Here is a 117,793-nt window from a genome sequence, read left to right as displayed (position 1 = left end):
CGCCCGCTTCAGCCTCCCAAAGTGCTGGGTTTACAGGCGTGAGCCACTGCACCCGGCCTCACTTGGTCTTCTGACAGCACAATCATGGGTTGAGAGAGCACGTGAAGAAACATCACATCTCCTAAGGCTCAGTCTTAGAAGTTCCCACCATGTTCTGTTTGTTCAAATAAGCCACAGGGTCAGTTCCAATTTAAGGGAAAGAGAAATGAACTCTACCTTTTCCTGGGAAGAGTGGCAAAAAACAAACCTGCAGTCATCTTTAGTCCTCCACAGCATCTCTGAAGTTACGCCTCATCGTTTCAACAGAGTTAAGTGTCAAATAGTCAACATTTACATTTTGCCCTTTCCCTGAAGCCTAACTCACCTCTTCTCACAGTTCTTTTTTTTCCTTTTTCTTTTTTTTTTTTTCCTTTTTTAGGGCACCAGGGGCCAGCATCTCGCCCCGTTGCCTAGGCTGGCGTGCAGTGGCGCTATCTCAGCTCACTGCAACCTCTGCCTCTCAGATTCAAGCGATTCTCCTGCCTGAGCCTCCCAAGTAGCTGAGATTAGAAGCATGTGACACCATGCCCAACTAATTTTTGTATTTTTGGTAGAGATGGGGTTTCACCATGTTGGCCAGGCTGGTCTTGAACTCCTGACCTCAAGTGATCTGCCCACCTCAGCCTTTCAAAGTACTAAGATTACAGTCATGAGCCACTGCGTCCAGCCTCTTGTTGCAATTCTTTCTTTCTTTCTTACTTTCTTTCTTTCTTTCTTTCTTTCTTTCTTTCTTTCTTTCTTTCTTTCTTTCTTTCTTTCTTTCTTCCTTTCTTTCTTTCATTTATTTATTTTTGAGAGGGAATCTCGCTCTGTCGCCCAGGCTAGAGTGCAATAGCACAATTTTGGCTCACTGCAACCTCCACCTCATGGGTTCAAGCAATTCTCCTGCCTCAACCTCCCGAGTAGCTGGGATTACAGGTGCCTGTCACCACACCCAGCTAATTTTTGTATTTTAGTAGAGACAGGATTTCACCATGTTGGCCCGGCTGGTTTCGAACTCCTGACCTCAGGTGATCCACCCACCTCGGCCTCCCAAAATGTTGGGATTACAGGCGTGAACCACCGCATCTGGCCCTTTTCTCACAGTTCTAAGAAAAGCTGTCACACAAGAACCTCTTTGTTGCTGAATAATACAGACACATTTCAGTCTTACATTCTTATTTTCTGAAACATTAGTCACTGCTGACCAGTCCCTACTTTTGAAATGTCCCCTCCTCTTGACATCTATGATATCACAGATGTTTGTTTTCCTCTTAACACCTCTCTAGTGTTCTTTTACATTTTTTTTTTCTTCTTCTTCTTCTGTTTACTCTTAAGTGCTGGTTTTCAAGGTTCTGGCCTGGCCACCTCTCTTTTTACTGTACTTTCTCCCTCTCCTCAATCCACTCCCAATTCTTCATTTACCATCTATTGGTTTATTCTCCCAGATCTATACTTCAGTCTAAACTCTATCTGTCACCTAAAATAATCAAAAGGGTCAGGATCTAATTTCAAAACAGTTTATTCCAGTGCAAAGTGTGAAGATGGCACACCTGGAAATATCAACTCCAAAAGAAGAAAGTCAGCTTTGTGAAGTCAGGAAGTTAAGGGTTTATTTATATAGACAGAGGAACTTTGAGCAGGATTACAACTCTTTTTAGACAAGGTTGGCACATAGTTATAGCAAACTGAATGGTTATAAAAGTGTTTCTTTTTGGGAGAGTACATATAGTTGTTTTCTTGTTTTTCTTTTTCTTTTTTTTTTTTTACAGAAGTGTAATAGTCATGGATTTTCTGTCGTCTGGTCTAAGCAAGGCAGAACAACAAAGAAAAAGTTAATCTGTAACAAAGGTCATTAATTAAGAAGGCAGGAGGTTTTTGTCCCTGACGTCGTTTAATTTTCTCTAGTCATTGTACGGGACAAGAAAAATGAGAAAACGAGTTAATCTATAATCTGAGAAACATGTTATAGCCATATGTGACTCAGATCAGTCTCATCTCTGTCAAGGTTTAAATGTTTTGAGGGGTTCCAACAGCTTTTCTTTTTGAGACAGAGTCTCATGTTGTCACCCAGGCTGGAGTGCAGTAGCATGACTTCCTAGGCTCAAGCGATCCTCCCACCTCAGCTCTCCCAGTAGCTGGGACTATGAGCATATACCACCACACTCGGCTAATTTTTTGTAGTTTTTTGTAGAGACAGGTTTTTACCATGTTGCCTGGGCTGGTCTTGAAATCCTGAGCTTGAGTGATCCCCCAGCCTTGGCCTCCCAAAGTACTAGGATTACAGGAGTGGGCCACTGTGCTCGGCCCCCAACAGCTTGTTTTTTTGTTTTGTTTTGTTTTGTTTTGAGACAGAGTCTTGCTCTGTTGCCCAGGCTGGAGTGCAGTGGCATAATCTCAGCTCACTGCAACCTCTGCCTCCTGGGTTCAAGTGATTCACCTGCCTCAGCCTCCTGAGTAGCCAGCACTAAGGGTGTGTACCACCACGCCTGACTAATCTTTGTACTTTTAGTAGAGATGGGGCTTCACCATGTTGGCCAGGCTGGTCTTGAAATCCTGACCTCAGGTGATCCACCTGCCTCGGCTTCCCAAAGGGCTGGGATTACAGGTGTGAGCGACCACACGCAGCTCAGCAGCTTTTACATTGTACTTATTTTCACATATCTATGTCCTCAACTCTAAGTCTGAATATGCAATAGCACATCATTGTTTGAACATCCCATAGACACCTTGAGTCAGACAGGCTTTAATTACAGAAAGTCCACTCAGAAAGGGGAAAAGCTAAAGAAACACTCTAGTCTGAGCCCCCAGGAATGACTACCAAGGGACTCTATTGCTTCTCCCACCATCTAGGGGCCATCTTCCAATATTAGAATGTCACCACTTGGGCATGAGAACCACCCTGGCTGTGCTATTGTCCACACTAAGAAATTGGATGCTCACTCCTTGCTGTTCTTCTCACTGAGCTTGGTTTTTAATTCAAGTCTCATTCTAGCATATACAGTCGCTGGAACCTAAATCACATTCAAACTCTAGCTGTAGGAGAGTCTTGGATATGTAGTTTTTCATTTTCCACCACCTGTAGTACAGGAAAAGCTCAAGAAAAATGTGTGGATAAATGTTGATCTAGCTAAATCCCTAATAGCTCAACACGTCTGGGACAGAATTGTCATCTTCCTGCACAGTGCACCCCCGCCCTCAGCTAGACTGGTGCCATGATCTACTAAGTCACACAGTTGAAATATGTGTGAATCATCCTCATTTTCCTCAATTTCTCTCTTTGCCTAACTTGAGTCCCAGCACACACACCACACCCTTTATCACACACCACACCTTTTATCATTAGAATCCCACTGAGTCTACCTCCTTAATATCTTTCAAATCCATCCATCTTCTATTCTTTCCACACGGCTTCAGCTCTGTTCAGTCATTACTCTAACAGAGTCCTAAGTGACCCCCCAGTTCCCATCCAAGCTTCCCCATCTTTATGATACAAAGCAGCCAGAGTAATCTCTTTAGCACTAATCTGATTAAGTCATTCCCTGGTTTAAAAACTATAAACACTCTTCATTATTCTTAGGATATGGATGAAACTCCTTAGCATGACATACACAGCTATTCATAATATTTTTATGTTGTGTCATCAGTGCTCCAACCCACCCACCCCAGAACCTTTGCCTTTTTTTTTTTTTTTCTTTTTTTGAGACAGGGTCTCGCTCTGTTACCGAAGCTGGAGTTCAGTGGCATGATCTCAGCTCACTGGAACCTCCACCTCCTGGGCTCAGGTGATACTCCCACCTCAGCTTCCCAAGTAACTGGAACTACAGGCATGCACCACCATGCCTGGCTAATTTATTTTATTCATTTATTTATTTATCTATTTATTTATTTATTTTTGTAGAGACAGGGTCTTGCCATGTTTCCCAGGCTGGTCTCAAACTCTTGGACTCAACAATCAGCTCATCATAGCCTCCCAAAGTGCTGGGATTACAGGTGTAAACCACCATGCTCACACGCCCAGCCTTCTCCCTTGTTTTTTAGCCATACTGAATTACTTGCAGTTCTTCAAAAGCTCAGAAGTCTTTCTTATTTTTCTGTTTTTTAATTAAATATATATTTTTTAAATTTAAAAATAGAGACAGGGTCCCGCTATGTCACCCAGGCTATCTCTTGGACTCAAGTGGTCCTCGAACCTTGGCCTCCCAAAGTGCTAGGATTACAAGCATGAGCCACCACGCCCAGCCGGTCTTTCTTTTTTTCTTTTCTTTTTTTTGAGACAGAGTTTCACTCTTGTTGTCCAGGCTGGAGTGCAATGGTGAGATATTGGCTCACCGCATCCTCCGCCTCCCCGGTTCAAGCGATTCTCCTGCCTCAGCCTCCCAAGTAGCTAGGATTACAGGCATGCACCACCACACTCTGCTAATTTTGTATTTTTAATAGACATGGGGTTTCTCTATGTTGGTCAGGCTGGTCTCGAACTCCCGACCTCAGGCGATCGGCCTATCTCGGCCTCCCAAAGTGCTGGGATTACAGGCATGAGCCACTGCGCCCGGCAGTCTTTCTTCTTTCTAAGACATTGGCAAATAATTTCAGTCTTTGAAAGAATACTCTTCAGATGAGATCCTGCCAGAGGCCCTAGCTTCTGGAATGCAGGGTTGTGTGCGGGAGAGACCGTTCAAGCTCTGTCTTGCATTTCCCTCATTGTGGTCACTGAGAAATAGCATGGATTCCAGCTGGTGCAGGGGATGCAAAGGAAAATTAAGTTCATTTTTCAGGATGGTCTGACATCAGATTTTTACCTATTTAGCAGATTCTTCATTCTTTATGTCACTGAAGCTGATTTAGTAGCCAGAAAATAGCTACATAAAAAGGCTTGGTCAGGTTAGGAATTCCAGTAATCTTCAAGGGGTTGTAGTAGTTGAAAAAGCTCATATGAGTGGACAATACTTTCCAGCCATACAGAAGTTCACTGTGCTTGACCTTGGGATGGCCAGCCAGATGGAAGCATCCTGCCTCACAGGATGCTTTGAAGAGCAAACCAAAGAGCTCTAGAAAAATCCTTTCTCATGAAGAAAGGGGCTCTGTTTTCTGAGCCATTTATTCTTTGTTTTTGTTTTTGTTTTTGTTTGGAGACAGTCTTACTTTGTCATCCAGGCTGGAGTGCAGTGGTGGCATGATCTTGGCTTACTGCAACCTCCACCTCCAAGTTCAAGTGATTCTCCTGCCTCAGCCTCCTGAGTAGCTGGGATTACAGGCACCCGCCACCACCACGCCTGACTAATTTTTGTATTTTTAGTAGAGACGAGGTTTCACCATTTTGGCCAGGTTGGTCTTGAACTCCTGACCTCAAGTAATCCGCCTGCCTGGGCCTCCTAAAGTGCTGGGATTACAGGCATGAGCCACTGCACCCAACCCATTCCTTCTTTGAAATGTGCAGCAGATTCCAGGATTTGGAAAAGTTAAAGCCTTCCTTTTGCTACAGAAGTTTCCAAGTATCCAGGAGCTGAGTAATGATTCCATCCAAGAACTCGAGCAGCTTATTGGACAAGTGGTAGCAGAGCAAATTCATGCCTTCTTCACACAGTCCAAGTGATGCACGGCCTCATGTCTACTCTGTATTCTCCTTTAGACCACGAACAACAAGATCTTGTTTTCATATTTAAAAACCAAGAAAAATATTTCTTCTCACAGCAACTAGTGAAAGATGAGGTGAGGCCTGAGCGGAGCCTGCGAGTCATCCTGCTGTCAGAGGCATGTGAACCAGAGCAACTCCATCGTGAATAGCAGCGGGATAAATGAGGTTGAAACCTACTGGTCTACATTCCCAGAGGGTTAAGGCATTGTAAGTCACAGGATGAGACAGGAGGTCAGCACAAAATACAGGTCATAAAGACCTTGCTGATAAAACAGGTTGCAGTAAAGAAGCCAGCCAAAACCTACCAAAACCAAAATGGACACGAGAGTGACCTCTGGTCCTCCTCACTGCTATACTCACACCAATGCCATGACAGTTTACGAATGCCATAGCGACATCAGGAAGTTACCCTATATGGTCAAAAAAGGGGAGGCATAGATAAGCCACCCCTTATTAGCATAGCATCAAGAAATAACCATAAAATTGGGCAACCAGTCACCCTCGGGGCTGCTCTGTCTTTGGAGTAGCCATTCTTTTATTCCTTTACTTTCTTAATAAATTTGCTTTTGCTTTGCACTGTGGACTCGCCCTGAATTCTTTCTTGTGCAAGATCCAGGAACCCTCTCTGGGGGTTTGAATCGGGACCCCTTTCCTGTAACACCGCTATACTGTCCGGGTTCAGGCATTGAAGTTATTGGACTGCAGAGGGCACTGCCTCATTCAGTTAAGATGAAAAGCGTCGCTAGAGATCTTCCCAAGACAGTCAGGGACTCTCATTCCCAGCAAAATGACAATTAGGGCAGATTTTAATGTGTGACCTTGACCTGCATCTATTATGGAATGGTCTTCTAAAAAGTTGTGTGTGCTAGATCTAAAAGACCCATCTAAAGGAAACAAACTTACGACGAAGCATTATGTATTACAAGCCCCTTGTTCCTGGGGTCAGAGCTGCTGTTCTTTAGGTCTGGTCTTTTTTTTTTTTGAGACAGGATCTCACTTTGTCACCCAGGCTGCAGTGCAGTGGCACAATCTTGGGCTCAAACGATCCTCCCACCTCAGCCTCCCGAGTAGCTGGGACTATAGGTCGACACCACCACACCCAGCTAATTTTTGTAGAGATGGGGTTTCACCATAGCATATGGACACCATTCTTAGGCTGGTCTCAAACTCCTGAGCTCAAGCGACCCACCCTCCTCGGCCTCCCAAAGTACTAGGATTACAGACATGAGCCACTGCGTCTGGCAGGTCTGGTCTTCATATACCAGTGCTTTGAGGGTTGCTGCCAATGTAAACAAGCAATTGTACAAATATATATATTTATAGAATAAGTGTGGTATAATAAAAAATACATTTGGTCTTTGGGCCTGGTTCCTGTCACAGAAACCTTAAAATCCTTGGAATTTCCTGAGTGATAAGAGTGTCTTTTGTTATTCACAACAAGCCCCTGATCTTGCATAACATCAGTCACACCTGAACTTGTGCTACGTTAATACATGACGTAAGGCGTGGCTCCTGTTCCGGATGAAACTGCTCAGGTAAAGACCAAGGGATAAGAGGAGTGGAACTATCAGCCCCACCCACTGACCTTCGGGAAGCAGGCGGGAGAGGGGGCTGGAAATAAAGCTCTATAAAAACTCATGAACAGTGGGTCTTGATGAGCTTCCGGGTTTATGGATTCGTGGGCTGCTTCCAACTGCTAGGAGGGTGGTGCACGCCAACTCCGGGACCGAAGACCCTGTGCTCAGGACTCTTCCAGACCTCTTTATCCGGCTGTTCATCTTCCATAATCAACTGGTAAGTAATACGTTTTCCTGAATTCCGTGAGCCATTCTAGCAAATGATGGAACGCAAGGAGGAGGTCATGGGAACCCCCAAATTTATAGCTGGTCAGTCAGAAGTACCGGGACTTTCAATTGGCATCTGGGTGGGAGCAGTCTTATGGGACTGAGCTCTGAGCTTGTGGGATCTGACATGACTGCAGGTAGATAATGTCAGTATTGAGTTGGATTGTAGGACACCCAGCTGGTGTTGGAGAATCTGGTCAGGGTGGGGAAAAAAAACTCGCACATCTGGTGTCAAAAGTGTTCTGTGTGAGGTTGTAGAGAAACAAATGTATTTCTTAGAATACGTAAATTAAAAAATACATACAAGGAATCAGAATTCTTGAAAGTGGAGGGAAGAGTCTGTAGTTCCTAAAACGGGACACAAGAGGGCAACAAATAACCTCCAGAGCCTTGCCATCGAGTTGCTTTTCTTTCCAAGGGGTTTACACTTTAGTTGATTGCTAATATAGTTCTTGTAGCAAGAATATTGAACTATGCCTGACAGGATGAAAGGCTCCTGATGACTAAGACCTGTACTTCATTTATAGTCGGTTTCCTTCTCAATGCCAGGCACTGCGTTGAGTACTGATATTTTTAAAAGATGAATCAGTCAAGGAGTCAAGAATTTCGTGGGAAAGAGCAACAAGTGATTCTTATTTTTTTATTTCCCCCAAATATAAAGAAACAAATGGTCAAACCCATTTCCATCAGTAATACTAACTGCTTCAGATGGTGGAGAAAGGCCGGGCACGGTGGCTCACGCCTGTAATCCCAACACTTTGGGAGGCCGAGGTGGACGGATCACCTGAGGTCAGGAGTTGGACACTAGCCTGACCAACATGAGGTGAAACCCCTTCTCTACTAAAAATACAAAATTAGCCGGGCGTGGTGGAGCATGCCTGCTGGAGAATCGCTTGAATCCGGGAGGCGAAGGTTGGGGTGAGCCGAGATCTCACCATTGCACTCCAGCCTGGGCAATAAGAGCAAAACTCCGTCTCAAAAACAAACAAACCAAAGATGGTGGAGAAAGACAAGGCGTGGTGCCTGTAATCCTAGCACTTTGGGAGGCTGAGTCAGCCTGGGCAACATGGCAAAACATGCCACATCTTAAACCCGTTTTTCTTTTTACATAGACTTGATTTTCTAAAGAAGTTTTAGGTTCACAGCAAAGTTGAAAGGCAGGTTAGAGTTCCCATGTATTCCTCGCCTTAACATGCATTTCCTCCTCTAGCACCAACATCACTGACCCAGAGTGGTACATTTGTTAAAACTGATGAACCTACATTGACACATCATCACTCAGAGTCCACCACCACGCCCAGCTAATTTGGTATTTTCAGTAGAAACGAGGTTTCTCCATGTTGGTCAGGCTGACGTTGAGCTCCCGACCTCAGCTGATCTGCCCGCCTCAGCCTCCTAAAGTGCTGGGATTATAGGCGTGAGCCACCGCGCCCGGCATGCAGCTACTGATCTTTTTAACATCTCCGTAGTTTTGTTTTTTTCCAGAATGTCATATAGTTAGAATCATACAGTATATGGACTTTTCAGATTGACTTCTTTCATTTAGTAATATGCTCTTAAGGTTCCTCCATGTCTTTTGGAGGCCTGATCATTTCTTTTTATTGCTGATTAATATCCCATTGTCTGAATATACCACAGTTCATTTATTCTTTCATCTACTGAAGGACGTCTTGATTGCCCACAAGTTTTGGCAATTATGAATAAAGCTGCTATAAACATTCATGTGCAGGTTTTTGTGTGGCAATAAGTTTCATCTCCTATGAATGAATACCAAGGAGTATGATTGCTGGATCACATGGTAAGAGCATGTTTAGTTTTGTAAGAAACCACCAATCTGTCTTCCAAAGTGGCTGTCCCATTTTATGTTCTACCAGCAATGAATGAGAGTTTCTGTTGCTTCACAGCCTCCCCAGCATTTGATGGTGTCTGTGTTCTGAATTTTGGCCAATCTCACAGGGGCATAGTGGTGTCTTATGTTTTAATTGTTATGCCCCCAATAACATATAATAATGTGTTTATAACATATAAAACATAATGTGCAGCACCTTTCCATATGCCCATTTGCCATCTGTATATCTTTGACGTGGTTTCTGTTCAGATATTTTGCCCATTTTAAAAATTTAGGTTAAATTTTTTTTAAGAGTTGTATTATTTTGAATAATATGCCTTTTCCAGAAGTGTCTTTTGCAAATATTTGTTCCCAGTCTGGCTTGTCTTCTCATTCTCTTGACATTCTCTTTAGCAAAGTGGATGCTTGTAATTTTGTTTTTTTGTTTGTTTGTTTGAGACAGGGTCTCGCTCCTGCCTCCCAGGCTAGAGTGCAGTGACACGATCTCGGCTCACTGCTACCTCCGCCTCCCAGGTTCAAGCAATTGTCCTGCCTCAGCCTCCGGAGTAGTTGAACTTAAAGGTGCCTGCCACCACACCCGGCTAATTTTTGTATTTTTAGTAGAGGCGAAGTTTCACCATGTTGGCCAGGTTGGTCTCGAACTCCTGACCTCAAGTGATCCACCCCCCCCCCCCCAGCCTCCCAAAGTGCTGGGATTACAGGCGTGAGCCACTGTGCTCCACCGATGTTTGTAGTTTTGATAAAGTCAAATTATCAATGGGAGTTCTCAATTATTTCCAAGTTATTTCAAAGGATTATGCCTTTGGTGTTCTATCTGAAAAGTTACTGCCATACTGAAGGTCATCTAAATTTTCTCCTTTTTTTTTTTTTTTTTTTGAGACAGAGTCTCACTCTATTGCCCAGGCTGGGGTGCAATGGCGTGATCTTGGCTCACTGCAAGCTCTGCCTCCCAGGTTCACACCATTCTCCTGCCTCAGCCTCCCAAGTAGCTGGGACTACAGGCGCCCGCCGCCACTCCTAGGGTTTCACCGTGTTAGCCAGGATGGTCTTGATATCCTGACTTCGTGATCTGCCCGCCTCGGCCTCCCAAAGTGCTGGGATTACAGACGTGGGGCACCGCGCCCGGCCTCCTTTTTTTTTTTTTTTTTTTTTAAGATGGACTCTTGCTCTGCCACCCAGGCTGGAGTGCAGTGGCACCATTTCTGCTCACTGCAACCTCTGCCTCCTGTTTCAAGCCATTCTCCTGCCTCAGCCTCCTGAGTAACTGGGACTACAGACACATGCCACCCCACCCAGCTGATTTTTGTATTTTTAGTATGTTGACCAGGCTGGTCTCCAACTCTTGAGCTCCAGTGATCCACCCGCCTCAGCCTCCCAAAATGTTGGGATTACAGGCGTGAGCCACCACGCCCGGCCTAAATTTACTCCTATGTTATCTCATAGGAGTGGTATCTTTTGCATTTTGCATATAGGTCTGTGATCCATTGTGAGTAAATTTTTGTGAAGTGTGTAAGGTCTGTGTCTATTGTCTAGATTTTTTTTTCCCATGTAAATGTCCAGTTGTTCCAGCACTTTTTTTTTTTTTTTTGAGACAGAGTCTTACCCTGTTGCCCAGGCTGGAGGGCAGTGGCTCACTGCAACCTTCCAGGTTCAAGTCTCCTGGGTTCAAGTGATTCTCTCGCCTTGGTCTCCCAAGTAGCTGGGACTACAGGTGCACGTCACCATGCCCGGCTAATTTTTTTGCATGTTTTGTAGAGACGGGGTTTCACCACGTTTTCTAGGCTAGTCTTGAACTCCTGAGCTCAGGCAATCTGCTTGCCTCGGCCTCCCAAAGTGGTGGGATTACAGGTGTGAGCAACCACACCCAGCCTGTGTTTTTTTATTTCAAATTACACTTGCTCATCCCTGATAAGAAAGCAATTAATTTTTGTATGTAAACTTTTATCCTGCAATTGTGCTAGAATTGCTTATTAGTTTCAGGAGTTTTTTTTTTTTTTTAATTCTCTTAGACTTTTTATATAGGCAATCGTCATCTGCGAACAAGGACAGTTTTATTTTTTCCTTCTCAATCTGTACACATTTTATTTCCTTTTCATGTCTTGTTGCATTAGCTAGTATTGAAAAGTGGTAAGAGAAGACATGCTTGTCTTGTCCTTTGTCTTAGTGGGAAAGCTTCAAGTTTCTCACCAACAGGATGTTAGCTGTAGTTTCTTTGTAGATGTTCTTAATGCAGTTGAGGAAGTTCCTCTTTATTTTCAGTCTTCGGAGAGTTTTTATTTTTATCCCATATTTCATTTAAAAATGCCAAGAGTTTTTTTTGGTGTTGTTGGTTTTGTTTGATCATCAATGGCTGTTGGATTTTGTCAAATGGCTCTTTCAGCATCTATTGGTATGATCATGTGATATTTCTTCTTTAGTCTGTTGATGCAATGGATTGCATTAATCGATTTTTCAGATATTGAGCCTGCCTTGGTTGCAGTATATAATTCTTTTTATTAAATTGTTACATTTAGTTTGCTAATATTTTGAGGATTTTTACATCTATGACAGATATTTTAACATCCATAGGATTTGTAGTGATGCCTGCTCTTTCATTTCTTTTCTTTTTCTTTTTTTTTTTTTAAGATGGAATCTCGCTCTGTTGCCCAGGCTGGAGTGCAGTGGCCAAATCTCAGCCTCAGCTTCCCAAGTAGCTGGGACTACAGGTGTGCACCACCATGCCTGGCTAATTTTTTTATTATTTATTTATTTTTTCTTTTTTGAGATGGAGTCTCACTCTGTCTCCCATGCTGGAGTGCAGTGGGGCAATCCCAGCTCTCTGCAAGCTCCGCCTCCCAGGTTCAAGTGATTCTCCTGCCTCAGTCTCCCGAGTAGCTGGTGCCCACCACCACGCCTGGCTAATTTTTGTATTTTTAGTAGAGACAGGGTTTCACCATATTGGCCAGGCTGGTCTGAAACTCTTGACGTTGTGATCCGCCCACCTCGGTCTTCCAAAGTGCTGGGATTACAGGCGTGAGCCACCGCGCCCGGACTAATTTTTGTGTTTTTAGTAGAGACAGGGTTTCACCATGTTGGCTAGGCTGGTCTCGAACTCCTGACCTCGGCTGATCCGCTGATCCACCCACCTTGCCCTCCCATAGTGCTGGGATTACATTACAGGTGTGAGCCAACGAGCCCGGCAGTCTTTCATCATTCTTTCTTACTTTCTTTTTTGGAGGCGGAGTCTCACTCTGTCACCCAAGGTGGAGTGCAGTAGCCCGATCTCGGCTCTCTGCAACCTCGGCCTCCCAGGCTCAAGCGATTCTCCCACCTCCGCCTCCCCACCACACGCGCGTGACACCTCGACCAGCTATTTTCTTTTTTCGAGACAGGGTTTTCTTTTGTTTTGTTTTGGAGCGCAGTCTCCCTCTGTCTCCCAGGCTGGAGTGCAGTGGCGCCATCTCGGCACACTGCAAGTTCCGCCTCCCGGGTTCACGCCCTTCTCCTGCCTCAGCCTCCCAAGTAGCTGAGACTACAGCACCCGCCACCACGCCCGGCCAATTTTTTAAATATTTTTAGTAGAGACGGAGTTTCACCATGTTAGCCAAGATGGCCTCGATCTTCTGACCTCCTGATCCGCCCGCCGCGGACTCCCGAAGTGCTGGGATTACAAGCGTGAGCCACCGCTCAGCCAGAGCCAGGGACAGGGTTTTCACCCTATTGTCAAGGCTGGTCTCCAACTCCTGAGTTTAGGCGATCCACCAGCCTCTTCCTTCCAAAGTGCTGGGATTACAGGCATGAGCCACCGCGCCCGGCCATGCTCTTTCATTTCTAACATTATTAATTTGTCTCATCCCTCTTTTTAATTTATTTTTATTTTTTAATTAATTAGCCTGGCTTATTGATTTTATGGAACTTTTCAAAGAACTAGCTTTTGGTTCTTACTGGTTTTCTCAGTTCCTGTTTACAGTTTCGTTATATCTATGCTTTTTTTTCTGTGTATATTAAATTTATTTGCTCTTCCTTTGTAGCTTCCTGAGGCAGACACTTAAATTCAATTATTTATTTTTAGTTTTTTTTTTTTTTTCGAGATGGGGTCTTGTTCTGTTGTGCCAGGAGTGCAGTGGCGTGATTACAGCTCACTGCAGCCTCAATCTCCCCAGGCTCAAGCGATCCTCCCATCTTAGCCTCGAGTAGCTGGGACTATAGGTACAAGCCACCACACCCAGCTAATTTTTTTATGTTTTGTAGAGACAAGGTTTTATTATGCTGCCCTGGCTGATCTTGAACTCCTGGGCTGATCTGCCCACCTTGGTCTCACAAAGTGCTGAGATTCGGCAATTTTTAGATGTTTCTTTTTTTCTTTTTTTTTCTTTTTTGGAGACAAAGTCTCTCTCTGTCGCCCAGGCTGGAGTGCAGTGGTGTGATCTTGGTTCACTACAACCTCCCCCTCCCAGTTTTCAAGGGATTCTCCTGCCTCAGCCTCCCAGGTAGGTGGGATTACAGGCAGGGACCACTACACCAGGGATAATTTTTGTATTTTTATTAGACATGGGGTTTTACTATGTTGGCCAGACTGGTCTTGAATTCCTGGTCTCAAGTGATCTGCCTGCCTCGGCTTCCCAAAGTGTTGGGATTAGAGGTGTGAGCCACCATGCCTGGCTTCTTTTTTTCTAATATATGCATTCATTGCTGTGTATTCCCATCTAAGTACTGCTTTTACTGCATTCCACAGATTTTATGTTGTATTTTTATTTTCATTTTCCATTGACTTGTATTAATTTATTATTATTATTATTTTGAGACGGAGTCTCTCTGTCACCCAGGCTGAAGTGCAATGGCATGATCTCGGCTCACCGAAACCTCAACCTCTGCCTCCAAGTTCAAGCAATTCTCCTGCTTCAGCCTCCCAAATAGCTGGGATTACAGGCATGCGCCACCATGCCTGGATAATTTTGTGTTTTTAATAGAGACAGGGTTTCTCCATGTCGGTCAGGCTGGTCTCGAACTTCCAACCTCAGGTGATCTGCCCACCTCAGCCTCCCAAAGTGCTGGGATTACAGGTGTGAGCCACTGCACCCGGCCAACTAATTAAAAAAAAAAAATTTTTTTGAGACAGTTTCACTCTTGTTGCCCAGGCTGGAGTGCAATGGCATGGTCTCGGCTCACTGCAACCTCCGCTTCCTGGGTTCAAGCAATTCTTCTGCCTTAGCCTCCCAAGAAGCTGGGAATACAGGCACCCGCCACCACGCCTGGTTATTTTTTGTCTTTTTGTCTAGATGGGGTTTCACCATGTTGGCCAGGCTGGTCTCGAACTCCTGACCTCCGGTGATCCACACACCTTGGCCTCCCAAAGTACTGGGATTACAGGTGTGAGTTACCACACCCGGCCTCCACTGACTTTTAAAAGGTTAATGCTGTATAGACAGCTGCATATATATAGATGCAGCGTTCAATCCTATGCAGATTTGGAGAGGGCTCCACAGAGGGATTATGGAGAAATCAGTGTTTATGAACTTTAGCGCATCAGAATCATCAATGTATAACAAAATGAAGAATCTTCTGCTCTTTCTCTGAGGATTTCAATTTGGTGTGTCTGTGGTGGGGCAAGAATATGTACTTGGCAACCACCTTCAAGTGATTCTGATTCAGATGCGTTCACTAAATGCAGGCTTTCTTACTTTATACCAGTATTTCTCAAATTTGAGTAAGTACCTGAATCCCCCTGAGGGCATGATTGCCAGATAAATACAGGATGATCCGTTTACTGTATGTGTCTCGAATACTGTAATATTTGGGCAAATAATCTAAGTAAAATTCAAATGTGCTTCCTCTCTAAGCATCACGAGTACTTTCAAATTAGGAGTTTAAATTTCCCTTGTGGCAGACATTTGTGATGATTATTTTGTCTTTTTAGGACATTTCAAAATATACAACCTCATCAAAGGATTTTCCTCTTCATTACTGTTTCTCCTGTTAACTTTTTCTTAATATCTCCATCCTCCTTCTGTGGTCACTCCAGAAACAAAAAGCTCCAGAGAAACGTTACAACTTATTTTTCATATTTTTTCCTCTTTTCTTTGTTTCTCCTTTTATTTTCACACTTCTTGCTCCATTTCCTCTCCGCCTCTGCTCTCTGTCTTTCCTTTGTAAGTCTCTGCTTTTGCCCAAGTTGTCCTGGACAAAATGAAATTTCTACCAGGGCTCCCCTCCCTCCTTTCTTCCTTTCTATTTTCTTCTCTTTTTCCTTCCTTTCTGCTTTCTCCCTCAGCCATCCATGTCAAAATTAAAATCTATTGAAACAAATTAGGGAGTTAGAGTACTGGGAACCAGCCTACGTTATTGTGTTCCATAAGGAGATTCTGTTCTGACAGTCCTCTTGCTAGAACAAGTTCCAAGTCAGGAAAGAAAAAAAAAAAGCAGGGGACTGGGGAGAGCTTCAAGAAACAATTGCTTTGCCTGAGGATCTGTTAAGAGAGTGATGGATGGCACTGCAGTTAGGACTTGGAGAACTGCAGGAAAAGGAGGGGAGTCATTGCCAGGCAGCATGAGGGGAGGAGGTGTCTAGAAGAAACAGCCATTCAGGAAGAGCTTATGAAAGGGGTGGAGAATGCACTGCCTGTGTATGCTGCAAGACCTTTCTGCAGACATTGTGTCTTTGTGAGCTGACTGCAGAGGCCATGCGCATGTGAAATGTGTGAGAATGTATGTGTTGCTTGTTTCAGATCATGGATGAACCTGTGAATTGCTGACTGCAAGAAACAGGAGTGGATTGGTGAAAAGATCTTGCAGCCAGAGTGCTTGTTTGTGGTTGTGTGGTATGTGTGGCTGACTTTTTGCCAAATGCACTGTTCTGATTCCAGCTCTGAAAGTTTAGTGGAAGTCTGGCAGATTAAGCCAAGACACAACAAAGTCAGAATTTAGAAGAAAATATGGGGGCAACATGAGAGGGAAACAGAAGCTGTTACAATAAGAGACAAGAAAAGGGAGATTTAGGGAAAGGGGAATGAGAAAACAAAAGATAAATAATAGAAATTATTTTCTTAGGAAAATTTTAAAGAAGAGCAGAAAGAAAAACAACACATTCTTTCAGATGTAGGCACTGTACACTTTTAGTTCTTCTGGTACTCCAGTTCTTAGTCTCCCCAATTTCTTTCTGGATGGTTTATCTTGAAAAAATGTATATTACAGGTATATTTTGGTTATACCAGAGGATATTTAAACCTTAACAATTATCCAGAAATGAGCATTACTGTTTTTAGATGATTAAAAAAATTATTGTTCTTAAAGGAGGGCTGTTAAGCATAATGAAAGGACATTCAGTTTTGATCCAGGGATTAATTGAACAGGATTAGAGAATTTGTGTGTATGTTTAAAATAATGTGTGAAGTGCACAACGTATTTTTTTTTTTTTTTCCTGAGGCGGAGTCTTGCTCTGTTGCCCAGGCTGGAGTGCAGTGGCAGGATCTCGGCTCACTGCAGCCTCGGCCTCTTGGGTTCAAGAGATTCTCCTGTCTCAGCCTCCCAAGTAGCTGGGATTACAGGCGCCCAGCACCACCCCTGACTAATTTTTTCTATTTTTAGTAGAGATGGGGTTTTGCCATGTTGGCCAGGCTAGTCTGGAACTCCTGACCTCAGCTGATCTGCCTGCCTCGGCCTCCGAAAGTGCTGGAATTACAGGCATGAGCCACTGTGCCTGGCCGTGCATGACATATTTCAAAATAGAGATAATAAAATACACCTTATCTCCACATTCTAAAGATGGTTATTGTTATTACTTTATTAGCAAAATTTAACAGGGGCTACCTATATGTGAATAAGATATTTAACTTAGTCATGAGATTTTCTTCTAGATTTGGTAAAGACAAGGACGGCATAACTTTTAGATTGAATGTGGGCTGAAAAGAGACGTCCTAGTTGGGAGCATCCTAGTTTTGCTTTGTTGCCAAAACATTATAACTACATATTTTGACTTCAAATTGCAACCATTATAATGTCTCTCTTTCCCAGCATTTTGCTTAATTAATATTTTAAACTGAAATAATTAATAGAAATTATATTTCCAACACTACTTTTGCTCCATTCATTAATCTTTCTTTTGTTTCATTCAGCCATATTTTCCTCCTGTACTTATTCTACTCTTTTTTCCATCTGCCTCTCTCCTTTGTTATTTCTTCCCCTCTGTCATGTTTCCCTGGATTTGATTAAAGTCTCCTTCACTTTTTCCTCATCCTTCTCTCTTTTATTGAAATCACTCCTTTTCAGGTTTGTCTTTCTCCCCATTCCTTTCTCTGGTGTCTTTGTCTCCAGCAGAGGGGATCTGATGGTGATGCAGAGGTGGGGAATGAGGCCTGGGAGGACGCAGGCTGGGTATAGGGAGGAGAAAATGGGGCTTCAGCTGTTTCTGCAATCAGCCTACAAAAGGCTGACTTAAAACCTGCCTCTGTAAATCTCCCCTCTTCCACCCCCTCAAAGGGTCTCTCTACTTCCCCACCTTAAAGTCCACCTCCCCCATCCCCATTTCTCTAGTGACATCACTCCTTACCAGCTGTGACTGTCAGGGACTCTGACCTACTTTTGGCCACTCTATTAGGCAATAAGCCATGTTTTCTCCACTAAACTCAGGATTTTCTGCTAAACCCTCTTTGTCCCAGCATGCCAGTGGGTCCCTTTTGAAACCTCAAAACATTTTACAGTTACCTACAATACAGTCATTTTTTCATGCCTGAAGTTCGAGAAAAAGCATAATTGATAAAAAGCTTCTATGACTGTAGAAAATCCATTTGTGACTTAAATGGAGTTATACTTTATCAAAATAGAATCCATACGTATTTGAAGAATCATGTATGTGTTAGTAACAATTTTTTGTTGAATCTTTGGAAGTGATGCTCAGTTAATGGATTCTTAGGTCCTTTGTGGCAAATTATAATGTATGTAACATTATTTTTCACACGTTAGTAAATGCTACTTAAGCATGAACCCAAACAGCAGGCATTGATATTTAAGTAAAACTTTACTAAGAAGTTGGGGGAAACTGCAGACAATCCTTTTTATAGTCTTCCGAGGGATTACAAAAAGTGTTTGACAAAGCAGTTAAGAGCATGTACTTTGCTACCTGGATTCAAATATTGGCTCTGCTATTTTGCTAGCTGAGTGACTTTGGACAAGTTACTTAACCTCACTGTGTCTCCGTTTGCTCATCTGTAAAAAGAAGATACTCCAGGCCAGGTGCAGTGGCTCACGCCTGTAATCCCAGCACTTTGGAGGACCAAGGCAGGTGGATCATGAGGTCAACAGATCGAGACCATCCTGGCCAACATGGTGAAAACCCCTCTCTACTAAAAATACAAAAATGAGCTGGGTGTGGTGGTGTGTGCCTGTGATCCCAGCTACTTGGGAGGCTGAGGCAGGAGAATCACTTGAACCCGGGAGGCAGAGGTTGCAGTGAGCCGAGATTGTACCATTCCACTCCAGACTGGCGGCAAAGCGAAACTCCGTCTCAAAAAACAAAACAAAACAAAAAATAAGATAATCCAAACCCAGTAGGGTTAGAACTTTCCATGTTCTAAGATATGATAGGTTTATTATGAGACTGGGGACAGTGATGTAACTATGTGTTTCAAGTATTTCTATGGTGTGATCCTCATGCCTAAGTCTACATTTTTTTGAGACTGAGTCTTGCTCTGTCCCCCAGGCTGGAGTGCATTACCTACAAATTCAGTCATGTTTCCCTGCACCAAGAGAGGGTTTTTTTTTTTTCTTTAATATTTGATGCTTCCTCTATTCTTTAGATGAGAACACTTCTAAGGTGCCTTTCCATAGTTTCTTATCTCATTTTTTCTTCTTCCATTCTTCCCAGTTTGTTATACTTCTAAGATCCTCCCAAAGACAGGGAAATCAGGACTGGGCAATTGCTGCCAACGATTTAATTTCATTGCCTCATTTTCTCTTCAGTCAGAGAGGACTAACAATATTTGCTCAACCTTACAATGTTCCCTGAGGCTACAATGAGTTTATAAACGTTGAGGGCTTTAAATAAAGAGCATTTTACAAATGGTTATTTTGGTCTCTAAGACGCTGTGCTCAAACTTTCATGTGTCTAAGGATCATTTAGTATGCTTATTCCAAATGCAGATAAACGGCCGATTTTAGACACTTTGAGTTGCTCAAGAAATGCAGGTACACAGGCTGATTGAGGTCAGAGGCAGAGGTCAAGGAATCTGCATTTTAAATAAGCATTCCAGGTAATGTCTATGTGGTAGAGGGGAAAAAAAAATAACCACATACAATTAAAGAAGTAGGGGGAAACCCACATCATGTTTCTTGCCAAGACTGTCTTTTCTTTCCACCCATTCTTTCTCTTCTATGATTCAGTCAATGTATGGTGTTTCCTCCCTTTGTGTCTGGCATCTGCATTTTCTTAGCGTAGTTAGAGAGACAGCTCAGTTTAATATGCTGAGATGGAGCAGGGAAAAGGAGGAGGGATGTGGGTGGAGAAAGCCTAGATCAGTGTTTAGCTATTCTACTGCAGACTGTTGTCAGGCTGGTTCTAGCCGGCTGGCTCCAGGAGAGGAAGCAGTGGGGAGAGCTAGATTTACTGCAGCTGCCGCTACTGTTCCTTATTTGCTAGTGAAGGTTCTGACATTAGACACCAACCACCTTTTCTCCAGTCACATGAATTTTGCAGTAATAATGTTAGATATTTCACAAAGAACACTATTTTAGGTCCTGAGGATAACCATCTCAAAGATGAAATTCTTGTTTACAATTCTCTTTACTACTTCGAGGCCGTTAGTTTTGAGCAGATCCCCGCTAGTTGCCTTGTCTTCAAACTCAGGGGGGAATGATTTGCAACAGATCATGTGTACAGGGCACTTAAAGGTTTTTGCTTGACCTGCAATAGACAAACCATTTATTGTTATTTCATTTGTAAATTATGTTTTTCTGACTGATGTAGATGTATACCTATGTACTCAAGTAGAATCAGAGACATGGGGTTGACTGGACCTGGGTAACTCTGTTAGGGGAGATTTTGTTTTCGTTAAACCCTCACTTTTATAGGCCTTGACCCCAGTATCTTCATATTATCCCACCAAAAACTTTAAAATGCTTTGTATTGCAATTTTTTTTTCTTTCTTTCTTTTGAGATGGAGTCTCGTTCTGTCGCCCAGGCTGGAGTACAGTGGCACTATCTCAGCTCACGGCAACCTCTGCCTCCCAGGTTCAAGTGATTCTCCTGCCTCAGCCTCCTGAGTAGGTGGGATTTCAGGTGCCCACCACCACGCCCAGCTAATTTTTGTATTTTTAATATAGATGGGGTTTCACCATGTTAGACCAGGCTGGTCTTGAACTCCTGACCTTAGGTGATCCGCCCACCTCAGCCTCCCAAAATGCTAGGATTACATGCGTGAGCCACCACACCTGGCCTGTACTGAAAATTTAGTTATATTCTAATCAGCTAATCCGACCGACTAGCTGAAATGGCTAGATAACATGTGTATTTCAGCACAACCAAATAGTTAATTCTAACATCTCTGTTCTATAAACTTGGTCTTTACCCTGTCTGTGTATTAAAATCCCCTGGAGGGCTCTGAAAAAATATTGGTGCCTGGACGCCAATGCTGATTTAATCAGTTTTTGGAAGCTCTCCTGTTGATTCTATTTTCTTTTTTAAAAAATAGAGATAGGGGCCAGGTGAGGCGGCTCATGCCTACAATCCCAGCACTTTGGGAGATTCAGGTGAGCGGATCACTTGAGGTCAGGAGTTCAAGGTCAGCCTGGCCAACATGGTGAAACCCCAAGTTTCTACTAAAAATACAAAAATTAGCTGGGCGCCTGTAATCCCAGCTGATCAGGAGGCTGAGGCAGGAGAATCGCTTGAACCTGGGAGGTGGAGGTTGCAGTGAGCCGAGATCTTGCCACTGTACTCCAGCCAGGCTGACAGAGCGAGACTCCGTCTCAAAAAAGCAAAACAAAACAAAACAAAAAACAATAAACATAGAGACAGCCTATCCCCGTGTTGCCCAGGCTGGTCTTGGACTCCTGTACTCAAGCGATCCTCTTGTCTCAGCCTCCAAAAGTGTTGGAATTACAGGTGTGAGCCATCACACCCGGCCTCCTGTTGATTTTTTTTTTTTTTTTTTTTTTTTTGAGACAGAGTACCCATCTGTTGCGCAGGCTGGAGTGCAGTGGCCCGATGTTGGCTCGCTGCAACTTCTACCCCCAGGTTCAAGCGATTCTCCCACTTCAGCCTCCCCAGTAGCTGGGATTACAGGCACCTGCCACCACGCCCAGCTAATTTTTGTATTTTTAGTAGAGACAGAGTTTCACCATGTGGGCCAGGCTGGTCTCAAACTCCTGACCTCAGGTGATCCACCTGCCTCGGCCTCCCAAAGTGCTGGAATTACAGGCATGAGCCACCCTGTCGGGTCCCTCCTATTGATTCTCATGTGTCTAGGAATAAGAGCAAAAATCTGGAAGTGTTTTGGCGCAGGCAAAGGATGAACCCTAATTTCATCTCAAAGACATTACTCATCCATAGAGTTGTTCTCACACTCATAGGGATATGCAGTAAATATGACTATTTATATGATTATCACACATATCTGAACATTGTATAATTTCTCTTTGCTATTTGACTGTTTTGGTATCAATTAGTCTTGAATAATAATAGCTAACATTCATTGAGACTTAGTATGTTATGCATTATGTTTGAGTTACCTCATTCATCCTTCTATCTTAATAAAGTGGTGCTAATATGATCTTCATTTTATTGATGAGAAAACTGAGGTTTATGGAAGTTAAGCAACGATCTCATGCTGCTAGTAAATACAGCTAGGATTTCAAATCAGATTGATCTGACTCCAGACATGCTAGGTTACTTACAGTATGTCTTCCCAGGGGATTCAACTGAACCCCCCCCCCACCCCCCACCCCACCCCCGAACTTCCTAAAAAATATTAATTCACTAGTTAAAAATGAGTTGTGCATGATTATGCCAAGAACAACTACTTACAGTATTTTTGAGCAAGTGTTGCTACCCAAAGGAGATGTGAGTCCATAGCTGCCTAAACATATCAACCATGAATGCTCAAAGATTATGACTGAATATACGTACAGCCTTTCTGAACCTTGGGTTTCCAATATGGAAATGGTATAAATAATTTTTGTCCCCTTATTACTTCATACAAAAAGTATGATGTATGAATTTGATCATTACGTAAACATTATCTTAACAATATCACGATAATGGTAATCTGTTTAAGCCTTATCATTGGCTTTGTTTTTATAAATACCCTCCTGAGCTTTGTTTTACTCCCTGTTAGCTTAAGTCAAAAGCAACGTTGTTATATACATGCGAATATCTCAGAATGTGTATGGCACACAGTAGCAATACATTGAATAACAACTTTTTTTCGAGACAGAGTTTCCCTCTTGTTGCTCAGGCTGGAGTGCAATGGCATGATCTCAGCCTGAAACCTCCACCTCCTAGGTTCAAGTGATTCTCCTGCCTCAGCCTCCCGAGTAGGTGGGATTACAGGCATGCGCCATCACGCCTGGCTAATTTTGTATGTTTAGTAGAGACAAGGTTTCTCTATGTTGGTCAGGCTGGTCTCAACTCCCGACCTCAGGTGATCCACCTGCCTCAGCCTCCCAAAGTGCTGGGATTACAGGCGTAAACACTGTGCCTGGCCCTGAATAACAACTTTTAAGTGTTAATAGTCAAGTGAGTTAATAGTCATACTTCCTATCCACAGTTTCACCAGTACAACCCACTTTTTCTGGAGATGCACAGTTACCACAAATTGGATTCCTTAAGAGTGGGACTGAAGGAATAGCTTAAATATTATTATTCATCCTCTGTACAATTTTTTCCCTGTGTCAATTTCACTATGTCTATTTTGCCAGATTTTCAGTGTTAGTCTCTCTGTGCTCAAGCTTTCCTTGATCACAAAATGCTTCTCTTGGTTTTTGAGTTGAATATACTTTATGTCCCAGGGGGCTGAATATCAGAGTGGAAGTAAATAGCAACATTTTAGTTCTGTAGACCTTATCCCCTTCGTTCTCAAGATAGTGTATCTATCTTATAGGGCGTTTGTTCCTCTAAATTTTGTAAAACTAGACGCCTATCCTAGGTTACTCACTGATGTAACATTACAATAACACTAAACACTTTGAACAGCACTTGATCTGTGTCAGGTGTTAAATATTATACACTTATTAACTCATTTACTCCTATGACAACTCCATGAAGTAGGTAACTATTTTTATCCTCACTTTTACAGCTCATCAGATATGCAGAGAGGTTAAGTTACTGCAGAGGATCACATGGGTAGCAGAACCATAAATCCAATCTGGGCCATCTGGATCCAGAAGTTACCATCCCGGGTTATGCTACATCTCTTAAAGGACTCTCAAGACGCTGAAATAAATTTGTCAAAATTTCGTTAAAAGCAGAAAATGAAATTATATTGGCGATTGACTGAGAGTGGAGTAGTGAAAAGTTGTTGGCTGAGGTCACTGAGACAGGGCTGAGACCAACAAGAAGGCAAACTGGTGAGCACACTACTGTACCTCACACCTGGTGTCTCTGGTGACTGACATTATTTGGAAGTGAATCTTCCATGTAAACCTGGAGGTCGTCGGTCGCCCTTGGTGTTTTTTTTTTTTTTTTTTTTCTTAAGAAAAAGGAATAGCGTAGTTGAACATTCATATTCTTAGCCTCCTTTGGGCTATAATTTTATTTTTTATACATAGTTTTAGAATTTACAAAATGCTCTTAAAATATCTCATTTCATTCTCACAACGACTCCGGACTGTACTTTTATCTTTTCACAACAAAGGCTCTGAGGAAGGGCAGCAACTAACTTGTCCAAGGTTTACGCTGGTTTCTAGGGGGCAGAGCTGGCGCTATCCACCCCGCCTCTATCTCCAAGCCCGCTTCAGCCAGGAAATTTATCATGTGGTTTTAAATTTGCCTCTCAATATACAGAGATACTGTCTCTACTCCGGTCACGGATAAAGACCTTCTAGGTATGAATGATCTTTGTTTCCATATCTTTGCCTACCGGAGGGAGGAACCACCGTAAGCGGGGACTCCGGGCGGCGGCCGGCGGAAGGGCTGGGCGGGAGGCGTGGGGATGCGGACAGGACCCTGCGCCCGAGGGGCTCGGGGGCTCGCGTCGTGGCTCCAGGCGCAGACATAAGGGGCCTGAGCAGGGAATGTGAGGGCGGGGAGGGCGTACAACGGAAGGGACTAATCTCGCGGTTTCGAGTTGGGAACAAACCTCGCCCCCACCCCCCATCCGTTTCCCTTTCTCAGTGAAGACGGTTTGGGGGCGGGTGGGGAGGCGCGTCCTCGGAGCGCCCTCGCGCTCCCTTTTCGCTCCCCGCGCGCGATCCATCGCCTCTCTTCCCCCGAGGCCAGCGATGGCTCCGGTGCGGGCGAGGAGCTGGGAGGGCGGGTCTCCACGCAGGTGTCAGATCCGCTCGGCAGTGCTCGGCGCGCTGGCCCGGCCCCCAGCTCCTCGGGCCGCCGCCCCCCGCCCGCCGCGCCGCCGCGCCAGGAGGGCGGGGCCCGGGCGCGCGCCGGTCCTCTGCAGGCTGGCGGGCGGCGCTCGGTCTCGGGGAGCGGGGCGGTCTCCGCCGGCGTCGCGCGCGCTGTGTGTGAGCGGGGTCGCGCGCGCGCGCGCGGCAGGCGAGTGAGGGAACGAGGAGCGGCCGGGTGTGAGTGTGTGGGAGTGAGAGTGTGTGGGAGTGGGGTGAGGGAGAGGCTGACGGGCCGCGAGGCTGTGAGAAACTGGGCTAGTGTGCGAGGACGCCCGGCCTGGCTGCGGGAGCCGCGGTCGGCGGAGGAGAAAGGAGGCGGCTCCCGGTATCCCGACCCCCTCCCCCTCCTCTCCTTCCCCTCACTTCCAGCCGCCCGGCGGCCCGCGCTTCCTCGAAGGCCCCAGCCCGGCTCCGTCGGCCGAGAGCGAGGGAGGAGCCCCCGAGCCAGGTGAGCGGTACGACCGCTGCTGCCCCCGGGTGTAGAGCAGTGAGGCGAAGGCGCGCCCTCCCGAGTGGGCGAGTTCAGCGGAATGGATCCCCCCACTGGCGGGGGCTGGGCCGGGGAGGGGACGGGGCTAGTGGAGGCCGGTGGTCGCCGCTCCGCGGAGTCGGTGGGGAGCGAGGCGGGGCCCGGCGTTCGCGCGTGTGCCGGGAGGCGCCGGCCCGTGGCGTGTGCGTGAGACTGGGCGAGCCGTGTCTTGGGGGCGGTGACGTCGGGCGTGTAAGGAGTGTGGTGTCCCCGCCGGCGAGGGGGTGTGGTAACCCCGGGAACGCCGGCTGGAGTCGGACCCGCGGGCTGCCGATGTGTCCTCGGGATTGCGGCGACGACTCCCCCACACACACCCGCCCCTCATTCCCACAAATTCTATGGAGCGACCGCGGGACGAGGATCGTGTGTTGCGGTCCCGCAGCGCCTGTTTTCGATTCCACGTTTTCCTCCTTACGTGTAAATTTTAGAGTGTGACAGTCATTCCACGTTTTCCGTTGACAGTCCTCTGAATGAGAAGGGGATGACCAAATAATTGCTTGTCTAGTTTTGATTCTTTAAAAATTTGAGGATGATGTACATATTACACTCCTCACCCCCCACCAAAAAAAAAAAAAAAAAAGCCCAAACCAGAGTGGTAATCATTTCAATCTGCCCTTGATACATCGTTATCTCTGATCACACATTTGTAATTCCACTATTTTATTCCATTTGTGTTTGCGAATAGCGATGGGGTGGTAATTCTGTTCTGTGAGTGGGGTTATTACACTAACCGTGCTCAATGCAACTGCTATGTAAATTCTTTCAGTATGCTGTCATTTTCCCATTAGTTATATATATTGTTACCACATCTTTGTGGAGTTAGGCTCAACTCTAAATCGGTATAGAAAGTATATGGGCAGCCTACTATGAAGATTTTTCTTTTTTTGTGGGCTTGATATGTTCATTATATTTATGGGTGTTCTTAACTATAACCATTTAAATTTAAATGTTTTAAAATCTCAGTTTTGTTACTTTCACAACATTGGGTAGCTTAAAGGTCATTTCTTCTATTTTAAAAAATGATTTCTTAAAAGCAATTATCAGAATACTTTTAAGATATTCATTTGGAATAAAACACTCTGAAATTCCAGTCGTGGAGATTTAACACGTATTTCCTAAATTTTAGTATGTAAACCTCTAATTTTAAAAGTAATCATAGTTAAATTTCTTTTCCAGTGGTTACTGTATTATTTGGTTAGTGTGTCAAAGGGGAGGAGACCTATTTTGTCTTGAGATAATCCTATTTTATTCCTTTCTATCTTAGTTATTGCTGTTAATTTCTTTCTTTCATGTCATTGATTTAGTTGTTTAGTTTGGCAACATGGCTGTTGATGTTTTTTATCTTTCTCTGTCTCCCTTTTTTCTCTCTTGTCTTCTCTTACCCCTACCAGGTGCTGGAGTCCGCTTGTCAGGGAGGGGGGCAGTCTGTGATTCTGAGAACAGAGCCAAGAAGGGGAACAGCAAATTCAGTCACATAGAATCCTCCACTCAGTCAAGAGCCGCTTTTCTCTTCCTGCCTTGCCCCCCGCAGGGGGTAAGGAACCGAGCATTTGACCTTTAGCCCATTGGCTACCGGCTAAAATTCTACTTACCTTAGTTTCTAGTGGATAGCTTTCTTATTTTGCCCATGTTTCCTTAGCGTCCCTATTTAATACACTTTTGTCAGTAGTAGCATCTAGGAGTAGCAGGGAGAGTAACAAGAAATTAGCCCCTTCTTTTTTCCCTTCTCATTCAGGCCCCTTTTCCTCTCCAGAGGGAAATTACCAGTAAACTCTTCTAAATCTTCCACCCCTTCTCAGTCATACTGTGAAGAAACACACTACAGTGGACATTATTTGACCAGTGAACACGAACCCAGCTTCAGGCATTGGTTTGTTGTGGCACATGGAGAAACATCTCTTTTAAAATATCTCCCAATTACCCTTTTCACCATTTGTATCCACCTGGGATTTGCTGCTGGGGTAAGTCACTAGATGTATTTCTCAAAGCTCCCCTCTCTATGAGCTGAAAGACTGACCAACCATGGACACTGGTAGGGGCTGGGGAAAGGGGACAGAGCAGAGCCAGTTGTTCCACGCTTTGGGAAGCAGGAGTAGCTTTTATCATCTTCCTCTGGGGAGCAGGCCTAGAGACATAAACTGAGTGAAAATGGGTGGAGGAAGAACTTCTGTACCCACGAACCACATGTGAAGAGAGAGAACCAAACATAAAGTGAGGAGGGTGAGTGTTATTGTATGTTGCTTGCTGACAGCTGTTTTGGGGGCACTTTAGTGATATACATTCATAGAAAGACTTTGTTTTATGGCAGATTAGTTGACAAAGTATTCTGCAAGTGGGATTAAGTCACAAGCATATGAGAAAAGAGCCTCTAGAGATTGTAATTATGTGGCGTGGCGCAGTAGCTCACACCTGTAATCCCAGCACTTTGGGAGGCTGAGGCAGGTGAATCACTTGAGGTCGGGAGTTCGAAACCAGCCTGGCCAATATGGTGAAACCCCGTCTCTGTGAAAAATATAAAAATTAGCTGGGCATGGTGACGCATGCCTGTAGTCACAGCTACTTGGGAGGCTGAGGCACAAGAATCGCTTGAACCTGGGAGGTGGAGTTTGTGGTGAGTCAAAATTTTACCACTGCACTCCAGCCTGGGCAATAGAGCAAGACTCTATCTCAAAAAAAGAAAAAAGAAAAAAGAAAATTGTAATATATTATTAGAATCTGAGGGAAGAGGAGAGTGTGATAGTGAAAAAAGTATTTTTAAATGTTAGCTGTGCTGATATGTGCGGTTGTTTCAAGAGAGGTTGAGTAGGGAGATTATGTACAGATGTTGGAAATTATCTCTTAATTGTCTCTTGGAATTTTCTGGTTATATTAGGGATTGTTAAGAAATAAGATAGTGCCTCCAAAATTATCTGTACATAATACATTTTAGATTTATATGCCATATGTATCCGTGTACATGTTAGATTTGCAGGAAAGCAATGACTCTCTGGCTTCATGGTAACTAATGCCATGGTGTTTTTTGTTTTTTGTTTTTGAGACGGGGTCTCGCTCTGTGGCCCAGGCAGGAGTGCAGTGGCCGGATCTCAGCTCACTGCAAGCTCCGCCTCCCGGGTTCACACCATTCTCCTGCCTCAGCCTCCCGAGTAGCTGGGACTACAGGCGCCCGCCACCTCGCCCAGCTAGTTTTTTGTATTTTTTAGTAGAGACGGGGTTTCACCTTGTTAGCCAGGATGGTCTCAATCTCCTGACCTCGTGATCTGCCCGTCTCGGCCTCCCAAAGTGCTGGGATTATAGGCTTGAGCCACCGTGCCCGGCCTGCCGTGGTGTTATTTTTAATGTTTTCTTTTCCAGTGTGTTTTTTTCCCCTCTCAAAATTGGCTTGGAGGACAAAAGCCACAGAGCTAGCCAGCTCTACTCCTCTAGAGGCTGGTCTGCATGGAACCCATCTGTTTATATCTTTTTTCCTTCTTTCTGAAATTATGTTTTTGTTTTTTCTTCTAACTTTGTTAACAAAGCTAATTATTTCTGGATCAGTTTTATGATCAAAATGGGAAGTAAGCACACGCTTGATCTCCTTTTTTATTTTTTTAAGAGAACCCGAAAACATTAATTAGGAATTTTGGATAGCTACATTTAGATCTTATGGGGGCCAGGTGCGGTGGCTCACACCTATAATCCCAGCACTTTGGGAGGCCAAGGCAGGTGAATCACTTGAGGTCAGGGGTTTGAGACCAGCCTGACCAAAATGGCAAAACCCCATCTCTACTAAAAATACAAAAATTAGCCAGGTGTGGTAGTGCGCGCCTGTAATCTCAGCTACTCTGGGGGCTGAGGCAGGAGAGTTGCGTGAACCCTGGAGGCAGAGGTTGCAGTGAGCTTAGATTGCGCCACTGCACTCAAATCTGAGTGAAAGAGCAAGACTCCACCTCAAAAAAAAAAAAAAAATCTTACGGGGACTCTCATTTGGTATTTAATATTAAAATAGCTATGATTTTTTGATACTCTTACAACTTGATAAAGCAGATTATTAAAATATGTTCTATTCCATGACTTCTCAGTGTTACATATCAGGTTATGCATTTCCCATTGGGGGTAACATCAGGGAATAAAATAGTTATGGGTTCTTTCTTCATGGAGTTTACAGACTAATTTTGGTAATCTCTGTATTTTTTATCTGTCTGTTATCCGAGCCATGTCTGAAGGCGTCTACTGGATTCTTAGGAAATGTGTACTAATTTGTGAATTGATGAGCTGGCAAAACAAAAATCTGCTTAAACATTTACATGCCTGATTAATTTTAATACCTTTTATTTCAAAAGTGTATATCAAGTTGTGACAAAGAAGATTCAAACCTGTTCCTTTCTTAAATGCTTTTATTCTGTATTCAGTTTCTTACATTTCCTTTTTTTCCTTTTGATACTAGCTTTTGGCCTCATGTTCCTATAAATTTAGAAATAAGATCTCTAAAATGGAATATAGAATTGCTATATAAGATCAGACCATTTCTTACTGTGCTCTCCAATTTTGAGGAGTATTTGAATTTTTCCTACTTTATCAGAAAACCGTATTTGGAAAAGTCAGGCAGGTTTGCCCAAATAGCAACCTTGGAATTCTTCCCTGAGGCTTTGGAGTTCTCAGTTGTTAGTTTATTCCTTTGACATGTGATTTAGTTAGCCATATCTGTAAAGCCTTGGGCTTGAGAGTAAATGAATAGCTTTCTAACTCCTTTTTCAAAGTAATATCTGGGAAGAAAATTTAGACAGAAGGCCAGACATTTATCATGTTAAATATGAAACTTTGGGACTTTGAACTGTACTGTGCATTAAACCTAGGAACTGTTTTCTGTACCATGTTCCAGAAATAACTTGATGTAAGTTTCTTCTGTTAAGTGAAATCATTAGAAATGTTTGGAGGCTGGGCATGGTGGCTCATGCCTGTAATCCTAACACTTTGTGGGTGGATCACCTAAGGCCAGGAGTTCGAGACCAGCCTGGCCAACATGGTGAAAACCCATGTCTACTAAAAATACAAAAATTAGCCGGGCGTAGTGGCACATGCCTGTAATCCCAGCTACTTGGGAGGCTGAGGCAGGAGAATTGTTTGAACCCAGCAGGCGGAGGTTGCAGTGAGCCAAGATTGCGCCACTATGCTCCAGCCTGGGCAACAGAACGAGACTCCGTCTCAAAAAAAAAAAAAGAAAAAGAAAAAGAGAAATGTTGTTTGGATTCCAGAGAAACTTTTTTTTTTTTTTTAAAGGCAGGGTTTTGCTTTGTCACCCAGGCTGAAGTAGAGTAGTATGTGATCATAGCTCACTGCAGCCTTGAACTTCTAGACTCAAGTGAGCACCCTGCCTCAGCCTCCTTAGTAGCTGAGACCATAGGCCTGTGCCAACATACCCAGCTAATTTTTTTTTTTTTTCCACTTTTTGTGGAGATGAGACCCTGCTATGTTGCCCAGGCTAGTGTTGAACTCCTGTCCTCCTACCTCAGCTTCCTAAAGTGTTTATTTTTTGTAGAGATGAGGTCCTACTGTGTTGCCCAGGCTGGTCTCAAACTCCTGGCCTCAAGCAGTCCTTTTGCTTCAGACTCCCAAAGTACTAGGATTACAGGTGTGAGTCACTGTGCCTGACCCCTACCACTTTCTAATTGTGACTTTAAACAAGTTATCTAACCTCTCTGCTAAAACAGCGTCACTGCCAAATGAAGACCATAACACACTGCAGAGGGATGGTTGTGAGGATTAAATGATAAAAATAAACCATCTCATATTGTGTTTGGTACATATAATTACTCAGTATGTGAATTTATTTTCTTTATCCAAATTAGCTTTGATGGTTGTGATTTCTTTGTAGAAAAAAAAACATAGAGAAATAGAAAATCTTGATTCCAGTCTTGGGTATATTATTGTGATATCTTGGGCTGGTCTTTCTTTAAATTGGGATAATAGAAACCTGTGTTCCTCACATTATTATATACAGATTAAGTGACGAAATATATGTAGAAAGTGCTTTATAGGTCAGATGTGGTGGCTCACGCCTGTAATCCCAACACTTTGAGAGGCTGAGGCAGGTGGATCATTTGGGGTCAGGAGTTTGAGACCGGCCTGAGCAACATGAAGAAACCCTGTCTCTACCAAAAAATACAAAAAATAGCTGGGTGTAGCGGTGCGTGCCTGTGGTCCCAGCTACTCAGGAGGCTGAGGTGGGAGAATCACTTGAACCCAGGAGGCGGAGGTTGCAGTAAGCCGAGATCACACCATCGCTCTCCAACCTGGGTGTCAGAGTAAGACCCTGTCTCAAAAAAAAAAAAAAAAAAAAAAAAGATTTGGTAAGGAAAATGGCGTTTTATAAACTCACATCACCTAAACATGCGTATTTGTTGAACATGCTTTCAATCATGACTTAAACTGTAAAAGAGAAATTGTCTTTATAACAAATAGATGTTTAAACACAGACTTTAAGAATTCATCTTATAGCACTGGCAGACCCCAGTTTTTAAAAATAAACCTTAATTATATACTATGATAATGACTTAGGTACAAATGTTAGCACATCTGTTAAGTTTTCCCTGAGTCCTTAAAGTCATTCTTCCAGAGGATGTGTTACTTAACGAATGCATTAACTCCTGAGCCATGGCCTATGCCTATAATCCCAGCTATTCGGGAGACTGAGGCAGGAGAATTTTGCTTGAGGCCAGGAGTTTGAGACCAGCCTGGGCAACAGTGAGAACCTGCCTCTTAAAAAAAGAGGAAAAAATTAACGGGACATGGTGGTACATACCTGTAGTCTCAGCTACTTGGGAGGCTGAGGTGGGAGGATTATTTGAGCCCAAGATTGGAGGCTGCAATTGTGTCACTGCAGGCTTGGTGCAGAGCAAGACCTCATCTCTAAAACACACACACACACACACACACACAAAGCCATTTGAACTCAGAGTTTACTAAATAGGTAAGTGTTTGGGGTATATATTCCAAGCAACAGGAAACATGAAAAAGTATAATGTGTTTAGAAAATTGGAAGTGACAAAGGGCAGATTTATTTGGGGGCTTTTATAATAGTCCAAGTGTCATAAGTTGAATATACTGGAGATAAGAGTAAAGTGGGCCAGGCATGGTGGCTCATACCTGTAATCCTAGCACTTTCGGAGGCCAAGGCAGGAGTATCACTTGAGGTCAGGAGTTCAAGACCAGCCTTGCCAACATGGCGAAACCCAGTCTCTATTAAAAATACAAAAATTAGCTGGGTGTGGTGGCACACGCCTGTAGTCCCAGCTAATCAGGAGGCTGAGGCAGGAGAATTGCTTGAATCTGGGAGGCAGAGGTTGCAGTGAGCCAGGATCCCATCACTGTACTCCAGCCTAGGTGACAGATTGAGACGCCATCTCAAAAAAAAAAAAAAAGTAAAGTGCAGGTGATTTTAATATTTAGAAGATAGAATTAACTTTGTGTAAACAGTGAAAGAAGGATGGAAATGAAAATTGATGCCCAGTTTTCTGAATTGAGTGCCTTAGTAAGAATAGGTATATCAGTCAGGGTTCTCCAGAGAAATAGACTTAATAAGATATATATATATATATATTTATTTTAATTATAAATGTATTTTAAGTGGTTGGCTCATGTGATTGCGGAGTTGCTAAGTTCAAAATCTGTAGAGTAAGCAGCAGTCTGTAAACTCGGACAGGGCTTGGTGTTGCAGTCTTGGGTCTGAAATTTTTGGGCAGAACAGCAAACTGGCAACTCGGGTCGCATTTCTGTGAGTCTATAAGTCCTGAGTCTTGAGGAAGAGTTCCTCCTCAGTTTTTGCTTTTTAGCAAGACCTTCAACTGATTGGATGTAGCCCCTCCACATTATGGAGGGTAATTTCCTTTACTTAAGGTCAGCTGATTAGATGCTAATCAATATGCAAAATACCTTCAGCAATGTGTAGACTATTTTTTGCCCAAACAGCTTGGAACCATTGCCTCACCAGGTTGACATAAAATTTAATGATCACAATGGGGAATATAGGTGCTGAAACATTTCTGTGAATAAAAATACATTCTCTGTTTTGTGTTTTGTTTTTGAGATGGAGTTTTGCCCTCGTCACCCAGGCTGGAGAGCAATGGTGCAATCTCAGCTCACTGCAACCTCGCCTTCTGGGTTCAAGTGACTCCCCTTCCTCGGCCTCCCAAGTAGCTGGGATTACAGGAGGCCACCACCATGCCTAGCTAATTTTTGTATTTTTAGTAGAGACGGTGTTTCACCAGGTTGGCCAGGCTGGTCTCAAACTCCTGACCTCAGGTGATCTACCCACCTCGGCCTCCCAAAGTGCTGAGATTACAAGTGTGAGCCACTGTGCCTGGCCTTTTTATCTTTTTTTTTTTGGACTGAGTTTCGCTCCTGTCGCCCAGGCTGGAGTGCAATGGCACAATCTTGGTTCACTGCAACCTCAGCCTCCTGAGTAGCTGGGACTACAGGTGTGCACCACTACGTCCGGCTAATTTTTTTGTATTTTTAATAGAGACAGGGTTTCACCATTTTGGCCAGGCTAGTCTCAAACTCCTGACCTCAGGTGATCCTGCCCACCTCAGCCTTCCAAAGTGCTGGGATTATAGGCGTGAACCACCGTGCCCGTCTTTTTTTTTTTTTTTTTTTTTTTAACATGCTCAACTGAGGCAACAGTGGGTGGCGTTTAGTTAGGTATGCCCAGGAGGCCCATTGAAATGGATTCTGAAATTTAGTTGAGAAAGAAATATCTAACCGGGCGCGGTGGCTCACGCCTGTAATCCCAGCACTTTGGGAGGCCGAGGCGGGCGGATCACAAGGTCAGGAGATCGAGACCACGGTGAAACCCCGTCTCTACTAAAAATACAAAAAATCAGCCGGGCGCGGTGGCGGGTACCTGTAGTCCCAGCTACTCAGGAGGCTGAGGCAGGAGAATGGCGTGAGCTTGCAGTGAGCTGAGATCGCACCATTGCCCCCCAGCCTGGGCGACAGCGCGAGACTCCATCTCAAAAAAAAAAAAGAAAAGAAATATCTAGTGGGTCAGTGGTTCCAAAATAATAAAGTTGAAACCGAGCTTTGGATGAGATTTCTAGAAAGTGGAAAGCAGAGTTTAAGAATGAAACTCGGAGGATCATGTACAGAAGGAGAGATGTCAGGAGGAAAGTCACAGAAAAAGAGACTTGACAGCATACCTAAAATTTAATGAGAGAGCATGGAAAAAACAACATTCAGTGTGCTTTTTCCTGTTCTTTCAGCAACACCAATCAACACAGAAGATCCATGGATGGAGATTTCTCCTCACCAACAATCATTTCTGCTACGGACACCAGCTAGTTGTCCTTTAACTCATTTCTGACACTCTCCCAGAGGTTGAGTGCTCCCACAGGTTAACTGCTCAGTCCCCAAAACTACCCTCTACCATGCCCCCCACCAGTACAGGCCTGTGGACTTCAGCCAGAAGGCTGACTGGCTTTAAGTTGGAGTTCCCACCAACCCTGTCTTTGGGTTTAATTTGCTAGAGCAGTTTACATAACTCAGGGAAACGTGTTTACGTGTATATTATAAAGGATACAGATGAAAAGGTGCATAGGGCAAGGTATGGAAGAGGGGCAGGGAGCGTCTATGCCCTTCCTAGGTGTGTCACCCTCCAGGATCTGCTATGTGTTCAGCTATCTGGAAGCATTTTGAGCCCAATCCCTTTGGATTTTTTTGGAGACTTCATTACATAGGCATGATTCATTAAACCACTGGCCACTGGTGATCAACTTGACTGTCAGCCCATCTCCTCTCTCCAGAGGTTAGGGGATGAGACTGAAGGTTCCAACCCTCTAATCATGACTTGGTCTTTCTGGTGACCAACCCCCATACTAAAGCTGCCTAGAGGCTGCCAGCCATCAATCAATTATTAACATACAGAAAGGCGTCATTTTGGAGATTCTTATGATTTTGGGAGTTGTATGCCAGGAAACAGGGTTGAAGACCAAATACATGTTTTGTAATATCACATTTTTGAGAGACACAAATTTGTTATTTTTTTCCACAAACCTGATTCGGCTCCTGTGATTCCTATCCTAGAGTGGATAGTGTTGAAAACAAGTTTTGAGTAGTATAGTTTTTTATCCTATGTACAGTCTTTCCTGAAGCATGTCTGTATTAACTGACAAATGGAATAAATGCTATTAAAATTCTATTGTGTGTTACAAAAGACTTCTATACAGATTCTATTGTGTGTTACAATAGAGTTCTATACAGATTCTATTTTATATTAGTATATGTATTTTTTCCCTTTAGCTTTATTTTTCTTCAGTAGTTGGAATTTTGAGCTCATATGTTAATAGATTTTCTTAGTAGTAAGAGGTACCTTAATATCTTCAGAGGATAGGTTGTGATTTTTTGCTTTTTCTGTGCTAGAAGAAATACCTTTGGGAAGGGTCCTCACAAGAAAGATGAGAGGGAGAGAAATGATCTTTGATTTTAACTTTTTTTCTCTTATTCTATGATGTAATAGAAATCTTTTATGCTCTCATTTGTCCTCTGTTGACACAACCTGTTGAATAGGTTGACACATCCTTTTGGAAACTCTCAATATTTGTAATGTGTTTTGAGATTTTGACTCTAAACATTGAACTTTTCCTTTGCTTATTAAGGAAATTTGATCCAATAGGAAACAACACTAAGTTTTAGATCCCAGAATGTTGACCTGAAAAAACTTTTAAAGTAGAAAAATTATTCCTTGGGTTGGTCTAATATGGGAACTAAAAGTTGGGAGAAACTAAGTGGTACTTTCTAAACTATTACCTTAGAAAAAATATAGGAAATCTTAAGCAGCGAAACAAATGTCTGTTTATTTTCTATTTCAGAAGATGAAGCATTTTAAGATTCCCATTTGATTAGTTTTGCCTGAGTATTCCAAGATGCAGTGCTGATTTTTATTGGTATGCTGATCCAGAAGTTTGTGTGGGAAAACTGTATTAAAAACAAATTCTCGTGGTAGAATTTCTCTTTATTTCAAAAAAAGTACTTTTTTCAGTAGTATTTATTTGGCGTCTGATATTTATACATTGTTTTTCTTAATATACTGGAGGGAATAAAGAGGATGGGATTGGTTGTCCTGAGCTTACATTCTAAGAGGGGAAATACTATACGGTATTCATCTATATGTGGACATTTGCAAGCGCTGCATTTATGTTTCACTACTGGAGAATATTTTCTTACAGCTACCTTATTGAGTAACCAAGTTTACTCCTTTAAACTACTAGGAAAAAAGTAACCATTTTATTTTATAGAGGACTCTACTGTCGTTTAAAATAGTGAATATTATCTGAATTTTAAGATTCTGGATCATTAGCAGGACTGTCATTGGTGCACTTTTGAGCTCCTGTGCTATTTAGATTTACTGGAATCCTTTTGACTTCTTGTCAGCATTTCTGTTTTTTTCTGTTTTTCTTTTTTCTTCTTGTCAGCAGATGGGAAAAATAGAAAAGTAGATGTTTTAAAATTCTGTTAAGAGGAGGAAACAGGTGTGCCCAAGGCTAGGTGCGAACCATTGAGGGGCAGAAGCAGGCAGGCACGCCTGGAGCCTCTACCTTTGGGATTGAAGTCTTCACCCAACATTTCTGGCATCTCAGATGTGAATCCAGTTGGAGCAACCCTAAGAAGGCAAGCAGCTGTTGCTGCAGCAGCCCTTGGGGAGGCCCCATCGCTTGGGCACGGAGGAAGGCTAGCCGCATGTCCTCTTGTGGGAATGGGAGTGTACCACTGGACAGGTTTCACTTTCCCTGGTTTCACTTTCTGTGGTTTCAGTTACGCCCTGACACAGTACAATAGGATATTTTGAGAGTGGGAGAGACACCGCTTTCATGTAACTTTTATTGTAGTATATTGTTATAATTGTTCTATTTTATTATTGTTAATCTCTTACTGTACCTAACATACAAATTATAGATATGTATGTTAAGGAAAAAACATATATATGGTGCAGTTACTATCTGCAATTTCAGGCATCCACTGGGGGTCTTGGAATTATCCCCTGTGGATTTGGAGGGACTACTGTACGGGTAATCAGAGGTTTAATGTAGAAAGTGTGTTTTTTGTTTTGTTTTGAGATGGAGCTCTGTTTCTCAGGCTGGAGTACAGTGGCATGGTCTGGGCTCACTGCAACTTCTAGCGATTCTTCTGCCTCAGCCACCTGAGTAACTGGGATTACAAGCACGCACCACCACACCCGGCTTTTTTTTTTTTTTTTTTGTATTTTTAGTAGAGATGGAGTCTTAATCATGTCAGCCAGGCTGGTCTTGAACTCCTGACCTCAAGTGATCTGCCCACCTCAGCCTCCCAAAATGAGCTACTGCTCCCCACCAGTTTCTTTCTTTTTTTTTGAGATGGAGTTTCGCTGTTGCCCCCCGCAATCTCCGCTCACTACAACCTCCGCCTCCTGGGTTCAAGCGATTATCCTGCCTCAGCCTCCCGAGTAACTGGGATTATAGGCATGCGCTGCCACACCTGACTAATTTTTGTATTTTTAGTAGAGACAGGATTTTGCCATATTGGCCAGGCTGGTCTCAAACTCCTGACCGCAAATGATCTGCCCACCTCAGCCTCCCAAAGTTCTGGGGTTACAGGCAGGAACCATCATGCCTGGCCTAGAAAAACATGTTGACTGGAAGCTTTGTGGCTCTTCAGAGGGGAATATTATTATTTTCTGATTTCAGAATCATTGTAGCCCATGTAATTTCTGATACTGATGTGTCAGCAGCAGAACATTTCTGGTTCCCAATTGCTAGTGACTCTAACCTTCCATCCTGACTGCTATTGGGGCAGCAACTGCCACACTCAGGTGAAAATCACTGTACAATGAAATTAATCATCAATTGGCAGGGCATGGTGGCTCACAGACGTAACCCCAGCACGTTGGGAGGCCAAAGTGGGAGGATTGGTTGAGGCCAGGAGTTTGAGATCAGTCTGGGTAACGTAGTGAAACCACATCTTTACCTAAAAAATAAAAAATTAGAGACTGGGCCTGTTGGCTCACACCTATAATTCCATCGCTTTGGGCAACACGACAAAAACCCCTATCTACTGAAAAGAGAAAAGTACAAAAATTAGCTGGGCATGGTGGTGGGCATCTGTAATCCCAGCTATTCTGGAGGCTGAGACAGGAGAATTGCTTGAACCCGGGAGACAGAAGCTCCAGTGAGCCAAGATTGCACCACTGCGCTCCAGCCTGGGTGGCACAGCGAGACTCCGTCTCAAGGAAAAAAAAAAAAAAAATTAGCCTGATGTGATTTGCTCCTGTCGTCTCAGCTGCTTGGGAGGCAGAGGAGACAGGTTGATCACTTAAGTCCAGGAGTTTGAGGTTGCAGTGAGCCGTGAGCTGTGATTGCACCACTACACTCCAGCCTGGGTGACTGAAACCCTGTCTCAGAAAAAAAAAAAAAAAAAAAAAAATCTGCAAATGGGTGAGTTTCAAGAGCCAAGTGTCAGGCCAAGGCACGGACATAGCTTCACAGTGTTGGAAGTCAGTGACAGAGTCTTTCAATAACTACTGATTACAAACATTTTAAGGGCATTTTTACAATTCTTTCGTCAAGGGAAGCTGGGGATATTCTGTCTACATCAGGTATTCTGGTGTGACTTTTTCTTTTGTGGAGCTTTGCTTTCTGAGTGAGACCTTCCCAAGTGGCCTGGAAGGCCCTGTGTGGCTATAACCTCTTTTATTAATGAGCGTAGTATCTGTTCGGGTACAGCGTCTGGTCAGGGACACACTGTGGCCTTTCCTGTGATTGTCCACAGGGAAGAGACTGAAATGCAACCCATAAAAAAAGTCCCATCAGGTTGAATTGACAGTGCAGGTTTGCACTGTACCTTTCCCATATGTGGTTAAAATGGAAATCTCTTTTCAAGAAAAGTTTCATAGGAGAAAAATTTATCAGAAACATTCTGTTTAAGGAGGAGAGAGGATAAGGTTTACTGCCTGTAATAATATGCATGGAATATTCTGCTGTAGGGAAGCCATAGTGTTTATATATTTTTCATTTTAATGAGCCGGGTCCTTATCTTCTTCTGTGTGTGTGTGTGTGTGTGTGTGTATATATGTGTGTGTGTGTGTGTGTGTGTGTGTGTGTGTGTGTGTGTGTGTGACGGAATTTCGCTCTTGTTGCCCAAGCTGGAGTGCAGTGATCATGCAATGGTTGCATGGTCTCGGCTCACTGCAACCTCCACCTCCTGGGTTCAAGCAATTCTCCTGCCTCAGCCTCCCGAGTAGCTGGGATTATAGGTGCCTGCCACCAAGCCCGACTAATTTTTGTGTGTGTGTATGTGTGTGTGTGTATATATATATATATATATATATTTTTTTTTTTTAAGTAGAGATGGGGTTTCATCATGTTGACCAGGCTGGTCTCGAACTTCTGACCTCACTCAGGTGATCCGCCCAGCACTTTGGGAGGCTGAGGCGGGCAGATCACCTGAGGTCAGGAGTTCAAGACCAGCCTGGCCAACATAGTGAAACCCCATCTCTACTAAAAAAAAATAAGAAATTAGCTGAGTGTGGTGGCACATGCTACTTGGGAGGCTGAGACAGGAGAATCACTTGAACCCGGGAAGCAGAGGTTCCAGCAAGTCGAGATCACACCATTGCCCTCTAGCCTGGGTGACAAAAGTGAAACTCCATCTCAAAGTAAATAAATAAGTAAAAATAAAAAGTTGTTAAATATTCAGAACTGCTAACCCTAGAGCATCCGATGTTAAGTTAGCATGGTTCCTTCCTAGTATGTGTGTAAGCTGAGTTACTACCATAATCCGGTTTAGATACCCTGCTTGTTTAACAGACTTAGGCCTTTGAGGCAGTGGATTGTGGGGTAGTAGGTTAGTTAAGAGAGAGGTAGGTGGTCAAGTGTGGCAGACATGGCATTTCGAGGTACTTGGGAATGTGTGCTGTTGGCTCTGGTGGTGCCCCTGCCCAGCAATGCTCTGCTTTCAAACCGTGTGCACTGTGGAGCAGGCCCTTCTTGCTGGTACCTGGAGGGTGGATCATGTCCAGCTGCCACTATTCAGGAAGCTGCTGGTCTGTACAGCCTTTCCTTCCTGCAGTCTTTGCCGGGGACCTTTCCTTTTGTGTTAGGTGTGCCGTATTATCTGGAATAATACTTGAATGATACTTGACATTTTGTTTTTTTTTGTAAACATTAAAAAAATTCTTTTTGTTGCTTGTTTTGAAACTTGTAACTTTTTTCTTCTCAGGAAGATGATTTTTAATGTTGCATTGTTCATGATACAAACTCGAAGCAACAGTATCTGGAAAAATGTCCTTTTTTGCATTTTGGTAAACAAGCTGTGTTTATTTTTAAAAATTCTATTTATAGAAAGAATAAAAACATTGAGTAAGAGCATGCTGTCCTCTGGCTGAAATAAATGAAATGTAGTGAATGGACCTGGACATTTATTTTGGTTATTGAGAGCCCTTTTTGCTCATTCTCCAAGTATTTATTTTGACTAAAGCTACTGTGTAAATGACTTCGTCATTGAAGCTTACCTAGTAAGATAAGTGCTACTACCTGTTTTTTTTTCTACATACCTATAACAAAACCAAGGAAGAAAATTGAATATAAAGTTAACCACAGATACAAAAATATACTTAAGTGGGGTTTCTGGTGATGGGAAAGATGGAGATGTATTGATGATTGGAACTTCATTTCATATCAGGAACAGAATGTTGAGGGAGGAGATAAAACAAAAAGTCAGTGTTCAGATTAAAGTATATTTCTAGACAATATGTAATATTGGGAAGGGTATTTAAAGTTTCTGCTAAGTGACCAGCTATAGTTATTAAGTTGCAGTGCCAGTTTCCCCAAGGAAAAATGGAGAAATCGTATTTCTGAAGAGGTGGTCAGTTTCCATATTACTAGTGTATAATTTTAGTTTGAATGAAAGGGAAACAAATAATATCTCTACACTTGTTTTTTCCTGTTTATATAATTAGTATATAATCTCAGCATTTATTTGTATGAAATCCAGAAATCAAGTAGATTTCTTGATTTACCTTTTATGTATATTTTCTCTTCCATCTAGGTAGACATTACATCCAAGAGGAAATAATCCAGGCAAGGAAGCACAAGCTAATCAAGATGTGTAGTTCTGTGGCTGCCAAGTTGTGGTTTTTGACAGATCGTCGCATCAGGGAAGACTATCCTCAAAAAGAGATTTTACGAGCACTGAAGGCCAAATGTTGTGAGGAGGAACTGGACTTTAGGGCTGTGGTGATGGATGAGGTGGTGCTGACAATCGAGCAAGGAAACCTGGGTAGGTCTATACTAAGTGATCTTTTAGATTTTTACCTAGAATATGATGAATCTGCATGTTTTAGGAATAATTAGGACAGAGGAATTCGTAGCCTTGTCATTACTAAGTGTTTTTTAATTATAAGGTCTAATATATTTTATGGAAGTAATATAAACAATATTTATTAACTTTATTAGGAAACAGTTGTGAGGGAAATTAAAGATGACCTTCAAAACAGATAAACAATAAAACAAAGTAGGCACATGCCTGTAGTTCCAGAGGCTAAGGTGGGAGGATCACTTGAACCCACAAGTTCAAGTCCAGCCTGGACAACATTGAAGACACAGTCTCTGAAAAATAAAAGTAAAAATGATTCTCAAGTTCCTTTCACTTTTACTGTCTTCTAGTTTTAAAATACTTTGTTTATAAGGTGCTCCTAAGGAAATTTGTATCTTTGGAGGTTCTTTCATTAATACTTGATTAATAAATCCATGTGATTCCTTTTTATAAAACACTTTATACATGTAATATAAACTAATATGGTTTTTCTTACAGGTGAGTGTCTTAATGATTTAACTCAATTGGTGATAAATATTTCTAGTATTTTTAGTATTTCGTATTTGTTTTAGTACTATAGGGGAAGATATCCTGGAAAAGTATAGAAATTCTTTAGTACTGATTTTCAGGAAACTCTTAAATTTTTGCTTTTGAAAGTTTTATGGCTTACTGTAGCTAAATTGGTAGTTTCTGTCAGGGAACGTTATATGGTGTCATATAAATGGACTTTTTGACTGACTTTCAGAAAATACTTCATAATTTAATGATAGTATAAATACATTTTAGATCACTTTCTTCCTTTGTGACTAGAATTACACTGAAGCCCCATGATTTAATTTCCTAATCAATGAAATGGAGAAAGACAGTTATTGTGAGAATTAAGGCTATGCAAAGTACAATAAAATCTTACCTTTATCTGCCCTGGTAGGATAATTTCATTCATAGGCTAACAGATCTAGAATCTTGTCTAAATTAAAAATGTTACCATAGGTTGAGTATCACACTAAGTATTATCTGTTAGCAAACATCACTTTTATTTTCAATCCTCTTGTAACATTTATTTCATCCACAGTACTTTTGATCAGTTATTGTTGCCAAAAATGTTTCTTTGTTGTTTCGCTTAAGTGGATAAGTACTCTTGTTCTTTTTTTTTTTTTTTTTTTTTTTTTGAGACGGGGTCTTACTTTGTCACCCAGGCTGGAGTGCAATGGCGTGATCTCAGCTCACTGCGACCTCTGCCTCCCAGGTTCAAGCAAATTCTCCTGCCTCAGCCTTCTGAGTAGCTGGGATTGCAGATGTGTACCACCATGCCTGACTAATTTTTGTATTTTTAGTAGAGACCGGTTTCACCTTGTTGGCCAGGCTGCTCTCGAACTCTGAACTCAAGTGATCCACCTGCCTCGGCCTCCAAAAGTGCTGAGATTACCGGCATGAGGTACCATGCCCACCTACTCTTGTTCTCTTGAATGTACTGCCTTTATCAGGATGATGCTCACTATTTTATTTTCAGTGTAATTATCTTTTCAGTATATATTGCCTGGGTCCAATACCTAGTTATTTATATTCAGGAAATCTGGGATGAGAGTCTATTTCATTATTTCATTAAGTTTTTTGTTTTTTGTTTTTTTTTTTTTGAGACAGAGTCTCGCTCTGTCACCCAGGCTGGAGTGCAGTGGCCAGATCTCAGCTCACTGCAAGCTCCGCCTCCCGGGTTTACGCCATTCTCCTGCCTCAGCCTCCCGAGTAGCTGGGACTACAGGTGCCCGCCACCTCGCCCGGTTAGTTTTTTGTATTTTTTTAGTAGAGACGGGGTTTCACCGTGTTAGCCAGGATGGTCTCGATCTCCTGACCTCGTGATCCGCCCGTCTCGGCCTCCCAAAGTGCTGGGATTACAGGCTTGAGCCACCACGCCCGGCCTTCATTAAGTATTATTTCAGCATTTACTATGTGCTGGGTAGTGGTATGGTATACAAAATAAAATATAGTCTCCTCATGTATTCTAAAGGATAAGGTCAATATTAGTCAAATAATCACACAAATAAATGTGAAGTTATAACTTTGGTAACATATGAATGAAAAGTATGAATGTCACTTTGCACCCCTCTTACATCTGTGACCAAGATCCTTGATCAAATCAAGGTAAATCTCTAAAACTCAATATTTGTGACATACTTGTTCAGTTTACACAGGTTTTTCAGTATAAGTGTATGTAGTTATTATTGAAATTGGAGTCAGAAACTCAGACACTTTATTGTATTGGGAGCCATGTTCTTGAAGTCTGCATGAGAAGAGACATGCCAGTGTAAAACGTTAGTTCACTCAACACCGCTCCTACAAGGCTTCTGGTGGTTGGAAAACCAAAGGCTACAGCCATAGATCCTTATGAAATCTAGTGGCTACTAAGTAATAACACAAAACGTGGGAGGTAGAAATGGGCATTTCTATTTTTTAAAAGTGTGTAGGTTGAAAAGGATCTGGGGTTGAAAACCATTGCTCTTGATATTTTTCCCAGTTACCTAGTGAACATTTTCACTTCATTCTCAGGTGGCATTTCTGTGTCATTCTATCACAGTGGAACTTACTTTTTTCCATCAAAACTGTCTTGTTATTTCAGCTTCTCTGTCTGTGTTTGTAATATCACCTTTCCCCCGTTGACCTAGTCTTACCGTTAACATGTCTTTTTTTTTTTTAATCCTCAAGAGCCAGTATGCTACAAAATTTTGTTGCTTTTTCCTTCTAAGCCATAAATGTTCTATCTTCTCACTATCCTGGGTCAGGCTATCATAGCTTCAATTTTTTTTTTTTTAAAGACTAAAAGTGAAGTTTTAATTAATAGGTAAAAGAAAGAGAAAGGAGATCAGCTCTTCTGTGAGAGAGAGGGGCACCTGAGTGGGGCTTCCCATGGCTTCAAATTTTAATGACTTTAGTTAGCCCTCTAGCTTTTTCTTTCTTTCTTTCTTTCTTTTTTTTTTTTTGAGATGGGGTCTCGCTCTGTCACCCAGGTTGGAGTACAGTGGTGTGATCTTGGCTCACTGCAGCCTCAACTTCCCAGGCTCAAGCAATCTTCCCACCTCAGTAGCTCTTTCTTTTTCCTCTTTAGCATTTTTACATCTTCATTAAACACAACTTTTATCATCCTAATATTCTTTTAAAAATCTTCAGAAACTTACTTTTCCCCTGTAGTGTTAAATCTAATTTAAAAATTTTTGATACTTTTTGTTGATGCACCTCCTATATATTCAGGCATTTCTAGAAGGATTTTTTCGTTGTTGTTGTTTTTAACATTTTTCATGTATTATTTAACTCTCATATCTTACGAGGGAGGTGATATTACCATTATGCAGATGAGGAAACAGGCTCTTTCACAGAATTAAGTGGAGAGACTTAAACAAATTGGGATAAGGGAAATGTTCTAAAATTGTGGCTATTTTGCATGATACAGTGAAATTACTAAAAACCACATTTCTATACTTTAAATGGATGAATTTTATAATATGTGAATTATATGTCAAGAAAGCTGTTTAAAAAATGTTATACACATCATTTACACATTACACGTCATTTATACGTTATCTGTGCAGTGTTTTCACAGTCAAAGAGAGACTATAGTTATAAATGAGTAGAAGACATAGAAGTTCTTTTGCTTTTCCTTTTTTTTTCTCCTCATTGCCTCTCCCTTTGTGTCAGTGTATGTAAAACTGCTCTCTTGAACTTCTCTTACAAATCTGTTCTAGCTCCAATATTAGTCTTTTCTATTAACGGTATCCTCTTCCTAGCCTAAGCTTGAAGAAATCATGGAGTCAGCTTTCTTATTCATTGTCCCTTACTTCCAGATACAATGTTGTAAAAGACTTGTCTGTTTTGTTTATAATGTATCTGACATAATGTCTGTTCTTACTACTGCTAATGAAATCAAAGTTGCCTGAACTATTATAGTAACCTCTGAATTTGTTTCCACTTTAAACTCATCTTCTAATGTACTGTAGTCAAATTAATCTTTCAGAATTACAGTGCTAGTTATATTTGCCTTTCCCAAATCCGCTTTATCGTTTTATTGCCTAATCCTCCAAGTTTTGTTGTTGTTGTTATCTTCATCGGTTAAAAACTTTTGAAACATTCACCCCAATATATGCCTATTTTAAAATAATGAATATTGTACTATGCTATTGCCTGTTGTAGGACTGTCCTTGGGCTAGCAGAATTGTATTTTCCCTATTCATCTCTTTTACTGACAGTGTGGCCTTGGATTTTCAGCCTCTGTGCCTCAAATTAAAACCATCCCCCGGCAGCAAGTGTGCTGATTTTTCACAACTATCCCACTGTGGTCAAACTGTGCCAGCTAATCTGGTTGCATTTCCACCTCTGTGGAAACGGAATCAGACCTAGGTAAAAAAAGGCCATAGATTTCCATTGTTCATACCCAGAGTTCTAGCAGGTTTTTGTTGTTGTTGTTTTAAATGTGTCTCAATTTGTCTGTCTTTGGTTAGTTACCAGAGCTCTGAAATAGAATTGATAAAAATATTTCCAGTTTTGTACTTGTTCTTTGGGGTGAAGGTTTGTTGACCTCTTTTTAAAAATATAGCTTCGGCCGGGCACAGTGGCTCACTCCTGTAATCCCAGTGGCTCAAGCCTGTAATCCCAGCACTTTGGGAGGCCGACGCTGGCAGATCACAAGGTCAGGAGATTGAGGCCATTCCTGGCCAACATGGTGAAACTCATCTCTACCAAAAATACAAAAATTAGCTGGGCCTGGTGGCGTGCGCCTGTAGTCCCAGCTACTCCGGAAGCTGAGTCAGGATAATCGATTGAACCCGGGAGGTGGAGGTTGCAGTGAGCCGACATAGCACCATTACACTCCAGTCTGGCAACAAAACGAGACTCTGTCTCAAAAAAATATATATACACACACACACACACACAGAGATATTTTTAGTAGAGACAGGGTTTTGCCATGTTGGCCAGGCTGGTCTCAAACTCCTGACCTCAGATGATCCACCCGCCTTGGCCTCTCAAGTGCTGGGATTACAGGTGTGAGCCACCATGCCTGGCCTATGAATGTTCTTAATGGCATCTAGAATGATGAATGTCTTTCAGAAGTTTTTCAGCTTACTTGCCAGGATCCTTTAGAGGAATCACTGTGGCAGCTATAGCCTTATGAAATGTATTTCTTAAATTATAACATTTGAAAGTAGAAAGTACTCCTCTTTGTCAGCTGTCTCACCAAGTTAAAAAAAAAATTACTCCTTCATCCATGGGCTGCAGAATCCATGTTGTGTTAACAACTATGAAAACAATGTTAATCTTTTTGTACATCTTCATCAGAGCGCTTTCGTGACCAGGGGCATCATCAGTGAGTAGTCATATTTTGAAAGGAATCTTTTTTTTCTGAGTAGTAGGTCTAAAGATATTTAGTAAACCATACTGCAAACAGATGTGCTCTCATTCAGGTTTTGCTGTTCCACTTAGCATAGGCAGAGTCCATGTAGCATAACTTTTAAGAACCCTAGATTTTTTGGAATGCTAAATGAGCATTGGTTTCAACTTAAAGTCACCAGCTGCCTTAGCCCCTAACAACAGAATTAGCCTGTCCCTTGAAACTTTAAAGCCAGTTATGGACTTCTCTGTAGCTGCTATCAAAGTCCTAGAGGGCATCTTCTTCCAACAAAAGGCTGTTTTGTCTACATTGAAAATCTGGTGTTTAGTGCAGCCACCTTCATCAATTATCTTAGCTAGATCTTCTGGATAACTTGCTGAAGCTTTCACATAAGCACCTGCTGCTTTACCTTGCACTTTGCACTGTTACGGAGATGGCTTCTTTTCCTAAAACCCATGAACCAACCTCTGTTAGATTCAAACTTTTCTTCACCTCCCTCAGCCTTCACAGAATTGGAGAGAGTTAGGGTCTTATTCTAGATAAGGCTTTGGCTTAAGGGCATGTTGTGGCTGGTTGGATCTTTTATCCAGACCACTAAAAGTTTCTCCATATCACCAATAAGGTTACTTTGCTTTCTTATCATTCATGTGTTCACTGGAGTAGCACTTTTAATTTCCTTCAAGAACTTTTCCTTTGCATATACAACTTGTCTAACTTTGACACAAGAGGCCTAGTTTCTGGCCTGTCTCGCCTTTCAAAATACCTTCTTCACTAAGCTTAATCTTTCAATTTAAGTGAGAGATGTGTGACTCTTTTGCCCTTGAACACTTAGAGCCACTGTAGGGTTATTAACTGGCCTAATTTCAATATTGTTGTCACAGGGAATAAGGAGGCCCAAGGAGAGGGAGAGAGATAGGGAAGCCAGTTGGTGGAGCAGTCAGAACATACACATTTATTCAGCGCCATCTATGTGGTCGCAGTTAGTGTCGCCCATTTATAATAGTAACATCAAAGATCACTATAACATATAATTAAAATGGAAGTTCGAAATATTGTGAAAATTATCAAAATGTGACACAAAGACACAAAGTGAGCACATGCTGTTGCAAAAATGACACTGATTGATTTGCTTGACACAGGGTTGCCACAAATCTTCATTTGTAAAAAACATAATACCTGCAAAAGGCAGTAAGTTGAAGCACAATAAAATGAGGCATGCGTGTATATTTAATCTAATTGGAGTTTGCTGGGCCTCATGGATCTAGATGTTTATTTCTCTCTAGATTAGGGAACTTAAAAAAAAAACAAAACTGTTGTCCCTTTGTCTTCCTCTATTCCTTCTGGAATATCCATAATGCGTATTACGGTTCACTTGACACTGGCCTATAATTCTCATAGGCTTTCTTTGGTTCCCCCCCCCCCCCGCTTTTTTTTTGAGACAGAGTCTCTCTCTGTCTTTCAGACTGGAGTACTGTGGTGCAGTCCTGGCTCACTGCAACCTCTTGCCTCCTGGGCTCAAGCAATCTTTCCACCTCAGCCTGCCAAGTAGCTGGGACTACAGGCACGCACCACCGTGCCTGGCTAAGTTTTATTTTGCTTTGTTTTGTTTTGTTTTGTTTTTGTGGAGTTGGGATTTTGCTATGTTGCCCTGGCTGGGCTTAAGCAATCTGCCTACCTCAGCCCCCCAGAATGCTAGGTTTGTAAAAGCATGAGCCACTACACCTGGCCATTCTTCAATCTTTTTCATTCTTTTTTGTTTCTGTTTCACTGACGTGGTAGTTTCAGTTGATCAGTTTTCAAGTTTGCTTCCTAGGGAAGATTTTCAGTTCAGTCATTTGTTTTCTCTAGCTGTAAAGTTCGTTTGATTTTTTAAGAAATGATTCTCTTTGTTGAACGTCTCATTTGGTTCATTTATTTTTTTCTTCCTGATCTTGTTTATTTGTGTATTTGTATTCTCTTATAGCTCACTGAATTTCTTTAATAAGATTATTTTTAATTCTTCATCAAGTACTTGGTAGATCTCCATTTCTTTAGGATCATTTACTTTTGCAGTATGTTGTTATTTGATGGTGTCCTTTTTTCTGATTTTTTTCCCCCGATCCTGAGGCCAAGTGTTGGTGTTTGTGTATTTGTTGATGTGCACACTTATTCCAGTCCAGTGGCTTTAGCAGAGAAAGCTTTCCAGTAGTCAGCTCATGCAGAGATTTCTGTATGGTGTGGTCTCTGAGTGGTTTGGACTGCAGCACTGGGCCTGGAGTCTAGCTTCATAAGTGCTTCACTCAGACCCTGAGCCTGAGTCTGCAGGTACGGGCCAGGTGTTGGGAGAGGCTTGGTACCTGTGTCTGCAGGTGCTGACCTGACACTGGGATAGGGCTGGAGGTTAGATCTGCAGGTCCTGGCCTAGAAACTAAGTCCTCAGTTACCAGCCTGGGGTATGGTGCTGTGGGGGACTGCCTGTCACTGGGTTTTACTGATATAGAGCTGGTGTTGGGATCTAAGGCACATCTGTTACTTGCCTCATTCTCCTGCTTAGGGTTAGTGGAGGGGAGATGTAGGTAATGTGACACCATCCTTCTTACCCTCTTTAATGCATTTGTCTTATTTCTGTGCTACACCCAGGTACTATAATTTCTCAGTTGATTCTTTAGCTCTGATAAATGTATTTTTGTTCCCTGGTAGTTGTTAAACTGTTGTTTCTGTGAGATGACAAGCACTGGACCATCTTATTTCACCAGCTTGGTAACATCCAGAATATTACTTGTTACACAGACGTCAGACATCCCAGGTCCCGATGGAGGCAGGCTTCTTATTGAGGTGAAGACTTTTCTGAAAACCCCATATGCAGACTGTCTGCTAGTTACAATTTTCTCCCCTAGGAGAGCAAAGGATGTTCTACTTTCTTTTTTTTTTTTTTTTTTTTTTTTTTTGAGATGGAGTCTTGCTCTGTCGCCCAGGCTGGAGTGCAGTGGTGCGATCTCGACTCACTGCAACCTCCACCTCCCGGGTTCCAGCAGTTCTCCTGACTCAGCCTCCTGGGTAGCTGGGATTACAGGTGCATGCCACCACGCCTGGCTAATTTTTGTGTTTTTAGTAGAGACGAGGTTTTGCCATGGTGGCCAGGCTAGTCTCACCTGAGGTCAGGATGCTGTACTTTGAAGTCATCCTAGAGTTGCATCTGCCCAAAGTCTGCAGCTAGCCCCTTTGCATATGTTCTGAGCCTGCAGGGCACACGAGCCCTGGCAGAGGCCACAAGGGGGCAGGTGGGAGCCAAGGGGAGCCCTGCTGTAGAGTGGCTGCTGGGTAGGGCTTTAGCGCCATATAAAGCTGGTTTAAACATCTCTGTGTAGGTATGTGTGAGCATAAATTTTCAACTCCTTTTGGTACACACCAAGTAGCACAGTTTTCCTGGACCATATGGTAAGAGTATGTTTACTTTTGTAAGAAACTGCCACACTGTCTTCCAAGGTGGTTGTACTGTTTTGGTTCGTTTGTTTTTTGAGACAGGGTCTCACTGTGTCACCCAGGCTGGAGTGCAGTGGTGCGATCTTGGCTCACTGCAACCTCCACCTCCCAGGTTCAAGCAAGTCTCCTGTCTCAGCCTCCCGAGTAGCTGGGACTACAGGCATGTGCCATCTTGCCCAGCTAATTTTTATATTTTTAGTAGACAAGATTTCATCATGTTGACCTGGTTGGTATTGAACTCTTGACCTCAAGTGATCTGCCTGCCTGAGCATCCCATAGTGCTGGGATAACGGGGCGTGAGCCACTGCGCCCGGCCCAGGTTGTACTGTTTTGCATTCCCACCAGCAATGAATGAGAGTTCCACATCCTCTCCGTTGTTTCATGTTGTCAGTGTTCTGGATTTTGGCCAGTAAGATGTAATGGTATCTCTCACTGTTAAAATTTGCAGTTTCCTGAAGACATGACATAAAGCACTTTTTTGTATACTTGTTTGCCATCTGTATATCTTCTTTGGTATGGTGTCCAGGTCTTCTGCTCATTTTTAAATTGGATGGTTTATTTTCTTGTTGTTGAATTCTAAGAGCCCTTTGTATGTTTTACATAACAATCTTTTGTCAGTTATGTTATTTGCACATATTTCCTCCCAGACTATAGCTTGTCTGAAAATAATACAGCTATTTTTCTACACTTTCTTTTGGTTAGTACTAGCATGGTATATCTTTATCCATTTGCTTTTTTATTTTTAATTTTTAAACTTTTAATTCTTTTATTTTTTACCCACAGGAGTTTACTGGGCCATTTTATGCTTTTTTTCATTTTATTTACTGTTAAAATACATGTTTTTCTATATTTACAATAAATTTTCTTATAGATGACACGTAGTTGGGTCTTGTTTTTTGATCCACTCTGACAATCTCTGTATTTTAATTGGAATATTTATTGACATTTACAGTGCTGTTGATATGGTTGAATTAACATATCATGTTTGTTACTGTTTTCTCTTTGTTGCCCTTGTTTTTCTTATTTTTGTCTTCCATTATTTTTTTTGCCTTTTGTCATTTTAATTGAGTGTTTTAATTCTGTTTTCCCTCCTTTCTTAGCATTTCATTTATGTAGCTTTTTAAAGTGGTTACCCTAGGTTTGCAATATACATTTACAACTAATCTAAGTCCACTTTTAAATACCCTCCTCATGGGTAGTGCAAAATATTGCTAATTCCTCCCACCAGTCCCAGAGATCATTGCTGTTATTCATTTCCTTTAAGTGTTAAATGTAACTGTATGTGTGTGCCTGCATGCACACGCACACACACACAGTGATTATACATGCAGTCAAATAAAGTTGGCACTTTGGGTTTTGTTGTTGTTGTTTTTGAAAGACAGAGTCTCGCTCTGTTGCCCAGGCTGGAGTGCAGTGACACGATCTTGGCTCACCGCAACCTCCGCCTCCCAGGTTTATGCAATTCTGCCTCAGCTTCCCAAGTAGCTGGGACTACAGGCATGTGCCACCACACCCAGCTAATTTTTGTATTTTTTTAGTAGAGACAGTGTTTCACTATATGTAGATCAGGCTGATCTTGAACTCAACCTCAGGTGATCTGCCCGCCTCGGCCTCCCAGAGTGCTGGGATTACAGGTGTGAGCCACCTCACCCAGCCAAAGTTGGCAGTTTGTATCCATGGGTTTTGCATCTGTGAATTTCACATTCACAGATTCAACCAAATGCAGATCAAAAATCTAGTATTTTTGGCCGGACATATTGGCTCATGCCAGCACTTTGGCAGGCTGAGGCGGGCAGATCACTTGAGATCAGGAGTTCAAGACCAGCTGGCCAACATAGTGAAACCCTGTCTCTACTAAAAATATAAAAATTAGCCAGGCATAGTGGCGGGCGCCCGTAGTCCCAGCTACTCAGGAGACTGAGGCAGGAGAACTACTTGAACCGCAGGGGTGGAGGTTGCAGTGAGCCAAAACCATGCCACTGCATTCCAGTCTGGGCAACAGAGTGAGACATTGTCTCAAAAAAAAAAAAAAAAATCTAGTATTTGTGAACACATGATGAAATATATTTGTCTATCAATACATGCATACATTCGTGGAATGCAGAACCCACAGTTAGGGCCAACTCTCAGTATCCATGGTTTCTGCATTGCCAACTAGGGGAACTTGAGCTGCTTGTGTACATTTTGGTATCCGTGGGGGATCCTGGAACTAGTTCTTTCTTAGAATTCCCATATCCTTATATTATCCATCAGTTTTTGCTTGTTGTCTACTATTTTGTGGAAGTCCTTAGCCTATGAATCACAGTCTTTTAAAATCCTACCACTCCGCTACATCTGTCTCTGGTTAGTTTAGTTTTTGACTCTGGTTTAGTTTCTTCAGACTGTGTTTTTGCCTTTTCAGATAACTTGTATTTTGTGGTTGAAAGGTGGGAATTGTGTAAAAGAAACTGGAGTAAATACGCCTTTAGTGGTATAGTGGGAATGTTGGGGGAGGTGAAGTATCCTATGATTAGGTCTCTGCCTTTTGGTGAGCCTCTGCTACTGGACTACAAACATAACTAGTGTATGCCAATTATTTTTGTTTCCCTTTAGGTGGAACATAATGTCCAGAGGGGGCTGGAGTTTTGTATTTTTCTCCCCCTAGGTAGTTAGATTCTAATAAAATCCCAGCAAGTTAGTAGCTTGGTCTTCTAAGCTTACCAGAAACTGGAAGTCCTACTTAGGCTTTTTTAATTTTTTGAGATGGAGTCTCACTGTGTTTCCCAGGTTAGAGTGCAGTGGCATGATTTTGGCTCACTGCAACCTCCACATCCCAGGCTCAAGCAGTTTCCCACCTCAGTCTCCCTAGTAGTGTGCCACCATGCTCTGCTAATTGTGTGTGCGTGTGTGTGTGTGTGTGTGTGTGTGTGTGTGTGTGTGTGTGTGTATGTTTGTTTTTTAAGAGATGGAGTTTGCCATTTTGCCCAGGCTGGTCTTGAACTTTTAGGCTCAAATGTTCCACTTGTCTCTGAAGCAGAATATTTCCCTGACCACTTCGCAGATGGGAACTGGAGTGCCTGGGCTCCAGCACGGGTGAACTCCACTCACTGCTCCACCCCTCATGGGAGGGGGAGCACAGGTAAGTGGGTGCAGGAGTCAGGGCAAGTGCTTTTGGGTGCCAGCAAGAGCAAACTTATACTGGCCCCACCGCAGTGTGTAGGAGAGGGTACCACAACCTCTGAAGCCCCAAAGGAAGTGTTACAGTGCCCTTTTAGCTTTGCCATCCACAGATGACTTAAGTGTTAACAGGTCAGTGGAGGGTCAGCGTGACAGCCTTTTGCACCCACACTCGTGGCACCCAGGGTCTTGTCCGGTGTCCAGGAGCAATGAGGTCGCATAAATGAATCGAAGGTGGTAAATGTGGGGTATTTTGTTGCAGATGAAAGCGGCTCTCAGCGGGAAGCTGAGAGGGGATGGGGCGGGAAGGTAATCTTTCCCTGTAGTCCAGCTGTCCCTCTGAAGTCAGGCTGCTTCTCTCTGATGTCTAACCGTAGTCTCCGATGTCCAGCTGCTTCTCTTTATGCTGGCTGAGCCTGGGGTTTTTATGGACACAAGATGGAGGGTGGGGAGGGGCAGGCCATGGGTGGTTTTGGAAAAGGCAGCAGTCGAGCAGGAAGACAGGGATGTAAATTCTTACTTTGGGCCATGGTACCAGGCTTTTTTTGGCTTGAGGGTCGGGGCCTCACCAGGGACCTGCCCTCTTTTGCCCAGAATTTCCCTGCCTCCTGTCGCTATGACCTCAGCCTCCCAAAGTACTAGAATTACAGGCATAAGCCACCATGCCTGTCCATTTTATGTGTTTGCTACATTTTGTTTATCCATTTTGCATTCCCATCAAGAGTGTACAAGTGTTTGAATTTTCCACATCTTTGTCAACTTATGTTTTATAATAGCCATCCTAATGGGTAGAAGTGTTATCCTATTGTGGTTTTGATTTGTGTTTCCCTAGTGATTAGTGATTTTTAGCATCTTTTCATGGACCTATTGGCTATTTGTATATCTTTGAAGAAATATGTGTATTCACGTCCTTGGGATAATACTGACACAAGAGTTTAAGAAATTGTCAGGCCTTTTCTGAGCATGTGTTTTGACTGGCCTTGGCTGCTTTTGTTCTTTGTGTGTGTGTGTTACTGGGTCTCTCACTCTGTCACCCAGGCTGGAGTACAGTGTTGCAGGCATGCATCACCACATCTGGCTAATTATTTTATTTTGTTTTTCAGTAGAGACAGGTCTTGCTGTCTTGCCCAAGCTGCTTTTGAATTCCTGGGCCTAGGCAGTCCTCTTGCCTCAACCTCCCAAAGTGCTGGGATTACAGGCATGAGCCACAGTGCCCAGCCACCTTGGCTGCTTTTAGATGTCTTAATTTCCCAAATAGTCTCATTCTAGCTTGGTCTCACGGCCTGAGATGGTCCGTTACATGTCTCCAGCTATAACAGCTTGCCCCAGGCATTTGCTGGACTGTAGCTGGCTTGCAGCTTTTCCAACCTGAGAACCTAGTTAAGTGAAACAGAGACTAGCCCTTAAACAGATCCGAATATTGCTAATGAGATCTGCCCTACACCCTCCCATTTGAGGCAGGGAATTGGGCTGCCTAAAGTCTTCTAGATCAAGACAACTCTGCATTGTGGAAAGGGTAGGGCAAGGGTGAATAAAATACCATCTTTTCTACCATTTTCAATGCAGCTCTTTCTTTTTTTAAATTTTCTTTGAGACGGGGTCTTGCTCTATCGCCCAGGCTGGAGTGTAGTGGTGTGATCTCGGCCCACTGCAACCTCCTCCTCCCAGGTTCCAGAGATTCTCCTGTCTCAGCCTCCTAAGTAGCTGGGATTACAGGCATGTGCCTTCACGCCTGGCTAATTTTTATATTTTTAGTAGAGACGGGGATTCACCATGTTGGCCAGGCTGGTCTCGAACTCCTGACCTCAGGTGATCCACCCATCTTGTCCTCCCAAAGTGTTGGGATTACAGGCATGAGCCATTGCGCTGGGCCTCCTTTCACTGTTTTTCAGAGGTTCTGTAAGATTATTTTAGCCAGTTCCTTTTTTTTGTTTGTTTGTTTTTTAATGTTAGGCAAGGAGGGGATGATGAGGGCTTGGAATTTCCTATTCCACCACTTTGCTGACATCCTTTAGTAGTTCTTTAAGCTCTGGTCAGCAATTGGTAATCTTTGCTGTGTGTCCGGAAATGTCTTTTTATTTGCTTTATTCTTCAATGACAGTTTAGTTGGGTTTAAAACTGTGGAGAGTCAGTTACTTTGTACTCCAGTATTTTGAAGATGTTGTTTTTATTTCGGCATCTGATATATGTAGAATAGTCCTGTCATTTATAGTTAATCTGATATTCCTCTTGGATACCTGTGGATTTTTTTTTTTTTTTTGCTTTTTTTTTTTTTTGCTTTTGCAGTATCTCAAGTGAGGATATATGTTTTTTTTATCCTTTTGAGGATTTGAACATACTTATTTTAAAGTCATTTTAGATTGCTTTATCATGTTTGTTTCATCAGGATAGAATTCATCTCTTGATTTCTAAGTTTATTGCCTGTTTTTCTTACTTTTTTCATGTGCCTTAACATTTTACTTCGCAGGCTTAGAGTGTGAAGTACTCTCCTTCCTCTTCCCCTGCCCAAGTTTGTTTCTTGCCGGCTAGTAACTAACTTTGGTTGCTTCTGCTTGGTGTCTTGAGTCTCTTGAACTAGAACTAGAACTTTTTTTTTTTTTTTTTTTTTTTGAGACGGAGTCTCGCTCTGTCACCCAGGCTGGACTGCAGTGTCTGGATCTCAGCTCACTGCAAGCTCCGCCTCCCGGGTTTACACCATTCTCCTGCCTCAGCCTCCCGAGCAGCTGGGACTGCAGGCGCCTGCCATCTCGCCCGGCTAGTTTTTTGTATTTTTTTTAGTAGAGACGGGGTTTTACCGGGTTAGTCAGGCTGGTCTCGATCTTCTGACGTCGTGATCCGCCCACCTCGGCCTCCCAAAGTGCTGGGATTACAGGCTTGAGCCACTGCGCCCAGCCAGAACTAGAACTTTTATTGTGGACTGGAGTTTGAGACCCTGTTGGTGTTGGAGATTTTTGTAGATTTAATGACCAGATCAACACATAAATGGGCACAGGTCTGTATAATGTGAGGCTGTTTTCTCTTGCCACTCTAGCTTTTAGCTTTTACTTGGCAGGTGATTCCTACTTGCCCTTTGTTTCTGCCATTGATGAAGACTTTAGTTGCCTGTCTCATTTGGAGTACTTTTGATCCTAAGGAATCAAATTACTGGACTCTTCTGCCCTTTGTAATATATGGAGCCCAACACACCTAGGTCCATTAATTGAAGTCACATTTACACTTTCCTATTCCATTTCTGTTTATGGAGATAGTAATCTTGTGTTTTAACATGGCTGAGTATTTAAAAGATTAAAAACTGTATATTACTGCATTGTGTATTTTTGGGGTGGTACCTCTTTTTTAATAAAGAAGAAGGAAAAATGGTTCAAAATCTTAGCATTCAGATAATCTGACATTTTAACATTAATAACTATTGTTGCATATCCTAAGAGTTAAAAAGTACTAATGGCATAATTAAAATGCAGACACTTTGTGAAGATAATGCCCATCACCTGCCTTCGTGAATATTCTTCCGGGGGAAAGTATCATGCATATAACAGAAAACTATACACACACACACACACACACACACACACCAGTCTTTTTTTATGCAAAAGAATCATACACATTGTTCTGAATATTATTTTTCCCTGACTTACTATTTTAGAGGGTTTTATATGTCAGCCCAGCCAAAATTCTTTATTCTTCAATTTTCAGTTGAGGTATAATTCATACAATATACTGCATAGGTCTTCTTATTGGTGGACGTTTGTGTTGTTTCCAGTTTGCAACTTTGAATAAGTCAGCTATAAACAAATCTTCTTGATGATGTTTATGGTTGTTTTTCTTGGGAATATACCTCACTATTTAGTATGGCTGTATACTATTCAGTTATATAGAATTGTGATTTAGAAATACCCATAGACATTTTGTTTGAAACAAGTGGGCAGGAGGTTGCTCTTGGCAGCTAATGGGTAGAGGCTAAGGATGCTGATAAATACTCATAACGCATAGTATAGCCCCCAACAACAAAGAATTATTCTGTTCAGAAATGTCAGTTCTTGAATTTATATTATACATATTTTATTTAGAAAACAAATGCTTCTTGTTAAAGCAAAAAAAAAAGACTCACATTTTAAAACCTTTGCTCAGATCATTGCCACATCTTAACTCAGGATCTACTATTATTTAAAAGTTACAAGGTGAGATCCGTCATGTAGTATCTATTTACTACCATAGCTATGAATAGATATGGAGGAGGAGAATGTTCTATTATTAAGTAACCTAAATATAAGGAAAAACATGAAATTGCTTTAAGTCTGAATAAGTGAGAAACTAGAATAAGTTGAGATTTTTAAATTCATGTGGAGAAAAGAGTTTGTTAATTAAAATTGATTCGGGCTGGGCATGGTGGCTCACGCCTGTAATCCCAGCACTTTGGGCGGCCAAGGCAGGAAGATTGTGTGAGACCAGGAGTTGAAGACCAGCCTGGGCAACATAGCAAGACCTTGTCTCTACAAAAAATAAAATAAAAATAAGAAATTAGCCAGACGTGGTGGTGCGCATCTGTAGTCCTAGCTACTCGGAGAGGCTGAGGTAGGAGGATTGATGGAGCACAGGAGTTTGAGGCTGAAGTGAGCTATGACCACTGCACTCTAGCTTGGGTGACACAGTGAGACCCTGTCTCTGAATTGATGATAGATGACTGATTTGATTGATTGATTGATTTAGGTAGATTGTGTGACTACTTACTGAGTGTCTGCTATATATTGACCCTTTGAAAGGTACAGTGTAGTGTTTGAGTAGGATACTGTCCTCACCCCATCAATTGCTTGTAGGTCTACTAGAGGACAATAAAATAGTGTTAGTGGTTATAATAGATGTACAAATAAGGTACTTGGAGAACACAGAGGAATTATCTGGTAAGGTAGAGGAATGGTGAAGTTTCGTGGAAAAGTTATATTTTACCTAGGCCTTATGGTACCAAAGTAGACTTAACTTTTAGAGAAAAATACTTGTGTTTTAGGCAAAGAAAGGAACCTAAATCTGAGATTTGGGAGAAGGAAGGAGAACTTGGAGAAAGGATAACTTAACCTAATTATTGCTGAAGTCAGAAATATAAGGATTTTTGAACTAGAGCAGCAGTTCAAAGCTGTGCATGGGAGATAGTAATCTTGTATTTTAACATGGCTGGAAATAGAATAAGCTAGTTTACCTGAAAGGTATTTTGAAAGTAAATATCTTGGCTCTAGTGACCTATTGACTCTCAGAAAGTTTAATTTATGTTCTTATGAGCAGGAAGTTAGTGCCTGTTACCCTCACCTTAATACCTTTATTATGTATGCGTAAGAATCTTTGTCTCATAGATGAAAAATAATACTTTATTAAATTGTATACTATTTAATGACATCTAAGGAAACAAGCTATATTTGGACTGAATGTGAGTTCATTTAGTGGTAGTCATGAGTGTAAAAATCGTTGATTTTGTTTTTATTGGTGGCCATTGGGTTTAGATGTTGTCATGTTTTACTTGCCCATAGTATTGTGTAGCTTCTCAAAGTTTATTTTAGTTGTTTCTTTTTATTAATTAATTCAGCATAGCAACTAGGAAGGGGTTAACTTGTATTCCAAATTATTTTATAAAAATAGATATATTTATTTAAAATAAAAGGCATCTTCCAGATGGAGAAAGTAATAAACGCCAAGAGGCAAACTGAATTCTATCTTCAATGTTCCAGTTAGCCACTGGTTAAAACCTTTGGAGTTCTTTGTAGTCCTTTCACAAGACTTGATGTCAGCTAAGCAAATAATACATTAAGGATCAGAAATTCACTTCAGGGGAAAATGAGGAGAATTGAAGTAGTTTTCTCACTTCTGTCATCTTCTGGATTATATTTCTTAAATTTCATCTAATAGGCAATAAGAAAAACTCCTTACATGGGTACAGAAAGTTTGTAGGTCAAATCAAAAATTTTGTTTTCCTTGGTCAGAGAGCTGCAGAATATTTGGTAATGATGTCAGCTATGGGGTATTGCTGCCTACTTATCAGGCAGCAATATCAATATTTATCAGGCAGGCTAAACTTTTTTTTTTTTTTTAGATGGAGCCTTTCTTTGTTGCCCAGGCTGGAATGCATTGCCACAGTCTTGGTCCACTGCATCCTCCACCTCCTGGGTTCAAGTGCTTCTCCTGCCTCAGCTTCTAAAGTAGCTGGGACTATAGGCGCATGCCACCATGCCCAGCTAAATTTTGTATTTTTAGTAGAGATGGGGCTTTGCCATGTTGGCCAGGCTGGTCTCGAACTCCTGACCTCGGGTGATCTGCCAGCCTCAGCCTCCCAAAGTGCTGGGAATGTAGGCGTAAGCCACTGTGCCCATCCTAAATTTTTTTTTAAATATAAATACCAAGGGATTATGCTTTAAAACAGAGAGAAATATTGCTGAGATGAAATACATAATTAGCTTTGGGGCAAAAATTTTAAAACTTTATTCATTGAACTTTTGCCTGTTTTGTTTAATTACATATTTATGGGAATGGTTATTGATTTTAGTCTTTGTTTTTGTTTGTTTGTTTGTTTGTTAAGATGTAGTTTTGTTCTTGTTGCCCAGGCTGGAGTGCAATGGCGCGATCTCGGCTCACTGCGACCTCTGCCTCCCAGGTTCAAGCAATTCTCCTGCCTCAGCCTCCCGAGTAGCTGGGATTACAGGCATGTGCCACCACACCCGGCTAGTTTTGTATTTTTAGTAGAGACGGGGTTTCTCCATGTTGGTCAGGCTGGTCTCAAACTCCCGACCTCAGATCTGCCTGCCTCAGCCTCCCAAAGTGGGATTACAGGCGTGAGCCACTGCACCTGGCCTAATTTTAGACTTTTTATTGTCTGTATTAATCTCTTCAGTGCAGCAAGTTAACCAGTTTTGTTACAACTGAAAGATTTCTTCCTCACATGGTAGCGTTTTCCAGTTTTGGAGTGGAAAACCATTGTTGGTTCTATTTTAGTTTTAAGGATGGGCCTAATTTTAGAAAGCTACAAGATTGGTGTGTGCTTGAAAATTATTTTCTTTTTATAAGGTGCTATTTAGGGATGCTGGGTAATTTCTTTCTCCAAGCAGTTAAAATGAAAAGTCTACTAGCTTTTTCTTCCTTTTTTATTTTGAAATAGTTTCAAATTTATAGAGATGTTGCAAAAATAATACAAATAGCTCCCGTATACTGTTTATTCAGTTTTCACTCATTGTCAATACTTGGCCACATTTGCTTTACCACACCATGTTGTTTGTTTGTTTGTTTGTTTTCTGAGCTGTTTAGATCAAGGTGCCCCAAAATCTTAAGCGTGTTATTTCCTTTTTTTTTTTTTTTTTTAAGACGGGTCTTGCTCTGCCCTGCCTCCCAGGCTGGAGTGCAGTGGTGTGATCATGGCTTGCTGCAGCCTTTGACCTCCCTGGCTGGGACTACAGGTGTACGCCATGACACCCAACTAATTTTTGTTTATTTTTTGTGGAGATGAGGTCTCTCACTATGTTGCCCAGGCTGGTCTTGAACTCCTGGGCTCAAGCAATCCCAACTGCCTCAGCCTCCCAAAGTGCTGAGATTATAGATGTGAGCCACCTCACCCAGCCAGTTTCAGGAATTTTAATACTACTATTACTTACTTTCTTTTTTGAGAAGGAGTTTGCCTCTTGTTGCCCAGGCTGGAGTGCAATGGCACGATCTCTGCTTACTGCAGCCTCTACCTCCTGGATTCAGGTGGTTCTCCTGCCTCTGCCTCCTGAGTAGCTGGGATTACGGGCATGTGCCACCACGCCTGGCTCATCTTTTGTATTTTTAGTAGAGGCGGGGTTTCACCATGTTGGCCAGGCTGGTCTCAAACTCCTAACCTCAGGTGATCCTCCCGCCTTGGCCTCCCAAAGTGCTGGGATTACAGGCGTGAGCCACTGCACCCAGCCTTATTTATTACTATTAACTAATATGTAGTTCATACTCAACTCAAAAATAACCATATCATTTTAGCTTTTTTTCCTCCGTTATCCAGGATTTCTTCAAGATCACACATTGTATTTGTCATGTGTCTTTATTTTCCTTTAATCCTGACTTTTTTTTTTGCCTGTCTCTTTTTTGACATTGACATTTTTGTAGAGTACAAGTGAGCTTTTCTGCAGAATTTCCCTCAGTTTGGATTTGTCTGATGTGTACGAAGGATTAGTCGGCTTATGCATTTTTGGTAAGAATATCACATAAGTGAAAGGCTGTACTTCATAATTCTTTACATCAGGAGGCATATACCCATTTTTCTCAACATTTGATTACTTGGTTAATGTCTTCCAAGTTTCCTTACTATATAGATGTAATGTTTTTCCTTATTAATAATATGTGGGGAGATTGAGACTGTAAATATCCTATTTTTATATCAGACTTTGAATAGTTTTAGCCTCCATTGATGAATCTTGCCTGAATCAATTATATTATGAAGTTGTTGCAAAATGGATTTTTCATTCTGTGTTTATTAGTTGGCATTGTACTGTAAGGAAGAATTTTCTCTCTTTTTTTTTTTTTTGGAGACGGAGTTTTGCTCTTGTTGCCCAGGCTGGAGTGCAGTGGCGCAATATTGGCTCACCGTAAGCTCCGCCTCACAGCTTCAAGCGATTCTTCTGCTTCAGCCTTCTGAGCAGCTGGGATTATAGGCATGCACCACCACGCCCAGCTAATTTTGCGTTTTTAGTAGAGATGGGGTTTCTCCATGTTAGTCAGGCTGGTCTCGAAGTCCTGACCTCAGGTGATCTGCCTGGCTTGGCCTCCCAAAGTGCTAGGATTACAGGTGTTAGCCACCGCGCCTGGCCCATGAATTTTCTCTATTATTTTCTGGATTTATGGTCTCATTTTATTAAAAAAAATTATAATCCATTACTGTCACTATTCATTTTGCTTAAATTGTCAGGGCTAGGGATAGTGGAAGCCTCGACCTACCTGGACTCAGGTGATCCCAAGCAGAGCCTCTTGAGTAGCTGGAACTGCAGGCATGTACCACTGCGCCCAGCTAAGTTTTGTATTTTTTTGTAGAGACAGTTTTGCTATGTTGTCTAGCCTACCTTGGAACTCCTGAGGTTCAAGCAGTCTGCCTGCCTCAGCTTCCTAAAGTCCTGGATTACAAGGATGTACCACCACACCGAGCAATTAATAGTTTTTGAATGTACATCCTGAGTGTTTCTGCTGGAGAACACAAAGCTTAAAATAGCATTCTTCATAAAAAGTTGATCTAGTAATAATGAGCTGTTTCTTTGAATTCATTTTGAAAATGCAGTAACCAAGGCCTGAAGTAATGACCTATCTAAAGTCCATTAAAATGTCTTCTCTTCTGGACAGTATTTGTATGGTCATCCATGATGTTTTCTTCTTGACTATTTGTTATTTCATAACACTTTTAAATCTTTTTGTCTGATAACACACACACACACACACACACACGATTGCCAAAACGTCTTAGTCTAAATAAGAAAAGGAGAGTAGAGAGTAAAGTTGTAGTTTTCTTATTGAGAATTACAGTGTTCATGGGGAATGTGTGGGAGGAGTGATACTCCCTGTCCCCCAGCCAAGCTAATTGGTGAGGGAAGCTCCAAGAGATTTCATTTATATAGATGGAAGATGTTACAAAAAGTGACTGGCATGTTACTTCTCAACTGGATGGTTTCTGAGTTAGGAGTTTTGTTGGAATAGTCCATTCCATTAGAGCATTTAAGAGATCTTGGTAGTATGTGTGTGGTAAGACAGACAGGGACAGTTCCTTCTCTGTGAATTAGAGATATACCACACAGCTTTGTCACATTTGAGGTCAGCACTTATGATTCTAGTATTGCCGGTGAGCTAGAAAAATGCCTTCTCATTCCACCATTCTGAAAGTCTTGCTTCTAGAAAATACCTTTTTAATTGACGGTCTTAGTTTGGGCTGCTATAACAAATTAGACTGGATAGCTTAGACAACAGAAATTGTTTCTGTTGTTCTGAAGAACAGTGTTCTGGAGGCTGGAAAGTTCCATATTAAGGTGCTGGCAGATTTGTTTCTGATGAGGGCCCACTTCCTGGTTTGCAGATGACCGTCTTGCTGTGTCCTTACATGGCGGAGAACAGAGAGAGCACGTGCACAAGAAAGCATGTGTGCAAACGCTCATCTCTTCCTTTTTAAAAATTTTTTTATTTATTTTTCTTATAGAGATGAGTCTCACTGTGTTGCCTAGTCTGGTGTTGAACACATGGACTCAAGTGATCCTCCTGCCTTGTCTTCCCAAAGTGCTGGGATTACAGACGTGTGCCACCATGCAGGGCCATTTTTTTTCTTGTTTTGAGACAGGGCTTCACTCTGTCACCCAGGCTGGTGTGCAGTGATGCAACCACAGCTCAGCTTGAACCTTGTAGGCGCAAGCTCTCCTCTTGCTTCAGCCTCCTGAGTAGCTGGGGCTATAGGCATGTGCCATCATGCTGGACTGATTTATGAAAATTTTTTTGTAGAGACGAGGTCATGCCATGTTGTTTAGGATGATCTTGAACTCCTTGGGCTCAAGCGACCGTCCTGCCTCAGCCTTCCAAAGTGGAGGGATTTACAGGTGTGAGCCACCTCACCTGGCTTCTTATCTCTTCTTGTAAAGATACTAATCCCATTGATGAGAGCTCTACCTCCTTGTATCATCACATTGAGGGTTAGGATTTCAACACTTAACATTTTGGGGGACACAAACCTTGAAATGATGACTGATGTATTTATATTTTCTCTTTTTTTTCCCAGACAGGGTCTTGCAGTGTCACCCAGGCTGGGGTGTGGTGGCATAATCTCAGCTCACAGCAACCTCTGCCTCTCGAGTTCAAGCAATTCTTCTGCCTTAGCCTCCCCAGTAGCTGGGATTACAGACACCCACCACTGCACTCAGCTAATTTTTATATTTTTAGTAGAGGCAGGGTTTCACCATGTTGGCCAGGCTGGTCTTGGACTCCTGACCTCAAGTGGTCTGCCTGCCTCGGCCTCCCAAAGTGCTGGGATTATACCCGTGAGCTACCACACCTGGCCATATTTGTATTTTCTAATTTCTGAATTCTTTGATACAGAAAATAATACCACCAACATGGTGAATAACAGCACGTTCTATTTTGTGTCCCCTCTTTTAGAATACTTTTTTTCCCCGACTGTCACTATAGGCTTCTTTTTTACAGTGTTTTTTATTTCAGTAGTTTTTGGAGAACAGGTGGTGTTTGGTTACGTGGGTAAGTTCTTTAGTGGTGGTTTCTCAGATGGGTGCACCCAGCATCCAAGCAGTGTACACTGTACCCAATATGTAGTCTTTTATCCCTCACCCCCTCCCACCCTTACCCTTGAGTCCCCGAAGTCCATTATATCATTCTTATGTCTTTGTGTCCTCATAGCTTAGCTCCCACTTATAAGTGAGAACATACGATGTTTGACTTTTCATTCCTGAATTACTTCACTTAAAATAATAGTCTCCAACTCCAGGAAGATGTTTTACTCTTGATATTAATATTTTAAAGAGCATATGTCTCCTTTTGCTGTTTTCTCTACAATTGACATGCACTTAGAGAATTCTCATGGTTGTTTGACCTAACAGTGATAACTGAGCTACTCTTAAAAATAGAAGAACTGGACCGGATGTGTTAGCTCATGTCCATAATCCCAGCACTTTGAGAGGTGGAGGTAGGTGGATCACTTGAGGCCAGGAGTTCAAGACCAGCCTGGCCAACATGGTGAAACCCCATCCCCTCTAAAAAATACAAAAATTAGCCGGGCGCGGTGGCTCACGCCTGTAATCTCAGCATTTTAGGAGGCTGAGGCGGACAAATCATGAGGTCAGGAGCTCGAAGCCAGCCTGGCCAACATGGTGAAACCCCAGCTTCACTAAAAATACAAAAATTAGCTGGGCATGGTGGTGTGTGCCTGTAATCCCAGCTACTCAGGAGGCTGAAGCAGAATGGCTTGAACCTGGGAGGCAGAGGTTGCAGTGAGCCGAGACTGAGCCACTGTACTCCAGCCTGGGCGACGGAGTGAGACTCCATCAAAAAAAAAATTAAAAAATAAAAAAATTAGCCGAGTGTGGTAGTGTGTGCTTGTGGTCTTGGCTGCTTGGGAGGCTGAGGCAGATTTCACTTGAACCTGGGAGGCAGCGGTTGCAGTGAGCCGAGATTGCGCCACTGTACTCCAGCCTGGGTGACAGAGCAAGACTCCATCTCAAATGAAAAAAAAAAAAGGAGAATCAGTTCTTCAATTTGAAGTACAACTTGATGGAAGGAAATATAAATAAAATAGGAGAGCCAGGAGGGAGCGGCACAAGGGTTAAAAAACTATTGGGGCCAGGCACAGTGTCTCACACCTGCAATCCCAGCACTTTAGGAGGTCGAGGTGGGTGGATCACGAGGTCAGGAGATTGAGACCATCCTGGCTAACACGGTGAAACCCTGTCTCTACTAAAAATGCAAAAAATTAGCCAGGTGTGGTGTCGGTCACCTGTAGTCCCAGCTACTCGGGAGGCTGAGGCAGGAGAATGGCGTGAACCCAGGAGGCAGAGCTTGCAGTGAGCCAAGATGGTACCACTGCACTCCAGCCTGGGAGACAGAGCGAGACTAAAACTATTGGGTACTATGCTCACTCCCTGGGTGACAGGACTAGTTATACCCCAGACCTCAGCATCATGAAATATACTCATGTAACAAACCTGCATGTGTATTCCCTGAATCTAAAATAATGTTTACATTTTAAAAAAAGGAGAACTTTTTTTGAGACAGAGTCTTGCTCTGTCACCCAGGCTGGAGTGCAGTGGTGCAATCTTGGCTCACTGCAACCTCCGCCTCCCAGGTTCAAGCAGTTCTCGTGCCTTAGCCTCCCAAGTAGCTGCAATTACAGGCATGCACCACCATGCCCAGCTAGTTTTGTATTTTTAGTAGAGATGGGGTTTCACCATGTTGGCCAGGCTGGTCTCAAACTCCTGACCTCAAGTGATCCACCCGCCTCAGCCTCCCAAAGTGTTGCGATTACAGGTATGAGCCACTATGCCCGGCTGGAGAGCCTTTTAATAACATTTGTTATACACTTAACATAAAAAAACATGAATCATCTATAATTTTAACCAAAAAAAGTAGAAGGGAAAGCATGTGGATTTTAATGCTTTTCGTTTTACTATTCTGTGGTTTCTACTGCCATCCTAAAGAATGACGCTGTCCCTTTCTGTGCTACCTAGAGAGGGAGGGGTCCACGTGGCCTTCTCATTATAACTTAAAGGGAAGTTTTCACGGTGTCTGGAACCCTTGGTGTCCTACAAAGAGCACATGGAGGAGGAGGATGTCCTCAAGTTCCTTGCAGCAGGAACCCACTTAGGTGGCACCACCGTTGACTTTCAGATGGAATCGTATATCTATAAAAGAAAAAGTGATGGCATCTGCATCATCGATTAGAAGGGACCTGGGAGAAGCTTCTGCTGGCACCCCCTTTCTTTGTTGCCATTGAAAACTATATTGATGTCAGTGTCATATCCTCTAGGAGTGCTGACTGGCAGGCTGTGAAGTTTGCTACTGCCACTGGAGCCACTCCTGTTGCTGGCCGCTTGACTCTTGGAACCTTCATTAACCAAGTCCAGGCAGCCTTCCAGAAACTGTGCCTTCTGATGGTTATTGATCCCAAGGCTGACCACCAACCTTTCATAGAGACATCTTAGTTAACCTGCCTCCCATTACTCTGTGTAACAGATTCTCTGCACTAAGTGGACATTGGTATCCCATGCAGCAATAAGGGAGCTCACTCAGTGGGTCCAGTGTGGTAGATGTTGGCCCTGGGAAGTTCTGCAAACACATGGCACCACCTCCTGTGAATACCCATGGTAGATTGTGCCTGGTCTCTACTTCTGCAGAGATTCTGAAGAAATTGAAAAAGAAAAGCAGATTGGGCATGGTGGCCCATGCCTGGAATCCCAGTACTTTGGGAGGCCGAGGCAGGCGGATCACCTGAAGTCAGGAGTTGGAGACCAGCTTGGCCAACATGGGGAAACCCTGTCTCTACTAAAAATACAAAAAATTAACTAGGCGTGGTGGTGCACGCCTATAATCCCAGCTACTTAGGAGGCTGAGGCAGGAGAATCACTTGAACCTGAGAGGCAGAGATTGTGGTGAGCCAAGATCATGCCACTGCACTCCAGCCTGGGCGGCAGAGCCAGACTCCATCTCCAAAAAAAAAAAAAGCAGACTGCTGCAGAAAAACTCCTCCTTGCAACCAAGGAGCTGAGACAGGAACACTCAGCCTACCACAGAAGACTGGCCTGCAGCTCCCACTACTCAGGCCACTGAATGGGTGGGAACAACTATTGAGTGGTCTTAAGCTGTTTCCACAGGCTCTTAAGCAAGATGGAAATAAGGTTGATGGAAAATACATGTCAGTTTCTAAAAGTAAACAAAAAAGAATGACATTGGTACAAGTACTTGTTTATTTACCAAAGCAGGCACTAGTTTGAGACCTACAGAAAACCCAAAACAGTAGAAATGCTATGCTTTCTCTGGGGGCTTTTAAGAAACTAGAATAAAGGTGGGTTCCTGTAGTCCCAGCTACTCAGGAGGCTGAGGCAGGAGAATGGCGTGAACCCGGGAGGCAGAGCTTGCAGTAACCTGAGATGGTGCCACTGCACTCCAGTCTGGGGGACTCCGTCTCAAAAAAAAGAAACTAGAATAAAATAAGTTATTCAAGGTTCCTATTGAGCAGTGGTGTTTTTCCTAGATGTAACTGTCTAGAGAACAAATAAGAACTTTGTAATACGGATACTTTTGTATACTTCTGTTAGGAATTGGGAACCGGATCAGCAGTTCATAGTCAGGAGTACAGTGGCATGATCTCTGCTCACTGCAACCTCCACCTCCCGGGTTCAAGTGATTCTTGTGTCTCGGCCTCCTGAGTAGCTGGGACTACAGGTGCGCACCACCACACCCGGATAATTTTTTGTATTTTTAGTAGAGATGGGGTTTCGCCATGTTGGCCAAACTGGTCTCAAAATCCTGAGCTCACACAGTTTGTCCACCTCTGCCTCTGCCTCCCAAATTGCTAAGATTACTAGGCGTGGGCCACACCGCCCACCCATCTATCACTTTATTTTTATTTATTTATTTTGCGGGGGACGGAGTCTTGCTTTATTGCCCAGGCTAGAGTGCAGTGGCATGATCCCGGCTCACTGCAGCCTTCGCCTCCTGGGTTCAAGTGATTCTCCTGCCTCCTGAGTAAATGGGACTACAGGTGCATGCCACCACGCTGGGCTAAATTGTTTTTGTATTTTTGGTGGAGATAGGGGTTTCACCACGTTGGCCAGGCTGGTCTCAAACTCCTGACCTCAAGTGATTCGCCGTCCTTGGCCTCCCAAAGTGCTGGTATTACAGACGTAAGCCACCACGCCTGGCCCCATCTTTCACTTTAAATCAAAAGGTTAAGCTTAGTGAGGAAGGCATTTTGAAAGCTGAGATAGGCCAGAAGCTAGGCCTCTTGCACCAAAGTTAGACACTTTGTGTATGCAAAGGAAAAGCTCTTGAAGTACGTTAAAAGTGCTAATCTAGTGAACACATGAATGATAAGAAAGCAAAGAAGCCTTGTTGCTGATACAGAGAAAGTTTTAGTAGTCTGGATAAAAGATAGAACCAGCCACAACATTCCCTTAAGCTAAAGCCTAAACCAGAGTAAGACCCTGACTCTCTCCAATTCTTTGAAAGCTAAGAGAGGTGAGGAAGCTCAGAGAGGTGAAGAAAAGTAAAAATCTAACAGAGGTTGGTTCATGAGGTTTAGGAAAAGAAGTTTGTCTCCATAACAAAGTGCAAGGTGAAGCAGCAGGTGCTTGTGTGAAAGCTTCAGCAAGTTATCCGGATGATCTAGCTAAGATAATTGATGAAGGTGGCTGCACTAAACAATAGATTTTCAATGTAGACAAAACAGCCTTTTGTTGGAAGAAGATGCCCTCTAGGACTCCTCTAGAGAGGAGATGACTGGCTTTGAAGATGTAGCTAAGATAAAGTTTCAAAGGACAGGCTGGTTCTTCTGTTAGGTGCTAAGGCAGCTAGTGACTTTAAGTTGAAGCCAATGCGCATTTAACATTAAAAAAATCCTAGGGTTCTTAAAAGTTATGCTAAATGGACTCTGCCTGTGCTCTCTAAGTGGAACAGCAAAGCCTGGATGACATCACATCTCTTTGCAGTATGGTTTACTAAATATTTTTAGCCCTCTGTTGAGACCTACTGCTCAGAAAAAAAAAAAAAAAAAAAAAAGATTCATTTCAAAATATTACTGCTCATTGACAGTGCACCTGGTCAGCCAAGAGCTCTGATGGGGCCAGGTCTGATAACTCACACCTGTAATCCTAGCACTTTGGTAGGCAAAGGCGGCAGGGATCGCTGGAGGCCGGGAGTAGACCGCCATTTCCACAAAAAAAAAAAAAAAAAAACCTCTGATGGAGAGGTACATAGAGATCAACATTGTTTTCATGCCTGCTAACACAACATTCACTTTGCAGCCCATGGATCAAGAAGTAATTTCTCCTTTTAAGTCTTACAATTTAAGAAATACATTTTGTGAGGCTATAGCTGCCATAAATAATGATTCCTCTAATAGATGCTGGTAAAGCAAATTGAAAAACTTCTGAAGGGGGTTCACCATTTTAGATGTCCTTAAGAACATTCCTGATTCCTTGGGAAGAGGTCAGAATGTCTTCATTAACAAGAGTTTGGAAGAAGTCATCTACCCTCATAGATGACTTTGAGGAGATCAAGACTTCTGTAAAGGAAATAACATTGAATGTGGCGGGAGTACTAGAATTTGAAGTGGAGCTTGAAGATTGGACTTAATTGTTGCAATCTCATGAGAAAATGGATAAAGAGTTGCTTCTTACGGATTACCAAAGAAAGTGGTTTCTTGAGGTAGAATCTTCCTGTGAAGATGCTGTGAACATTGTTGAAATGATAGCAAAAGACTGAGAATATTAGATAAACTTAGTTGATGAAGCTGCAGCAAGGTCTGAGAAGGTTGATTTCAATTTTGAAAAAAAGTTCTGCTATGGGTAAAATGCTATGAAACAGCATTGCATGCAACAGAGAAATTTTTAATAGGAGGAAGAGTTAGTCATGGTGGCAGACTTCATTGTTGTCTTATTTTAAGAAATCGCCACAGCTGCCACAACTTCACCACCCACCACCCTATTCAATCAGCAGTCATCATTGTTTAGGCAGGATCCTCCACCAGCAAAGAAATGGACTCACTGAAAGCTCAGATGATTAACATGTTTTAACAATAAAAGTATTTTAAATTAAGATATGTACATTATTTTTTAAGACATAATGCTATTGCACACTTAACAGACTACAGTACAGTGAAAATATAACTTTTATATGCACTGAGAAACAAAAACATTTACATCATTTGCCTTATTGTGATATTTGCTTTATTGTGGTAGTCTGCAACCAAACACACAGTATATCTGAGTATACCTGTATTTTTTTTTAGTTCTGTGCACAACCTTATATTCATTGCATTTTTTCTGTTCAGGTTAACCAGAAATATTTTAGTTGCTTGCAAATGAAATACAGTTGGCCCTTCTTATGTATGGGTTTTGCATCTCTGGATTTAACCAACTGCAGATCGAAAGTATTTGGGGGAAAAATAGCAATACAATAAATAAAAATACGGTATAACAACTATTTACATAGCATTTTCATTGTATTTGATATTACAAGTAATCTAGAGATGATTTAAAGTATATGGGAGGATATCTATGGGTTGTGTGTAAATACTACGCCATTTTATATAAGGGAGTATCCATGGATTTTGGTATTCGTGGGGGTCCTGGAACCAATTTCTGGGGATACCAAGGGATGCTTTTAAGCTTACCCAGTACAGCAGTTAATAGCAGAGTACAGATAGTAGACTCTCAGAATTGATTACCTGGCATAGATAGGGTAGATAGCAGTTATACCCCTTTTGTTATTTCTGGATGAGGATCTACTACATGGTACACAGTAATGAAACTAAGTAATTGCTTTTATTTACTTGGAACCATGGGCTTGTTGAGTACAAGTCTCAGGGAACCCAGTAGCTATTGCCATTGAATAGTTTAAAATGTGTGAGGAATTTGGGGACAGGTGGCTAGAATGGTCTTCTAAAGGCATTGGAGTTTGAGGCAAGAGAATGAACATGGGACTCAGATCTCCAGATTCTTTGTTTCAGCCAAATGAGGGAATTCAGAGGCTTTCTGGTGTTTGAGACGATAGGTCTAGCCTCACTATTACAGTATATTCCTGCTAAAAGGAGTTGGCTAGCTATAATGCTGCTTAGGAAATTAGTGAGGGATTTGGGGGGAATTTGTGTGACATAACAAAAAGAACTTGAGCTTTACAATTTAGTTAGATCTATTTGTCCTGGTTATTAAACTTTTTGCAGTTGGTCAGACTGATGTTGACTCATTGACTTCCTACTAAATTAAATCTGTTGGTAATATATTTGCTGTCAAGCAGGAATAAAATGTGAAATGCCTGCAGTAGTCCTCCATTATCTGTGGTTTCAGTTTTCAGGGTTTCACTTGAGATCAACCGTGGGCTGAAAATAATAAATGGAAAAATCCCAAAATAACACAGAAGTTTTAAATTGCCTCCATTCTGAGTAGACTGGTGGAACCTCATGCTGTCCCACTCTTTCCAGCCTGGGACATGAATCATTCTTTGTCCAGCATCTCAATGTATGTGCTTCCTGCCCATTAGTCCCTTAGTAACCCTCTCAGTTATCAGAGTGACTGTCAAACTGCATCTGTATTGCAGTGCTTCGTTCAGGTCATGCTTATTTTACTTAATAATGGCTCCAAAGATGCTGGCAGTTCAGCTCTGCCAAGGAAAAGCTGTAAAGTGCTTCTTTAAGTGAAAAGGTAAAAGTTGTCAACTTTATAAGGAAAGGAAAATACCATATACTGAGGTTGCTAAGATCTATGTAATAAGATTGAATCTTCTATCCATGAAATCATGAAGAAGGAAAAGGGTTTGGTACTATTAGTGGTTTCAGGCATCCACTGGGGGTGTTGGAATGTATCCCCTGCAGATAAGAGGAGACTATTGTATTTTATAATGTTGTGCCTAGGATTACTTGATGTGTATAAAATGCTCTGGTGTGGAATCTGACACATAGTAAATACTCAGTAAGTGATACTGTTATTAACTGTTGATAGAAAATAATATTCAGCTGTTTATGCAGAGTACTTTTGGCAGTTGTGAAATTGGGTGATCTGATTCTGTAAGACTATTGTCTGAGAGGTCATGGGTGTACTTACTAAGTTGAGCTAGAAAAAGAAAGATAATTTATCTCAGGTTTTAGAATTCCAGTTATAAAATTATATTTCTTTTATAAACACTTGTAGGACTATTCAAAACATTAACTCATTTTATTCTTTTAATAATCCTATGGGGCAGATTGCTTAAATTGTTTGCCCCAAATCAGAAAGCTTTTAAGTAGTAGAGCCAGAATTCAGACTCAGAAAGTCTGTCTTCAGAGTTTGGAACATGTTCATATTTCCTCCCTTTTCCTGCATGCAAAGTGGTGTAATATAAATATGGTTCTGTCCCTTATTTTTTTCTTCACTAGATTCTCTAGGAGTTGTGATGCACATGGTCATATATTTTGTAAATGATTAGCTTCTATGCCTTTTGTTTTTCTTACCTTGATGGATTCAGTAGGACCTCCAGCATAATGTTGAACGAAAGTGGTAATAGTACATACACTCTTTATTATGCCCAATCTTTTTTTTTTTTTTTTTTTTTTTTGAGACGGAGTCTCGCTCTGTCACCCAGGCTGGAGTGCAGTGGCCAGATCTCAGCTCACTGCAAGCTCCGCCTCCCGGGTTCACGCCATTCTCCGGCCTCAGCCTCCCGACTAGCTGGAACTACAGGCGCCTGCCACCTCGCCCAGCTAGTTTTTGTATTTCTTAATAGAGACGGGGTTTCACTGTGTTAGCCAGGATGGTCTCGATCTCCTGACCTCGTGATCCGCCCGTCTCGGCCTCCCAAAGTGCTGGGATTACAGGCTTGAGCCACCGCGCCCAGCCTATTATGCCCAATCTTAAAGAGAGTGCTGTGATTTGTTCTAGTAAATAAATCTGATGTTTAAAAATGTAGATTTTTTTTTTTTCAAGTAACCCTTTACCAGATTAAGGACGTTCACTTCTCTTCTTAGTGAATAAGAGGCGTTTATTCTTAAACCACATACTTGTTTCCTTTTTTTTTTCCTTGATTTATGGGACTATAATGGTTTCACATAAACACTTGTTTAATGGTCTTTTGTTTTTAACTATTCTAGTGGGTGCAAAATAGTATCTAATTGTGGTTTTATTTTATGTATCCCAACTCACTGATGAGATTGAGTATCTTCACATATTTGTTTGGTATTCTTATTGATAAAGTGCCTATTCAACTTTCGTGTCCATTTTGTTATTGGATTGTCTGATTGTTTTACTGTTTTAAATGTCTCATCTGTTGCTTGCCTTTATCTTTCTCAATAGTGTCTTGACAAATAGATGGATTTAATGTAATCCAACTCTTATTGTTTATGGTTACGCTGTGTTTAAGAAATCCATCTCTATCTTGAGATTATGAAGAAACTCCCCTGTGTTATGTTTTAGAGGTTTTATAGTTTAGCTGTAAATATATAAATTTACAATCCACCTGGAATTAATTTTTATGGCTAATGATAGGTATCTTACTCATGGGTTATAGGTGGTAATGTTGAAACCATCAGCGATCCCCACACTTTGGCCAACTCCAAAACTCTAATCCCAGACTCCTTAGGGAGACAAATTTGAGGTTCCTGCCCATCTCCTCCTTTGGTGACCCTGTGACAAAACTTTCTCTGCTGCAACCTGATAGCTCAGCATATTAACCTGCCGTGTGCATCAGGCAGTAAAACCTATTATTGTTACAATGGTTTCTTTGCACTTGAATATTTGGTTGTCTCAGCATTTTACAAAGGAGACTGACCTTTGCCCTTTGCTTTCCAGTGTTACCGTTCCAATGAATCAAGTAATAGGTGGGATTTCTGGACTATTTGTTTTCTTTCTTTCTTTTTTTTTTTTTTTTTTAATTGTCCTTTGTACCAATACTACACTGACTTAATTACTGTAGCTTTATAGTGACATCCAGTAGAATAAGCCCTCTTTTTTCAAGAATGTTTGTCTATTTATGATTCTTTGCATATATATATTAGAATCAACTTGTCAAAGTTCCACAAAAATGTCACTTGGAATTTTCACTGAAACTGTATCTATAGATTACTTTGGGAAAAAAATATTCATACTATACCATCTTCCTATCTGTAAACATGATCTGTCCCTCTCATCATCTTTAATGTCTCTAATAATGTTTTGTAATTCTATCCTCAGAGATCTTATACATCTTTCATTAGCTGTATCTTATTCCTGTGAATTTTATGGGTTTTGCTGCTATTGTAAATGACACAATTACGATTTTTTCATTTCTAACTTTTTGTTGCTGATTGTATTTTGTACAGAGTGAGACTCCATCTCAAAAAAAAAAAAAAGAAGGATGTTTTTGTCCCTGACAAGACAATAAGAATAAAAAATCAAGTTAATCTATCCTGTGAGAAACAGAAATTGTAACAATATGTGACTCAAATCACAGCAAGAAAAGTCTAGGCCCCTAGTCCACTTTGAAAAAGGGCAAACTGAATGGTTGTTGAATTTTATCAGTTTTTATCCTTTTAGTGAATGAATAAAAAGGATTTTTTTCTCTCTTTTCTGTGAACATGAATTACCTGAGTGGTTTTTCAACTTTGAACTTTACAACCTACCTTGTTTATGATTATTTATATTGCTGTATAGAATGTCTTAATATTTTGTTGAAGATTTTTACATTTATGTTCGTGAGATTGGTTTACAACTCCATTTGAAATGTCGTTGTCAGTTTTTCTGCTAACGTATTTTGGCTTCATAAAACAGGCTGGAGCACGCTTTGTTGTTGTTCCCTCTTTTCTGGAAAAATGTATAGATTTGGTATTATTTCTTCCTTGAATGTCTAATGGAAATCACCTTTGAAAGACACCTGGGTTTAGAATTTTCTTTGTGGGAAGGTTTTAAGTGAACAGAAAATCTGAAAGAATGGAATGATGAGCAAGTATATTTTTGCTACTTAGAGATTGAGTTTAACAGGAACCTTTTATCATAATTCTTTCATATCTTCTTGTTCATATATATACATGCAAAACTTTTTTGGGAGGGCATTAACTTTTCAAATAGCCATCTTTGTGTCATTTCACTCCTAAATACTTCAATATGTCCATCCAAAAAAAAGGTTACCTATATAATCTATATAATCCATTAGCACACCTAAGAAAATTATCAACTCTCTAATATTATCTAACATATGCTCTTGAATCAGATTATCTTAGTTGATTCCAAAATGTCTTTTTTTGGTTAGTCTTTTCAGATCAGCTCTGGTAAGGTTCATGCATTGCATTTGGTTGTAATGTTTGCTTAGTCTTTTAAATCTAAAACAATCTCCCCATCTCTCTTTTTATTTTTTATTTATTTTTATTATGATTATTTTTTTTTTTCCGAGACAGAATCTCACCCTGTGGCCCAGGCTGGAGTGCAGTGGTGTGATCTTGGCTCACTGCAGCCTCCCTCGTAGATGGGATTACAGGTATGCGCCACCACACTCAGCTGTGAGGCTTCACCATGTTACCTAGGCTGGTCTTGAACTCCTGACCTCAGGTGATCTGCCTGCCTCAGCCTCCCAAAGTGCTGGGATTACAGGCGTGAGCCAGTGCACCTGGCCTCTGCATCTTTATTTCTGCAATGACATGAAGTGATCAGAACACTTAAAATGTCTCACATTCTGCAGTTGTTTGATCATTTCCTTTTGATGTTTGCCTCCTAGAGTTTTGTGTAAATTGGCTCGATTATATCCAGGTTACACAGTTTAGACAAAAAATTACTTCAGTGGATGGTATGTACTTCATAGTACAGACAAACAGAAGCACAAAATGAGAGTCTGTGTCACTATTAGTGATTTATTAGTTCACATTCTTTTCTAAAAGAGTTTTCTCTACTAGTGATGAACTATAGTGCCTCCTGAAAAGAAAGGTTAAGTAAATGTAATTTTCCCGCTTTACTAGTTTTGGGAATAAGGATTTATGTACAGATAGTCTCTGATTTACAGTGGTCTAATGTAAGATTTTTCAGCTTTACAGTGGTGTAGATAGAAGTGATAAACGTTCAGTATGCTACTTGACTTCGAGGAGCATCTGTAATAATCCCCTCCTGAGGTACCAAATGGGGCTTTTTTACCGTTTCTCCATATTCATTGTGGATTCATGGACTTTTTATACTCATTGTGTTACCAGTTCTTTTTTGATTGCCAGATCATCTCAAATTTAGCTAGTGGGAACACCTCCAGGTTGTCTCCTGTGTCCTTATAACACATCTCCATTAGTCTTTGAGTGCTTCCTTAATTTTTGACACAAAGATTGTGTGGGCTTTTAATTTTATACAAACAGCAACTTTACTTGAAACTTTTAGTTAAAAATCTGAAAATACTATAAGCTTTCAAAAGATTTCAGAAGTCCAGCCAGGCGGGGTGGCTCATGCCTGTAATTTCAGCACTTTTGGAGGCGGAAGCGGGCGGATCACCCGAAGTCAGGAGTTGGAGACCAGCCTGGCCAACGTGGGGAAACCCTGTCTCTACTAAAAATACAAAAATTAGCCAGGCGTGGTGATACTCGTCTGTAATCCCAGCTGCTTGGGAGGCTGAGGCAAGAGAATTGTTTGCACCAAGAAGGCAGAGGTTACTGTGAGCTGAGATTGCACCACTGCACTCCAGCCTGGGTGACAGAGCAAGAGTCTGTCTCAGGAAAAAAAAAAAAAAAAAATTCCAGAAGTCCAAAAAAATCATCTGGAACACTCAAGGATGGAATAAAAGTAAATATCAGTAATGAAGAGGCTGCCATTTTTCTGTTCCTCAATTCCTGGGAAGAAAACCACTAGTGCTTACTATTGTTAAGAGTATAGCCAAACTCTGCTTTCAAAACACAGAAGTTTATAGTAGGTCATCTGAGAAGTTCCCCCCACTTAATTATGGGGAAGGAGAGATTGTTACCATTCAGACTGGAGCATAATCAGCCCTTAACACTGTATCACTCTGCTTTGACAAAAGCACCTTTTAATACACAATACCTTTTATATCCTAATAAAAAAGGAAGAAAGATTGCTTCCCCACCCCATTGCTGTTCTAGGGTTAACTTATTAATCTTATTGTTATGTGAGCACTTTATTATACACCTCATCCAAAACTTATATCTAAAATATTTGTACCGAAATCTTAATTTCAGTATTAAGTCAACAAGCTAGATGAAAAATTTTATAAGTCGGGATTTAAGATGTTTATTTAAAAAACAATATATGTTAGAGGAGATGGGGTTAAAAACAAAGCACATTCAGTTGGAATACATGTTTTTACAGTGAGTAATGGAATCGTGGATAAAGTTCTTCAAACAACTATGTGCTTCTGTTTACTAAATAACATGGGTCTGAGGGAAGAAACCGTTCTCTTATATCCATTTACAAGCTCTACATCAAAGGTATGAGTGATATTTGGTGAGTGCTCAAGAGATCAGTAGCTCATAAGGCAGAATCCTAAGAGATGTGACTTTGCCTTTTTGGCTCACATTCATCTTTCCAGCCTTGGATCCCTTCTGCTTTCCTAGAATAACATCAGGTATTTGTTAGAGGAGGCGTTGAATTTCTTTCCATCCTCACTAATACCCCCATAGTGCACTGTGCAGATCCAACTATACTTTGGGTTAGAGCACTCCCATTTTCCGGTGGCAACAAATAGACTGTTTATACTGGAGAGTGGAACAGTTTTTTGCATCTTTATCCCATTTTTAAAAAACAGCAAAAGTTATTTCCAGGTTAACATAATGATAGGGTAATAATGGTTGAATTTTTTCTTGACAGTTTACATTGTCTTCCTTATAACTCAAGCTTTTCTCAAAGCTTGCTTTGTTTCTTTCATTTAATGGTTTTGGTTGTTCTCTCCTGATTTTCTTATTTTTTGTAATGCTATTTAATAATTCTAGATTTTGCTGGTTTTTTTAACTTTTTAATTTTTTTTTAATTTTTTTGAGACGGAGTCTCGCTCTGTTTCTTAGTATGGAGTGCAGTGGCACAATCTCTGCTCACTTCAACCTCCGCCTCCTGGGTTCAAGCATACCTCCTGCCTCATCCTCCCAAGTAGTTAGAATTACAGGTGTGTGCCACCATGCCTAATTTTTGTATTTTTTTAAGATAATTCTTTCTTTTTTTTTTTTTATTATTGTACTTAAAGTTCTAGGGTACATGTGTCAACATGCAGGTTTGTTACCTAGGTATACATGTGCCACGTTGGTTTGCTGCACCCATCAACTGGTCATTTACATTAAGTATTTCTCCTAATGCTATCCCTCCCCCAGTCCCCCACCCCACGACAAGCCCCAGTGTGTGATGTTTCCCGCCCTGTGTCCATGTGTTCTCATTGTTCAACTCCCACCTGTGAGTGAGAATATGCAGTGTTTGGTTTTCCGTCCTTGTGTAATTTTTGTATTTTTAGTAGAGACGGGTTTTGCCATGTTGGCCAACTAGTCTTGAACTCCTGACCTCAAGTGATTTGCCCACCTCAGCTTCCTAAAGGGCTGGGATTATAGGCGTGAGCCACTGTGGCTGGCCTTGCTATTTTTTTTTTTTTTAACTGACTTTTTCCCTTTAAGTTTTACCCTGGCTCTTATTGAGGTCCTTGGTGTCTCTTTTTTACTTTCATATTTTCAACTTACATATTCTTATTTCTTTAGCTATTCTCAGGCTGATTCCCATAAGTGAATTTTTTTTTTTTTTTTTGAGATGGAGTTTTACTCTTGTTACCCAGGCTGGAATGCAATGGCATGATCTCTGCTCACTGCAACCTCCGCCTCCCTGATTCAAGCGATTCTTCTGCCTCAGCCTCTCAAGTGGCTGGGATTTTATGCATGAGCCACCACGCCTGGCTAATTTTTTTATTTTTAGTAGAGATGGGGTTTCTCCATGTTGGTCAGGCTGGTCTTGAACTCCTGACCTCAGGTGATCTGCCCATCTCAGCCTCCTGAAGTGCTGGGATTACATGTGTGAGCCACTGCACCCAGCTCTTTTTTTTTTTTTTGACAAGGAATTTCACTCTGTCACCGAGGCTGGAGTGCAGTGGCTTGATCTCAGCGCACTGCAACCTCCGCCTCCTAGGTATAAGCGATTCTCCTGCCTCAGCCTCTGGAGTAGCTGGGATTACAGACACCTGCCACTATGCCTGGCTAATTGTTCTATTTTTAGTAGAGACAGGGTTTCACCATGTTGGCCAGACTGGTTTCGAACTCCTGACCTCAGGTGATCCACCCACCTCGGCTTCCTAAAGTGCTGGGATTACAGGCACGAGCCACTGTGCCTGGCCCCATAAATTAATATTTAAATATGAATATACAGCTTTCACTCCACCAATATGACTGTATACATATATGTATAGTTCCAGTCTACATTTCAAGTACAGTAATTCTACTTTAAAATCCTTATGTCATTACCAAAGTCTTTCCTATCTAGATCCAAATCCAACATCTTCTGCCCCAAACCAGCTTCCCTTCTTAACATTCCCATTCTCTGTATCCTTATCTCAAAATTTTTCATCCTCAAACTGGCACCGAGGCTTTTTTTCAATTTTTAGAATGCTCTTTGGATTTGCTTATCTAGGCAAGTCACTGCTAAAGCCTAAGAAATGATATCAAGGGCCGGGAGCAGTAGCTCATGCCTGTAATCCCAGCACTTTGGGAGGCTGAGGTGGGCAGATCACCTGAGGTCAGGAGTTCGAGACCAGCCTGGCCAACATGGTGAAACCCCATCTCTAAAAAATACAAAAAGGCAGCGGGGCGTGGTGGTGCATGCCTGTAGTCCCAGCTACTCAGGAGACTGAGGCAGGAGAATCGCTTGAACCCAGGAGGCGGAGGTTGCAGTGAGCCAAGATTATGCCACTGCACTCCAGCCTGGGCGACAGAGTGAGACTCCGTCTCAAAAAAAATATCAAGATGCTTGTAGCAAATGATTGTGAGGAGAATGGTGTTAGCCACAGGCAAACCTCACATCTGCTGATGACCACATACCTATCCATGGTGCTCCTGGAGAATAATTTCTACTTTTTTCACCTTCAAATAAAACCTTTTTTCGCTTTTAGGGTCAGGGTCTTTGTCATCCAGGTTGATCATAGGTCACTGCAGTCTTAAGCTCCTGGACTCAAATTATCCTCCTACCTCAGCCTTCTGAGTAACTAGGGCTACAGATACACACAACCACACCAGGCTAATTTTTTTAAGTATTTTTTTTTAGAGATGAAGATCTCATGTTGCCTAGGCTAGTTTCGAACTCTTGGTCTCAAGCAATCCTCTTCCTTCTGTCTCCCAGAGTGCTGGGTTTGCAGAGTAAGCCTGGCCAAAATTTCGTGTAATTGTCATCTTGTTGGTAGATTCTCAAGATGGAATTCTGTTGGCAGAGGAGTATATAGAATATGCTTCTATTCCCTGCTATACATACAGGGGAATAATTAAAAGATGGGATGGCATGGACTATCAGCAGGCAATATCCAGCACAGACTCTCAATTCCTAATCAGAACAGATATAAATTCTTTAGTTCAGATCATATGGCTTTGCATATTTGACACTTTACCTGACCAGCCATATCTTTTACTGTACATCAATACAAGTCACAGAGACACACACACACATATTGTTAACATTTTTGCCCCGTGATTTGTGCTCTGCCTTACATTTGAATTGTCCTTTCTCTTTTTTTTTTAAACACACACACCCTCGGCTCATGGTTTGTGCCTTAATTTTGCCATTAATTCTACCTCCCTGATTTTTCTTCCATCAGAACTACTACCGTGTTTAAAAGTTAATACCATAAAAATTAGTGTCTGTCTCCCACTAGAAAGCTTCTTGAAAGCAAGGACCTTATCTTATTTATCAATCTATTTTGACCATATAGAAAAGAATCTGACACATAGTACTTAATATTTACTGGATGAATGAATATCAGTTTTTTTTGTTTTTGTTTTTGTTTTTTGATAGGGAGTCTTGCTCTGTCGCCCAGGCTGGAGTGCAGTGGCACAATCTCGGCTCACTGCAAGCTCCGCCCCCCCCGGGTTCTCGCCATTCTCCTGCCTCAGCCTCCTGAGTAGCTGGGACTACAGGTGCCCGCCACCGCACCTGGCTAATTTTTTGTACTTTTTAGTAGAGACGGGGTTTCATGTTGTTAGCCAGGATGGTCTCGATCTCCTGACCTCGTGATCCGCCCGCCTTGGCCTCCCAAAGTACTGGGATTACAGGCTTGAGCCACCGCGCCCGGCCGAGTATCAGTTATTAGTAAGGAATTGATCATATGGTGTATCTATAAAATGTAATCCATTCAGCCCACCTAAAGTATTGAAATAAAGCTATATATGCTCTGATACAGAAAGATGTCTCTGATTTTTTTTTTTTTTTTTTTTTTTTTTTTTTTTGAGATAGAGTCTCACTCTGTTGTCCAGGCTGGAGTGCAGTGGTGCAATCTCAGCTCACCGCAACCTCCGCCTCCTGGGTTCAAGAGATTCTCCAGCCTTAGCCTCCCGAGTAGCTGAGATTACAGGCATGCACCACCACACCTGGCTAATTTTTGTATTTTTAGTAGTGATGGGGTTTCACCATGTTGGCCAGGCTGGTCTCGAACTCCCAGCCTCAGGTGATACACCTGCCTCTGCCTCCCAAAGTGCTGGGATTACAGGTATGAGCCGCCACTCCCGGCCAATAATTTTAAGTGATTATATATCTATATATGTTTCTGTATACTTAGATGACAGTAGGGAAAATACGTACTAATAACGTTAAGTACCTAGAATGTTGTATGGAAGGTGAATATGTTCTGTATTTTTGTGTTTGAATGTTTTAAACAAGTGTAGTAGTCCTCCCTAGCCACAGTTTTGCTTCCCATGGTTTTGCATGCTGTTTTTAGTTACCCATGGTACAGTATAATAAGATTTTGAGAGAAAGGGACCACATTTACATAAATCTTATTACAGTAATTGTTATAATTGTCCAGTTTTATTACTAGTTACTATTTCTTACTGTGCCTAATTTATAAATTAAACTTTATCACAGGTATGTGTGTATAGGAAAAAGCACAGTATATATAGTTCTCAGTTTAGGCTTTCCACAGTTCCAAGCATCCATTGAGGGTCTTGAAACGTTCCCCACAGACAATGTGGGATTACTCTGTGTGTGTGTGTGTGTGTGTGTGTGTGTGTGTGTGTGTGTGTGTGTATGCATATATATACACATAAAATTTATATATACACTATATATATTTTATATATATATGTAGTATATATTTTTTTAATGAAAATAGAGTTTAAGAAGCCGGGGCAGGCGCGGTGATATGCCTGTAAGCATTTTGGGAAGCCAAGGCAGGTGGATCATTAGGTCAGGAGTTTGAGACCATCCTGGCCAACGTGGTGAAACTCCGTCTCTACTAAAAATACAAAAAAGCCAGGCGTAGTGGCAGACGCCTGTAGTCCCAGCCACTTGGGAGGCTGGGGTAGGAGAATTGCTTGAACCCAGGAAGCAGAGGTTGCAGTAAGCTGAGACCAGCCACTGCACTCCAGCCTAGGTGACAGTGAGACTTTGTCTCAAAAAGAAGCAACTCATATAAATACCTTGTTTGTGTATTATTTGGGGTCTCCCTAAGTAGAATGGTATTGGGTAAATATTCAAGAAACTTTTCTCTTAAAAAATTTTCTTTTTTCATTATAGAGACATATGTTCTCACTTTTTTAAAAAGCATACAAAATATAATATAGAGAATTACATGGAGCACAATATTAAAATTTTCTCTTCAACCTTCCTCTTCCTGCCTTGCCACCCAGTCACATTCATAGGAAGCCAGTTAAATTGTTAAACCACTTAGATTTATTTATTTATTTATTTATTTATTTATTTTGAGTCTCTCTGTGTCACCAGGCTGGAGTGCGGTGGTGCGATCTCGGGTCACTGCAACCCCCATCTCCCTGGTTCAAGTGATTCTCCTGCCTCAGCCTCCCAAGTAGCTGAGATTAGAGGCGCCTGCCACCACACCCAGTTAGTTTTTGTATTTTTAGTAGAGTTGGGGTTTCACCACGTTGGCCAGGATGGCCTCGATCTCTTAACCTCGTGATCTGCCCGCCTTGGCATCCCAAAGTGTTGGGATTATAGGTGTGAGCCACTGCACCCGGCCCATATAGGTATTTTTTATGTGTATGCACAAATAAAACCTTTTCTCAGATTTGCCCTTTAAAATAAAAACTCAACATTATGTATCTGGGCATTTGTTCATCTCTGAACATACATGTTTATGACATTCTTTTTAATGGCTATGTGGTAATTCATTGTAGTGGTGTGTACTATAATTTCTTTAACCAGAGATTTTTCTAATTAAATTTTCTTTTTTCTTACAGAGGAATATCTCCATCCCAATTTAATATTAACAAAATAGTACATTTCATTTTATGATCCAAACTTTGGCATATTACTGTTCCTCTATGGCATATTACTATTTCTCTATTTTATTGTGTATTTCCCTCTAATGGTTTTGGCCTTGTTTTTATGTATTTCAGGTCTGCGGATCAATGGAGAGCTAATCACTGCCTACCCACAAGTGGTGGTAGTCAGAGTACCAACCCCTTGGGTGCAGAGTGATAGTGACATCACTGTTTTGCGCCATCTAGAGAAGATGGGATGCCGGTTAATGAACCGACCTCAAGCCATCCTGAACTGCGTTAATAAGTTCTGGACATTTCAAGAGTTAGCTGGCCATGGTGTTCCTCTGCCAGATACTTTCTCTTATGGTGAGCCTACTAAAGAGCATGCATAGCCTAAATATTAACCACGGATAGTTTAATAGGATAAATTTACAGACATGAAAGAACATCTTATAGAAGTGACTTTCAGTTTTAACACACTGGACAGGCTAATTACAAATCATATCTTAAGATTTGTTTCATATTATGGGGGAAAATAGGGTTAACAAACTTTCAAGATTAAAAGTATTTTAGGTTTTACAAGCCATGAGTTCTCTGGTAACCCTCAGTAATGCTGTTGTAACATGAAAGCTGCTATAGACAATGCTTAAACAAATGAGTAGTTTTGTTCCAATGAAACTTTATTATAAAAACAGCCAATAGGTCAAATTTGACCCGTAGGCCTTAGTTTGCCAACCTCTGTGGTAAAAGATAATAGAATTTTATGACATTAATTTTTCGTTTTCTTCATTACCATTTTGATAACGCAAATATTTTAATGTTTTTAAAGAAAGTAACACTTTAGTAGGTATGCTTTAAAACAGTGCTTTCAAACTTCTGGTAAAAGGGGTTTTTTTTTTTTTTTAAAGATCAATCTGTGGTAGATTAATACTCGTGTAAAATATAATAAAACGATCACAGCAGTGCCAGATTGCTATAAAAGCTTCTGCTGCCTACCCTTTTGTATTTATCTGACCGCATAACAGTAGTGAACAAGTCCTATACAGGCACAGGTTGCAGGACCACATTCTGAGTAACACTGCTCTAAACAACATTTTGCTAATGTATTTCCTGCCTTTAATTCTCTTGTTTGGAAAAGACCAAACTTAAATTAGTGCAGAGTTTTCCATAAAGGTGTTTCTTCAAATATCCAGAAGAATGCTTGGAGATTTAATGAGGCTTTACAAAGGAACCCTTGTCCTCTCCTTATTGTTAATATTTTAAAGAAAGGAACTCTTCCTCCCCAACCCTCACCAAGCCTGTATGGCATGCGTGGACACGGTTTCCGTTTTTAGCAATTGCATAGGAAGAGACAGAATTAATGTAAGTTGAGAATTCTGTGTTTTTAATGCTTTGGGGATCTTAATAGTTTATAACATGATTGTACAATGTTGATTTTATGAGAATGGAAAGAAGGGAAAAAAGGCTAACCAAATTAACAAGTATTACCTTTGTTCTATTGATGAAGGATTAAAATTTGGTGACCAAGTCATCATAATTTTGCAAAGCTACAAATTACTCATATTTCACTTGTTTAATGAACTTTATCCTGTCTCAACTTTTCTCTCTCATCGTGCTGATTTTTGTAGCTACAGTCTATTTTTGCTCTAATTTTGTTATTGTGTCATTTGTTTTTGGTCAATAAAAAGAGTGAGAAAGGAGACTTAACCCAGGATGCTGAGTTACCCCAGTGTAGAAAGAACTCTGATTAATAATGGAGACCAAAAAAATTGGGGTGTGTGTGTTTGTTGGTAATAAAGAGGAGTGTGTCAGTGTGTGCAGCATCTCTTCAACCTTGGATAGATCTTAACCAACTAATTCTTCAGTTTCTTAATCCAAGCAGGGAATTGAATATATTAAAGTAAATCTTGGGGCTTCTGTTATTTGTGTGGGAGAATAATAAGGATAAAAACATGAGAAATGGCCTAGAATTAGGAAACTCTGTTTAGCTGAAAGATACTTAAGTTAGACATCAGAATATGTATAGGTTAAGGGAGCTATTTGTTTTACAAGGTATTGTTTTAAACTGATATTCAGTTATATTTTCAACTTATACATACTTTCTCCAAGAAAAAAAAGATAGCCATCAGGCTCTTACCTTCAACTTCCTTGTGCTGTTGGTTGTCTTTAGTGTAGATAAAATTGATCACAAAACACTTCTGCTGCTGTTTGTCTTAAATTTTTTTATTGCTCAAACCAGGTGGCCATGAAAATTTTGCTAAAATGATTGATGAAGCAGAAGTACTGGAGTTCCCAATGGTAGTAAAGAATACGCGGGGTCATAGAGGTGTGTATGAGTTGTTGGTAAGGTATATAGTTTTGAAACTATTCTTGCTTATTAATATGAGTGACTTTGAAGAATAATTAGAGGGAAATTGTTAGGTGCATGATACCTCAGACTTACAGAAGGCTACTATGAGTTGTTCAGTTTGGCTAAAAGCTATTTCTGTTTAGTGGTTACCTAGAGATTTTAACATACATACTTAGACTGAGTCTCAAGTTAGACCTGTCTGTATCTTCCTCAATAATATAAGGACCACCCGTAATCCCAGCACTTTGGGAGGCTAAGGCAGGTGGATCACCTGAGGTCAGGAGTTCAAGACCAGCTGTCCAATGTGATGAAACTTCGCCTCTACTAAAAATACAAAAATTAGCCAGATGTGGTGGCATACGCCTGTAATCCCAGCTACTCGTGAGGCTGAGGCAGGAAAGTGGCTTGAACCCGGGAGGCAGAGGTTGCAGTGAGCTGAGATCATGCCACTGAACTCCAACCTGGGCAGTAGAGCCAGACTCTGTCTAAAAAAAATGCAAAGAAACAATATAAGACCTTAGATCACTAACTCCAGTCATCCCCCTCTAAAGATATATAGTTTGAAGACTTAAACGAATAAGGTAAAACTATTAACACTTTATAAGATGTCATATGAAAATATCTTAATGATTTTGGATTAAGGTAGACTTTTTTTTTTTTTTTTTTTTTTTTAAATGAGATGGAGTTTTGCTCTTGTTGCCCAGTCTGGAGTGCAGTGGTGTGATCTCAGCTCACTGCAACCTCTGTCTCCCAGGTTCAAGCAATTCTCCTGCCTCAGCCTCCCAAGTAGCTGGCATTACAGGCATCTGCCACCACGCCCAGCTACTTTGTTTTTTGTATTTTTAGTAGAGACAGGGTTTCATCATGTTGGCCAGACTGGTCTTGAATTCCTGACCTCTGGTGATGCACCTGCCTCGGCCTCCCCAAGTGTTGGTATTACAGGCGTGAGCCGCTGCGCCCAGCCTAAGATAGAATTTTAAGGCATAAAACGATACATCAATCTGAGTACAGTGACATATTTTGTGTTTTGGCAGGGATGGCTGGATCAGAGTTCAGCTGGAACTGTTGACTGGATTCTTTATATTTGGCTTCTCCAGTAGGGCAGCCAAGAGTCTCAGGCCTCCTTCGGTGAATGCTAAAGTGAACAAAGAAGCTGTATGACCGTTTATGGTCTACCTTCATAAGTCATAATAGAATTAATTCTGCTATATTCTCTTGTTTGGAGCAATCACAAGCCCTCCTAGATTCAGCCAGAAGTGACGTAGATTCAGTATCCCTCCTTTCCCTTCCCCACCATGGGAGGAATTTAGAACCATATATCTAAAACAGCGACTTCCATTGGCACAAAAATAGACAAATAGAGCAGTGGAACAGGCTAGAGAATTCAGAAATAAATTGAGGTAACATACTGCTATATTACTATATCCTAATATAGTATATTAGTATATTGTATAATAATATATCACACATATGTTTTAATTCAGAGATAAAAAGTTTTGCTAGTGAATGAGGTTGACATTATTGGCTAACCTGGAGAAGTACAAATCTAGACCGCTGCCTCACAACATATATCAAAATAAATTTTAGTTTGTCATGAAACATGAGTTTGGGGAGTGGTAAAAGGAGATTATTTACCTTGTCTTTATATATTTTTGTATTATTTCACTGTTAAAACAGTTCTAACAAGGAAAACTTAAAAAAAAAAAAGTGTAATTGATTCTGAAACAGCAGATTGTGATACAAGAAGATTCAGATAATAGGTATCATCTGCCCACAATTGATGACTTAACATGTATTTTTATTCTTTTCAATCGTAGGTAAAGCTGTTTTCTTGGCTCGAGATAAGCACCATTTGGCTGATCTAAGCCATCTTATTCGCCATGAAGCACCATACCTGTTCCAGAAGTATGTTAAAGAGTCTCATGGACGGGATGTACGTGTCATTGTCGTGGGAGGCCGTGTGGTTGGCACCATGTTACGTTGTTCAACAGATGGGAGAATGCAAAGCAACTGCTCATTAGGTAAAAATAATACAAATATCTTTCTAGTATATAGAGTGACATTATAACTTGTCCAGTGAGTATTCATTTGTGTGTAACTATAGACTTTCTTAATAAGTTGAAAAACGTGTTTCCTTTTACATGTAAATATGATTTTTACACATGCCATCAATGTAATTAAACTCGAGTTATTTTTCTAGTAATATAATTCTGTTTCACTGAATCATATTAAATCTGCCTTCACCCATTCTCAATTCGTAACCCAGTTTACACATGTATTGGATGTCTGATAGGAGTTAGAGATTCCCTCTTTGGTGATATACTTATTTTGTATATAATCAGAGTTCCTATAAGATGTCTTAACCCATTTTACCCATTGGTCCAAACAAGATTGCTGATTTTGATTTTCTTAAATATGTATTTTCTCAGATCTCTTATTGTTCAGGTACATCAGAGCTTAGGCTTTGGGTTTTTACCCTCCTCTTCTCTGTTTATATCACTTTCTTAGTAATCTTGTACAGCTCATGACTTTAAATACTGTTTGTATGTTAATTATTTCCAAATTTCTATCTCCAATTTAGACTTTTTTCCCTGCTCCAACTCCAGGTTTATATAAGGAATTGCTTACTCAGTATCTCCAAAACTGAAATCCTTACAATGTGTTCTACCCGTAGTTATCTCCTTATCATTTTATTCTTATGTATGTATGAGTGAGTGAATGATGGGGTCTTGCCTGTCACCCAAGCTGGAGTACAGTGGCAGGATCACAGCTCACTACAGCTTCAACCTCCCGGGCTGAAGCAGTCCTCCTGCCTCAGCCTCTCAAGTAGCCGAGACCACAGGCACATGCCACCATGCCCGGCTAATTACTTTATTTTTTATTTTTTGAAACAAGAGCCTCACTCTGTCACCCAGGCTGGAGTGCAGTGGTGCAATCTCAGCTCCCTCACTGCAACCTCCACCTCACGAGTTCAAGCGATTCTCCTGCCTCAGCCTCCTGAGTAGCTAGGACTACAGGCACCTGCCACCATGCCCAGCTAATTTTTTTATTTTTAGTAGAGACGGAGTTTCACCATGTTGGCCAGGCTGGTCTCAAACCTCTGACCTCAGGTGATCTGCCTGCCTCGGCCTCCCAGAGTGCTGGAATTACAGGCATGAGCCACCACACCCCACACCGGGCTAATTTTTTACATTTTTTTTGTAGAGATATGGTCTCCCTATGTTGCTCAGGCTGTTTTCAAACTCCTGGGCTCAAGCAATCCTCATGCATTGGCCTTCTAAACTTGTGGGATGATAGATGAGAGCCACTACTTCCAGCCTGTCTGTCTTGCTTAATGACAGCTCTGTTTTTCTGATTTAGACCCAAATCCTTAGAGACATCCTGGTCCCTCTCTTCTCTTATACCTCATATTCAAATTGTCAGGAACCCTTTGAAATCTCTACTCTCAGAATGTTTCCAAATCTTACCAATTTTTACCATCTCTACTCCTAATACCATCTTCTCTTATTTGGATTACCTATAGTAGCCCCTTAAGGGGTCTTCTTGCTTCTACTCTTCCCTCCTAATCTCTTCCTAACACCACAGTGGTATGATGGATGCTTTTACATTGCAAGTCAAATCAACTCTCGCTCAAAATCCTCTAATAGGGCCAGGAACCATGGCTCACACTGGTAATCCCAACACTTTGGGAAGCTGAGGCAGGAAGATCATCCTGAGCTCAAGGTTCAAAGCCAGCCTGGGTAATAGAGGGGAAGACCCTGTCTCTACAAAATATAAAAATAAATTATCTGGGGCCAGGCTTGGTGGCCCAAACCTGTAATTCCAGCACTTTCATAGGCCAAGGTGGATGGATCACTTGAGGCCAGGAGTTCAAGACTAGCCTGGCTAATATGGTGAAACCCCATCCCTACTAAAAATATAAAGTTAACCAGGTACAGTGGCACATGCCTGTTTAGTCCCAGCTACTCGGGAGGCAGAGGCATGAGAATCTCTTGAACCAGGAGGCAGAGGTTGCAGTGAGTCAAGATTGCCCTACTGTACTCCAGCCTGGGCGACAGAGTGAGACTGTCTCAAAAAGAAAAAAAAAAAAAAAATTAGCTGGTCATGGTGGCATGCACCTGTGGTCCCAGCTACTCAGGAAGCTAAGGCAGAAAGATTGCCTGAGCCTGGGAGGTCGAGGCTGCAGTGAGCCATGATCATACGATCATACCACTACACTCCAGCCTGTCTCAAAAACAAAAACAAACAAAATTCCTCCAATAGCTCCCCAGTTGCATTCCCAGAAAAATCTTAAGTTCTTGCCCTGGCTACCAGGCCCTAGGTGATGTCATCCCTACTTATCTCTCTGAGATCTATAACCACATGGATGAATCTCAGAAACATAATGTTCATCTAAAAAGGCAAGTCAAAGAAGAGAATACATGTATTTCATTTATATAAAATTTAAATATATGCAAAACTAAACAATGCAGTGTTGGAAATACAGACATTTAGTAAAACTAAAGGTGGAATATTGATAAGCATGAAATTCAATATGGTGGCTTATTCAGAGTACATGATAGAGTAAGAACACAGTGAAGATTTGAAAGATATTGGTTATATTAATTTTACTTTCTACTTTTTTTTTTCTGATGGAATCTTGCTCTGCCACCCAGGCTGGAGTATAGTGGTGTGATCTCGGCTCATTGCAACCTCTGCCTCCCAGGTTCAAGCAATTCTCGTGCCTCAGCCTCCTGAGTAGCTGGGACTACAGGTGTGCACCCCCATGCTGGGCTAATTTTTGTATTTTCAGTAGTGATGGGGTTTCGCCATGTTGGCCAGGCTGGTCTTAAACTCCTGGCCTCAAGTGATCCACTCACCTCAGCCTCCCAAATTGCTGGGCGCCACCAGGTGTGAGCCACCGTGCCCAGCCTACTTTCTATTCTTGAAAAATGACTTCTGCCTCCTTGAATTAGCTCTTCATGTCTTGTTTTAATTTTTCATTATAACATGTCATGCTGACTAGCTAGAAGAGAGCTAAATGGCATCTTTTCTTTTCTGGGTCACCTTTACCTTACTACGTTGAGATTTAATTAATAGTTACTCTTCATATTTTAAGCAAAAAGAACTTTAGAAAGTAACTTAGTTTTATATTAAGAAGTAAATTGTTTTTTTTTTAGTTTGTTTTGAGGTCGGGTGCTGTGACTCAGTCCTGTAATCCCCCGCTCAACACGTTGGGATGCCAAGGCAAGAGAATGGCTTGAGCCCTGAGGTTTGAGACCAGTCTGAACAGTGTAGAGAGACCCCATATCTACAAAAAATAAATTAATTAAGCCAGACGTGATGATTCACACCTCTGGTCCCAGCCACTTGGGAGGCTGCATTCTGGCCTGGGCAACACAGCAAGACCCTGACTCAAAAAATAAAAATAAAAATAAAAAAAGGTTGTTTTGAGATCAGTGAGGCTTACAAAAAGGTATAAAGGATTCCTTTGCACCCATTAACCAGCTTTAGAAATAAGCCGTCAATATAGTTATCTGTTTACTCTCTCTGATCATTTTCTTCTCTCTTCCCCACATCCTGAACTTGGTATTTATCTTTCCTATAATGTGCTTTCAGTGCTTCTGTCTATATTCCTAAACTAGTTATTATTTTGTGTTATAAAACTTCATCCTTAGATACATCGTCAAGAGTGTTTCTGGGTTAGCCCATTTACCCAGAAGTGGGATTTCTGTGTTGTAGTGTATTACAGTAATTCAGCTCTACTAGATATTGCCAAATGATTCTCCAAAGTGAGTATACTACCTTAGGATTTCTCCGCATCAAATACTATTTCGTATAGTGCCACCTTCTTGCCAACCTGTAAGGTCGGTAGACATTAAGCCTTTTGCCAAAATAATGTGAATTATGTCATGTCATTACTGTAATTTATCTCTCACTGTTGAGGTTATGCGTCTGTTCACTTTTTTAAGTGCATATTCCAGTATGTCATCTATGAATTGCCTGTGCAGGTCCTTTGTGTCTTTTTTTAATCAAGATTTTTTTTTTCCTTTTTTGTATTGATCTACAGGCTCTTTTTCTTTTTTTCTTTATAAAAATATTTTATTTTTTATAGAGATGAGGTCTTGCTGTGTTGCCCAGGCTAGTCTTGAACTCTTGGCTTCAGGTGATCCTCCCATCTCAGCCTCCCAGAGTCCAGTGATTATAGGTGTGAGCCACTGCACCTGGCCAGATTTATCTAATCTGACTTCAAATTCTTTTGTCGGTTATATGAATTGTAAGTACAGTATTTTCATCCCAGTCTGTGATATTTCTTCTTTTTTTGATTACAGATTTTGATGGACAAAAATTGTCACTTTTAATGTCAAGCATATTCATCTATTTCTTTACGTTCTCTACTATTTTTAAATTGAAGAAATTCTTCTCCACCCTTTGGTCATGTTCAGTTCTTGAATACGGTCTTCTAAAAGCTTTTCTATGTTTAGGACTTTAATCTACCTGAAATTGATTTTGCTGTTCAGCGTGATGAAAGAGATCCTGTTTTCTTTTTTCAAAATGAGTAACTGGTTGTCTGAATGCTACTTATTGAATAGTCTGTTTATTACTAATTTGTAATGTATTTAATTTCCACGTGTGCATGGGTCTATTGCAAGGTCCCTTAGTCTATTGTATCGTGCTTTTTCTCTATGAATACCAGTCTTTATTCTTTTGGTACTATGTGTAGATATCTGATAGAGCAAGAGCCTCTTTACCTTATTTGTCAGAATTGAATTGCAGTTTGTGTTCAGTGTTTTACTATTGTGAGCAATAATACTATAAACATCCTTGTGAATATGCTTTGTTTTATATACTGGTGCTTTTGTCTTGATAAGTCTCATCAAGGTTGGAATTGCTGGAACAAAATACATATTTAAAAAAATTTATGGCCAGGCACAGTGACTCACGCCATAATCCCAGCACTTTGGGAGGCTGAGGTGGGAGGATCGCTTGAGGTCAGGAGTTTGAGACCAACGGGCAACATGGTGAAGCCCCACCTCTACTAAAAATACAAAAATAAGCCAGGCATGGTGGCAGGCACTTGTAGTCCCAGCTACTCAGGAGGCTGAGGCAGGAGAATCACTTGAACCCGGGAGGTGGAGGTTGTAGTGAGCTGAGGTCATGCCACTGCACTCCAGCCTGGGCAGCAAAGCAAGACTCTGTCTCTAAATAAATAATCAGATTACTTTTTTTTTTTTTTGAATCTGCCTCCCGGGTTCACGCCATTCTCCTGTCTCACGCCATTCTCCTGCCTCAGCCTCCTGAGTAGCTGGGACTATAGGCGCCTGCAACCATGCCTGGCTAATTTTTTGTATTTTTTTGTCGAGACGGGGTTTCACTGTGTTAGCCAGGATGGTCTCGATCTCCTGAACTTGCGATACGCCCGCCTCGGCCTCCCAGAGTGTTGGGATTACAGGCGTGAGCCACCGTGCCTGGCCCAGATTACTTTTTAAAAAGCCCATAACTAGGCCGGGCGCGGTGGCTCAAGCCTGTAATCCCAGCACTTTGGGAGGCCGAGGCGGGCGGATCACAAGGTCAGGAGATCGAGACCACAGTGAAACCCCGTCTCTACTAAAAATACAAAAAATTAGCCGGGCGCGGTGGCGGGCGCCTGTAGTCCCAGCTACTCAGGAGGCTGAGGCAGGAGAATGGCGTGAACCCAGGAGGCGGAGCTTGCAGTGAGCCGAGATCGCGCCACTGCACTCCAGCCTGGGCAACAGCGTGAGACTCCGTCAAAAAAAAAAAAAAAAAAAAAACCCATAACTTTTTGCATTTCAACTTGTAATTTTTTTTTTCCCATCAGATGAGAATTACTTGCTATTTTACGGCTATTTTACTTTATATTTTTCTCACCATGAACAATGAGAGAATCTTTTCATAGTTTATTTGGTCATTTGTGTTTACTTGTATATGTATTGCTCTTCATTATATTTGCTTACTTTTAAATTGGGCAGTTTTTGTCTTTTGAATAGCATTTCTGACCAATGACTACTAAATGCCAGTATGTCCACCCCAGACGTCAGAAACACCACCATACAATTTCCAGATTCTCCCCAGTTGAGAACCACTGCTTTAGAACCTCCAGTATAGTGTTAAGCAATAAGGATTGCAGTGATTTCTGTCTAGTTTCTGATTTCCTCTGAAATAGGTTTAGTGTTTTGCTATTTAGGATATTATATTTAAGGAGATTGATTCTATTAGAGATTCTGTTAGAGTTTTTAGGAGGGATGATTGTCAGATTTTATCCTGTGCCATCTTGGCATCTTTAATTTAGGACCAGAAAGGTTTACAGCTCAGTTTTATTTAGCTATCGTAATAAGGGTCCTTAAGACCTTTAATTTCTTGGTGTGATGCATTATGTTGATACATTTTAGGTTAAAAATAATTTTTCTGGCCGGATGCATTGGCTTATGCCAGTAATCCCATCTCTTTGGGAGGCCAAGGTGGGCCTTGAGCTCAGGAGTTCAAGAGCAGCCTGGGCAACACGGCAAAACTGTATCTCTACAAAAAATACAAAAATTAGCTTGGCATGCTGGCACATGCCTGTAAACCCAGTTAACTCAGGTGGTTGAGACGAGAGGGAGAGGTGGTGGTCACAAAAAAAAAAATAAAAAGAATTTTTTTTTTCTTAATTGCCCTTTGCATTTTTAAAATTAACCTTCTTTGGATAGCTTACTATTCTTTCAAAAATTACTGAATTTGTTTTTTTCATATTTTATTTAAATTTATTATTATTATTATTTGCAGTTGCAAGATTTAATAGAATGAAAACGGGGCTCCCATAAAATGGAAGAGGACCAAAAGGGGTTGTCGCTCCCTGCTCGGATGCCTGGTTTATATCCCGATCATTGTCCCTCCCCCTGTGCTCTCAGGCGATAGATGATTTGACTCTTTCTTTACCTCCCTGCTTTAGCCTAATATGTATTTTAGTGAGCCTCTTTACTACTTGATTGGTTGGGTGTGAGCTGAGTTACAAGCCAGTGTTTAAAGGTGGGTGTGGTCACCTTCCCAGCTAGGCTTAGGAATTCTTAGTCGGCCTAGGAAATCCCGGTAGTCCTGTCTCTCAGTCCCCCTCACAACAGCAAAAAACTCAAGTGCTGTTGGGGAGGTTGGCCGACGACCACTTTTAACTGCTTCCTGCTGAATTGGGGTGTAATAGGGGTCGTGCAGTTGAGATTTCCTCGGGAGGGTTACCTTCAATGTCATTAACATCGGAGCATGGGCTAGCAGGCTGGTCCAGGGGTCCACAGTAGATCTTAATCATGGACTGCATTTGGGGCTCCATTTGAAGAACGATTTGTAGTTTTACAGCTTTGATTCTGGAAGAGACAAACTTAACAAGGAGGTTAAAGATACAGGGATTGAAAAGTATGGCTTGAAGTGCAGGGGCAAATGGGTGTGGGTGGTGAAAATGGGGTTTCCTTTAGAAAAACTCCTATACGATGGAGCATCAATATTTCCAAGAAGCCACATTCTTGGACCATGCTTTGAGTATTATAGCTCCTTTAGAAGCCGTGGGTCACAGAAGAGAACCGTGGAACCCAGCAACTAGTGTTCAGCTTGATTAGGACGAACCTGGGCACTTAGCTGTGAAGGAACAATAGCAAGCCTTTGGCCCTGTCGGGAGCAGCAATGGGTGCCTTGCTGGATCAGGAGCACAGCGGACGCCCCGCCGGATCCGGAGGGGTGGAAGTCAACAGCGGGTCTGGGATGGCGGCAAACAGCAGTGGTGGACGGCGAGCAAAAGCTCAGCTCCAGCCATAACAAACACAGACCACAAGAGAGTGCAGTTGCAAGATTTAATAGAGTGAAAACTGAGCTCCCAACAAAGGGAGGGGACCCAAAGGGGGTTGCCCTAGAATATTTTCATCTATTTTTATGAGTAAGATTGGCCCATAATATTCTTTTTTAAAAACTTTATCACTTTTGATATTAAGGTTATGCTGGCTTTATTTAATGTATTGAGGAGTTTTCAGTCTTTCCCTAGGGCATTCTATATTGGTAAAGTAACATTGGAATAAAGGATAGCTAAATAAAACTGAGCTGTGAACCTTTCTCGCCCTAGTTCCTTTTGTAGTAATAGTTTTTATCACCTTCTGAAACCCGTCTGTAATAATTGCCCTGTTCAAGTTTGCCTCTTCTGGGGTGGTTTTGGAAATAAATGATCCATTTCTTTTAGGTTTCCAATTTTTTGCCAAAGAGTTTTGTGAGATATTTGCATATGCTGCTTTTAATCTCTGCTTTGTGTGTGATTCTCTTTCTTGTCTTTCTTAATCTTACCAAAATAGCCTTTGTATTTTTAAAAAATTCTTTCTCTTGTATTTATTTTACTTTTTGTTTTCATTGTATCTGTCTTCCTAGTTTCTTTGGCTAGAACATTTAGTTTTTTTGTTTCAAAATGAAGGCATTTCATGTTAAACATCTTCCTCTGGAGAACTTTCACAATGTTGGAAGGTATTAGTATGAAGCATTTTTCTCTTTTATTTATAGATGGTTCTCATTTTTCTTTGTGATTTCTTTGATCCAGGGGATCAAATTTGCAACCTCAAAGTAGTTAATATTCTTTTGGCTGCCTTTACCATTACCCCATTACCTTCTTTTTCTTGACTTACTAATATTGTCAGAGAATGTGGCCTGTAATATTTTTTTTTTAATTTCATTAAGTTGTTTTTGGTGTGTGACCAGCATGATTGTTAAGGAAAAAATGTATATATGGATGTATAGTCAGGAGAAATAAAGATGTGAAGTAAGTTTATTTTGCCTATGTTTTCTATAAGCAGTATATAGCTAAGTTTTGTTTTTTATTCAAATCGTACTAGTTTCCATCTTTTAATGGAAGATTTGGTCCATTTTTTGTATAGTTACTAATATACTTCATTTTATTTCTTCCATCTTATTTTGTGTTTATTATTTAACTCAAATTGTTCCTTATTCTTTTTTCTTTTCTGATTTTTGCTGGTTTGTAAGGTACCATTTTGTTTTCACTCCTGCCACCAAACCCAGTTAATTTGGGAGATCAGCGAGGGTTTTGCATTCCATTAATGGTTACCTTCTATTTTCTTATGCTCATAATCAGACACAGTCTCTACAGTTACCTGAGAAGATCATTTTCCTTGATGCTTTATTTACTACCTCACTGTACCATCATAATAATAATGAAGTATTTGGAATACCTTTACTTTCCCTGGGCATTCCTTATTCCCTGTCCCCTGCAATGGGAATATTAAAACAATTTTATTTCCTTCCTACTCCTTCCTCTTGATTCATTCATTTATTGAGTAGTTTCGAGTACCTCCAAAGTGTCAAGTACTGCTGTAGCAGTAATTTATTTATTTATTTATTTTTGAGATAGAATTTTGCTCTTGTCGCCCAGGCCGGAGTGCAATGGTGTGATCTCGGCTCACTGCCACCTCTGCTTTCCGGGTTTAAGCGATTCTCCCACCTTGGCCTCCCACATAGGTGGCATTACAGGCACCCACCACCATACCCAGCTAATTTTTGTATTTTTAGTACAGACAGGGTTTCACCATGTTGGCCAGCCTGGTCTCGAACTCCTGACCTCAGGTGATCTGCTCTCCTTGGCCTCCCATAGTGCTGGGATTACAGGCATGAGCCACCAACCCTGGCCTCTTGTAGCAGTATTTTGTATGTAGTAGTGAACACAGCAGACAAAAATCCCTAGTCTCATTGACCTTATGTTCCAGTTTTGCTGAAATCATCTAATAGTTTTAGTTCAAGTCTGTTTGGAATTTGTTTTACTATATGTCTCTTCTGTTTCATGAACCCTTATATGGCATTTTATCCATTCCCAGGCAGTCTGTCTTTATCTACTTAAAATGAATTATACCTGTATTGCAAAGTACGCACCATGGTTTACTCCTCATATTCATCTTCCCTTATCTTGAGATCTCTGTTAGCCATTTACTAGTATGTTAGTATCATTTCTTGATTATTTTTCCTGGTGGGCTATCAGAGTCATAGATACCCTCAGATATTCTGTTAATACAAAAAATACTCTCGAAGTGCTTTTTCTATTCTCTCATTCGGCAACAATTCACACAGAACACTTATTTGACCACATGTGAGGGATTTCTCTTATCTATTTGGAGATACCATCAGATCTGACAGGTCGAGGGCTCAGTCACCAAGAGTCACCAAGACTATCCCCCACTCCCCACCTCACCCCCTTCAGACACCAGTTGCAAGTCCAGACCTACAGAACTTCTGACCAGGGCTTCAAGTTGGGGTTCCCGTGACTTTCTGCTTAGGTTTGATTAATTTGCTACAGCAGCTCACAGAACTGAAGGAACATTTACGTTGTGTTTACCTATATATCATAAAGGATATTTCAAAGGATACAGGTGAAGAGATGCATAGGGCAAGGTATGGGAGAAAGGATATGAAGCTTCCATGCCCTCCCAGGGCGTGCCACCCTTCAGGAACCTCTGTGTTCAGCTATCCAGAAGCTTTCTGAACCTTGCCCTTTTTGATATCCAATTGGATAGACATAATTGATAACCATGTAAAAATGTAATTGAACCAAAAGGGTATGATCTAACACTAGTAGACTGAGTAGGGAAACCCAGCAAGGCTTGTCTGTTCAGATTCTTCTTGGCCTCTCTGTGCCACATTCCTTCCTCCAGGGTATGGAGCAGGCCTGGAATGAAGTCTTATGACCAACAATCAGAAAGGCTGTGAAAGATTAGAGTCCTGCTGTGGGGTAGGTGAAAGGAGGACAGGGAAAGGTTAGATTCTATTTTCTAAGGCCTGCAGTGCCCCAACATTATAACAGAAGACTATAACAAGGGCTGTTGGAGTTATATGCCAGGAACCGTGGACAAAAAGCAATATATAATTTAGATCAGAATATCACACGTCTTTCTTTCTCCCTGAAAGAAGAAGAATACTTTGTCTGAGATATAATTCTTTATATATAATTCTTACATTATATAATATAATGTAAGAGTCTAGCTTCATTTCTACCGCCTTTAAGATTTTGTTGCAGTTTAATGTCCAAATCTACTCTAATTTTTTTCCTTTGTGGGTAATTTATTCTTTGTAGATATTTTTAGTAGTGCTCAAATTTTATTGGGATTTTGTAGATATAGTTGTGTCTTTTCTTATCAGTTTAACCTGGATTTTAACTGTTTTAGTCAGCAGACTAAATTTATTCCTTATACAGTTTTCTGGGAAATTTCTTCGTTAATTATTGCCTCTCCTCCATCTGTTTCTGTCCTGAGGAGTATTTTTCTGATTCAGTTCTCCAGTTTTCTTTTTTCTTTTTTCTTTTTTTTTGAGATGGAGTCTCATTCTGTCACCCAGGCTTGAGTGCAGTGGCACAATCTTGGCTCACAGCAACTTCTGCCTCCCAGGTTCAAGCGATTCTTGTACCTCAGCTTCCTGAGTAGCTGGGACTACAGGCACGTGCCACCACACCTGGCTAATTTTCTTTTATGATTTCACCTCACATTTTTAGCTATGCTTTGCATATTCCTTGATTTTCTAAGTCAACTCTCAAAAGCAACTGTACTCTCTTTGAGTTTCTCTATTGGATTTTTTAGTTGAGTAATCGTGTTTTTGTTTTAACTTGAGAAAGTCTTTTTGTGCTGAACTTGAATCTCCTTAAAGAGCTCTTATTTCTTTCATTAAAGTCATAGATGGATTATTATTGTTTTGTTCTTACATCAGGGCTCACTCAGCTTGGGTTATTTGTAGTATTCTACATGGCCTCAGTCTTACAAGTGCTGTGAAGCAGAATCATCTAAGTCATGGGGCATGCTTCTACGGAAGTACCTAAAAGAAGTCTTTTGTTTCCTTGGCTCCTTTATTCCTACAGCCTCAGTGGTAGGGAGGATCCACCTCACCTGTCTAGCTACTTCTGGCCTTACTGGGGTCAAACACTACAGGCAAACTCACATAATGTTGTCATCCTCACTCCTACGGATACACAGAGCTCTCGGAGCCTAGCTCTTCTTAAAGTTCTTTGCTTTCCTGTCCTTAATTCAGAGCTTTGTGAAGCTGATCTCCAAGTGAGAAAATCAAGTTCTACTTCCTTTCTCTTCCTTCTTTTTGTCAAGACCAAAGACTTCACTTAAATCCAGCCAGCTACGTTATGACCCAGAAGCTTTTTGGCTTTGAAATGACAGCTAGAGTGAAGTGGGGGCTATAGAGGAAGAGAGCTGTGTTCAGGTCACCACCTTCCCAGATCTTATCCCATCCTCGGTTCTGTTATGCATTTTTATTATTTTTATAAATCGAAAACCAGTAATACTTTTGCCATCTGTAAAGTCTAATTGTATTCATGCTGAACTTCCTTATACTTGGTTTATGTTATTGCAAGTAAGATAGACTTGGAAAAAATATTGACAACTTATGAAATCATCAATTCCTAAGAGACTGGATAGGGAGAAGATTCCTAATTAAGGAAATCTAGACTTAGAAGTCCTAATTTTACACTAGAATAGCACCTTTATTTTCACTATTAATTTAGAAGAGAGGCTTAGCTTTGGAGGCCAACTTTAATTTTATTTCAAAAGTTCATGATTTTGTTAATTTCCTGTCTTGTTTCTCTTGCCAGGTGGTGTGGGGATGATGTGCTCATTGAGTGAACAAGGGAAGCAGCTAGCTATCCAGGTGTCTAATATCCTGGGGATGGATGTATGTGGCATTGACCTGTTGATGAAAGATGACGGCTCCTTCTGCGTCTGTGAGGCCAATGCAAATGTAGGTTTCATCGCCTTTGATAAGGCTTGTAATCTAGATGTAGCTGGTATCATAGCAGACTATGCCGCCTCCCTTCTACCCTCTGGCCGGCTCACCCGGCGTATGTCCCTGCTCTCCGTGGTGTCCACTGCCAGTGAGACTAGTGAGCCGGAGCTGGGTCCCCCAGCCAGCACTGCTGTTGACAACATGAGTGCAAGTTCCAGCTCTGTTGACAGCGACCCTGAAAGCACGGAGCGAGAGCTGCTCACCAAGCTCCCAGGGGGCCTGTTCAACATGAACCAGCTGCTAGCCAATGAAATCAAACTACTGGTGGACTGACTCCACTGGTAATTAACCAACAAAACCCTTGTAAAACTTTCTTTCTTTTTTCTTTTCTATTTTTGAAACCAACTTGCAATGCTGTTCATGGAGGATGCTCAGGAAGATGAGAGAAAATTAGTAGGATTAGTTGGAGAGAGTGGGAGATAGATGAGACCTCTGCTCGTAAGATGTTACTTTCATTTACAAATCCTACAAATAGAGAGGCAGAATAGGTGGGGTATAGAAAAATGTCAGGCTCTCATAGTTCCCCTTTAAATTGCTAAAAAATTTGTATACTCATAGGCCATGAGGAACAAATACTTTTTTTTTTCATGGTCCCTTCCTTTTGTTTTTGTACAAAAAAAAAATAATAATAATAACAGTTTTGCTACAAATATCCGAGTAGCATAACTTCACATTGTGTTGGAAGATTTGTCATTGAGGAAAACATCTGCTTAAATTACAGGAATTTTTGTATTATACAGCTCTGAAAATTCTGCCATTTCCTTATTAACTAGCAGCTTTAGTTTGTAGTTTATGAAATCTCGAGGGGCTCTTTTACTGGGATTTCTTATTTTTGTTTTTTGTTGTTTTCCCCTTAATTTGGTGGGAGGGTCAAAGTGACTATAACCCAATAAAGACTTCTTAATGACAAAATTGGCATGTTTGCATGATGAAATGGAAATGAACAGTATTGCAATGTCCGGTATACAAAATAACATTTATTCGATGTAGATAAAATTACACTACTTTAAAATATGTGCATTGACTTGTATTTGTTAGTGTTTTAGTCTTTTTTGAAAGATGTGCTCTGTTAATGTTGCTTTTTTTTTTTTAAATACATGCTAGTCTAACATTTCCTGCTCTATGCCTGCATCTTTAACAATGGCCAAAGTGAAGAAAATGCTACCTTTTTTGTTAACAAGACACTGACTTGAAACGTGTACATTTAAAGCCTTTTATTTTTTCCCTTTTTCTTTTGGTGGTTGGGCATTTAAATAAGGACAAGGAAAAATATTTTTGGGGGCAAATCAAGAGCCTATGAGTTCTAAGTATACAGCTGAAGTGATTTCGAATGCCAGCGTTATATATTTGCATTTTTCACATTTTACAAGGGAGTATATATGTATGTGTGTGCACGCATGCATGTGTATGTGTTTTGCTTTTTGTTTACATCAGCTAATCAAAAAGGATAATTTAGAAAATGGAGCATGATGGGAAACAGAGTTTATGACTTTAAAAAACAGATGAGTTGTTTTCATAAGTAGACTCCACTGGGGTAGAGGTATTCACCTTAAAACATAGGGTGAATAGATGCTTTTTTAGGCCTTTTCGTGTATATGTACGTTGTTTGTTTTTTTCCTTTTGTTTCTAGCCTGTTCAGTGTACAGTTTATTCAAGGCTACATGCTTTTCCTTAATGCTTCTGGCTATGCATTTTCTCTTTTTACATATAGGATTGGGATTGGGGGTGGGTTGGATGTTTTTGTTTGGGGACTTATTTAGTAGTATTGAGTCTCTTATAGCCCTACTCTTAAGCCTTCAATACTGTCCACTCTTTATATTCCTTTACTTTCAGAATTTATAAAAGCCCCCAAACTGCATATAATATGAGCCTTTAAAACATGGGTAAAACTAATCCCATTGATGGGTCTGGATGGTATGTTAAGAAATGGAGATGCTGCAGAGCCCAACGTAATTTTTTAAACAGCAAGTTTTCCATCTCCCTACAAATCCTCTGAAGCTTTTACCCAAGCCTTTCTTGCCTCTCCAGTGCTATTTTCCTTCAGATGGACCTTAAACATAATTTCTTGGACACTACTAGAGAGACTTCGAGGCAATAATAAAATATCAGTATTAACCAGCTATAACAGAGGTTTGATCATGCTTACTTGTACAGTTTTTCCCCCATTTTAAAAAGGAATGTAATAAAATTTGTTTTTTCCGTAGAATTAAATAATATTAAAATTGAGTGAAAGGTTGATTGTTGATGAATAGAATAGTACCTCTCATCTGTGCAGTGTCTCATTTCACCTCAGAGAAAAGGATACATAAGAGGAGTTTGTAATTTATCTTAGGATATTCTAATTGCATTTAAAAGAACTTATCTTGCACAGGGTAATTGGGGGACTCACATACATATATTAGTACCTCTGACTCATTAACAGAAAGAAATACTTGATACTTCTTTCGCTGAATGACCATACTGTGGAGGATGCATACTATTTGGTATAGAGAAATAAATGAGGAAGAAAGAACTGCTTAATTAAATTATCATTCATATGTTCATGTAGAGACCATCTGGTTGCCATGTGTATTATGACAATACACTTTGAATAGTTACATATCACAAGTATATAGATGAATACATTTAAAACAACCTCTTTATTCAATGAAAAGGTCATGTTTGTGTTGGTGGGGTAAGGCATCAGGAAAAATGTAGTTAGTCTTTTTTTAACTTACATCAAATTAACCAACTATATTATAGGAAATATGTGAAATTAGTTCATTAGCTTTATTCACTGTTATGCATTCACATGATATTAAAACATACACTCACATGTTAGAATGAAAAGAGCAGTAGTTATCTTAGATTTTAAAAACATGGATATCTTCTTGAATTCCTTCAAGATTAAGGTAAAGAATAAGAGCAAATCATTCTGGAACTACCCTAAAGAAACAGCAGCAGATATTTAGGTGAAAGTTAAATTTATTTTCATAATTGTTTAATAACTTTTGTATAATCTTCATTGCTATTATGAGAGATAAAATGTGTATATCAAATATGTGTAATGATAAAATCTGAATTATTGTGAATTTTTTGTATATTGTTAAAATTGTAATTCTAAATTGTATTTCAAAAATAATTATTTCTGATATTGTTTTTATGTCACCCATGATGAAAACTGGACTTTATATATCTAAACATATAAGTATGAACTCTTCTATTTAAAATTTTTAATAGTTTTTTTCTTTTTTGGTGCCTATAATTGATTGGTCATTTCTGCTGGCTTTTCTCCAATGAACATTGAAATCTTTCTGTATATGTTATCAATAAGAAAACTACCCTGGAACAGTAGAAAAACCCAACAAGAGACTTGGCATTCATCAAGCACATTATCAGACTTTGAGAAGGTATTGAAGGCATTGACTTTGAAAATCATCTTTTTCTCAAGAAGAAAGCAATGGAGAAGCAAATTTGCTTCATTCAGTGAATCCCCAGTTTGGGGTTTGTGGGGCTTAGAGACATTGTGAAATCAAATCTTGTGTTATACTTTTCTCCTGGCTCACTTTTTTTGAGAAGGTTTATGGGCTATTTGGCTGGTGAGACACGATCCCCTCCTAAGAAAATGTAGGTGCTCAGACAGGTAACCACTGCTGCTACTGTTTTTATTTGTTTGTTTGTTTAATTTTATTTAAGATTTGTTTTTGTTGTACTAGGATTTTTAAAAATGTAATATATTGCAGGATTTATAACCAGGTTCACTGACTGCTTGCTTGCTTTCTTTTTTTTTTTTTTTTTTCTTTTCTTAAAAAAAGAAAACAAAGTTTCATTTAAAATACATTTAGGCACCTTTGGAGCTTGGATTTTGGAATGTTTCAGTAGTGGACAGAAATCTGCTGTTGGAATCTTCTAGTCTTCCAGGTTTAATTTGAAATGTTTTTAGTTTTGTTTTGGATTTTTGTGTGGTATTTTATTTCCTTTATACCAATGCCATTTTGCCATGCTGTTTTGGGGTGGCTGCCTAACTCTAGTGAAAATTCTTTCTGTATTAACGAAAGTTTGGCCTTTGAAAATCCTTAATGTTTTGCATTTTTTACATTGTTTTTAAAGAAATATTCTAACTGCTTGCACTGTTACTGTTCTTTACCAGCCTTTTCAGGAGCCAAAAAAACAAATACAAACAAACAAAAAAATACCCAGAGAAAAAACTTTCCTTCTTCCCCCTTCCTGATGATGAGTGAGAAGTATTGAGAACTTTCGGGGTCAGTGCCCTTCTAAACTCCCCTTCCCCCAATAATGCAGCTGTGTAATGAATGGTAAATGCACCGGTTTGGATTCAGGCACAGCCCCAGTCTGCCTACAGGTAATTTGACTCTTTCTCCTTTCTTTCCATCACTAGGCTAACTTTTCTTTTTTAAAAACTTCTTCCTTTATGTACTTCAAAAAAGTAACCATGGGTTTGTCATAATTCTCACTTAAAAATAATGCATAAACATATCTAGCAAGTAATATGATTAAAGAAGAGCTTTTGGGGATAAAGTTTGACTTGGTTATGATATACCCAAGACTTTCTTGGGAATTTTATCCATTTTTAGATGACTCCATTTCTTGCATATATGTCTATAATTAAGTATTTCAGAGTGTGACTTTTTTGGCTTTGTTTTTGTTTTGGGTTTGTTTGTTTCTTCCATTGTGCTACTCTGGCTTAAGCTTTTTCAGGGGTTGGTGTTCCGAATACACAGTGAGCTCACAGTATAAAGACATCAATTAGGAGTTGACAGGTATGGAAAACTAGAGTTTTGAAAGGTAAAATTAGGTTCTAGGTTATATATATGGTAAAAACTCAACATAGCATTCATTTTACCTTAGTGCTTCTCTTTCTGTGACATTATGAAAGTGAAAGGGAATAATAAGACAAAGATAATACAAAAAAATTTAGTTCTTTTAGGAGCAATGTGATTTCAGAACTAATCATTTTGGCATTTCTAAGATACTAGTTCTAACAAGGAGATGTGAGCAGTTTGAGATGATCAGAAAATCATGGTTTAAACCTTCAAAAATTACAGGTTTGGACAGATAGGAGGACGTTTCTGAAGCACAACATGGCTAAGCACGTTAACCAAGGACATAAAATGTCAGGGATAGGACTACACCTTGTCCATTTGAATAGCCTTTCTGTTAAGTAGTAAATTAAACTATCCTCTCCTCTGTCTTTACCCCAGTCTACCTACCCTTTCTTCCTTTCTCCTATACTTCCTAGAGTTTTAGCTCTGAACTTTTATTATTTTGGATATTATCATCTTTCTAATAGGTAGAATTTTAGCAAAAGTAATCAGGGCCTTCTCAAAATACACTTCTGAATAAATTTCATCCTGTGGCTTTAGACATACTATCCAAAGAGGCTATACATCCAGCAAGTCACTGGTTAGTGAATAGGAAGTCTTGGCTTGTAATGCTATTTCTTGTAGCTAAAGGAAGACATGTGATAAGTGATTAAGCTGTTCTGTGCTTCAGTTGACTCTTATAAGGGCAGTCATTCCCTTTAAGCATCTTAAGACAAAAATATTTATCTGTTTAATTGGAATTTACTAACAGAGGGATCCCAGCTGCACTCATGCAAGAATGTGACATATACCAAAAAAAAAAAAAAAAAAGCTCATTCAGGAGAGCCTTGTTCTCTTGCTGATAAGAATAGCTAACATTAGTAACATTAGAGCATACAGACTATGTGATTGTATTAGGCATGGAGAGTTAAACAACCTCCGGTCAGCTGCCTGTTTGAATACCACTGACTTGCTAAGAATGATTTCGCTTTTAGATTTTACCATATTCAAACTTACTAGGTGAGCCTTATATAGCATATATACCTGGGTGCTATTGTGGGGTTTGGGAACATGAGGGGTGGGGTGAACTGTTGTTGTTTTAGGTTTCAGTCAGACAGACATCCCTGTGCCTCAGTTCCCAGAAGCACAGCAGGCCTCTAGGAGCATCCGTGGGAACGGCGCAGTCCTGACATCACCAACTCTCCTGCTCAGGCTCATCCCATATACAGAGGTCAAAGGGTGGGGTTTGAGATTGGGGGAAGGAATGAGAAAGTAGAAGCAATGTCACTTCAGTGCCACTGTTGACTAGTCTTTGGTGCTTATGTCAGTGTTTGTTTTATTTCCTGATTTTTTAAAGTTGGCAAAACTGCATATTTTTATCTCGATGAAGGCAGTGGGAGGGTGGAACAGAAACAAGCCATTACTGCTATTTCTAGTTCATTACTAGAGACTGTCCCTTAATAGCTAATGTAGAATAAATTTGAAACATAGACCTAGATGACAAAAAGAATGGGAATAGAAATGAATCTCAGGATTTGAACAAACAGAAGATGTTTATGCTGTGTTAATCCCCAGTTCTACAACTGCTATTACATTTGTCATTCTGTCTTCCCTTTTCCCCTAATTCTTTTATGTACGTATACAGTTTGAGGAAATGTGCATTTATGGTCAGTCCTTTTTAAAAGACTTAATGACTTTATTACTCTTTTGCAAAAAAATATACCCACTGCTTATATGGGCATACAAATGCTACCCTATTTTAAATGTAGGTGGCGTATGTGTTCGTGTTTTAATGTATTCAGAGCCATTGGGCAATAAGCAGTCCAGAACATTGAAAACTCAAGCAGGTAAAGCACCTAACACCCTTAGTTTCTAGAATTACTTTGAAAAACTTTTATATTGCTGCATCTTCCACAGTTCTTTGGGTAGTCTCTGAACTTAAAATTTGTAGGAGTTGTAGACTACCTACTTAAAATTTTAAGTTATGGTATTTGTTCATAGATTGTAGGGGTAGGTGAAGAAGGAAACAGATAAGAAAATGGCTTCTTGAGGTGGCAGCTGCTGAGTGGCTAAATCTTTCCACTTTCTACTTTTTTTGTAAATTTTCCCAGCTTAGCATGAACATTGATCGTACAGTGTTTTATTTTCTGTGATTGGGATTTTCGTTTTTTATTTTTGAAGCGAAGGTCTTAGAGAAACATTAAAAAGTTGGTGTATATGCAAAATATGAAATGTTAAACAAAGGGATTTTTTTCTATTTAATCTGAATGGTAAGCAAGAACTTTTTCTATATACCCTTCTGCTGCAGCAGAGAACTAAACTGGTAGGTGGCAGCAGAGGAAGGAATTCTTCAGATTGATGGCTACTGACTTAAAGCCTGCATAGGAGAAGAGAGAGAGCATGACATACCAAGTGAAGCAAGGGGGACAAAAATGGAAACAGGACTAAGATTCCTGCATTTTGACTCTAAATGGTAAGTTATCTTTAACTAAGAATGTGTTTTTAGTCTGATAGCCATGTTATATAAATTACATGATTTGGTACTGTGGCATGTAATCATAAATGCCTGTAGGTCCTTGCCTTACATTGAATTTGACCTCACTGGTATACTGTCATTCTTTACTTTGAATAATAACTAATAGTATGTAAAATTAGGATTTTCTTCTCAGTATGTTGGTATATGTGACCTTTATGGAAAAATTATGCTGACAGTAAATCTGAATTTTTTTTAATTTGCAAGATAAATAAAATATGCATTGTTAATCATTTTATACAAATAAAAGGTTCTGGCCACGCACCATGGCTCACGCCTGTAATCCTAACACTTTGGGAGACTGAGGTGAGTGGATCATCTGAGGTCAGGAGTTCAAAACTAGCCTGGCCAGCATGGAGAAACCCCATATCTACTAAAAATACAAAAATTAGCTGGGCGTGGTGGCAGGCACCTGTAATTCCAGCTACTCGGGAGGCTGAGGTAGAAGAATAGCTTGAAACCCAGGAAGCAGAAGTTGCAGTGAGCGGAGATCACATCACTGCACTCCAGCCTGGGTGACAAGAACAAAACTCCATCTCAAAAGAAATAATAAATAAAAGATTTTTCCCTTTTCAGTGGGAGCTTTGGGAAATAACAAAAGGGTATAATTGGAAAAAAATTACTGGGGGTGGAGTGATCTCTTCCAACTGGCTGTCTCTAGGTCAAGACCCATTTCTTTGTCACTGTGCCATGTTCCACCCTGCCATCAGTTCCACCCTGCCTGTTCGCCTTTCTCTCTTGCTTATCTGGCTTTTCCCCTGTTCCTCTCTCTCTCCCTGTCTTTGTGCCTCTCCCTTACCGAGTCTGTTTGTAAGCTGCTTTCTCTCACATTCAGTCCTGAATTTTAATTATCCGATGTTGCCATTTTCCATCTCTGCCTGCCTGTTTTTCCTAAGAGAGTGTATATGTCTGTCTTTCTCTTCCTCCCTCACTCCCCACTTTTCATTTGCATTCTTCATTAGAATTTGACTAGACTGAATAGAAATTAAGTGATACTTTGAAGTTCTCTAGAATTAAAGAATGTAAATTTCAATTAAATTTATAATAAGATGCAGACCTGTTTATTCACCCAACTACTTATTTATTTTAACTATAGTATCTGTTGTTTCTGGCAAGATCAGTTGGACAGAAATGAAAGGCATATGGTTCTTATCTTATTTCAGTTTTTTTTTTTTTTTTTTCCTTGAGACGGGGTCTCACCCTTTTTTGAGACAGAGTCTCGCTCTGTTGCCCAGGCTGGAGTGCAGTGGCCGGATCTCAGCTCATTGCAAGCTCTGCCTCCTGGGTTTATGCCATTCTCCTCCCTCAGCCTCCCGAGTAGCTGGGACTACAGGCGTCCGCCAACTCGCCCGGCTAGTTTTTTGTATTTTTTTAGTAGAGACGGGGTTTCACCATGTTAGCCAGGATGGTCTCGATCTCCTGACCTCGTGATCCGCCCGTCTCGGCCTCCCAAAGTACTGGGATTATAGGCTTGAACCACCGCCCCCAGCCTGAGACGGGGTCTCACTCTTTCTCCACTGTACTCGAGCCTAGGTGACAGAACAGTAATTTTGATTACTATATAAAAATGTTAATGCTCTAGAACTGAAAGAAAGTGATAAACTTGAGTTTTAATCTGAATCAAAAATTGTTTTTTTTCTGTAATTTATTGTAAAGTTAACCTGGAACACGAGAGAGCATTTAACTTGAATTTTGTTTGTCTAGGCATATCGGCGCAATAATTTTGTTTTATTTTGTGTATGCTACAAGGAATTTTCATTAGATTTTTTCTCTTGGTACAATTTTTCTGACTAAAATGAAGCATAATTGTCTGTATTACAGGATTGCTAAGGAGTAATAGTATGGATCATCTTTGTGATTTTTTTATATGTATAGTATATAATTATAAAAATACATAATTATAAAATATATATTATGTAATTATAAAAAATGTTTTTTTTTTTTGTTTTTTTTTTTTTTTTTGAGACAGTCTTGCTCTGTCGCCCAGGCTGGAGTGCAGTGGCGCGATCTTGGCTAACTGCAACCTCCGCCTCCTGGGTTCAAGCGATTCTCCTGCATAAGCCTCCTGAATAGCTGGGATTACAGGCGCACGCCATCACGCCTGGTTAGTTTTTGTATTTTTACTACAGACGGGGTTTCATCATGTTGGTCAGGCTGGTCTTGAACTTCTGACCTCGCGATCCGCCTGCCTCAGCCTCCCAAAGTGCTGGGATTACAGGCATGAGGCACTGCGCCTGGCACAATTATATTTTTAAAGTTACGAATATTCAGTGTCTGAAATTAGGTTGTTTTGTTTTTTGTTTTTTGTAAAATATGTTATTTGTATAGTGCAGTTTAAATTAATTCCTGGGAGGGTGAGCACCATGGCTCTTGTCTGTAATCCCAGCATTTTGAGAGGCCAAGATGGGAGGATCACTTGAGGCCAGCCTAGGTAACAAAGCAAGACCCTGTCTCTAGAAAAAACAAAAAAGAAAACTTTGGGAAAATATATTAACTAAATAAGCTGTCTAAAATCACAAAACTTACAGATTAAAAAAGGAAAAACGTTTTGGCTGTTTTGATGTTAGCATCTTAATTAAGCAGAAAATATTATGGACCTATAAATTGAACTTATGACTATTCACTCACTAGAGAGAACAATTTCCAGGGGGTTAGAATAGTTTTTCCTGAAAGAGAGTCAAATTTGGGAAATAAGATTGTTCTTGTAAAACAGTAATAGGTTTAGCTTTTATTTTTTAATGATAAGAACATTAAATGTCTTCTAAGTCAGAATCAGAGTGTACCTTTTTTAGTTGAGCTCACCAAGACAAAGAATGGTAATAACACAAAGCTGGTTGTGATTTTTGGTAGTCTAATCAATTTAGAATGTTTTATTGTCATGTTAGTTGATTTTCTGTCTTTATTTTCTTTTTATTTTTTCTTATCCTGGTTATAGAGACTTTTAATATCTATTATTTAAATAAGTTGTGTTTTTCCCCCTTAGGTTCTTTTGAAGTAACCAGTGGGGTTACTTTTTTGCTTACCCTCATCAACAGAATGGATGAAGATAGATTTGACTATGTGTTTTTTCAAGTGGAGAATGTGAATGTACAGAACAAGAAAGCAATAACTAACCTGTTTGATGCCGTCTGTTTTCTAAATAAAGACACCATGCACTGGAAATAAAATAGCGTGCAGTATGACTTGTTCTTTATATCAGTTCACTTTGGTTCAGATATCTAGACTTGATTTCTAGCTCCACATGTCATTCCCTTTTTTCTACTCTTTGCCTTTTGCTCTTGAGTCCTTTGGTTCTTAACAGGCTGATTTCTATGATACCTTCTAACATGATTACTCCTTTTGGCACATAGGTGAGCACTATTCAGTGGATTTTCCCCTGTCCTTTTTATCACACTTTTATCTGTCCATGCTGAATAGTTGTTACTGTAAGTTTTTAATCTCTGAAGAAATGCAAACTTTTTAAAAATTTCACCCTGAACATCATAGAGTGTACGTACACCTATGTGGTACAGCCTACTATATACACCTAGGCTATGTGGTATAGCCTCTTACTTGTAAGCTACAAGCCTGTACACCATGTGAATACTGTAGACAATTGCAACGCAATGGCAGCTATTTTTTTTAAATTCAATGGCCGGGCACAGTAGCTCACACCTGCAATCCCAACACTTTGGGAGGCTGAGGTGGGCAGATCACTTGAGGTCAGGAGTTCAAGACCAGCCTGGCCTCCATGGAAACTTTGTCTCTACTAAAAATACAAAAAATTAGCGGGACATGGACCTGTAGTTCCAGCTACTTGGGAGGCTGAGGCAGAATCCCTTGAGTCTGGGAGGCAGAGGTTGCAGTGAGCCAAGAACACACCACTGCACTCCAGCCTGGGCGACAGAGTGAGACTCCATCACAAAAAAAAATTAACGAGGTGCTGGGCATGGTGGCCCGTGCCTGTAATCCAGCACTTTGGGAGGCCCAGGTGGGCAAATCACTTGAGGTCAAGAGTTCGAGACCAGCCTGACCAACATGGTGAAACTCTATCTCTACTAAAAATTATATATACAAAAATTAGCCAGGCATGGTGGCGCATAATCCCAGCTACTCAGGAGGCTGAGGCAGGAGAATCGTTTGAAAAACTAGCTGGGCACAGTGCCTCATGCCTGTAATGCCAACACTGGTAGGCTGAGGTGGGCGGCTCACTTGAGCCCAGGAGTTCAAGACCAGCCTGGGCAGCATGGTAAAATCCGGCGTCTACAAAAATTGCAAAACATTAGCCAGCATGGTGGTGCACACTTTTCCCAGCTACTCAGGAGACTGAGGTGACAGGATCACCTGAGCCCGGGAGATCGAGGCTGCAGTGAGCCGTGATCATGCCATTGCACTCCAGCCTGGGTAACAGAGTAAGACCCTGTCTCAAAAAAAAAAAAAAAAAAAAAAAACTCTACTTGATTATTATCATTTAACAAGTTTATTGGTAAAGCATGCATGGTAGTGTCACCTTGGATCCTCCAAAAGGCAGACACCAAGGTGGAGTCAGATAAGCTAGAGCTGTATTGAGGGAAATGCCTATAAGGGATACAAGGAAAAGGGACCAGTAGGCAGGGAAGGCCTTCAGAATGCAATGTGCATATGACAGAAGAGAGAGAAAAGAACTCAAACCTCAGCTGCTCTGAGAGTCTGCCAGCCTGATGAGAAGTCTCAGAGCAGATGACCTATTAGAGTAGCCCTGGATTGGGCAGAGATGGCCTGACTACCACTCCGGAGCAGCCTGGGGAGAACACATGGGTTTCATGTGAGTGCTACAACAGATCAGGAGGACTGGCAGCTGGTGGCTGTCAGCCAGATTTGTTACTTGTATCCAGTTTTCTTGAGAACTGAGTGGCACAATTCCACTCCTTAACACTGCACAGATCCACTTTACACCTTTGGGTAGCCCCTCCACAGTTCCATGAGCTTCTGATGTAAACTCCACATTACATCGCATCTTTTCCTGCCGCTGACACCCTCTTATACTATAAAGTTTGTCAGATCATGTGGTCCAATTTGCAAGGCTGCTTGCATCATAGCCTGAATCTTAATTTTCAACAGCCCTTTCTTGCTCTAAGGCCCTACTCAAGCCTACTATTTTTTTCATGTCATTTACTATATGGGTTGGAGTAGTCTTTCTAGGTGGAATGTCTTGCTTTCTGAATCTAGAGAACCCCAGAGTTACAGTGCTTGCTTCCTTGTAGCAAGTGATGCAAAACGTAGTAATGTGTCTTTTTACTCTGTAGAGTATTCCAGCATGCCCATGACCCCTGGTCTCCTAGAACCCTTAAAGGAATGGCAGATCCTGGCTGGGCGCAGTGGGTCACGCCTGTAATCCCAGCATTTGGGAGGCCGAGGCGGGTGGATCATGAGGTCGGGAGTTTGAGACCAGCTTGGCCAAGATGGTGAAACCCCGTCTCTACTAAAAATACAAAAATTAGCCAGGTGTGGTAGTGCACGCCTGTAATCCCAGCTACTTGGGAGGCTGAGGCAGGAGAATTGCTTGAACCCGGGAGGCAGAGGTTGCAGTGAGCCGAGATCGTGCCATTGCACTCCAACCTGGGCAACGAGCGAAACTCCATTAAAAAAAAAAAAAAAAAAGAAAAGAAAGGAATGGCAGATCCCCAGATCTATGTAGGGTTTCTCTCTCAACTGGAACACATAGCAAGGCTTCCAGTGTTCTAGCTACCTTACATTCATTTTGCTTATTTAGCATGATGTCATTGATGTAATGTTCTATGGAATGTCCAGATGGCCCACGTATTAGGCCATTCTTGCATTGCTATAAAGAAATACCTGAGACTGGGTAATTTACAAGAGAAGAGATTTAATTGGCTCCTATTCCTACAGGAAGCACAGCAGCCATCTGCTTCTGGGGAGGCCTCAGGAAGCTTCCATTTCATGGCAGAAGCCAAAGGAGGAGCAGGTGTATCACATGGTGAAAGCAGGAGCATATGGGGGGAGATGCCACACACATTACCAGATCTCGAGAGAACTCACTGCCATGAAGACAGCAGCAAGCTATGCAGGATCCACCCCTATGGTCCAAACACCTCCCATGAGGCCCCACCTTTACAGCCTGAGATTTGGGCAGAGACAAATATGCAAACTAGATCATTCCACCCTAGCACCTCCCAAATCTCATGTCCTCACATTACAAAGTACAATTATGCTTTCCCAACAGTCCCCCCAAAGTCTTAACTCATTCCAGCATTCACTCAAAAGTTCCAAATTTCAAATCCAAATTTTTATGTACAAATGAGTTCCTTCTACCTATAAACCTGTAAAATCAAAACAAGTTATTTACTTTGAAGATACAAGGGGGGTATGGGTATTGGGTAAACATTTTTGTTCCAAATGGGAGAAACAGGCCAAAAGAAGGGTTATGGAGCCCATGCAAGTTCAAAACCTAGCAGGGCAGTCATTAAATCTTAGACTCCATATTCCATATCCAGGGCACACTGCTGCAAGGGGTGGACTCCCAAGGCCTTGGGCAGCTCCGCCCCTGTGTTTTTGCAGGGTTCACCCCCTCAGGTGCTCTCACAGGTTGTGGAGTGCCTGTGGCCTTTTCAGGCTCAGGGAGCAAGCTGCAGGTGCATCTACCATTCTTGGGTCTGGAGGATGGTGGCCCTCTTCTTACAAATCCACAAGGCAATGCCCCAGAAGGGACTCCATGTGGGGCCCCCAATCCCACATTTCCCCTCTGCACTACCCTAGTAGAGGTTCTCCATGTGGGCTCCACTGCTGCAGTAGGTTTCTGCCTGAACATCCAGGCTTTTCCATACATCCTCTGAAACCTAGGCAGAGGCTGCCAAGAACTCACCACTCTTGCACTCTTTGTACCGGCAGGCTTAACACCACATGGAAGCCATTTACAACTTGTATTATCCAAAGTGGTCGCTTAAGCTGTACTTGGGCGCCTTTGAACCCTGGCTGGAGCTAGAGCTGCCAAGATGTAGGGAGCAGTGTCCCAAGGCTATGCAGGGCAGTGGAGCTCTGCCCTGCACAGGACAGAAACATGAAATCATTCTTCCCTCCTAGGCCTCAGGGCCTGTGATAGGAGGAGCTGCTGCATAGGTCTTTGAAATGTATTCAAGGCCTTTTTTCAGTCTTGATTGTTAGCACTGGCTCCTTTTTAGTTATGTAAATATCTTTAGCAAGTGGTTGCTCCACAGCCTGCTTGGATTCCTCTTTCGAGAAAGCTTTTTCTTTCTTTGCCACATGGGCAGGCTACAAAATTTCCAAACTTTTATGTTCTGCTTCCCTATTAAATATAAGCTCCAATTTTCTTCCTAATTTCCATTTGAGACTCAGCAGCTTGGATCTTGCTGTCCATATCACTATCAGCATTTTGGTCACAGTCATTGAACCAGTCTCTAAGAAGTTTTAAACCTTCCCTCAGCTTCCTGTCTTTTTCTGAGCCTTGTAAACTCTTTCAGCCACTGCCTGTTACCCAGTTCCAAAATGACTTCCACATTTTCAGGTATTTTTATAGTAATTCACCCCGGTGCCAATTTTCTCTTAGATTGCTATATAGAAATGGCTGAGACTGGGTAATTTATAAGAAAAGAGGTTTAATTGGCTCACGTTTCTACAGGCTGTACAGGAAGCATAGCAGCATCTGCTTCTGGGGAGGCCTCAGGAAACTTCCAATCATGGCAGAAGGCAAAGGGGAAGAAGGCACATCACATGGTGAAAGCAGGAACAAAGTCCGGGGGCAGGTGCCACACACTTTTAAATCACTAGATCTCGAGAGAACTCAAAAGACAGTACCAAGCTATGAGAGATTCGCCCCCATGATCCAACTGGCCAGGCCCCACGTTCAGCACTGGGGATTACAATTCAACATGAGATTTGGGTGGGGACAAATATCCAAACTATAATAGCCTATGATTCACATTTTATCATCAAAGGAGCAAATACTATTCTTGGGACAAAACTAAGTAAATATTGTCTGTCCCACATGGATGTGAACTATTTCTAGTCTTTTTCCTGGTAGAGGTAGGGGAAAAAAATGCATTTACTAAATCAGTGGCTGTGTATTATGTACCTCAGACTTAGTACTCCTACTGTGTGCAGCCATTGAGTGAGAGTAAATCAGAAAGCGGCCTCAGTGTGAGAACTGAGGTGGATCCAAAAACAGCAACTGGCTGGGCATGGTGGCTCACACTTGTAATCCTAGCACTTTGAGAGCCCAAGGCAGGCAGATCACTTGAGGTCAGGAGTTCGAAACCAGACTGGCCAACATGGTGAAACCCTGTCTCTACTAAAAATACAAAAAATTAACCATGCATGGCCGGGTGCAGTGGCTCATGCCTGTAATCCCAGCACTTTGGGAGGCCAATGCAGGCCGATCACCTGAGGTCAGGAGTTCAAGACCAGCCTGGTCAACACAGTGAAACCCCGTCTCTACTAAAAATACAAAAATTAGCTGGGCGTGGTGGCTTGCCCCTGTAGTCCCAGCTACTCAGGAGGCTGAGGCAGGAGAATCACTTGAACCTGGGAGATGCAGGTTATAGTGAGCCAAGATTGTGCCACTGCACTCTAGCTTGGGCTGCAGAGCAAGACTCTGTCTCAAAAAAAGAAAAAAAGAAAAAACTTAGCTGGACATGGTGGTTCATGCTTGTAACCCCAGCTACTTAGGAGGCTGAAGCAGGAGAATTGCTTGAACCTGGCAGGCGGAGGTTGCAGTGAGCTGAGATTGTACCACTGCACTCCAACCTGGGCAACACAGCGAGACTCCATCCCCACTAGCCCCACAAAAAAAAACAGCAGCTGGAGGCTGGCCAGGGAACTATATTTCTCATAGAGGCCTACCTGCCTTCCTGTCTTTCTTCCATCCTTCCCTCTTTCTCTCTCTTTGACATAACTTAAAAAATAATTTTCATTATGTATGCATTAACATTGTTTTATTGTGGCAAGAACACTTAACATGAGTTCTACTCAACTGAGTTTTAAGTGCCTAATGCAGTATTGTCATCTACAGGCACGATATTGTACAGCAGAGCTCTAGAATTCATCTTGCATAA

General features: G+C 41.2%; 1 protein-coding gene across 50 annotated transcripts; it reads left to right on the top strand.

Moving 5' to 3' along the window:
* The first annotated feature begins 7,232 nt into the window (after positions 1–7,232).
* Positions 7,233–111,913, top strand: RIMKLB (ribosomal modification protein rimK like family member B). Of its 50 annotated transcripts, XR_012419998.1 has the most exons (12): positions 24,992–25,322; positions 41,458–41,684; positions 84,413–84,643; positions 86,517–86,603; positions 88,445–88,648; positions 92,722–92,883; positions 101,221–101,366; positions 104,725–105,017; positions 105,541–105,753; positions 107,983–108,060; positions 108,522–108,686; positions 111,730–111,913. XR_012419998.1 is itself a non-coding variant. In XM_074006272.1 (9 exons), the coding sequence occupies exons 4-9, from the start codon at positions 41,510–41,512 to the stop codon at positions 101,682–101,684; spliced, it is 1,323 nt and encodes a 440-aa protein (XP_073862373.1). In that variant the 5' UTR covers positions 24,992–25,322; positions 26,795–26,937; positions 27,139–27,364; positions 41,454–41,509; the 3' UTR covers positions 101,685–103,646. The 50 variants fall into 50 exon arrangements, 19 of the variants coding, with proteins under 19 accessions (XP_065379825.1, XP_073862381.1, XP_065379826.1 ...); XR_012420004.1 differs by lacking the exon at positions 92,722–92,883; XR_012419996.1 differs by lacking the exon at positions 104,725–105,017 and having other exon boundaries at positions 108,525–108,686.
* Positions 111,914–117,793: the final 5,880 nt, after the last annotated feature.

Source organism: Macaca fascicularis, chromosome 11 (assembly GCF_037993035.2).
Source record: "Macaca fascicularis isolate 582-1 chromosome 11, T2T-MFA8v1.1".
Lineage (NCBI taxonomy): Eukaryota > Metazoa > Chordata > Mammalia > Primates > Cercopithecidae > Macaca > Macaca fascicularis.
This window is presented reverse-complemented; position numbering and strand designations above follow the sequence as displayed.

Coding starts and splice junctions, on each gene's coding strand:
- RIMKLB (XM_065523753.2), top strand. CDS start 41,510: ATGTGTAGTTCTGTGGCTGCCAAGTTGTGGTTTTTGACAGATCGTCGC. Junction 84,644..86,516: donor GCCAGATACTTTCTCTTATG/GTGAGCCTACTA, acceptor TGCTCAAACCAG/GTGGCCATGAAAATTTTGCT. Junction 88,649..92,721: donor GCAAAGCAACTGCTCATTAG/GTAAAAATAATA, acceptor TATTTTTTATAG/AGATGAGGTCTTGCTGTGTT.